The sequence below is a fragment of the Saccopteryx leptura genome, chromosome 5 (assembly GCF_036850995.1).
Source record: "Saccopteryx leptura isolate mSacLep1 chromosome 5, mSacLep1_pri_phased_curated, whole genome shotgun sequence".
NCBI lineage: Eukaryota > Metazoa > Chordata > Mammalia > Chiroptera > Emballonuridae > Saccopteryx > Saccopteryx leptura.
In genome coordinates this window covers 176,879,587-177,013,259 of record NC_089507.1, presented here as the reverse complement: position 1 = coordinate 177,013,259, position 133,673 = coordinate 176,879,587, and the positions used below count along the sequence as shown (strand labels likewise).

General features: G+C 39.0%; 2 protein-coding genes across 2 annotated transcripts; one reads left to right on the top strand and one right to left on the bottom strand.

Annotated features, from left to right (window-relative positions):
* The first annotated feature begins 24,872 nt into the window (after nt 1-24,872).
* XRN2 (5'-3' exoribonuclease 2) lies at nt 24,873-107,158 on the top strand. Its single transcript, XM_066386975.1, has 30 exons — nt 24,873-25,380; nt 44,351-44,478; nt 44,913-45,024; nt 45,361-45,472; nt 46,759-46,817; nt 46,894-46,983; nt 48,186-48,258; nt 48,378-48,428; nt 48,832-48,989; nt 53,207-53,281; nt 53,369-53,502; nt 53,601-53,658; nt 53,742-53,849; nt 58,468-58,512; nt 59,955-60,086; nt 64,355-64,473; nt 66,850-66,985; nt 68,725-68,832; nt 68,920-69,009; nt 69,649-69,721; nt 74,694-74,777; nt 76,946-77,043; nt 77,614-77,693; nt 78,893-78,949; nt 85,090-85,158; nt 85,252-85,383; nt 87,402-87,529; nt 98,619-98,682; nt 104,512-104,650; nt 106,614-107,158. Exons 1-30 carry the CDS (start codon nt 25,306-25,308, stop codon nt 106,677-106,679), a joined length of 2,853 nt encoding a protein of 950 aa, XP_066243072.1. The 5' UTR covers nt 24,873-25,305; the 3' UTR covers nt 106,680-107,158.
* A 5,938-nt stretch (nt 107,159-113,096) lies between these two features.
* On the bottom strand, nt 113,097-114,259 carry NKX2-4 (NK2 homeobox 4). Its single transcript, XM_066386920.1, has 2 exons — nt 113,869-114,259; nt 113,097-113,710 (listed from the first exon to the last, which is right to left on the bottom strand). Exons 1-2 carry the CDS (start codon nt 114,257-114,259, stop codon nt 113,097-113,099), a joined length of 1,005 nt encoding a protein of 334 aa, XP_066243017.1.
* Nucleotides 114,260-133,673: the final 19,414 nt, after the last annotated feature.

Sequence of the window (133,673 nt, the reverse complement as noted above, 5' to 3'; positions counted from 1 at the left end):
TTAATATATCACGGACCAGGAAGCATTAATAAAATTATAAGCAGATTTTGCATCAGAAATTTTGGAGGCCAGAAAACAGTGGGCTGTTATATTAAAAATGCTGAAAGAAAAAAAAATTGTCAATCAAGAATCCTATACCTGGCATAACTGTCTCTCAAAAGTAAAGAAGAAATTAAGATATTCCCAGAAAAACAAAAGCTGAAGAAGCTGTTTACCACTAGATCTGCCTTGAAAGAACACAAAAAATCCTGAAAGTTGAAATGAAAGGACACTAGACAGTAAATTGAAACTATATGAAAAAATAAAAATCTCAGTAAAAATAAATATGTGAACAGTTAACAGAAAACATTATCATTTAAATTTTGATTTATAAGTCCAATATTTTTATTCTATAAGACTATTTAAGAGATTAATACATTTAGAAAAACAATTAGTGCCCTGGCTAGTTGGCTCAGTGGATAGAACATGGGCCTGGCATATGGACATCCTGGGTTTAATTCCCAGTCAGGGCACACAAGGAAAGTGACCATCTGCTTCTTTCCTCCTCCCTCTCCCCATTTCTCCCTCTTCCTTGCTTGCAGCCAGTGGCTTAGTTGGTTCCAGCATCAGCCCTGAGCACTGAGGATAGCGTGGTTGGTCCGAGCGCATCAGCTTCAGGCACTAAAAATAGCTCAGTTGACTTGAGCATTGGCCCCAGATGATGTCGCCAGTTGGATCCTTGTCAATGCACATGCTGGAGTCTATCTCTCTATATCCCCTCCTCTCACTAAAAAAAATGATTAGTTCCTTGGCTGGATAGCTTGGTTGGTTAGAGCATCATCCAGAAGAACAGAGGTTGTCAGTTTCATCCCTGGTTAGGGCACATACAGGAACAAATCAATGTTCCTATCTCTCTCTCTCTAAAAATCAATAAAATAAACATTAAAAAATTAGTTTAAAAATTAGTATTATTATAACTCAGGTTTGTAATTCCACATTTTGTTTTCTACATAATTTAAGATATTATGCATAAAAATAATTATTTGTTTGTTTTAGATACCTATATAAAGATGTAATTTTGTGCCATTAAGTAACTGAAAGGGATAGGGATGGAATTGTATTGAAGAAGAGTTTTTGCAAGTTACTGACATTAAACTATTATAATTCCCAATTACAGTGTTATAGGTTAGGATGTTAAATGTAATGCCCATGGTAACCACAAAGAAAATTGCTATAGAATATACACAAAAAGAGATGAGAAGAAAATTAAAACATTTCACTGCAAAAAAATCAACTAAACACAAAAGAAGACAGCAATGCAGGAAATGAGGTACAAAAAACTTTAAGGCATGTAGAAAAAAATATCAAAATGACACAAGAGTTCCTTTTTATCAGTAATTAAATGCACATGGACTAAATTCTCCAATTAATAGACATATTAACAGAATAGAATAAAAACATGACCCAACTATAAGCTGTCTACAGGAGACTCACTTTAGATCTAGAGACAGAAATAGGCTGAAAGTGAAATGATTAAAACAGATATTCCATGTAAATAGAAACCAAAAGAGAGCAGGGGTAACCCAAAATAAGCCAGTCACAAGACAAATATGTACTATTTGATTCTGCTTATATGAGGTAATAGAGTAAAGTGGTCAAATTTACAGAGACAGAAAGTAGAAGGGTGGTTGCTGAGGGGGTTGAGAAGTGGGAGGAAAGGGGAATTATTGTTAGTGAATATAAAGTTTTAGTTCTGCAATACGAAAACGTTCTGGAGATCAACAGAGGTGATGGTTGTACAACAGTGTGAATGCACTTAATACCACAAAATTGTTCACTTAAAATAGTTAAGATAGCCCTGGCCAGATAGCTCGGTTGGTTGGAGCATCGTCCTGTAGCACAGAGGTTGCTGGTTTGATCCCCAGTCAGGGCATATACAAAAACAGATGTCCTTATCTCTCTCCTGCTCTCTTCCTTCCTCTCTCTAAAATCAATAAGATAAACTTTCAAAAAAAATAGTTAAGATAATAAATTTGATGTTATCTGTGTACCACAATTTTTTTTAAAGTGTTAAATTAAAAATATTTCATCCAAATTGAAGTCTTTACAGTCCCAATGTCCCAAATAACAGTCTTTTAAAATATATGTACCATGATCAGATAGGTTTAAAAACACTCTATATCATCAGTGTCCTTCAACTGCCAGTTTGTGAACTGGTCCATCAGAAATTTCATGCGGTTTCTCAAAAGAGTTAACCACCCTGATGTTGTATGAAGATTATAGACCCAATGATCTTAGTCTAATTTGTTTGTGCTTGAGATGAGTTCTGCCTTAGCAGTCCCTAAAATAATTCTATTTTCACCAGTCTTTAAGTGTAAAAAGGTTGAAAACCACTGCAATATATTATAGTCCTAGTACATATGGGCTTCTGACATTTTCGAGGAGGTGCTGCAGTAAGGAAACCTATTTATCCACTTTTTTTTTCATGTAACCGTGATCAATGAGCCAAAGATTTTTAAAACAGTCACCTCTCATTTTCTTTGTCTTATGGCTTCTGGCCTACAGGAAATTTCCACTGGCCACAGCTCCTGATCCCCACCTGTGGCAAGCTGTTCATTTAGTGGCTCTCCAATAAGCCTGTCCTTCTGGTATTCTGTCTTTTAATTCTGGCCTGGCCCTGTCACCTGCAGCAGAATTGACACAGAGCTAGTTCTAGGCCTAAGCTTTATAAAGGTTTGGTACCTCCCATGTTTACACTGTGAGGGAAGCCAGCTGCTGTGTAAGGTATCCGACTGCTCTGAGACTACCATGCTGTGAGGAAGCCCAAGCTAACCACATGAGAGGACATGTGGAGGAGAACCAAGGAACCCAGACAACAGCAAGTCCTACCTTTCAGCCCTCAACCTTTTGAGCAGCAACCTAACGTGCAGATTGGGAGCAAATAGGCAATTGTTGTTTTAAGTCTTTATGTTTGGGGCTAGTTTATTTTTTTATTTTTTATTTTTTTCTGAAGTTGGAAACGGGGAGGCAGTCAGACAGACTCCTGCATGCGCCCGACCAGGATCCACCCGGCACGCCCACCAGGGGGTGATGCTCTGCCCACCAGGGGGCGATGCTCTGCCCATCTGGGGCGTTGCTCTGTTGCATCCAGAGCCATTCTAGCGCCTGAGGCAGAGGCCACAGAGCCATTCTCAGCGCCCGGGCCAACTTTGCTCCAATGGAGCCTTGGCTGTGGGAGGGGAAGAGAGAGACAGAGAGGAAAGGGGGGGGGGAGGGGGGAGAAGCAGATGGGCGCTTCTCCTGTGTGCCCTGGCCGGGAATTGAACCCGGGACTCCTGCACGCCAGGCTGATGCTCTACCACTGAGCCAACTGGCCAGGGCCTGGGGCTAGTTTATTATTCAGCAGTAGATGTTCAAAGCATCAAAAGTATGCTTTTCCATGTAGCTGAGTGAGATCTTGAGCAGACCATCTATTAGATCTTCTGATACCTTCACTCTCCTTTCCTCTATGGTCTCCTCTTCCTTTCCGATGGCCTAAATCCTCCAACCTGCATCTCTGAAGAATAAAACCATCTTTTACCTAATCTGTTATCGTATTTAAGACAATTAATTTTCATTTAATAATGTCAGCCAATATATAGTTCATATTCAAATTTCACTATTTCTACCAACAAAATTTTTCTCCATAGCATTTTTTTTTAACTCTAGGAGCCACTTAAAGCTTCTTTATTGCATTTGGTTTTTATATATGTGAGGAATTCTTAAAAAGCATCCGACTGAAAAACAGATCAGAACTAGACGTCACAGTGTGGTTATTACCTGAGCATCTCTTTGCTGCTCTCAGAATGGAGAAGAACAGATGTTCTGCCTACTTTATAGACTGTAAGTTTCAACAATAACCATCATTTATTTGTAGTGAGCAGTGTTCTAAACTAGTCCTTTCTCAGGTCTAATGCACTTTCACATATATATTTTTTTATGCTTATACATAAACACCTATTGTCCTTGTTATCTGATATATTGACTTCTTCATAGGCCTTATCTATGTTCTTGTTCTATTTCTTGAATTATTTATTTCTCTGTGTATTTCCCTTGGGAAACTTCTAGCTCTTTAATGTTCACCTCAGTGCACCTTCTTTGAGTAGAGATGAGTCACTGTGGAGGGGGCTGTTTAGAAAGAGTGAGATCTGGAGGGGTGGGGCGAGAGGAGTATGGAACACAGTTTTTGCAGTGAGGCATCAAGAAAGTAAAGGTAAGTCAGCCCGGGGCCTTCCCTCCTGTTAGTAGAAGAGGTGGTAACACATCTCCAGAAATAGAAGTCCAGGATACAGGAGTCTCTCAAACCCAGTTAGGGAGTTAACATTTTTTTGCATGAAGAACCAGGCATACCCACACAGTTATAAATCTTGCTTTTCACATTATCTGGCCCAAAGCCAAATACATTCACAAGCTTCTTAAGGATACTGCATAGGTTCTTAAAGGTTCCTGGCAAGCATCATGTGGAAAGTCACTATTTTAGTACATAAACGCAAAAATGTTTACAAGAATTTTCAAAGGTTATTTATGAATTCAGAAACAAAGTGGTGCAGGAAGCTCACCAGCTGTCACCAGGACCTTGGAAATCACAGGTAAATGTTTACCTATTTCTTCCCAAAGAAACTGCTCTGGGAAAACTGGGACAGGATTTAGACAGAGAAGAAAAGAAGAAAGGACAGATTGTAGTCTCAATCTTCTGTGTGCTCTTAGGGGAAGAACCACTGATTAAAATCAAAAGGCCAGGGCCCTGGCCGGTTGGCTCAGCGGTAGAGTGTCGGCCTGGCGTGCGGGGGACCCGGGTTCGATTCCCGGCCAGGGCACATAGGAGAAGTGCCCATTTGCTTCTCCACCCCCCCTCCTTCCTCTCTGTCTCTCTCTTCCCCTCCCGCAGCCAAGGCTCCATTGGAGCAAAGATGGCCCAGGCGTTGGGGATGGCTCCTTGGCCTCTGCCCCAGGCGCTAGAGTGGCTCTGGTCGCAGCAGAGCGACGCCCCAGAGGGGCAGAGCATCGCCCCCTGGTGGGCACAGCGTCGCCCCTGGTGGGCGTGCCGGGTGGATCCCGGTCAGGCGCATGTGGGAGTCTGTCTGACTGACTGTCTGTCTCTACCCGTTTCCAGCTTCAGAAAAAATACAAAAAAAAAAAATCAAAAGGTCAGGCCCTGGCCAGTTGGCTCAGTGGTAGAGCGTCGGCCTGGCGTGCAGGAGTCCTGGGTTTGATTCCCGGCCAGGGCACACAGGAGAAGTGCCCATCTGCTTCTCCACCCCTCTCCCTCTCCTTCCTCTATATCTCTCTCTTCCCCTCCCGCAGCCAAGGCTCCATTGGAGCAAAGTTGGCCCGGGCGCTGAGGATGGCTCTGTGGCCTCTGCCTCAGGCGCTGGACTGGCTCTGGTTGCAGCAGCGCAATGCCCCAGATGGGGAGAGCATCGCCCCCTCATAGGCGTGCTGGGTGGATCCCGGTCGGGCACATGCAGGAGTCTGTCTGACTGCCTCCCCGTTTCCAACTTCAGAAAAATACAAAAAAATAAAAATAAATAAATAAAATCAGAAGGTCAATACTGTCCTGCTGGGCAAACTTGAGACTTTTGAAGAGCCCCTCAGTCCAGTAAGACTCCCATGGCCTGCTCTGGAATGAGCAGGGAGAGATTCGTCCTGAGCTGATCCTTAAATACAGAGTGTTTGGGTCTCTCTGCAGCCCATCCTGCCTGGTCTCGAAAACATTCATCAGAGCCCCTAGTCTTATAATTTCCAGAAGAAGCCTAAGTATAAAGTTACTTTAGCCTCTCTGCTAAGAAATTGGGAGGCGACACTAGCCCACATGAGTCCAGAAGATCACAGGGAGTCCTCATTTCATAGCTCACAAGGCTTGTCCTTGGCCATTCATGACCTACTGCATTCATTTGCTGAACACAACCAGCTTCATTCTGAGATTTTAGATAGATGTCAACTATTATATTTTTTATTATTTTATTTATTTATTTTGGGGTTTTTTGTATTTTTCTGAAACTGGAAACGGGGAGACAGACAGACTCCCGCATGCACCCAACCGGGATCCACCCGGCATGCCCACCAGGGGGTGATGCTCTGCCCATCTGGGGTGTTGCTCTGTTGCAACCAGAGCCATTCTAGCACCTGAGGCAGAGGCCATGGAGCCATCCTCAGCACCCGGGCCAACTTTGCTCCAATGGAGCCTTGGCTGCAGGAGGGGAGGAGAGAGACAGAGAGGAAGGAGAGGGGGAGGGGTGAAGAAGCAGATGGGCACTTCTCCTGTGTGCCCTGGCCGGGAATCAAACCCGGGACTCCTGCACACCATGCCGATGCTCTACCACTGAGCCAACTGGCCAGGGCCAGATGTCAACTATTATAACTGCCATCTGGGATCACAGTCATCTTCCCCCATCGTTTGTGTCATAAACAGAGACTCTGAGGTGGAGCTGCTCCCTGGCCTGTGACAGGTGGACCACGAGGTCAGGGAGAAGCTCCTCCACCTTTGTTCCCACCCACCAGTGCTCAGCCCCTGGCCTCCAACCCTTTTCCCATAAGACTGTTCTGCCAGGACTCCCATACCTATTTGCCTTGGTTTTCCCATATTCTCACCACACCCCAAGAAGATGCTCTGAAAACAATCAGTGTAGACTGGGGAACCCTGGAGACGGCAAACAAATGCTCTCAATGGTGTTACATTAATAAAACAAGGAGGCCATCTGATTGAGGTGGCTTTAATGCCTTGGTAGCCTCTGTGAGCAAACTTAAACCTAACAAGTAAGTCCTTCAAGTTTAAGAAATCAAAAACCTAGGGACAACCAATCACCAACAGCCATCCAGGCTTTTCCAGCCGTGCTCCAGAGCCAGCCAATCAAGTCACCTCATTGCTCTGCTCCCGTCTCTTCTCTGAGTCTCTTCCCAGCTCCTGTTGCGGCAGTGCTTCTGACGCTCCATTTATTTTATTTTATTTTTTAAAGAGTTATGTTTTTAAGAGTTATTTTTTAAACTGTTTTTATTTATTCATTTTAGAGAGGAATGGGGGGGGGGAGGGAGGAGAAGGAAGCATCACCTCCCAAATGTGCCTTGACCGAACAAGTGCAGCGTTTTGAACCTGCGACCTCAACGTTCCAGGTCAAGGCTTTATCCACTGCGCCACCACAGGTCAGGCCTGACGCTCCATTTAGAGCAGCCTCATTCAAATCAACTTTTGCTAAGTAAACTTAAATTTTTAATGTGCCTCACTGTGGATTTTCTGTGAACACTGAGGGCTCCATACTGGGAGCTCTCCTGTAGGTTCTGGTTCACCTGGACACCTGGCTGCGGACAAACCTGCAGCCGTGTGAGCCAGACCAGAGCTTGGAGCCCTGCCCCCGGAGTAGCCAGGCTTGTTAGGCAATGCAGATCTGATCTCCCAACCCTCTTAGGACAGTGAGTGGTTCCCAAACTTGGGCATCAGAATCCCTTGGAGAGCATGTAAAACCAAGAATCCTGGGCCCTACCACCAAAGATCCAGAAGTCTGGAGTGGGTTCTGAGAACACACCTTTCTTAGAAGTTCCAGGGAGTTTTCTGTTACTGCTGGTCCAAAGACCACACCTTGAGAATCGCTGCCTTACATCTCTGTAGCATAAACTGATTACTCTCTCCTTGTTTTCTCTGCACATCCCCATACTTGGCCAACCCATGTCTCCAAAACGTGTAGCAAATCCCTTTTTCTCCCTGAAGTTCATTTGACAAGCATTTTCTGAACTAACCTCAATTGGAACATGGGAAGGAATACAAGGGTTGAGTTGTATGCTTAAAACGACACTTTCCACCAACCACAAGACTAGAACTTTGAGCAGGTTTCTAATTAAAGGTAATTACAGAAGAATAGAAGCAAAATAACTTCATGAGTAACAATTTAAACTTCATTGACCAGTTAACTGCCTTTTTAACTCATCCTGTGAAAACCTATCTTTCAAAGTCAATTTATTTTTGTTACATTTTAAAATTAGATTTATTGGGATGACATTGGTTCACAAAACCACACAGGTTTCAAGCATACAACTCAATAGAACACTACCTGCATACTGCATCATGCACCCTCCACCCCAAGCAAAGTGTCTTTCTGTCCCAAAGTCCATTTAAATTGCTTGTTTTACCATTAGAAAGCATTTTCCCATATAAATATTACTGTGCATAATGGCTAGATGGTGTCCAGATGAACCTATAAAAGTTTAGTCACCTCATTATGTGGCTGAAAGTTCTCATTTTACACAAAAGCAAAAAGTATAGAACCATGTTATATGTTAGCCTGATCAGTGGTGGCACAATGGACATAACAACAACCTGAGACACTGAGGTCCCTGGTTTGAAACCCCAAGATTGCTGGCTTAAGTGTGAGCTTGCCAGCTTGAGCATGGGGTCACTGGCTCAAGCGCGGGATCATCGACATGATCCCAAGGTTGCTGGCTTGAGCAAGGGGTCTCTGGCTCAGCCCCCCCCATCAGTTAAGGCATATATGAGAAACAATCAATGAGCAACTGAAGTGAAGCAACTATGAGTTGATGCTTCTCATTTCCTTCCCCACCTCTCTCCCTTCCTGGCTGTCTGTTTCTCTTAAAAAAATGTCATATGCTATTCTAAATTTCATAAGACATTTAAACATACAGAATACATCAAAAGTCTCTCTTTTTAATAATTACAATGTGTTATACTAATACAAATGATTAAGACACAAAATAAAAATAAATGAGATAAAATTTAACTTTATATGCAATGCTAGTGCTGAAGGAAAGATTTTATTGTAACATCCCAATGGAGCATTTGGGGAAATTTCAAGAGCTTTTGACAAATTTTTTTATTAGACCAAATTTTATTTATGAACATATAGGCTTCTAGGGGACCTAGACAAAATGGTTAATTTCAGTGCTAGGGCATGGAAAGTTTAAGACAATCCAGAAACATCTTACTGTATCAGAAAGAAAGAACATACTCTTAAAATGATGGAAATATATCAAAAGGATGTGGAAGCTAATCTGAAGGGGCTTCCACTGGCCAGATTTGAGACAATTTGAGCATCAAAATATGTTAATGATAGTCTGATCAGGTGGTGGCACAGTGAATAGATCATTAGACTGGGACACAGAGGACTCAGGTTCAAAACCCCAAGGTTGCTGGCTTGAGCACAGGCTCACCGGCTTGTACACGGGGTTGCTGGCTTGAGTGTGGTATCATTGACATGACCCCATGGTTGCTGGCTTGAAGCCCAAGGTCACTGGCTTGAGCAAGGGGTCACTCGCTCTGCTGTAGCCCCCCCAGTCAAGGCACATATAAGAAAGCAATCAATGAACAACTAAGGTGCCGCAATGAAGAATTGATGCTTCTCATCTCTCCCTTCCAGGCTGTCTGCCCCTATCTGTCCCTCTCTGTCTCTCTTTCTGTCTCTGTCACACACACAAAAAATACATAATGACAGTAATAGATTATAACTCATAAATAAGATAAGAATCTATCAGCTCACGGTTATTACACATACACTGTGTATACATATATATATGTATATACCTATACATACAGACATATAATTTAAATATCAGAATGTCAATTAATGTAAATTTTATCTTATATTATACATACATATACATTATTAGTATACTCTATATATCATATGTATGTATGTGTGTGCATATATATAGTAGTATACATTATTTGTAGACAGTCTACTATAAAAAAGAGCTTTTCCGGCTCTGGCCAGTTGGCTCAGTGGTAGAGCGTCGGCCTGGTGTGCAGGAGTCCCGGGTTCAATTCCTGGCCAGGGCACACAGGAGAAGCGCCCATCTGCTTCTCCACTCCTCCCCCTCTCCTTCCTCTCTGTCTCTCTCTTCCCCTCCTGCAGCCAAGGCTCCATTGGAGCAAAGTTTGCCGGGGCGCTGAGAATGGCTCTGTGGCCTCTGCCTCAGGCGCTAGAATGGCTCTGGTTGCAACAGTGCGATGCCCCAGATGGGCAGAGCATCGCCCCCTGGTGGGTGTGCCGGGTGGATCCCGGTCGGGCGCATGCGGGAGTCTGTCTGACTGCCTCCCCGTTTCCAACTTCAGAAAAATACAAAAAAAAAAAGAGCTTTTCCTTCCTTATATCTCTGTAGAATACAAACTCATTAACATAGAAGAAAGGATGCAGCTAACACTACCACCACTTTGCAACCACTATAATATTAACTATCTGGCAAGAATCATCACCGGATGCTCAAACTAATTCATGAACATTTGATTAGAAACAAGATAGCTGTATTTTCTTTCTTTTTATTTTATTTTTTATTTTTCTGAAGTTGGAAACGGGGAGGCAGTCAGACAGACTCCCACATGCGCCTGACCGGGATCCACCTGGCATGCCCACCAGGGGGCGATGCTCTGCCCATCTGGGGCGTTGCTCTGTTGCAACCAGAGCCATTCTAGCGCCTGAGGCAGAGGCCATAGAGCCATCCCCAGTGCCCGGGCCAACTTTGCTTTAATGGAGCCTTGGCTGCGAGAGGGGAAGAGAGAGACAGAGAGGAAGGAGAGGGGGAGGGGTGGAGAAGCAGATGGGTGCTTCTCCTGTGTGCCCTGGCCGGGAATCGAACCCGGGACTCCTGCAAGCCAGGCCGACACTCTACCACTGAGCCAACTGGCCAGGGCCAAGATAGCTGTATTTTCAAAATATTCACTCTCAAATTTCTCATGAATTACCAAAAGTAAAAACTAACTTTATGGGGTAGAAGCCTGACATCAATGTTAATATTCAACAATTGGACATACTGACCTAGGAGTCACTGAGAGGAAAGCAGTGTCACTTCTGTGCTATCCCTCCCCAAATGCATAAACTGACTCACGAGGACCTATCAGACAAGCCCACATTCAGGGACATCACACAGAACTGCCCTATACTTTTAAAAAATGTTAAGGTCAAGAAAGACAAAGAAGAAGTAAGGATTGAAGGAGGATAAAGTGTCATGATAACCAAGTGCAAACATGTGACTCATGATCATGTGGGAAAATCTATCATGAAGGACATAATTAGGACAGTGCAAAATTTGAACAAGGAATGTTAAAGAGTAATAATGCATTAATAGTTTTCTTGGTTTTGATCACTGTGTAAGTAAATTTCTTTGTTCTTAGAAAGTGCACTCAGGTATAAAGGGATAGAAGAGCATGATGTCTGTAAGTTGTACTCAAATCATTTGGTCAGCATGCATCACCGGACCTACCCCAACCTGCCCTACATCTGCTAGGAAAGTGGGAAGAGCTTCAGCAACAGCTCCAGCCTCAGGGTGCACCACTGTATCTATATCTCCAACTTTGGAGCACACCAGAGGGCTCACAGAGGGCAGAAGCCCTGCTGGTACACTCTGCGAGGGAAACACTTCTCCCGGAGCTCAAATCTCATCCACCACCAAAAAACACATATGGGGTGGGAGAGATTCCAGCTGAAGGAGAGCAAGGGAGAAAGTGAAAGACCCCAATGTAATGTAGGAAGATCTTTAGGCTCTTTTGCTGCCTCCTTGACCTCAGGCCCTTCACCCCACTTTGCAGAATGGTTTCCTGTTGCCTCTGAAGCCAGGATCTCCAGAAGTCCTGAGAAGGAACTCTGAATAAAAATACTTGCCCCTTTCCAAGACTATTTCTTGGCTTGGAAAGTCAGATGATCTGGTCTTGGCTTCATCTTCTTAGGGTGAAAGAGAAATAGGGTAGGTTTAGTACAGGTTGATTTCATCAGGGTGACTCTCCCTTGCCTTTGAGGAAGTGCCTGTGAGATTGGCATCACTGTCTGAAGATCTCCCAAATTGTGTATGGACTGCTTAGGGCACACTGCAGTTCCCAGCTTGTTCCCATCTGCTGCGCCCCAACTGGGCTGGGAGGAACAGTCTTCCCAATGGAAGGGGCCTCCTTGGCCTGGAGAAGAGGTCTGAGGTCCTGCCTTAGAAATGAAAGGGAAGCCCTCAGAGAGCCGTGATCCAGGGACCTTCACATTCTCCCGTGTGTATGACTTGTTATCCCCACTCCATCTTGCATTGTTCCCCGACTGATTAGAAGCAAAATCCTTCAATGAAAACAAACACAACAACAACAAAAGAAAATACTCTATATTTTATTTTGGATGGTGATTGCAGGTTTATGGGTATTGTCTCTGTTATGTATTGCAGCCTAACAAACTGCTCCCAAACTTAGTTGAGTAAACAACTATTTATTATCTCTCAAGAGTTTCTGTGGAACAGGTAGTTGGACAGGACACAGTGGGAACAATATTTTCTGTGATGATTGGGACCTCAGCTAGAATGGTTGAAGGCTAGGGGCTGAAATTATCCAAAGACTCATCACTCATGGTGGTTCATATTGATGTTGACTGGGACCTCACCTGGGCTGTAGCCCAGAACACCTACACATGGCCTCTCAGTGTCCTGGGCTTACTCACAGCATGCTGGAGGGAAAGAGAGATAGAAGCTGTATTGCCTTTCCTAACCTAGCCTCAGATGTCATATCATGTCCCTCTGCCATATTCTGTGCATTGGAGTCAAGTTACAAAGGCCAGTCCTAATTCAAAGGAAGGGACAAAATTTTCAGAAATGTTTTAACACTACTACAGGTCTGTACAATTGCCAAACCCAAATGAACATTTAAGAACTCTTCATCTTATGGTATATTGTGATATAATTTATGATAAAGATATATTTGATCTTTATGTTTCCTGCACACAACTCCTAAAAACTTTGGAATTTCTTATGTGATTAGAGCAATGCAGGTGTCTTTTGTTATGCCAATAAGGATGGGGAACCAACGGATTAGAGCAGTGGTAGTCAACCTGGTCCCTACTGCCCACTAGTGGGCGTTCCAGCTTTCATGGTGGGCGGTAGAGGAGCAACCAAAGTATAAATAAAAAGATATACTTAACTGTAAGTTGTTTTATAAAGATTTATTCTGCTGAACTTAGCAAAAATCCGACATAAAGTACTTGGCAAGTAATTATTATTATATGCTTTCACTTGCTGTAACTCTGCTTTATAAATTTTATAAAGTAAAGTTACCTCCCTACTTTATAAATCACCATTACTGTGGAACCAGTGGGCGGTTAGAAAATTTTACTAACAGAGATACAAAAGTGGGCAGTAGGTATAAAAAGGTTGACTACCCCTGGATTAGAGGGTCAGAACTTTGAGGCCTAGCTTTAATTTCCAGGGAGAAGAGAAGGGGCTGGAAATGGAGTTAAAGATTGAGCATTTCTACTAGATGAAGTCTCCTTAAAAACCAAAAGTACAGGGTTCAGAGAGCTTCTGGATTAGTAGTGACCTTGTGGAGATTTGAGGCAAGGGGTGGCTCAGGAAACAGAAGCTCCTCACCCTCTGCCCATGCTGTGCCCTGAACATCCCATCTGGCTGTTCCTGAATTGTGTCCTTTTATAATAAAGAAACTGGTGATCTAGTAAGTAAAATTGTCTCTTGAGTTCTGTGAGCCACCCTAGCAAATCAACTAAACCCGAAGAGCAGGTTGTGGAAACCTCCAATCTCTACCCTGTGGGTCAGAAGCACAGGGGACGACCTGAGCTTGCAATAGTCTCTGTAGTAAGGTGTTTTGTAGGTCTGAGCCCTTACCTACCTCCCAGGAGATAGTGTTAGAATTGTGTTGAGTTGTAGGACTCCTAGCTGATGTGGAGAATTGTTTGGTGGTGTGGGGTAAAGCTCACATGTCGGAACTGGTATCAGAATCATATATGTCAATTATAAAAAATTTTAAAAAATGAAGAAATAGCCTTCCTTGACCCTAAAATAGAGGTCCCACCCCACTGTCACTCCCTATCCTTTTGCTCTGTTTTTTTTAGTCCTTATCACAACTCAACGCAGTATTCATTTCTTTTTTTTCACGTATTTGGTGTCTCTCTCCCACCCTACTTCCCAACCCAAACAAGACTGTGAATCTAGGAGAACAGGCACTTTTATCCTGACCACCCAGCACCTACAAGAGTCTGGCATACAGCAGCTGCCCAGTCAAGACTTGTCAAGTGTTACTGAATGCATTCAGTGACTCCTGGAAGGGAAGACTCACACAGCTGAACACAAGTTGTAGTAAGGCCATCTATACGAATGTATTCAAAGCAGATCGCAAATGTCTCAGGGATCCAGACACAGGAGGGAGTGTCTAGTACTGGGCTGTTCAAACCATTAAAGCCAGAAGAATCCCCAAAGGTGACTTAGTTTAGCAACTCGTTTTACAAGGTGAGAGGGGTAGGATCCAATGGAAGCAAGAGGCTCCTCCTTCAAGGTCATGTAGCAGGAGGCTTAGGAGCAAGGCCTTTTAACTTGAATCAATAGGTAAAGTTAAAGCTCCAGCTGTCTTATTCCTCCAGAGACAGTGCAGGATCTTTTAGGAAGGGAGCATTTCTAGCCTGCTCCTGCCTGGGCAAAAATGAATGCGATTTTATTAACTGACTCACTATGAGCCGGACAATAAAAGTGAAGGTCACATGTTGTAGGATCTGTGTGTACTAGATGGAAGGGAAATGCAATTTCTTTGGAGCTTTAGGTCATTTTATTTATATTGGTAATTGGATCAGCTGCATGAAAGATATTCCTGGTCTCTGGTGTCATAAAATTCTCTTTTTTCCCCCCAACCATTGGTTAAAGTGCCCTCTGTAAAAGGTAGAGATTTCTCAGCTGGTTCTCCAAGTTCAGCAAGTGATTCCATGATTGAAAGATAGAAACATGTTACTGCCATTCACTAGTAGAAAAGCTGTTGTATCCTTCCCTTTGTTCAGTTCTGAGAGCACTAATTAAAGGCTTTCTCCTATTGTGCTGTGCTAAATTCTGGAGTAAGAGCAGCTTCCACATTGTGCAGCCATAAACCAAATAATGATGAATTTTTGCATAACATGAGTGTCCAATTCTATGTTTTAATTCTTATTCAAGTTTCTTGAGTGATTCTATTTAGATAACATGTGTTAGGACAAAGAACCATGGTAATCCAGGTGGACGATTCATTTCAGAAAAGGATCTGAGGATACACAGAACAGGCTGAATCAGGTTTAGAAAACAGAAGAAATGAAAAATGGTGCTTGCACATTTTCTACACTAAATCAATATATTTCTCCGGCAAATTGACACCATTGTCTTACAAGCAAAATGGGACATTGGAGATTTTTTCAAGGCACAATTCTCCCCTCCATACTTGTTTTCTTCTTCATGATTAGCATTACCTTGAAGAAACCAGAGGTGGAGCCCAGGAGACATTATGGGACCAAATCTTGCCTGTGACACTTCTAAAATAACAACAGACTACATTCAAATTCAGCATCACCAAATAGATCTTTTAAGTTTACTTGCTTTAGCACTGAATGAATAATGAGGCAAGGTGGGCCACATTTTTTTTCTTCCTCTTTGTAATTGTTATGAACCATACATTCCAATTTTCCAGTTTGTGTTTCAGTTAAAATCGCATCAGCCCACTTAGTCACTTCTGAGTCTCTAAGAACCACCTGCTAGTCCCCCTCTCTTAGAAGGCTGCAGTGACTCTCATTCAGATCTGTGTCCACGAAGAGAGAATGCCCTCTGTACTCCCCTCCCTTCAAAAGTAGGATTTCTGAAATCCTGGAATCATGTTTGGCAAGTTTAAAGACAAAATTTCAAGTTTAATTTTAATAAAGTCTTAAAATTTGCTTGACAAGTGTGGTGAATCATATCTCAAAGTTAGTGCCTAACCCTGACGATTTGGCTGGTCAGTGTGTGCCATTGGTCACATGGACTACGAGGCAGAAGAGGACCTGGACAGTGCTAGAAGCACCACTGCTGATGTGCGGCCCAGCTATGCATGAGCAAGTTGTTCAAAGGTATGTGAATGAGTGAAGTGAGCACATCCTAGGGCAGTGGAAGGTGAAGTCTGAAAAAGGGAATAAGGGTCAATGGTAGGGGCCAAGGCTGTTAGACTAAGGAGTGTGAATTTCATTTCATAGAAATCAGAGAGACCTTCCAAGGTTTTTGACAATGACAACAATGCTAATGAAGGCTATTCCTATATCATCAAGTATATATTTAGGTAAAATGGTACAACTACTTTGAAAACAAAGTAAACATATACCTACCTACTGTACAAACTTTATTCCTGGTACTTGCTCCAAAGAAAGGAAAGTGTATTTCCACAAAAACGTTTTTCATGAATGTTCACAGAAGCTTTATTCTAAAAGACTGACAACCTAAATGTGCATCAGCAGGTGCCTGTGTAAACAAACAGCGGTACAGCTACACGATACCACAGAGGGATCAGGTGTCTGACTCACACACGGATGAATTTCAAAGCATTACACTTAGTAAAGAAGATAGACAAAAGACTATAAATGGTATTATTGTATGTATAGAAAACTTTACAAAAACTAACCCAATCTATAGGGACATAAAGCAGATTGGGCTGCCTATGGCAAGGGGTCAGGAGGGAGCTGGTAGCGCGCAGGAGCACAGGGAGCATTTTGAAGCAGGGGAATTGTTCCATTTCTTTGGGGGTTACCCGAGTGTATACATTTATAATTGTTCTATATCATTATTGGTTGTTCTGTATCTTGATGGTTACCCAAATGTATACATTTGTTGAAATTCATTGAACTGTACACCTAAAACAGTTCATTATGTGCATTTAATGTATGTAAATTTATACTTCAATACAGTTGACTTGTAAACTTGTAACAGTTCCTCTGAACTATTTTGGGTACAAGACTAGAAACAAGAGAGCCTTTCCTAAAGTGCTTATCATATAGTCTAACGATGGGGGGCAACCATGTGGCATAACGACCGTACACTAAAGAACAATGTGTGGCATTGTGAGTTAAGTGGGCAGAGAAGCATATGGACAAGGAATAGGTTTATGTGCACATGCACACCCGTGCCTGGGGTGGGGAGAAGGGGTCACTGTGGCCTGTAGTTAATTAGTGATCCATCATTTGGGTGAAGATCTTATGTATGTCACTCGTTGATCAAGATCTGTTTCCAATTTCACTTCTTCAACAAATTCTTGCTTGGCTCTCTACCCACCACAACCCTTCCCTCTTCACCACCTCTGAATTCTTAGTGTAAGTTCTTTCCAATATGTTTGGAAATAACCATGGCCTTTTTTTCTTGAACTGCTTTTCAAATTGTTTATCTCTATTTTAAATGTGGTTATGTCTTATCTCATCTCTACAAGTTCCTTGAGAAAGAACTGTACTCTGATCCCCCACAGTTCCTTAACTACAGCTGCCATGCAGTTTTTGTAGATGTTCCTGATTTATCCTAATCTTCAGTTCCTACAACTGGGTTGTGTTAACAATTTGGGGTACAAAAAGAGACATCTATAATTCTATTATGATTGTACTTAGAGACCGAGTTGGTAGATATTGAACTTTGTGAACCCCTCGATAATTCATCTTCTCTACTACTCCACTAAATTACAGACAAACTGTAATTTCTATCACAAAGCTAAGACCTTCTTTAGAAAATGCCCTTAATGAGGCAAACTGAAATTTTACCCAATGATTTCACATCTCATTGATTTTTTTTTCAATCAGGACTTTCAGCCAGGGCAGTCATGTTTGAATTTGAAGCCTGCCAACTCTGACCATAAACCAGGTTCTCTGCATAAGACACACCTTGACAAGTGGATTAGATGTTCTAATGAAAGGCAGATAAATGTCACTCATGTCACTATAAATAAATGTCTGGACATGCTTATCAGCTTGTAGGGTTGAGGTCTTACCTTCAACATTTCTTTACTCTTTATTATCCTTTAAATAAGGTCTTTCCCATCCAGCTTCCTCCATTTACATCCCCAGATGGTATTACTACCCTTCAACTCTGAAACACGTACCTTCTGTCAACAGACAGAAGACAGTACAACCCATGGCTTTAAACAGAAATCTGCAGAATTTTCTCATATGTCATATTGGGAAATGAAATGCAGTAGCCTTTCATGGCACTGAATCTAGGACTTTTTTACCTGCTTTACAAGCAAATCATGTTCTAGTGGACTTGACATGACTGTCTGGGGTTACGTTTTAGAGCATGGGATTTGTCATCTAAATTCACGTAATAACAAGTATGGATTTAGATTTGTGGTTTTGGTCAAATCCTGTTCTTTGAAACCTAAGTACATTACAGTTAATGCTTGCTAAAACATCAGTAGCAGTCTATCCATACTTACATATAGCCAGCAACATTTTCAAAAGTATCTGAGGAATACAAGGCTCATGTAATACCTTGTAAAAACAAACAAACCAAAAATCCCTGGTTTTCAGGGCTAGAGAAATATAAAAATGAAGCATACAAAAGGGCTTGAAGATGGACACAGAAATGCACTCTGCTTAGCTCAATTGGACCCAGAGCACCCAGAGTTACCTGATCACAGATTTCCTTTCTCACACACTTTGGGGTATACTACTCATTGCTAATTCTTCACTTAATTTGAGGTATGAGCATAGAATGAGAAAGTTTGCAGCTAAATAATCTTTCTGAACACATTTAGCTGTGTGTACATATTGAGGCCTTAAAAACACCTTTTTCAGTTACCTACATTTCTGTATTACTTTTCTTTACCTACATTTGTAAACTGTGTTCTTAAGTTCCTGAATCCAGAACTGAATATAAACAAGTGTCTTGTATATTTGCTGTCCAAAGTCATGTCCATTATCAACTGGGAATTGTGCTTGGTGATTGCAGACTGTTGGAGTTGGCAAGGAGCACTTGAGACACAATCCTAGAAATTTGAAAAAGTATCTTTGGATGGGTTCTTAGAGCAGGAACTTATGGATTCCACTTCTATTTTTATGGTCTAAGACAGAGATCTCAAAATTTTTGGTCTCAGGACTCCATTATATTCTTAAAATTTATTGAGCTTTTGTTCAAGTGTATTGTATTATCAATATTTTACCATTAGAAATCAAACCTGAGAAAAATTTAAAATACTAATTTATTAATTCACTTAAAAATAACAAGAAACCCATAACATGTTAACATGCTTTTATAAAAATAACTATATTTTCCAAAACCTAAAAAAAGAATTGAGAAAATTGGTATTGTTCTACATTTTTCAAATTCTTCAATATCTGGCTTAGTAGAAGACAACTGGATTGCCACATCTGCTTCTGATATTCAATCTGTTGAGTTATCACATATCACATAGCCTCTGAAAATTTCTACAACACATTTGGAAAATGAGAGTGAAAAGGGTCACATGTTATTATGAAAAGTTTTAATCTCCTGGACCCACTGAAAGAGTCTCTATTTTTAGAATTACTGCTTTAAGAATCCAATAAAAACATTTGAGAATAATGAATTCCCCTAAGATAGTTCCCTGCCTCCGGGAAACTTAAGTGTTTCCTTCCACTCTCATTTCCAACCAAATCTCATTGATATTTCAAGACTCAGAGTTGTTCTGCTTCCTCTTTATCTCTGATGACCCCATTAGATGAGTTGATCTTTCTTTTCTAAATGTATGTAGTAATTATCATCTGTGCAATTTACTTGGCATTTTATCATACACACTGCAGTAAGACTTCTTCATTTTTTTTTTTACAGAGACAGAGAGAGTTAGAGAGAGGGATAGACAGGAACAAAGAGAGATGAGAAGCATCAATCATCAGTTCTTCGTTGTGACACCTTAGCTGTTCATTGATTGCTTTCTCATATGTGCCTTGACCGTGGGGCTACAGCAGTCCGAGTAACCCCTTGCTCAAGCCAGCGACCTTGGGTCCAAGCTGGTGAGCTTTGCTCAAACCAGATGAGCCCACGCTCAAGCTGGTGACCTCGGGGTCTCCAACCTGGGTCCTCCGCATCCCAGTCTGACACTCTATCCCAGGGGTCCCCAAACTTTTTACACAGGGGGCCAGTTCACTGTCCCTCAGACCGTTGGAGGGCCAGACTATAAAAAAAAAACAACTATGAACAAATCCCTATGCACACTGCACATATCTTATTTTAAAGTAAAAAACAAAATGGGAACAAATACAATATTTAAAATAAAGAACAAGTAAATTTAAATCAACAAACTGACCAGTATTTCAATGGGAACTATGCTCCTCTCACCGACCACCAATGAAAGAGGTGCCCCTTCCGGAAGTGCTGCGAGGGCCGGATAAATGGCCTCAGGGGGGCGCATGTGGCCCGCGGGCTGTAGTTTGGGGACCCCTGCTCTATCCATTGCGCCACTGCCTGGTCAGGCCAGTAAGACTTCTTTATTGTTGGTCAAACTGTGACTTATTATTTAATATTTTGTGGTTGTATCTTGTCCTTGTTATTGATGGTAGGCTCTTTGAAGGCACTAACTTATTTTGCTTATAGTGCCCAATGTATGTATTGAAGACTGTAAACCTTAAATATATATATATACACATATATATGTAATAATTTGATTTGCAACTTAAGAAGTATAGCAGAGATAATGCTTTGTGTTCACCAATCCTGTTTCCTTTCCCTATCCGTGGGCACTCAGGAAGACTCTACTTCCTAATCTCCTCTGCAGTTGGGTTGGGACCTTGGGTTTGGTCAAATGGGTGTCAGTAGAAATAATGTAAACCACCACCAAAAGCCTGGCCCTTAAAGAGAGCCCTCCTATCTACCTTCCTTTCTGGTAGCGACTATGGTGGTTGGGTGCTGAGCTGGCAGAACCACAGGGTGAAAGCATCTGGACCCCTGAATCAGCACATGGAGGAAAGCACTGGAGAGTAGCCCAGTCCCACACATGGTAAGTTATTGATATCTCAGGCATTATCTATTACTGCAGCAAAGCCTAGTTTACCCTGATACAGGTATACTTTGCAGATATTGTGGGCTGTTTCCAAACCACCACAATAAAAGGAGTTGTAATCTTTTTGCTGGTGGAAGGTCTTGCACTTAATTTGAAAAAAACCACCACCATAAAATCTGTGAAGCACAATAAAGTGAAGAGCAATAAAACAAGGCATGCCAGTACATGAGGAGAGACGTTCACAAATGAAACAGGAAACAATGTGAGATGTAATACCATATGTTAGAAGTCAGAGAGCGCTATGGAAGATGAGAGTGGGGAGGAGCTAAGTCTGGGTTTGTGTGCTGGGAGAGATTTCTGGAGAAGAAGGGGAGAGAGAATAAGTAGAATTTGAATTGGCAGTATAAACTCAGTAAGGTGGGAATGAGCAGGAAACAGTGAAGACAGCCTTGATGTTATTAAGTTAACACGAGGTGAAGCCTGAAAAAATGAGGCTCTACTAAATTATTAAATTGTCCAAAACCTTTTAAGTGGAAATATTACTAAGATTGTGAGGTTTCTTCAAATCAAACTGTCTGAACTTCAACAGATAACCATTCAATGGCTAACATTTGCTGGGTGATTAGCATGTTTTGAACTGTGCTGTGAGTGTCATATCATTGAATCTTCATAGAAATCCTGTGAAGTGTATAATTCCCCTTTTAAAGATGAAGAAACAAAGGTTTAGAGGTTAAGCATCTTGCCCAGTTTTAGTCAGGGTTCTCCAGAGAAAGAAGCAAAAGGATATGTGTGTGTACATATACATTACATATATAAATACATACCATATTTCCCCATGTAGAAGACGCACCTTAATTTTGGGGCCCAAAATTTGAAAAAAAGACAAGTGCAAAAAAGCGGTAAATGCAAGTAAAAACTACAACCACTGTATAGGACGCACCCAGATTTTAGACCCCAAATTTTTCGAGAAAAAGGTGGATCTTACACATGGGAAAGTACTATAGATCAGTGGTCCCCAAACTTTTTTGGGCTACCGACAGGTTTAATGTCAGAAAATATTTTCACAGACTGGCCTTTAGGGTGGGACGGATAAATGTATCACATGACCGAGACAAACTTCAAGAGTGAGTCTTGTGTAACAGAGGGAATCTGGTCATTTTTTAAAAATAAAACATCATTCAGACTTAAATATAAATAAAATGGAAATCATGTAAGTTATTTATTCTTTCTCTGCGGACCGGTACCAAATGGCCCACGGACTGGTACCGGTCCGCGGCCTGGGGGTTGGGTACCACTGCTGTAGATAGATGTGGGAGGGGCTGATTTACTTTAAGGAATTAGCTCATGCAAATGTGGAGGCTGGCTAGTCTAAAATCAAATGGGGAAGGCAGCAGGCTGGGGACTCAGAGAAGAGTTGCAGTTCGAGTCCAAAGACAATTTGCTGGTAGAATTCCTTCTTGTTCAGAGGAAGTCTGTGTTCTATTCATGCCTTCAACTGATTGAATGAGCTCCCCCAACACACATATATAAACTATGGAGAACAACCTGCTTTACTTTATTCATTAAAATGTTAATCTCAAATAAAAATACCCTTGTAAAAACACCCAGAAAAAAATACGAAGTATCTTAGTACCCTGTGGCCCAGTCAAGTTTGCACATAAAATTAACCATCACAATTATTTTTAAATACATCAGGCTATTCACAATGAATTTTATATGGATACTGATGAAAAGGATCCTTTAGTAATCCAGAGAACTATAATAGACAAACTTTTTTTTTTTTTTTTTTAGTGAAAGAGAGAGAGGGCAGGGGGAGACAGGGAGAGAGATGAGAAGCATCAAATCATAGTTGCAGCGCTTTAGTTGTTCATTGATTGCTTCTCATACGTGCCTTGATCAGGGGGCTCAAGTCAAGCCAGTGACCCCTTGCTCAAGTCAGTGACCTGGGCTCAAGCCAGTGACCTTGGGCTTCAAGCCAGCAACTTTTGGCTCAAGCCAGTGACCTTGGGATCATGTTGATGATCCTGTGCTCAAGCCAGTGACCCTGCATTCAAGCTGGAAACCTCCAGGTTTCGAACTTGTGACCTCAGCATCCTAGGTTGATGCTATATCCACTGTGCCACCATCGGTCAGGCCAAACATTTTTTTCAAAGCTTACTATACTTATAATAATGAAGCTTTAAAATGGATTTATGTATATTTACATTCTCGTTTCTATATTCTACACATTTAATATTATTCTTCACATTAATAAAATCCAGATATCAGCTGGGGGCCTTACTCCACCCCATTGAGGTCTAAGAATAAGTGTTTCAAAACCTCCTGGTCCCCAGCCTGCAGAAGTTGAAAGTCTGATTCAATATTTCCGCTAATTTCCAATGCTTATACCAGGGGTCGGGAACCTTTTTGGCTGAGAGAGCCATGAACGCCACATATTTTAAAATGTAATTCCGTGAGAGCCATACAACGACCTGTGTACGTTATGCATTATCCAATAAAAATTTGGTGTTGTCCTGGAGGACAGCTGTGATTGGCTCCAGCCACCTGCAACCATGAACATGAGCAGTGGGAAATGAATGGATTGTAATACATAAGAATGTTTTATATTTTTAACATTATTATTATTTTTATTAAAGATTTGTCTGTGAGCCAGATGCAGCCATCAAAAGAGCCACATCTGGCTTGCGAGCCATAGGTTCCCGACCCCTGGCTTATACTCTCCTAGCCTCTTGTGCCTCTTGAGCTCTGCTGTGTTTCCCAGCGCTGTGGTTCTAAACTATAGTGACCCAACATGAGACTTATTATCTTTTTTGATCTCCACAACAACAACAAAACCCACACAAAGCCTGAGTCTGGTAGACTTTACTGGAAACATTGGGTTGAGGAAGGTGTCATAATACTTATCCCATATCCTCTTGCCACCTGTCAGGTTCCCTTTCCTTTATACGTTTCACCTTCCCCTTTCCTGAGTGCCTCAAGTTATAATTTTTGTACCTCTTTTACGCACAGCAATTTTAGAACCCAGATCAGTTAGCTGTGTACTCGCCAGATTTTGTTACTGGCCTTTTCTGGACTCTTTCTTTTGCAAGGGAGAGTAATTTGCTCAAACTAGTTAAGGCAAAAGGAGAATTTATTGGCTCACAATTAAAAGGCAAGTTTACCAACCAAATTGCAGGAAGAAGGATTTCACTGTACTCAAACACTACTGAACCAGAGACTTAAATCTGCTTCTCATAGCACACTGGCAACAAATCCATTCTTGTCTTTCAATTTTTAAACAAACACCTGGGAGGGGCTGGTTTATTTTCCTTATGGTTTGAAGTTCAAAAGGCTGGGCAAGGACTGTCATGGCTCAATGTGCCCAGATGTCCAGCCTTGTACCAACTGTCTATAGAATGTGTGCTCCTATAAAAACACAGCACCTCCCAGGGAGACCAAGCATGTGAGAAGGGGCTGTTTGGCTGTTTCCAGGAGAAATGAGGGAGTATACCATGGATATAATACTCTGAAATAGTTTTCGCTGTCCTTGAGTAAAATATGGGCTAACCGTTTCTCTAATTTCCATAACAACAGTTTAAACAAAGTGTCATCAGACCACAGAGGAGAAGGCAATGAATACTGCATGCCAGGTAGCATGGAGAAATATTTTCATGGAGGCCTCTTGAGGTGAGCCTTCGGGATTGAGTGTGATTTATCAAGCCAAAAGGGGATTTCAGGGAGATAGACTTCCAGGCTTGAGCAAATGGATATAAATACATTCTTTTCCAGACCTCTCTTTTTATAAGCTGAAATAACATATCTGAAGACACCAGAAAACAAAGGATAAAAGTATACTGTTAGTGCAATGACAGGGTTAAATGATCTCCACTTGGACTGAACCACTAACTGTGAATAAGTGACTTAACTCCCCTACAACTTGGCTCCTCATCAGTTACCTGAAGATAACAGTTCCCTCAGAGGGCTCAAGTGTCGATTACAGGAGACAATTCCTTAGCCAATGCTTTAGCATAGTGTAAGCGCTCAAATGCTGGAGGTTGACATCAGCAATTATTTTATATTCATAAATGTAGCTGGAAGGTTAAATTAAATAATAAATGCCCTTCTAGAGTCCACGTAATAGCTAAAGTTTTTTATGTAAACCATCCGTCATTAGTGCAAAATACTTAAATAACCAGTGATTTTAGATGCTTTAATTCTACTGAATTGAGAAGGATGAGGAAGAGGTCACCAAACCCGCTAGGACAAGCTCCCCAGAGGCCTTCCGGGCGCGCAGATTTCCACCAACGGGAGACCGAGGGCGGGGCGGGGGACGCCGCACCGGCACCACCGAGATCGCGCGCGCCCACCGAGGCTGGCCCAGCCCTAGTCAACCGCTCCGCCGCCAAACTCCACCTCGGACAACCCGCGGGGCCGCACTGACACCTCCCAGCCCGGACCTGAGTCTCCTTCCCAGCTTCCCCGGCGGCGGTGCCCGTGACGTCACTTCCTGTCGCCGGCGCGCACGTGGGAGGAAGTGCTAATGCCCGCGGCGGCCGCTCCTTCTTGTCTCTCGGGCTACGTTCGTCCCGGGCCCGGCCGCTGCCTCCAGCTGGGTCACCGTTATGGGAGTCCCTGCGTTCTTTCGCTGGCTCAGCCGCAAGTACCCGTCCATCATTGTCAACTGCGTGGAAGAGAAGGTGAGGGGGAGCCGAGCGCCCTGGCGCACCTAGACCGCGGCCCTGTGGCCGGCCGCCTGCTCTGGAGCTCCGAGCCGGGGGTCTGCGCCACCCCGTGGGCTCCGTGAGCAGGTGCGGCCAGACACGCGGGGGAGACCCGGTAGTCCCATTCCCGGTTCCCGGAGACCGGCCCTTGGCGGGGCTAGGGCCGAGGAGGCCCTGAACTCGCGGGAGAGGGCCCTCCCTTGCCCGCTTTCTCCAGAACCGGAAAGCCCCGCCCACGGCTTTGTTCCTCCGGGCGCCGCGCAGTTTGGGTGTCCGAAGTGGCACTAAGGCGAAGCCGCCGCGCGGGGCGGGTCCGCGGAGTTAGCTAGTTAGGGACACGGGTGCTGATCCCAGCCTTTAACAACCTTGTGATGTAACCCCCGGCGGCGAGCTCTTTGTTGTTTGCTTGCGGGGCTGAAAGCTTTTTCCCTCCGTGGGGGCCTGTCTGTTGCTGGCAGATCCTACGGTGGGAGCAGCACCTTGGGAGCAAGAAGAGTGTCCCTTCCTCTAGGTGCCCGACTGCTGGACGACATGCTCGCGGGGAGCACCTGAACGTTACGCTTTTGTTGTTAGTTTGTTAATGTGTATGTAGACTTGTCCATTTTTTACTTTTGTGTTTGTCGTCTCCGTGATTTCTTCCGAGTTCGATTTTGTGCTCTAAATTAGAATTTCTGGATTGGGAAGGGTGAGGGGCATATTATGTCCCCCACTCCTTCGTTTTTGAAGGAAGTACCCGTCTGTCACTGTGAACTGATTTTTGCTTAGATTGGTGAGATCTTGACTTTTGTTTATGTCCTATTCAAGGCGGAACCGAAAGCCTGTTTTGATGGCATTCTCAGTATTCCTTGCGTTTTTCTTAAAGAGAAACTCAACTGTTACCTGTGCTTTTAAAAACTAACTGGATTGCCTTTACTTAAACTTCATCGCATTTTTACTGTGCAGTGATAACCACGTTTAATTCTTTTGGTTCTGTGTCTAAATATCAGACTTTTGAATCTTTAATTCTAGCGATGATAAAAGAGGTTTTGATCACTTACGCAGCCCCCCTTCCCGATCTCCAAATCTCCTAAAAATAGGAGATTTTCTGTTGGTAAACTTTATACCTTTAAGTAATTTGCTTTTTTTAAAAATTCCATCTCTGATACAAAGTATCCCCTGATTTTTCATCACTTTTTGAGGTTAGGTATTACTTTTTCTAGCCTGGTCACCCTTACTCTTCACCCAAAGCTTGTCAGCTGTAGTTTTGTTTTGTTGGCATCTAATACAAAATTGTCAGGGCTTTGGCAATGCAGATTTGTTTTATTTATTTTTTTATGTACAGGTTTGTTTTAAAACCTGTTGATTACTGTCATTTTGCAGATTGAGGTTATGTACTGTGATTCTGTTTCTTTCCTTAATGCTACTTTTGACTTTTTCTTGGTGTTGCCTTTCTCTTTTCCTCTTTATGTGGACCCCCCTGCCCCCACACAAAAAAACCCGCTATATTTTACCAGGTATTCTCCAAGATCGTCTTTGTTTTTTAAAGGCTTCTTGAAGTCTATTTCTGTTGCTCTCACACTTGGTTACTTAGGCTTGCTGGAAAGCTGTTTCTTAAAATTATTTTTAAAATTCCTTTCCTCAGTAGGAAGTTCTGTTTTCTGATCAGCTTTCTGGGCTTACTTAAATTCTTACTTTGTTTTTATTCTCATTTGAATCCTCAGGAAATGCTATATGGGATATGCGTTTTCTGAGTCAATTTTACCCTTGTACGCATGAACGATCAATAGCTAGGCATAAAGTTTGAGTTTGAAAATTAATTTCCTTCCAACCTTTGAAAGCATTTTTCTTTTGATTATTGTCATGTAGTATTGTTGATGAGAAGTTGAACGTTAATGTGATTTACTTACTTAACCAACACTTAATCTAGTGTTTACCACTTAACCAGACACTGTTCTAGGCATTTTACAAGTTAATTTATTAATTCCTATAACAACAACATGACTACTACTATGAACCTATTATTACTATTATTGATGAAAAAACTTAAATACTTAAATAGAGGGGTTAAGTAATATACTGAAGCTCACTTGTCTCATACCTGTCAGAGCCAGTGTCAAAACCAGGAAGAACATGCTTTTAATTTCTCTGTTCTAGTTTCATTCTTTTGTAGTTGGTCTGTCTTTCTTTCTGAATTTTTAAAAGATCTTTATCCTTGGTAGTGTAAGTTTTCATGAATCTATACTTAAGTATAGATTCTTTTAAACTTTACATTTATTTTTGGTTAGTACTTGACTGACTCTAGAGTTTGGAGACTTCTGTTCTTCAGTTCAAGGACTACCCTAATATATAATATAATAAGTATGTAAATAAAATATATATAAGTAAATAAAATGTGTATGTGTATATATATTTACCTCTGTTTTCTTTGTTCTCTCTGAACTCTGGATACTGATCCTCCTGGATTGATTTTACTTATTTTTTTGCTCTTTCTCTCCTCCCCTTTCTCAGCTCCTCCTCTTCCTCTTTTATAGCTTTATTGAGGTATAGTTGATCTACAACAAACTGCACATATTTAACATATACAATTTAATACATTTAATATGTTATTTGTGAAACCATCACCACAATCAAGATAATGAACATCACCCCTAAAACATTCCTTCTGCCTCTTTGTTATTCCACCCTACCCACCCCTACCTGTCTTTGGTCAACTTCTGATTTATTTCTGTCTCTATGGGTAAGTTCATTTTCTACAATTTTATATAAATGAAATTATACAATATCTATACTTTTTTAACCTGACTCCGTTTCATTCAGAAAAATTATTTTGAAATTCGTCCATGTTGTTACATGTATCAATAGTTTCTATTTTTGAATAATATTCTGTGTTGTACATATATCACATTTTGTTTATCCATTCACCAGACTGATGAACATTTGGATTCTTTTCCAGTTTTTGGTTATTAAAAAAAACTTCTATGAACAGTGATGTGCAAGTCTGTGTGTATATGTATGCTTTTATTTTTTTATTTTTTTATTTTTTTTTAATTCAGTGAGAGGTGGGGAGGCAGAGACAGACTGCCACATGTGCCCGGACTGGGATACACCCAGCAAGCCCACTAGTATGTGATGCTCTGCCCATCTGGGATGTTTCTCCCTTGCTTAGCAACCAAGCTCTTCTTAGCAGCTGAGGCAGAGGCCATGGAACTATCCTCAGCGCCTAGGGCCAACTTGCTCCAATTGAGCCATGGCTGCAAGAGGGGGAGAGAGAGAGAGGGAGGGAGGGAGGGAGGGAGGGAGGAAGGGAGGGAGGGAGAAAGAGGCGAGAAGCGAGAAGTGAGAGGGGTAAGGGTGGAAAAACATTTGGGCGTTTCTCCTGTGCACCCTGAGCAGGAATTGGACCCAGGACATCCACACGCTTGGCCTGCTGATGCTCTATCACTGAGCCAACCGGCCAGGGCCGCTTTCATTATTTTAGAGCAATGATTTTCAACTGGTGTGCTGCTAGAATTTTTAAAACGTAATACCTGACTCAAAGACACTGATCTCCTTTCCCTTAGATCAGCGGTTCTCAACCTGTGGGTCGCGACCCTGGCAGGGGTCAAACGACCAAAACACAGGGGTTGCCTAAAGCAATGAGAATACATTCCAAATCATAACTGTAGCAAAATTACAGTTATGAAGTAGCCACCAAAATTATTTTTTGGTTTGGAGTCACCACAACATGAGGAACTGTATTGCGGGGTCACGGCATTAGAATGGTTGAGAACCACTGCCTTAGATTGTCAGATAAAAAAGTGACAACAGCCAATATAAGAATAGCCATCCAGTATGAATGGATCAAAATTATATCTATTTTTAAATCAGATTGGCAAAATAGATAATCTTATTTGATGTGCCACAAAAAACAGTTTTAGTTTATGTGTACTATGAGATAACAAAGGTTGAAAATCACTGCTTTAGAGAGAATAGCTAAGAGTTAAAAGTTATATTGTATGGTAGGCGTGTGATTATTAAAAAGAGAAACTTGCCAGAATGTTTTCCAAAGTGCTTGTTATCTTTACATTTGCCACCAGCAGTGTAGAAGAGTTCTAGTTGCTTTGTTTCCTTGCCAACACTTCAGTGTGGTTAATCTTTAGTTTTAGCCATCCCAATGTAGTGTTGTTATGGTTTTAATTAGTATTTCTGTAGTGATAAATGATGTTGAGCATCTTTTTAGGCACTTACTTGCCTTCCACATATTTTTTTGAGTGAGCTGTCTATTCAGATCTTTTGCCCATTTTTAAGTTGGGTTGCTTTATTGAATTGTAGAGTTTCTTTGATATTGATATATCTTTTGGAAATATTTTTGTTTAATTTGTGGTTCGCCTTTTTACTTACTCGTGCAAAGAAGAGCAAAATATTTTTAATTTTAATGGTCTGATTTATTCTTTTTTTTTTTTATGTTCCTGCTTTTTGTGTTGTATTAAGAAATATTTGCCAAGCACGGGTCATGAAGATTTTCTTTTATGTTTTCTTAGAGCAGTTGTATAGTTTTAGTTCATCCTGTGGTTTTTGCTTTTAGTTTTTTAATATGGTGAATTACATAAATTTTAAAATGTTAAACCTACCTTGTATTACTTGGGTAGATTCCACTTGATATGGTGTATTATTTTTATGTGCTGTTGAATTCAATTTGGTGATGTTTTCTTGAGAATTTTTACATTTATGTTCAAAGAGGATATTTGTTTTGGGATTCTTGTTATATCTGTCTAGTTTTGGTATCAGAGTAATGTTGGCCTCAGATTGAGTTTTGAAGTGTATATACCATACCCTCTTTAAATTTCCAGAGTTTGTGTAGGACTGCTATTATTTCTTCTTAAATATTAGTAGAATTCACTAGTGAAGCCCCTGGACCTGAAGTTCTAGGGCAAGGTTTTTAGCTATAATTTTAGTAGATTTAGAGGTATTCAGATTATCTGTCTTTTTGAATGAGCTTTTTGTCTTTCACAGGTTTTGTCCATTTTATCAAAGTAGTCAAATTTGTTGACATAAAGTTGTTTATAGTATTTCTTGTATCCTTTTAATATTGATAGAAAATGTAGTGATGTCACCTGTCTCATCCCTGATACTAATTTTGTCTTTTCTCTTTTGTTTGTTATGTATAGTGTTTTCCATCATCAGTCTGGTTACACTGATCTCAAAAAAGTGGTTTTGGTTTTGTTGACTTCTCTGTTTTCTATCGCATTAGTTTCTGCTGTTTTTATAATTTATTTCTTATGCTCACTTTGAGTTTAGCTTGCGTTTCTCCTCTTTGTTTCGTAAACTGGAAGTCATTGCTTTGGTACATTGCTTCTCTGCAGTGTTGTACCTGTGACTGGTCCTTTCTTTCTTTCACTCCTTTTGGGTTATATACTTATGAGTGGAGTTGCTGAATGATATGGTGATTCTGTGTTTACTTTTTTGAGGAATTGCCAGACTTTTTCCAGTTTCTGCTTTGTAATTGGGGCAGTTAGAATATTTACATTTAATGTGATTACTGATATGGTTAGATTGAAATTTATCATCTTATGTTTGTTATATGACTGTCTCATCTGTCCTTTGTTTCCATTTCCAATTCTTCAACTTTTTACGGATTGTTTTTTGATGATCTCATTTTATTTATCTCTCTCCCTCTTTGGCTTTTTAAAAATGATAGGCACCGCTCTAACGGCAGGGAGTACTCTTTTAAGAGTACTTAAAAAGTATTCATTCAACCATCAGTTTCTTCAGTTTGTGTCCTTGGTTCATCCATCCATTCATTAGCTTTCTGATCTTGGGAAAATGACTTAAGCTCTCTCCAGCTCTCAAGAGCTGGAACTTTGTGATTTACACTGCGCTGCTCCCTGTTGTCTGTATATTCTGGTCATTTCTGTATGAAGGCTAAAGTAAAGCAGAGTGTCACCTTGTTTGACCTCAGCTAGGAGTGGTTGTGTGTTCTTGGACTGAGATTTTTTACAGCTTTGCTCATGTTTGCGAATGACCTTGAGAGAGCCACAATAATGGTTTTGGGGTTACAGAAAATTTTTTGTAAGTAGGTGAATATGCAGATTTAGAATTTGTGAATAATGAAAATCAGCTGTAAATGTACTAATAATAGGGTGGTTGTGTGGAATAAGTCAGTTAATACAAGTGAAGTGCTTCCTACAGTGCCTTGCACTGAAGTACCTGATATTTCAGAATTTTATTTGGTAGGTTAACTTTCAGTAGTTTATATATCCTGGTAAAAGTGGGGATATTTTTGTATCTATCTCTTGGTAATATTGCGTAGTGTAGAATTGTGCACTGTTTTCATGCAGTGAAATCCGTTTTCCTACCCTCCCTCTTTCTCTCTCCTATTTCACTGAACATTTTTTGTCTTCTTTTTTTTTTTTTTTTCCTTTCTGAAGTTGGAAACGGGGAGGCAGTCAGACAGACTCCTGCATGCGCCTGACCGGGATCCACCCAGCACGCCCACCAGGGGGCGATGCTCTGCCCATCTTGGGGCGTTGCTCTGTTGCAACCAGAGCCATTCTGGCACCTGAAGCAGAGGCCATGGAGCCATCCCCAGCGCCCGGGCCATCTTTTGCTCCAATGGAGCTTTGGCTGCGGGAGGGGAAGAGAGAGACAGAGAGGAAGGAGAGGGAGAGGGGTGGAGAAGCAGATGGGCGCTTCTCCTGTGTGCCCTGGCCGGAAATCGAACCCGGGACTCCTGCACGCCAGGCCGATGTTCTACTACTGAGCCAACCGGCCAGGGCTTCACTGAACATTTTTTAAATGATAGGTACTGCTGTAAGGGCAGTGAGGATATAATGAATTGGGGGGTGGGCCCTGACCTTGCATTTTATTTTCTTAAATATATTATTTTATGGAGCTGGCTGCTGTATATTTAAGGCATTTTTATTGAGATATGGTCTACATTTTATACAGTTCACCCATTTAAAGTTTATAATTCATTGTTTTTCCATATATTCACAGATGTATGCAACCACCACCACAGTCAATTTTTGAACATTTTCATCACCTCACAAAGAAACCTATACCCTTTTAGTTACCATTCCTTTATCTGCTGTCCCCAATTTATCCCTAAGCAACCACTAATTTACTTTCTGTCTCTGACATTCTTATCAGTGGAATCATACAGTATATGGTTTTGGGGGGGTTGGTTTCTTTCACTTGAAAACATTAGATTTTCAAGGTTATATCTATGTTGTAGCCTGTATCAGTACATTTTCTTTTTTTTTTTTTTTTTGACAGAGACAGAATCAGAGAGGGACAGATAGGGACAGAAAGGAAGAGATGAGAAGCATTGTTGTGGCATCTTAGTTGTTCAGTGATTGGTTGTTCATTGATTGCTTTCTCGTATGTGCATTGCTGGGGGGGGGGGGCTATAACAGCGACTGACCCCTTGCTCAAGCCAGTGATCTTGGGCTCAAGCCAGCAACCATGGGATCACGTTTATGATCCCACGCTCAAACCAGTGAGCCTGTGCTCAAGCCAGTTGAGCCTGCACTCAAACCAGTGAGCCTGCACTCAAGCCTGCAACCTTGGGGTTTGGAACCTGTGTCATCCACGTCCCAGTCTGACGCTCTATCCACTGCTCCACCGCTTGGTCAGGCAGTACTTCATTTTTTTAATGACCAAATAATATTTCATTGTATGGATATACCCCATTTTGTTTATCCATTTGTGTTTCCATGGACATTTGGGTTGTTTCCAACTTTTGACTATTATGAATATGCTGCTACAGTTAATGTATAAGTGTGTGGACATGTTTTCATTTTATTGGGTGTATACCTAGTAGTGGAATTGCTGAATAACATGGCAACTCTATGTTTAATTATTTGAGGAATTGCCAACTATTTTCCAAAGTGGCTTCAATATATTACATTTCCACCAGCTGTGTTTGAGGGTTCCAGTTTCTCCACATAAGTACTAACACTTGTTTTCTCCCTCCTCCCCCTTTTTATTTTTGGCCATCCTGGTGGGTGTGAAGTGTTTCATTATGGTTTTGACTTGCATTTCTTTTCTGGCTAATGATACTGAGCATCTTTTCATGTGCTTATTGTCCCTTTTTGTATCTTTGGAGATAACATTTTTTCAAATACTTGGCCTAATTTTAAATTGGGAGGTTTGTTTTTTTAATCAAATTGTAGGAGTTTTTGAGTATGTGTGTGTGTGTGTTCTGAATATGATTCCCTTGTTAGATACATGATGTGCAGGTGTATTTTCCCTGTTCTGGTTGTTTTTCTACTTTCTTGACAGTGGATGAATACAAGTTCATAATTTTGATGTTGAAGTTAATTTTTGTTGTTGTTGCTTGTGCTTTTGGTATCATAAATAAGAATCTGTTGTTAAATTTATGCCTGTGTTTTCTTCAAAGAGTTTAACAGTTTAAGCTTTTAAATTTAAGTGTATGATCCATTATGAATTAACTTTGTATATGGTGGGAGGTTAGGGGCCAACTTTATTCTTTTGTGTGTGCCTCTCCAGTGGTCACAGTATCATTTCTTGAAAACTGTTTTTTCCTCTTTGAATGATCTTTGTGCCCTTGTCAACAATCAGTTGACTATAGGTGTATGGGTTTATTTCTGGTATTTCAATTCTATTCCTTTGATCTATATGTTTATCCTTGTACCAGTACCGCACGGTTTTGACTACTGTTGCTTTGTAGTAAGTTTTGAAATTGGGAAGAATGAGTTTTCCTATTTAGACTTCTTTTTCAGGATTATTTTGTCAATTCTTTCTCCCTCGCAATTCCATATGAATTTTAGAATTAGCTTCCAAGTACGTATAGGTTTTTCATTTCTTTGATTAATTATTTTAATAATGAATTTATTTTTATTTTGGATAAATTGTGAATGAAATATTTGTAATTTTATTGGATTGTTTATTGCAAGAAATTAAATTGGTTTTGTATATTGATCTTGTATCTTGCAACCTTGCCAAACTCATATACATGTTTTTATAGTGGATTCCTTAGGATTTCCTACATACAAGAGCATGCCATGCAAAATAGAGATAGTTTTACTTTCTCCTTTCCAATATAGATGCCTTTTACTCTTTCTTTCTTTTTCTTCTTTTTCTTTTTTCCCCTAATTACCCTAATTAGAACTTTTACTACAGGTTAGAATAGAAATAGCAACACTGGACATCCTTCTCTTACTTCTGACCTTAAAGAGAAGCCATCCATTGTGTTGTCAATAAAAAATTATGTGAACTGTGGTTTTTTTGGTAGGGAAGATTTCCCTTCTATTTCTATCTTCTTCAGTATTTTTTTTTTCTTAAATCATGAAAGGGTGTTGGAATTTGTCCATTATGTTTTTACATCCATTGAGATGGCCATGTGATTTTTGTTTTTTATTCTATTAATTTGATATATTACATTAATTGATTTTTTTATGTTAAAACAACTTTTTATTCCTAGGATAAATCTCATTTGGTCATGGTATGTGATTCTTTTTATATATTGCTGAACTCAGTTTACTAGTAGTTCATTGAGGGCTTTTATATCCACGTTCTTAAGAGATATTAATCTATAGTTTTGTTGGCTTGTGATGCCTTTGGTTTTGGTATCAGGGTGGTATTGGCCTAATAATATGTCTTGTAAAGTGTTCCTCTTCTGTTGTTTTGTTTTGTGGTTTCGTTTTTTGGTAAGAATTGATATTCTTCCTTAAATGTTTAGTAGAATTTAGAGGTGAGACCTAGGCATGGGCTTTTCTTTGTATGTAGTTATTTGATAACTGATTTACCTCTTCACTTCTTATATTTTTATTTAAGTTATCTTTTGATTCTGTAGTTTGTATCTTTTCTAGTAATTGTCCATTTCATCAAATAAATACATAATGACGGTGGCCGAGGCCAGAGAGGTTCACACTGGATTCAGGCAAATGGAAGAGAAACTGCAGAGCTGGACTGCGGAGCTGGAAAGCTTTGGGCCATTCCCTTTTAATAGCGTCTCACAACAGCGGATAAGTAAACACGGAAAACCACTTCTCATAGCAGCAGGCAAATGAACAACAAAACAGTCCCTCACAGTGGTGGGCAAGTATTCGCCCCAAAACTGCCTTGAGTCAAAGGACTAGAAACATGGTCTGGTTTCTAGACCATACTCTGCCACATGGTCACACGCTAATCATGCAAAGTTAGGTGAGCAAGCCTAACACTGCTCTTTCCCTACAGTTTATTACTGTAGTATTTCTTTATAATCATTATTGTATCTGCAAGATTGACAGTAGTGTCCTCTTTTGTTTCTGATGGCTAGTAATTTGAATCCTTTCTTTTTTTTTTTTTTGTCAGACTGACCAGAAGTTTGTCAGTTTTTTCAAAGAACCAGCTTTTGGTTCACAGAATATTTTTTTCTTTTTTAATTTTTTTTTTGTTACCTGTTTTATTGATTTCTGCTGTAATGTTTTTTGTTTCCTTCCTTCTGCTTGCTTTGGATTTAGTTTGCTTTTACTTTTTTAGTGTCTTTTTTTTTTTTTTTTTTTGTATTTTTCTGAAGTTGGAAATGGGGAGGCAGTCAGACAGACTCCTGCATGCGCCCGACCGTGATCCACCTGGCACACCCAACAGGGGTGATGCTCTGCCCATCTCGGGTATCGCTCTGTTGCAACCAGAGCCATCCTCAGTGCCCGGGCCAACTTTGCTCCAATGGAGCCTTGGCTGCGGGAGGGGAAGAGAGAGACAGAGAGGAAGGAGAGGGGGAGGGGTGGAGAAGCAGATGGGCGCTTCTCCTGTGTGCCCTGGCCGGGAATCGAACCTGGGACTCCTGCACACCAGGCCGACGCTCTACCACTGAGCCAACCGGCCAGGGCCTACTTTTTTAGTGTCTTAAGGTAGAAGGTTGTGGGAACTATTCCAGTGGAACCTCAGGCATGAAGCGTGATTTTTCTAATGTTGTTAAACAAAAATATATGTACTTAGCTGTAAGTAACAGTAGTGGTTTCTGCTTCACATTTGAGGAGCCAGAAAGCTTTATAAAGTTGACTGGAACAGTAGGTTGGTGTATTTTTTTTTTTTTTTAATACAGACTGTATATTTGTACCTTCTTTATCTTGATTCCTTGTTTGTTTTTTTTGTTTGTTTTCATAAATAAATTTTCCAACTGCTTATTTGGAATACATACATCCCTCCTTTTTACATGAAATGGAGGAGTGTGCTTCCTGCTGGGCAGAACTACCTGACTGCCAGCCTTCTGGGTAGTCTGGGGAACTGCTAGTAGGTCAAGGTGCTTCATTGCCCTTTGTACTCAAGCAGCCATGTTCTCTGGGAACACCTATCTCAGGCTGCCTTGTTCATGTGGAGCTGGAGGGTCAGGGGAAGGACGTGTGGGATGATCTACCTGGCTGCTGCTGCTGCTGCTGCTGCTACTGCTGCTGAATGACCCTCCAGAGGCTGTCCCTCGAGCCCCTCTCTAGGCCTCCAGTTTCTGGCAGGTTGTGCTCTGTCTCATCTGATCTACTAGTTTTCCACAATTCAAGCCTCAGAGGGTTCTGGTTTTCTGGCACACTTAACGCAGTTGTGGGTATTTGTTTGCTTTAGTCTTGTGGTCTTGTGGTAGAAAAGGAAGGCTGCAGTGTGTGCTCACTTTATCATTTGGAAAACCCAGAAAATAATAAAAAAGTTATTTGAAATGAATTTGCTTTAGGGTTCATAGTGGTTTTCCTTTTAGCTGCCCTTTGATTGATTAATGATCTCTCCTTAATCCAGCCACATTGGTATTATTTTTGGCAGGGCTCTTCAGTGAGTTCTTTCATCTAGCATCAAAATCTTCTCTTAAAGAAAGAATTTCTAGATTTATATAATGTGTTAAATATATTTGTAGTACTTCTGAAAGGAAAATATGTTTACTTTTCTTATTGTGAATGCCTGGAGTGCTTATTTATTATTTTTTATTTTTTTGTGACAGAGGGACAGATAGGGACAGAAAGACAGGAAAGGAGAGAGATGAGAAGCATCAGTTCTTCATTGTGGCACTTTAGTTGTTCATTGATTGCTTTCTCATATGTGCCTTGACTTGGGGGGGTGCTATAGTAGACCGAGTAACCCCTTGCTCAAGCCAGTGAACCTTGCTCAAACCAGATGAGCCCTCACTCAAGCTGGTGACCTTGAGGTTTCGAACCTGGGTCCTCCTCATCCCAGTCAGTGCTCTATCCACTGCATCACCACCTGGTCAGGCTGGAGCTCTTATTTTAAATTAGAACCCACCTTGACCTCTCCTCCTGCTGTGCTTTCTACATAGTAGAAGTTTTTCTTCAGCAATACTCAATGTTCATTGAAGAGCTGTAATATGCCTCCTGCTGCACTAGGACAGAGTTGAGCAAGCCAGTGACTTCCTTTTGTAAAAGTTTTATGGGAATACAGCCATACTCATTCATGTCCCTGTTATTCATGGCTGCTTTTACAAAGGCACATATGAGTTATAACAGATCATATGACCAACAAGTCTAGAATACTTATTAACAGGCTTGCTGGGGAGCATAAAGAAAGTGGGTCTTGATTCTCTTGAGTGTGGTGTCTTGTCTGCTTGGTGTAGGAGAGAGGAGAATGTGGAGCTGGAGTGTAGAAGTGTAGAGGTTAGAGCAGGGGTCCCCAAACTTTTTACACAGGGGGCCAGTTCACTGTCCCTCAGATCGTTGGAGGGCCGGACTATAACAAAAACTATGAACAAATCTCTATGCACACTGCACATATCTTATTTTAAAGTAAAAAAACAAAACGGGAACAAATACAAGATTTAAAATAAAGAACAAGTAAATTTAAATCAACAAACTGACCAGTATTTCAATGGGAACTATGCTCCTCTCACTGACCACCAATGAAAGAGGTGCCCCTTCCAGAAGTGCGGCAGGGGCCGGATAAATGGCCTCAGGGGGCCGCATGCGGCCCGCGGGCCATAGTTTGGGGACCCCTGGGTTAGAGGGAGCAGTAGCAAGCCTCCTGCCTTCATAGAGTTCGTTTTTGTTTGGGGGTCATCAGGTTATCGTCAATAGACCCCTCAAAATTGACCTGCTTTCCTTACCACTTAACCATTCACTGCTTTTTATTACTCTAAATTTTATTTTTTGATTACACATTACATTCAATAATATTTTGTATTAGTTTCAGGTGTACAGCGTAGTGGTTAGTCATATACATACTTCCATTCACTTCTTTTGATCAAGCCCCTTTTCCTGATCCACAGAATGTTTGTGTAGGACACTGTCTGGTAGCCTTTTCCCCATTTTGCCTTGAAATCCCTTTTGATAGTAGCCTTTTCCCATTTTGTCTTTAAATCCCTTTTGATACCTAGTCCCCACTATAAATATAAATTGAAGCCCAGTCTCATTCCTGTCCCTCTCAGAGATACCACTGTCCTGACATTGGTGTTTATCCCTTCCTTTTCTCTGTGCTTTCATCGTGTGTATTCATCCCTGAACAATACCTCATGCTGTGTTGTCTGTTTTGTACTTTATGTGGTATACTATTTTTTTCTGCATCTTGCATTTTTGGCTCAGCAATATATCTGTGATTATCTTGCTCTATTTCTTTGAATCTCACTTGTTTCTGGCATTTCAGTATATGAACATACCCGAACAATACATTCAGTATTATACAAGGGGTCCTTGGGCTACAACACAGTTCCGTTCCTATGATAGTGACGCAACTTGAATTTTGATGTAAGTTGAAACACACCCTAGCCTAAATCACTTACCTATCCTAACACAGTTGTAAAATCATAATCTATAACGTAAAAACAGCTAAGCCAAAAATGGCATAGGTAAGCATACTGGGGGACGCCCAGCTCCCTCACTTATACACCATGTTACTGCATATTCTGCTGTGCGCAGCCGAACTAGTTCGCCCATGTAATCTGTAAGTACGACACTAATGGTGTAAGCTGAAACACTCACATCTCAATTTTTAAAAAATTTTTATGGGAGTGAGCATTGGAAACTTGAAATGTTGTATGTTGAGACTGTCGTAACCCGAGGACCCTCTGTATTCAGGCTCTTCTTTTGCTAATTAAGTTGACTTTTTCTTTTTTAACAGCTTTGTTAAGATATAATGTATATATTATGAAGTTCATTTAAATTATAAAATTCAAGCCTGACCTGGTGGATAAAGCATTGACCTGGAATGCTGCTGAGGTTGCTGGTTCGAAACCCTGGGCTTTCCTGGTCAAGGCACATATGGGAGTTGATGCTTCCTGTCCCTCCCCCTCTTCTCTTTCTTTCCTCTCCAAAATGAATAAATAAAAACTTAAAAATTATATAAAATTCAGTGGTTTTTAGTGTATGTGCAGAGTTGTACAACAATTACTATTATTTATTTTTAGAACATTTTATATCACTCCCAAAAGAAATGTTTTACCTTTATCTCCCTTCCCCTTCTCTCACCCTCAGACTGAAGCCAGTCTATTTCTGTTTCTAGATTTGTCTTCTACATCATACAGATGAGATCTTTTATGATTTTTTTTGACTAGCTTTTACGGAGCAGGATGTTTTTGAGGTCCATCAATGATGTAGTATATGCACAATGGCTTTCAGATAGTTGATTTTTTTTTTTTTTTTTTTTGCTATTGCAAATGATGCTTTATATCTATTGGGGAACTTACAGTTTTAAGTGACTTATGTTAGTAATGGTAAAAGCCTAATCTCATGTTCTTATCATTTTCTGAAACTCTATAAGAAAAAGACAAAGGTTATGTTTATTACAGAAATCTAACCGTGCCTTTAGGAGTAAGTAAGGCATAGTCCATACCTTTTGAAGAACTTACAGTGTAGTTGGATTAGAATGATAAATTATAAGACCATGGAAGAGCTACTAGTGAATAAACAATTCTGGGGAAGTGCAGGAGGAGATCCAGTTAGTTTTGGGGATGGTGTGTACAAAATATTATAAAGTTGAATGACATTTGATTTCAGTTCAGATCTTGGAAAATTAGTAAGATTTTAGGAAATGGGTGTTGACAGGGAAAAAGAAGGAGAAGCAGTGTGTACAGGCCTTGAGAAATGAAAGAGTATTTTCCAGGAACTCAGAAGAGGTTAAGTAGACCTGATCGATGGTATGGCAGGATGGGAGACGAGGAAGGCTCCAGGCTCATTGGCTTGCAACTGCTATGGGAATCAATTGGAAAAGTTAGGCAAGCTTACGACACAGCCACATTTATATTTTAGAAAGAAAACTGAGAGCACTGAGGGTGGGCTGGAGATTGAGTCTAGAGGTGGGGCAGCCCATGTGGATGCTGTTTTGATCTTTTAGGTGAGAGATGATACTCAGATGTTGGGAATGGTAGTGGGAATGAGAGAAGATGGAGAGGCATTTTTAGGTTAAATTGACAGGACTCATTGATAATGGATGGTTAAAGAAAATAATTCTAAGATGATTCCTGTTTTCTCACTTGGATAACTGAGTGAATTGAGAATTTGAAAGTATCTCCCAGGTAATTAAGATTAATTTGTTCCTTTGTATAATGCTGGTGGCCAAAGTCAGGCAGGTCCACATTGGATCCGGGCAGATGTTAGAGGAACTGTGGAGCCTGAACGCTTTGGGCCAGTCCCATTTATTAGAATCTCGCAATGGCAGACGAGCAAACAGGCAGGGGAAACCTGCTTCTCACGGCAGCAGACGAATGAACAGCAAAACTGCCCCTCTCAGTGTTGGGCAAACAATCCCCCAAAAACTGCTCTGAGGAAAGTACCGGTAGCCTTATGTAGGTGTAGGCTACACACATGTGGTTCTGCCACGTACTCACACACTAATCATGCAAAGTGCAAGCGAACAAACCGAACACAGCTGTTTTCCCAACACTCCACCCCTTTAGAGTTGCTCGCCTCACATTCTACAATACAGGTGTCTTCCATGATGGTCCCTGTGCGAGGAATGAGGTATATTACATAAACAGTACAAACTGCAGCAACAGCATTACAAAGGCACGAGCTATACCAAGAATGACAATTACAAAGGTGACTTTCACAGTATCTCCCTGAGCACTATATCCAGGGACTTAACTGGAGGCCCACCTCTAGCCCCTTACCCCACGGTAGGTGGGAGAGCCTGTACACTCTAGGGCTATGTCCATTGAAGAAAAGTGTCCTTTGTGCATCTCTGCAACTGGATGGGAGCAGCTTCCTGGTGCAGGAGGGCTTCCACAGGTGCTGCGGCCCCCCATCAGGGTCTCCGACCTATAGGACTATGCAGAAATGGCATGTCTTTCCAGCAAGGGAGCTGGGGTCCCCTCTTGTAGTTACTGTTTCAAGAGTCCATTATATCACTCTGATCAGTCCATGATAGCGCAGCTATTTGAACAAATCACTGAAGGTGAAGGTCCATTACAGGCAACTAGCCACACAGCTCAATGATAATAGACCTCCGCACCTTTCCATAAGCACTCTGTCCATTGCCTTAGGACCTCAGATGCCCAAGCTCACAGGACCTGGCAGGGCCAAATACATTCAAGACCTGTGCCGCCTTGACAGTTCTCTTAGCTGCTGCAAAAGCACCTTCTGCCTGCTAAGGCCAACACCTGCTGCACCTTAGAAGGAGATTAATGGATTGCCAGTTCCACATGGGCTCTCCAGCTCCCTGCTCATCCCTGTTAGACGGGTCCCTTGACCTTCCTCCTATTCAAACTTGGACAACGAGTCTTGGGGCTCTTCCTCTCCCTCAGCTGCCTCCAACGTGTAATTTTGCAACCGTGCAAATTGAGTACTAACTTTTCTTGGCAGCTGCTGGGGCTGCCTGCTTTCCTTGCCTTTTTAGCGGCTGGAAACTCTGTTCTGGCTTAAGCTGCCACCAAAGCTCTAACAGAACTTGATCAGACCTGCCATCCTTTCTCTGTCTGCCCCAGCCACAAGCAAGTCTACCCATATCTGTGTTCAGGTAACCCTGACAGGTCCATTTCTCTTGTTAATCGGGGTAAGGGCAGTATGGGCAGAAGCCCACACAGCCTTATGGTTCCACATTGCCTCCCTCTTCCCAAAATCTGCCACCATCTGTGTAACAGTGTTGATGGGCTCCCCCACATAGGGGCTCAGGATAGCCACTAGTGACCCATAAATGGCTGAAAGGATGCTACCGAGAATAAGGTCCCTCATCCCTGCTATAAATATTTCCTCATCTGGTCCACGAGACCTCAGGTTGAAAGCAGCATTTCTCATACCTAGTTGCCATAGGACTTGCTGAAGCTCAGTATACGACTGCCACTGACTCACTGACCCTGTCAAGTCTCCAGCATTCTGCTAGACCATGATGTAATACTGGTGGCCAAGGCCAAGCAGGTTCACACTGGATTTCGTTAAATGGTAGAAGAACTGCGGAGCCGGAAAGCATTGGGCCAGTTCCGTTTAATTGAGTCTCACAACAGTGGACGAGCAAACAGGCAGGGGAAAAGCACTTCTCACGGCAGCAGGTGAATGAACAGCAAAATGGCCCCTCATAATGGTGGGCAAGTGATTAAAAATTGCCCTGACGGAAAGTATGTATAGCCTTATGTAGGCTACACACACATGGCTTTGCCATGTGCTCACACACTACTCATGCAAAGTGCAAGCAACAAAGTTATTTTCCCAACACTTTGGAAGCTATCGCTTTCTATAGATGAAATATCTGCTTCAGTTTGCTCTAAGGAGTAAAATAACTTCTTATAATCCAATTCAGAAATGAAATAGGTTTATAATATGTGGCTTAAGTGTCTGTCGCCTATAGCTTATTGGTTGCTTGCGTAACTGTACTAGCCAATGGGGTGAAGTTGCCATGGCTGAACGCCAATTGAGCGGGTCAGGGGGAAGGTGAACATTTGTTTGCATTGGCAATCATCTGCTTTTGAAACAATTTAAGGCTGAATGCAAATTGAGCGTGTCAGGGGGTAGGTGAACATTTGTTTGCATTGGCAATCATCTGTTTTACATAAAAACTACGTCTTAATGTAATTTCTTTTAAGAATGCCTCCTAGAAAATACAGCACTGAAGAGGAGAGAAAAGGAGCTAAAGCTGCACAAAAACGGCTTTCTTGACAAAAAGAAACCACTGAGCAGAGAAAGACAAGGCTTGCTTCAGTCGCAGAGCAAATGCGTCTTTCTTGGCAAAATGAGACTGATGAGCGTAGAGAAACAAGGCTTGCCTCAGATGCAAGACAAAAAAGCCTGTCTCGACAAAATGAGTCCCTTGAACAAAGGCAGGAGAGAAGTGCAAAAAAACGACAGAGTAATGCTAACCGAAACGCAAAAAGGATTAAAACAGTTTCAAACGGAGAAACTTTAATTTTTGAGCATTCCTCTGGTGACATGAATATTAAATGTGAACACTGTCAGTCCTTAAACTTCAAGTTAGAAACTAATCGATTTGACCGTGGCAAGAAAGGATTTTCTCAATGTTGCAAGTATGGAAGCATTGTAGTTCCACTAATTGAGAATTATCCACCACTCTTGAATAAATTATTGACTAATCAGCATCCAAATAGTTGGCATTTTTTTACCTGAGCCTGCATTTGGACACGGTCAACTTTATGTTGCCTGTTCAAGAGTTCGTGAAAGAACGGACATAAAATTAAAAATAATTGATGGTCCTCTGCAAAGCGAGCTTAAAAATGATGGAAAGATCTACACAAGAAATGTTGTGTACAAAGAGATCTTTGACATGTGAATTAACATTTTATTATTTAAATCACCTTTATTTATTGAGCTAGCGGTGGCTCTTAAGAAATGTACCGCCAGTGGTTTCCTTCATTGCACTCTACTTTAAGCAATTAAGCAAGTAGAAGGGGGAAACCCCATGGGGCAGTAAGCAAAGGGGCGTCCTCTCCGCCTGCCCTGGGTAATTCAGTTTGAATTAGCAGACACCTTTGCACAAATCATTTTAATTACAATTTATAATATCTAGAACAGCGGTCATTTCTTATGACTGCTGGGCTTTCTAGTAGATTTATATTGAGCCTAGAATATGTTAATTTAGACTCGAACAAACCACTATTATCACTTCCTCATAGGCAAAAGAATGCAATGGTGTAAAGATTCCTGTTGATGCCAGTAAACCTAACCCAAATGATGTGGAGTTTGATAACCTGTATTTGGATATGAATGGAATCATCCATCCTTGTACTCATCCTGAAGACAAGTACGTAACCCATTTTTGTCAGGGATATCACAAGTTACCGAGCAGTATACAGTATATAGTACAAAAGGGGTCCTCGGGTTACGACATTGTTCCATTCCTACAATAGTGATGTAACCCAAATTTTGGTGTAAGTCGAAACACACTCTAGCGTAAGTCATTTACCTGTCCTAACACAGTTGTAAAATCATAATCTAGAACATAAAAACACAGTTAAGCCACAGAAAAAAATACTATGTATTCTTCTGGTGTGCGCATCCAAACTAGTTCAGCCACGTAGTTCATAAGTACAGCGCTGAGGGTGTAAGCCAAAACACTCACGTCTCAATTTTTTAAAGTTTTTATAGGAGTGTCATAAACTCGAAACAGTGTATGTTGAGACTGTCCTAACTTGAGGACCCTTTGTATATTGTTACATTGTTTGCTTGTTATTACAGACCAGCACCAAAAAACGAAGATGAAATGATGGTTGCAATTTTTGAGTACATCGACAGACTTTTCAACATTGTAAGACCAAGACGACTTCTCTACATGGCAATAGATGGCGTGGTGAGTACTAAATAAATAATTTAAGAGTACTTCATTTTTTGTTTTTGCTGTGTTTCCAGTGTCTACAATGAAAGTCAGCTAAGTATTAAGTTCTTTGGATTCATAGGATGTTTGTCTATTTGACTGAGCTCAGCTTTTAGTTAGGTTTTTGGTCCAAATTTGAGTTCTCAGGGTCCATTATCTGTTATGAATGGATTGTTAGACGTATTACATAACCTTTTGCAGCTTAGTGTATTAGTGTATTATTTTTATAAGAACAACTGATTTAAAATAATGTAAGATTTGGTTGTGAATATTTTGAATAGTATTATTTGAATATGAAATCCATGTTTTCAGGCACCACGTGCTAAAATGAATCAACAGCGTTCTAGGAGGTTCCGAGCATCAAAAGAAGGAATGGAAGCAGCAGTAGAGAAGCAGCGAGTCAGGGAAGAAATACTGGCGAAAGGTAAAGAATATGCCTCTTGAAGTTGGACCTTCTATAATATGTATGGAGAAGGGGTGGGGTGGCAGCTTTTTCTTATGAATAGGCATAGTTAATTTATTTAGGATCCCAGAATATCCAAGGAAAACTTATGTTTATTGTTGAAGAATAGTAGTTCATGGAACCCTTCACTCCCATTAGTAAGCTTATTCATCTCCACACCCTGTAGTCAAAGGAAAGCTTGGAAATTAAAAGGGAATTCTGGTAGGGAGAGTAACACCTTGGCGACACCTTTCAGGGAGTGTGCGGCTCTTCCACTAACTTATACATCTGTTGAGTGCTTTTTTTATGGAGGCTATTAGAAAGCTTACAAAGCTACATTTCTGTGAACATCTTCCTCAGATCAGTCTTCATGGCTTGCTTATTGCTTTCCCTACGAACTCAGAGGTCTGAGGAGGCCTGGGTGATGTGATCCATACATACAAACTTTCACCAAGTCATACACCTTGTCAGCATAAGTTGATGTAGCAGATGCTGAAGCAGTGAGATAGCCAGGGTTTTCCCATTTGGGGAAATGGACTGCAGTCATCTTTGCAGTTCCCCAACGCCTTGCCTTGAAGTTCCTGATAGGTATATAGGCTGGAGTTGACTAAGTTTCAGAAGGAGGAAGGTCAGGGTCTTGATGCCCACTGGGAATGGTTTTCTCCCAAGATGCCTCTGTGAGATGGTGCGTGATTATAGCAGGATGATTTGTTTGGTGTTTTGATATATAAGGCAGAATGATAGGCCAGGAAAGCCATAATTTAATGGTAGGAAATACTGCACTTAGCAGTAGAAACAAAAGATACTATAATGTAGTCAGCTCAGGCTTGTGATTATGATTAATTTTTATGTTGTTTTAATTTGCTGAAAGTAAGTATGTAGTTATTTAGCTGCAACTTGTAATTAATACTCTAAAACTTGTTTGCATTTATAACAGATTGTCTTTGATTTTGAAGATGTCTTTCTTGAAGATGTTATGAACTATATTTGTGTCTTGAGATGAACTAATCAGTGATATAGAGGAAAAATAGGATTTTTATAGCTGTCTTGTTGACAGTTTTATTTCTTATCATATAAAGCTGTGATAAAATCAGCATTTTAATTTTGTTTTACTATTTTTCTTCCAAAAGGGAGAATATTATTCCTCCGGTGACAGTACTTCTCTTTCTTTTGTATTTGAACTTTTTGTTATTGTTGTTCTGTCTTAATATTGAGTAATTAACCTCGCTTTTTATGGGGAGAACAAAACATTACCTCTTTTCCTTTAGGTGGCTTTCTTCCTCCAGAAGAAGTAAAAGAAAGATTTGATAGCAACTGTATTACACCAGTAAGTAATCTCACACTTTGCTAGGTATTGCTAACTCTTAAGTGATAGGTTAATTTATTTTCTTCTATCATTTTAGGGAACCGAGTTCATGGACAATCTTGCTAAATGTCTTCGCTATTATATAGCTGATCGTTTAAATAATGATCCTGGGTGGAAAAATTTGACAGTAAGTTTCACATTTTGGCACTTCAAAAAGATTAGGATGATCATTTGAGACTGTACTTTGGTATGATTGATATTATTTGTCCTTTTCTTCCCATAAAATGCTAGTTGACTGTCAGAGGAAAGAGAAGTTTCCAGGGTTATTGGAACTGGGATGCCTTCCGTGGTCCAGTTTTACAGTTTTAGATAGCTGAATTTTCTCTCAATGTCAATTTTGTCCTCTTATTATCACTATGAAGTCATCAAATGGCACTTATGATTTTAAGATTGTATGTGTATGTATATATGAAAGTAATTTTTAAATGAAAATTTCTTGTTAGAATTGAATTACAGCAAGATTAAAGTTGTGACTCTGCCTTTAAAGAATGGCTGTGTTCTCTTAAGTATTTAAGTAAAATTTCAATGAGCTTTTATATGTAATTTTAGGTTTATAAGCTAGCTTTTCCTTATTAATTAGATACTGCAAATTGTATTTCATGGATATCTTTTATTTATTACCCCCTGGGCTTATTATGGTTTGATGCTATCTATATTTTTGGGTAGTCGTGAGAGTAGTAGAAACTTACGAACTGGTCAGATTTTCTCATGACTAAGTTTGACTCAAACATTTAATTTTTGCTATTCCATGTAGTAAGATAATCAACAAAATAGTTAACCCAAATTTTATTAAGAAAAATTTTCAGTTAGTAATACTATCTTATTAGAGCTGTTTCAATTAATTAATTAATTAAAAAAAATTTTAAGTGAGAAGGAAAGAGGCAGAGACAGACTCCCACATGTTCCCTGACCAGGATCAACCCTGCAAGCATCCTAATGGGCGATGCTCTGCCCATCTGGTGCATTGCTCCTTGCTCCATTGCTTGGCCACGGAGCTGTATTAGTGCCTGAGGCGAAGCCATGGAGGAGCCATCCTCAGCACCCAGGACCAACTTGATCCAATGGAGACATGGCTGCAGGAGCAGATAAGAGAGAGATAGAGAGAAGGAAGAGGGAAAGGGAGGAGAAGCAGATGGTTACTTCTTCTGTGTGCCCTGAAAATTGAACCTGAGCTATCTGCATGCCAGGCTGCCACTCTAGCACTGAGCCAACCTGCCAGGGCCTCAATTTATTTTTAAGATATTAAATTCTGTTGATTTTTTTTTTGTGTGTGTGTGTGTGCTAGAAAATTGTGGATGAGCTGAAAGTGTTAAAAACTTTATTTTATAGGTTATTTTATCTGATGCTAGTGCTCCTGGTGAAGGAGAACATAAAATCATGGATTACATTAGAAGACAAAGAGGTAAAACTTACTTGTAAATATTCAATTGTATGTTGTATTAGAAAGAAAGATAAGCCATTATATAGAAAATATTGTGGTATAAAATATATTTATATAACTATGCATTTTGCCCTTTTTAGCTCAGCCTAATCATGACCCAAACACACATCATTGCTTATGTGGAGCAGATGGTAAGTTTCTTTTTGGGGATTTGGTTCTTGATGGGTTGCCTGGAAGTCTAAAGTGCCTTGCTTATTTTATGTTTGAGAGGGAACTAGTATTGAATTGTTTAATTTGCTTATGTTTAATTATTTTTTACATTAAAAACTTTAATACTGTTGCACATACCTTTAAAATGGAAGCTCTCCCAAGTGTCCTGCGTGGTTGTCTCGATTCTAGGCCCATGTATTAGGAGGGCATTTTGTTGCCTGAGGACTGCTAGGAAGTGTTGGGCTTTATGGCTTTGCCGCGTTTGTGTGCTCCTTTGGACTTTCCTTTGTGTTGATGTCTTATTTTGGTAAGGTCCTTTGCCTTTCTTTATGATAAGAATCTTCTCAAAGTGCTCACTGTTAAGTATTTTGTCATTGTTGATAGCTGATCTCATCATGCTCGGTCTTGCTACACACGAACCCAACTTTACCATTATTAGAGAAGAATTCAAGCCAAACAAACCCAAGCCATGTGGTCTTTGTAATCAGTTTGGACATGAAGTTAAGGACTGTGAAGGCTTGCCAAGAGAAAAGAAGGGAAAGGTAAGAATTTGAGGAGGTAATTGCCTCATTAAAATTTTTATTTAGGCCCTGACCGGTTGGCTCAGTGGTAGAGCGTCAGCCTGGCATGCAGGAGTCCCGGTTTGATTCCTGGCCGGGGAACACAGGAGAGGTGCCCATCTGCTTCTCCACCCCTCCCCCTCTCCTTCCTCTCTGTCTCTCTCTTCCCCTCCCGCAGCCAAGGCTCCATGGGAGCTAAGTTGGCCCGGGCACTGAGGATGGCTCTATGGCCTCTGCCTCAGGCGCTAGAACAGCTCTGGTTGCAACAGAGCAACACCCCAGATGGGCAGAGCATCGCCCCCTGGTGGGCATGCTGGGAGGATCCCGGTCGGGCGCATGCGGGAGTCTGTCTGACTGCCTCCCCGTTTCCAACTTCAGAAAAATACAAAAAAAAAAAAAAAAAAATTTATTTTATTTTTTTTATTGTGATAAAATATACACATATTTTTATTTAAACAAAATATAGAATGTTAATCATTTTAAGTGTATAATTTGATGGAAAAACGTATGTTCAGGTTGCCTCGTTTTTAAAATGGAGAGAATTAAAATGGTTCATTAGATTTTTTTTTACCTACATCCCTTAAAGAGATGTATCTTTTAAAGCTTTTTATTTAAAAAAATTTATTTTTACCTTTCAGTTATAGTTGACGTTCAATATTATTTTGTATTAGGTAGTTATATAATTTATAAACTGATCCCCCAGATTCATTCTGATTACCCAGCTGGCGCCATACATAATTATTACAGTGTTACTGACTATATACTCTATGCTGTACTTCCTATCTGCTGACTGTTTTATAACTACCAATTTGTATTTCTTCACCTCTTTCACTTAGCCTGCCAATCCCTTGCCCATCTGGCAATCCTCAGTTTGTTCTCTGTGTCTATGAGTGTTTCTGTTTTGTTTGTTTATTTCTTCAGATTTCATATATAAGTGAAATCATATAGACATACTATAAGTCTGTCTGACTTACTGCATTTGGTGTAATACCCTCTTTGTCCATCTACGTTGTTGCAAATAGTAAGATTTTATTCTTTTTTTTATGCCTGAGTATTGTATGTATGTAGCACTTCTTTTTTATCCATTTGTTTATGGATGAGCACTAGGGTTGCTTCCATATCTTAGCTATTTATTGTAAATAACACTTCAGTGAACATAGGGGTGCATATACTCTTTCAAATTAGTGTTTTGGATTTCTTCAGTAGTTATCCAGAAATTGAGTTGCTGGGTCATAAGGCATTTCTACTTTTTATTTTTTGAGGAACCTCCATACTGTTTCCCATAATGGTTGCACCAATTTGCAATCCCACAAACTGCATGAGGGTTCTCTTTTCTCCATATCCTCGCCAACACTTGTTTGTTGATTTATTGATGATAGCCATTTTGACAGTTGCAAGGTATTGTCTCAATGTGATTTTAATTTGCATTTCTCTGATGATGAATGAGTTGAGCATTTTTTAAAAATTTTATTTAGAAAATTAACAGGGTAACATTGATCAATAAGAGCACATAGGTTTCAGGTAGAGCGTCTTTTCATATGTCTATTGGTTATCTATATATCCTCTTTGGAGAAGTGTCTGTTCAGGTCCTCTACTCAGTTTTTAATTGTATTGTATTTTGGTGTTGAGTTGCCTGAGTTCTTTATAAATTTTGGAGAGTAAACCCCTTATGAAATGTATCATTAGTAGATATCTTCCCCCATAAAGTAGGTTGCCTTTTTGTTTTGTTGATGGTTTTATTTCCTTTACAAAAATGTTACAGTTTGATATAGTCCCACTTTTTCTTTTGCTTCCTTTTCCAGAAGAGATATATCAGAAAAAATATTACTTAAAGCACTGCCAAGAGAGTTCACGGCCTATTTTTTCTCCAAGGGTTTTTATGGTTTTAGATCTAACATTTCAGTGTTTACTCCATTTTGAGAGTTTTTTCTTTTTGTGTGTGTATGTGACAGAGACAGAGAGAGGGACAGATAGGGACAGACAGGAAGGGAGAGAGGTAAGCCTCAATTCTTTGTTGTTGCACCTCAGTCGTTCATTGATTGCTTTCTCATATGTGGCTTGACTGGGAGGCTATAGCAGAGTGAGTGACTTCTTGCTCAAGCCACCACCTTGGGCTTCAAGCCAGAGACCATGCGGTCATGTCTATGATCACATGCTCAAGCCAGCAATTCTGTGCTCAAGCTGGTGAGCGCACACTCAAGCCTGATAAGCCCACACTCAAACTGGCAACCTTGGGGTTTGAACTTGGGTCCTTGGTGTCCCAGTCCAATGCTCTATTCACTGCATTACTGCCTGGTCAGGCAGAGTTTATTCTTATGCATGGTGTAAGAGGGTGCTCTAGTTCATCCGTCCCTTCCTTCCACTCCCTCCCCCTTCTTTCCTTCCTTCCATTTAATTTTATCAACACCATTTATTGAATAGACTGTCTTTACCCCACTGTATGTTTTTGCCTCCTTTGTCATATCTAGTTGACTGTATAGGCATGGGTTTATTTCTGGCCTCTCTACTCTGTTCCATTGATCTATATGTCTTTTTATGCCAGTACAATGTTTTGATTACTATAGCCTTATAGTATATTTTAATAGCTAGTAGCATGATTTCTCTCCCACTTTGTTCTTCTTTCTCAAGATCACTGTGGCTATTTGTGGTGTTTTGTGGTTCCATATAAATTTTAAGATTATTTGTTCTATTTCTATGAAAAATGCTGTTGGTATTTTGATACAGATTATATTGACTCTATATAGAGTTCTTTGAGTAGTATGGACATTTTAACAATGTTGATTCTTTCTGACCATGAGCATGGTATGTTTCTATTTATTTGTATGTACTTCAATCTCTTTCTTCAGTATCTTATTTTCTTAGTATAGATCTTTTACTTCCTTGATTAAGTTTGTTCTTAGGTTTTATATATATTTTTTAATACAAATGTAGATGGGATTGTTGTCTTAATTTCTGTTTCTGATAGTTCATTATTGGTATATAAAAATGCAATTAATTTCTCAATACTAATTTTGTATTCTACTTTACTGAATTTATCAGTTTTAGTAATTTCTTTGGTGTAATCTTTAAGGTTCTTTATATTTGGCATGTCATCTGCAGATAATGACAGTTTAACTTCTTTCCAATTTGGATGCCGTTTATCTATCTATCTATCTATCTATCTATCTATCTATCTATCTTGTCTAATTGCTGTGGCTAGGACTTCTAATACCAATGTTGAATAAAAGTGGTGAAAGTGGACATCCTGATCTTATGGAAAATTGTTTTAATGTTTTTCTGTTGAGTATGATGTTGGCTGTGAGTTTGTCATATTTGGTCTTTATTATGTTGATGAATGTTTTTGCTATTCTCACTTTGCTGAGAGTTTTTGTCTTAAACTGATGCTGGATATTATCACATGTTTTTGTGCATCTATATATATGATCAGATGTTTTTAAAGTTTTTAAGTAAACAAGCATTCTGAAAGCATGCACACACTCTTTTTCTGTTTGTACTTTCTCTAGCATATCTACCTGAGACTTAGAGTTTATAGGTAATAATGCCTGTTGCACATGATTTATTTGTAGGAGTTGTTTCGATAGTCTTCTGAAAAGGAACTGCAAATCAACTTTTAAATATATTAAAGTTAATACTGAACATATTGTATTAACTTTCAAGTTAATTCTTGTTTCTATATATTTTGAGTTACTTGATTATATTAAGTCCCCTTTAAAGGGGTTTCTATCTGTTTCAAGATTGTGGAACCTTTCTAAAAGACATGCTGAGTGAAAAAAAGCAGGTAAGAAATAATACTATATATTCACAGAGAAGTATCTGGAAGAATTTACATCAAAATGTTGATATTGGTTGGGTGTAGGCCCTCGGATTTGGCCTGTGAGTTAAGAATGATTTTTACATATTTAATGGATTGTAAAAACAAAATAAAACACAAAATAATATGTAGCAGAGACTGTATGTGACCCCCACCCCCAGGCTAAAATATTTACTGTCTTCTTTTCAAAAACACTTGCTACTCCCTGGTGTAAGGGTGACTGGGATTATGGATAATTTTTTATTTTAAAATGTTTTGGTGACTTCTTTTTTATTATAAAAATTATGGTGTTAAAATGGTCTTGCTTTAGAAAAAGGTGTACTTGTTCTGTTGAAAAACTTACAGGGTTTACAGTGGACTTGTTCCATCTTGATTCCCTTTCTTGTAGCACGATGAACTTGCAGATAGTCTTCCTTGCGCAGAGGGAGAGTTTATCTTCCTTCGTCTTAATGTTCTTCGTGAGGTATGTAACCATAATCATTGGAATTGGCACTCTAAAACCAGGGTGCTTTTTAACAACTTTAATGGCAGCATTCATTTTTGGTTGTAGTATTTGGAAAGAGAGCTCACCATGGCCAGCCTACCATTCACATTTGATGTTGAGAGGAGCATTGATGACTGGGTCTTCATGTGCTTCTTTGTGGGAAATGACTTTCTTCCTCACCTGCCATCGTTGGAGATTAGGTATGTGTGTTTCTGTGGGGTTCAGACTACGGCTGTAGCCTCCTCACCTGTACAGTGCATGCTGGTCCTAATGCGTACTGTTTGTTTCCTGGTGGCAGGGAAGGTGCAATTGACCGATTGGTTAACATATACAAAAATGTGGTACACAAAACTGGGGTAAGTTCTTTCTTGAATAATTTCAAAACAGAAGTATTTGCTTTGATAAGAAGGTCATTTTACATGTATTTTATCACTTACAGGGTTACCTTACAGAAAGTGGTTATGTCAATCTGCAAAGAGTACAGATGATCATGTTAGCAGTTGGTGAAGTTGAAGATAGCATTTTTAAAAAGAGAAAGGATGATGAGGTAAAGTGTTTCTATTGCAGTAGCTAATTGTTCCTGTCTTTAATAGGTTATGATGATCCTTTGATTGTACTTTTAACCTCTTTGAGTGTGTTGATATATCATCATAGTGTACCAAACGTCAGTGTAATCACGAATGGTTAGTGCTTTCATTATTTTATAAAAGTTGTGATGCTTGCTTTGTGGAACTATATATTGTACACTGTGTGAGTCAAATTATAATTTTTTTCTCCCTTCATAATATTAAGATATAAATCCAAACACCTGTCTAATCAATAGAATATGAAATGAGGGTTCCTAGGCTGCAAGAATGCTGGGATTGAGCTAGTAGCTACCATCTTTTTAGGAAATCTGTGTGCTGTGGAAGACAGGTTAAGAGCTAGGAACTTTAGACTCGGGTAGTAGAATGTAGGACATCTGGGATAGATTACATCAGCTAAGGCGGGGTTGCAGCTGTAAGAAATTTAAATGTAAAAAAGGAAATAAAATAACAAAACTTAGAAGTTGATTACATCTGCTAGGTTGAAGGCTTAGGTTAGAAGTCCAGCTTTTTACTTGGGTAATTGGAAGTTTGCTGGTGACATTCACTGAGATAGCAAGTGCTGAGGGTAGAGCGGGGTAGGGTGGTGACAAGGTAGAAATCAGGCTTCATTTGAAAGAGACTGAGTTTGAGGGACACCTCAAGCACTCAGAAACCTGAGAGGAGAAAAGTCCGAGAAGCAATTTGATAGATATGTGTAAAGCTCAAAGCAGAAGGTTTTTGAAAGGAGATTGGAGAAACATTAGCAACTGGGAGATACTTCCAGTTATGAGTGTGAACTTGAAACCCTGGGAGCTTAAGTGGAGTGAAAGTGCCTCCCACAGAAACCTGTAGAAGCATGGACATTTAAGGAGAAAGTGGAGCCAGTTCTAGAGAGGTAGGAAATGCCTGAGGAGAGGAGAAACAATCAGTACTGCCTGAAGTGTTGGAGCGTTATGGAGAGGCTCCTAGTCTGCATCCAGGGGTCAGAGGCCCTAGGGTGTTGTGCTGGATAAGGGCTGCAACCTGGAGGCTGAGTGGGTTGGAGGGTGCTTGTGGGGGACTGATAAAGGAGGCAAGTAGTGGGTAAAATGAACATAAAATAGTAGCTTCTTAGAGAGTGAAGGAAATCCTTTTGGAAACTGATTTTAGAAAAAGTCATGGCTATTTTGAGCAAATAGCAACATAGTATTGAATTATTGTTTCATGATCTCACAACAGATTAAACCATGCCATTGTATCTGGCAAAATCATATTTTCTTCTAATTTGTATACTGTAGCTAGTATTTTCTTCTTTTAGAACTGGACTGGAAGCATTCTTTCCAAAGCTTTTAGTAGTTGGTAATCTTACGTGATGGCAAGAGCTTTTCACCTTAAGTTCAAATAACAGAACTAACTTGGGGATATCAAATGTCTACCAGAACAGCCATTTTTAACTAAGTCTTTATCAATTATAGTGGCTCCACTTGAACTGCTGCCATTTATGCTTAAGAAAAAACACATATAACATGTACTACTTGATGTAAAAAGCTCGTGTTAGAATAGTCCTTTTATGTGGCTTTAGCAGCCTCCATAGTATATATTAAATATTAGCAGTATTTGTCATTAGAGAAGATTGTGTGGGATTTGATAGATACCACAGAGCTTCAGATTTAGGTAATAATGGCTTTTAGATGGCATGCAAAAAGGGCATTTTAAAACTTGGGATCCTTTTTGGTGTCCTGGATATCATATGATGTCCATCAGCATGGTTGGGCATGGGGGTGGGATTTATTATAAACCCTCAGAAATTCAATGTAAAAGTCCATGGTGGTATGTATTTTCCTGGAAAGTGTGTCCACTTTTCACAGATTTCAGAGGAGTTGATGTGTGTTTATGTGTGACTACCACCCTTAGAAGTAGGTATTTAACCGATCAGCAAAATGGATAGTAAAAGAATACATCAATATTTGTTATTTAAATTGAGCAGTTAAGTCAAAAGAGTGATGATTTTTATTTTATGAGCTTTGAGGTTTGCCTTTTATCTTGCAAATATTGTTTATTCAACCAATATTTATTGTTACCATGTGCCAGATAGTGTCCTGAGTATTACTGATACAACTAAAACAAAACAGAATAAAAGACACAGTAATTCCCATCCTTGCAGAGCTGACATTTTTCAGGGGGAGATGGATGATAAACACAAAAACTTAGTAAGTAAAGTGTGTAATACATTAGTTGTAAGTGCCATGAAGAAAATTAAAGCAGGTGAGGAAATACCTGGGAAGGTGGTGATAGATAGTTTGCAATTCTAGAAAAGGTTACTAGAAAGGGATGTGCCAACAGATAACTTTGGATAAAGACCTGAAGGTTGTGAGGGAGTAAACCATGCAGATGTTTGCGGGAAGAGCCAGTGGGGAGGCTGTTGGCAGGAGTGTATGGAGATGTTTACTGATCGGAGAAGAGGTCAGAAGGATGATGGGGGGCCACATCTGGTAGGACCCTATAGGTCATTTTAAAGACTTTGGCTTTTATTCTGGAGGGTTTTGAGTATAAAAGTGATAAGATCTTACATAGGGTCACTGGCTGTTACATTGAGACTCACTGTATGAAGGCAAAGATAGAAACATTAAGCCCAATTAGAAGTGTAGTATGGAGGCAAATATAGAAGCAGTAAGCCGAGTCCAAGGGTTCTATAGTAGTATAGTTGTAGTAATGACGAGAGGAGTTGGATTCTGCATGTTTTGAAGATAGAACCATTGCGATTGGCTAATGGGTTAAATGGTAGGTGTGAAAGAAGGAAAGCTATCAAGGATAACTCTAAGGGCCTGACCAGGCGGTAGCGTAGTGGATGGAGTGTTGGACTGGGATGCCGAGGACCCAGGTTTGAGACCCCAAGGTCACCAGCTTGAGCTCGGGCTCATCTGGTTTGAGCAAAGCTCACCAGCTTGGACCCAAAGTCGCTGGCTTGAGCAAAGGGTTACTTGGTCTGCTGAAGGCCCATGGTCAAGGCACATATGAGAAAGCAATCAGTGAACAACTAAGGTGTCACAATGAAAAACTGATGATTGATGTTTCTCATCTCTCTCCATTCCTGTCTGTCCCTATCTATCCCTCTCTCTGACTCTCTCTCTGTCTCTGTAAAGAAGAGGAAAAAAAAAAAGAATAACTCCAAGACATTTTGTCTGAGCAATTGAAAAATGGTCTGAGCAACTGTGATGAAAAAGCCTGGGAGGTAGAAATCTGGGGATGGGGATTCTATTTTGGAGGATACTGAGTGAGTGGAGGGTGATCCCGATTGGACAGTCATAAGCATATAGGTGGTGTTTAAAGCCTTGAGGCTAGACAATTATTTCCATAGAGTAGAGGAGTAGAGAGATCTAAGTATTGGAATTAGAGGACACCAACATTAAGAGGTTGGGGAGTTGAGGAGCTAGAGGAAGCAGCAAGAGTGAAAGAGGGAACTAGGTGACTAGTGTCCCGGAAGCCAAGTAAAGAGCATGATTCAAGGAAGAGAGTTATAGTCAGATAAGGACTGCAAACTGAGTAATGGGTTTTGTAGTCTTTAAGTTATTGATGAGTTAGATAAGAGAAGTTTCATTAAAGATGGGGAGGGGGGAGCTTGATTAGATAAATTGCTGGTTTTCATATCTTAGGAGGTTTTTAAGGTAGTCACTGTATTCAGTATTAAGCTCCTCTTCTGGCAGAAAGCACAAATTTTAAATTTTGTTAATTCATACTGCAGTTGGCAGTACTGACTTGGAAGGGGTAGCTAATAGGATGACAGTATAGTATCAGCTGGTTCCTGTTTTAGGCCACAGTTGCAGTCATGGCCACTTCAGCTGTCATTTTAGTGTCTTGATAGTCATAGAATCTTGGGTATGCCAGAAGTGTTTTCAGGGGTAAAGGAGGCTTTTGACTGGTCCAAATAGTTAGTGAGGAGCAAGATCAACCCCGAATCCTATGCAGTTGAAACCATGGCTGTGTTTTGAAAATTTATCAATACAGATTGGGCCCTTTCCTGTGAGTTAAATTGGCCCAAAATAAGTACTGAGGACGTCTGAATTTCCTCTGTCATTGGGTTGACTTTTTAGAACCCCGGGTGTGTAGAGCTCACTTCTTTCTCTACCCATTTGTGTGCTACATGTTGCAGTTAGGAACTGTGAAGCTCTTTTCAGGTAACAAGCTTGTTATTAAATTGTCTCATCAATATTTTTAAAATTCACATCTTGATTATTAACTGAATTCAGCTACAAGTTAAGAATTCTTTGTTTTCTTACTGATTTGTAGCTTCTGCATACTGGCAGCCTATTTACTCCAGGGCAAAACCATGGTCTTTGTCATGCATTTTTTCTTCTTTCCTGAAATGATATCAACAACTATCTGAAAAATTTAGGAGTAGCAATGAAATTGTATCTAAACTCAATATAGAATGCTCTCTGCCCATCTAAAGTTCTGATAAGCAGTACTTGAAGCATATAGTCCTTGCCTAGTTTCTATGTACATAGGTTTATGGGCTCTTCCTTTAAAATTGTAATTGTCTCCGCAGTCATTCCTGGTAATGTTTAACTCTTACATTTTTGTGTAATTATTTGACAGAATATGTGGATTTTATACTTTTAGGACAGTTTTAGAAGACGACAGAAAGAAAAAAGAAAGAGAATGAAGGTGAGTTTTAATTAATTTTATAAGATTGGTATTAGCATAACTTTATAATTTGGGAGGAAGATGTTTGTTACAATAGCTTTTTGTTCCTTATCCAGCAGGAGTTGGTCAGGGACATAGTGTTCACCCAGCTGCCTTCTTACTTGGAGAGGGAATGTTGGTATGGATTTTAAAGAAGTCCTTTTTCAAGTCCAGCATCAGAAGCGATACACTAGATGGGCAGGAAGATGTGGGTGGCACTTAGCTATTTGAAATTTTACACTAATCAGGTCTTGTTTTTGTAATAAAAACACTTAACTCTTTGTGTTCTCTTGAAAGTTACTATACTTTCTGTTTACATTTCTGTCAGGTTAGTCTTTTCGGACCACAACACTTGAAACTTTGTTGTTTCTCTGCTCAGAAATTACCAGGGACTTCTTAGTCCCCTCAGAATACAATTTTGTCTTCGACTGGCATGCAGAGCACACTATGATCTGGTCGAATTCTAGCTGCTCAGCTTTCCCCCTTCTGCCTTCTAAATACACCATGTCCCTCCAGACTCCAAGCAGTGCCTTCATTGGTACCTCCAAATGGATTTTTGACTTCACAGCTTCCTCACACTTACCTTTTCCACAAAGTCTCTGTTGCTTCTCCTCGTAGTCCAGGTTGAGCAGTTCTTTCTTATAACTGGTGCTTCTTGCTGTGATAATTTTTTTTTTGATAATTTGTTTTCTTAATTGCATGCTTTAGTCACTTAACTTCTTCAGTTCTTGTTTTTCTTGTCTTTCTCATTAGATTTTAAACTCATGAAGTTTAGGGACTGCCTTTTATTATTTTATTTTATTGGAATTGAGCATTTTTAGAAACCTAGAAGAGAGAAAAGTAGAGTTTGTTATTGCAGATAGGTTCAGAGTCACTTAGATTGGGAAGAGCATATTTATTTTTCGCTTTATATATAATTATCTTCCTTCAGTCACTATCTATTTTAAAAATCTCTTAACCATCAGCTATGACCGTTACCTATTGTAGCTCTAATCATAGCTCTAATTAATTGGAAAGAAAGAGTTAAATTCTAGCAAGGTGAAGAGTAAATAAAAGTTGTACTCCTAAGTATAAATTAAATTCTTGACTTGTTTTTTAGTTATACTTATTTGCCTGGAATTGTGTCTTGAATGTGTTCTGAAATTGTGAGTAAACAGAATAGCCTAAGGAGTCTTGAATAGATTCTCTGTGTACATCAGAACAGTGAATATATGTACTTTAGAGCAGAGTTATTAAATATTACAGGCTGTTGATTATAGGGTAAGTTACAATCAAATCAAAGTGTTAAAAATCCTGTAATGTTAACAGAAATCCATTTTTATTCTTAAGTGCTTATAGTGGGGACTATTTTGTTGCCCTCTTTTTTCCCCTTATGTATATTGTGGTTTAATTTTAATTTCTATATTTATCTCCATTTATGTTAGAGAGATCAACCAGCTTTCACTCCTGGTGGAATACTAACTCCTCATGCTTTGGGTTCAAGAAATTCACCAGGTTCTCATGTAGCCAATAATCCGAGACAAGCCGCCTATGAAATGAGGATGCAGAATAACTCCGTAAGTGACTTACTTTTATGTGGCGTTGAAGAGTGGTGATTATCAGATGCACTTTGCAGTTGTTTGTGAATTTTATCACTTAACCTGGAGTTGTTTTATAGTTTTTTTCTATTTATTTTGCCTTGAGATAATTTTAATTGTTAAGTTCATTTTTATCAATATGAAAATACTGAATGATGAGAAAGAAAGAAAATGTATGTAAATATGGATAGCTAAGTGGGCTGCAATGACTCTGTCGTGCAGATGGGCCCAAGGTCCTGGATGGTGATGGTGCTGGAAGCATGATGTGGACATGCAAATGTCTCATAGCTGGGGCAAGAGAGGAGGGTAGGTTTTGCTGCCCGTTTCCCCTTTCCTTCCAGGGATAAGTCATGATCATTTTGCAGAATAGTACTGCTAAGTCTGTCAAAGACGAGGGCTCTTTACTGCCTAACTTCCCACTCTCCAACTCAGCTTCTGTTAATAGTGGCAATAGACCATGAGCTCAGAGCATATGGTAGGGCAGCAGCAGGGTTGACGGAACAGACCATCAACCAACATTCGGAGACAGCGGGTGATCCAAGCTCTTGCTTATCATCGCTTAGGTTCCAGAACGTCTTCCTTTAACCAAAAAGAGCTTCATTTTTTTTTTTTTTTAGATTTTTATTTATTCAATTTTCAGAGAGGAGAGAGAGAAAGAGAGAGAGAAAGAAGGGAGGGAGGGAGAATGGAGAGGGGAGGGGAGGGCAGGGGGAGGGGGAGGGGAGGGGAGAGGAGAGGGGAGGAAGCATCAACTCCCATATGTGCCTTGACCAGGCAAGCCCAGGGTATCGAACAGGCAACCTCAGCGTCCCAGGTCAACACTTTATCCCACTGCGCCACCACAGGTGAGGCAAAAAAAGAGCTTCATTTTGAACTGCACTGTTACCAGCATATTGAGCTCAATATACAATCAGATTCCTGATGGTAAAATGTGACATCATTATGTAAACAGAGTTACGAACCCTTAAGAAAACATAAGTTAACCCCAAATTTAAAAGTAACTTCAATCATATAGTAACATTAACAGCAAGTCCAACTTAACTGCACATGTACAGGAAACGTTACACTGTGTCATAAGTTAAAACTAAAGATTTACGCTACATTTCACACAATACTTGGAACAAGGTATGTGCGGTATCAGGACTGTTGTCAAACAACCAATATGTGTCCTGTTAGGTTTACCCTCAGCCTGGACCAAATTCTAGATAGCTAGCTACAACCTAAATTGAAATACGTACCTTAAAGATGACCCCAGATGTATTTTAACACTGAAATAAAATGTTTTTCTAAGCTTTCCATAATTCTACCCCTAACGTCAAAGGCTGGTAGGCATGAGAGAGAGTGTTATAGAGGCTGACACAATAGTATGTAAGGTTTTGTAAGGTTTGATATCTTACACAAACCATTCTATGAAATATCCAAGGAAATGGCCTGAGTTTGAATGTTTAAATCTCATTATTCTGATAGCTATCGTATTGATGCTCAAATCCCTTATTATAGGGCAATCCTATAGGCAGAATTTTTTGCCATATCAGGAGAGTGATTGGATTTATATTGCTGTCAATTTACACCTAGATGTTTTAGGGATCTTAGATTTGGAATTTGAGAACTGAGGTTTTTCACCGCTTGAAAGATGCAGTCTAGGTTTCTGGTGTGTTTTTTGTTCTGTTTGATTTTTGTTTTCTTGTCTTATTCCTTACAACATTAACAGTGGGATGTGGAGAGTTGGTGAAAGGGACACCATGCTGATAGAATATTTTTCTCTTAATTTCATGGAAGCAAGGAGATTTAAACTTTGCCAGCTATGGTGATTTGAGAACAATTCCACAAGACTAGACCCATTGTTGATTACTAATGTCAGCCGTGGGACTAGGAGTGGGGAGATTGGTGATTAGGTTGTTTATTTGATCCTGTCTTAATTCCTGTTGACAGTAATTTCTCTGGGAGTCTTTGCTTAAAGGGATTTTCACCTAGGATGTCCTAAATTTAAGGAAATCATGAAATGAAATTTTTTTAAATCATGAATTCATTTAAAGGGAGTCTTTAAGATCATGTTTTATTTTTTCTGAATGTTTGGGCATGTTAGTCTCTAGTAGTTGACTAATGTCTACTGATAGTCTGCATTATTAATGTTCTATTAGATAAGCTTTTGTTTCCTCATAAATGTTTTATTTATTTACTTAATATAAATAAGTAAAAATGTTGCATTTTGGAGTGTAGTTTTATTATATATGTGACCAGCCTCAGTTTAATAATTTTGAGCGTAAAAATAGCTTTCTCAAAAGCAATTGGTAGAACTTGAGGGCTGAGATTTTATGTTAAAGAGCAAATATCTTTTTTTAAAATTAATTTTAATGGGTGACATTGATAAATCAGGGTACATATGTTCAGAGGAAACGTCTCTTTTTTTTTCTCTTGAAGGTATATTATTTTTGTTATCTAAAGGTAGAGTTTGTATTTAGTCTCTCAGTTTGGGAAAATTCGTTTTTTATAACAACTTAGACAATTAATAGGAACATCACTCTCATTTGATCCAAATGGATTAGAATTGAGTTTAAAAAATGATGATAACTTACTGAACGATTACCTTGTGCCAGTCAGGCAGTATGTTATTGATCTTTCACACATATTGTTTTATTTAATCCTTGCAATAACCTGGAAAGAGATAGAACATTATCATCCCCATTAGAAGCTGAGGCTGACAGAAGTTAAATAAATTGCCCAGAGCTATACAGTCAGTAGTAATTGGACTTGAATTTTCAAACTCAGATCTGTCTGACTAAAATACCCATCTTATTTTCTAAGTACAACAGCTCCTTCCTGAATGTATTTTTATTGGTAGTATTGTTGTTTTTTGTATAGGGACAGTATTGACCATATAGTATCATGCTAACATTGATATTATGCATTTTAAAAAGAAAAGTATCATAAGCTCTGTGAAATATAATTTTTCTTTTGCCTATGGTGTGAACTACCTTTATGCCAAGGTTTTATAGTATGAAAAGATCCTCCTCAGCTCTCAACTTAAAAATAATTCAGTTGACTCGAACTATCTAATATACTGCGTATAATAGAAGACAACCTTTATCATGAAAACCTTTTCTGCCACTTAATTTTTTGGTCATTTAACATAAAACTCAAATTTCAGAAGATTATACTTTTTAGATTAAATATTAAAATACTTTACGGTGTTATGTTCATTGAGTTAGGTACAGAGGTAAGATAATACTGATAATACTTTAAATAATAATTTAAAGGGAACTTAAGTCTGAAATAATAAAATATGCATTTTTGTAAGATGACTAATAAATTTTTATTTGTACATTGAATATTTTTTGTGACATACAGAGAGAGAGAGACAGAGAGGGACAGATAGGGACAGACAGACAGAAAGGGAGATTCTTTGTTGTGGCTCCTTAGTCTCCTTAGTAGTTCATTGATTGCTTTCTTATATGTCCCTTGACTGGGGGCTGCAACAGAGCAAGTGACCCCTTGCTCAAGCCAGCGACCTTGGGTTCAAGCCAGTAACCTTTGGGCTTAAGCCAGTGACCTTTGGGCTTAAGCCAGCAACCATGGGGTCATGTTTATGATCCCACGCTCAAGCCAGCAACCTCGCGCTCAAACTGTATGAGCCCGCGCTCAAGCTAGCAACCTCGGGGTCTCGAACCTGGGTCCTCCGCATTCCAGTTTGATGCTCTATTCACTGCACCACTGCCTGGTCAGGCTGTATATTGAATTTTAAAACAGTATATTTAAAATAATTTAACAGTTATCTGGCAAAGTCTCATTAAACAGTTGCTTTCCAGAGTGGTTGTACTAGGTCAAACAGTTACCATTTAGCTTCAGTCTCACCAGTATTGACTTTCTAATATATTGTTCACTTACAACTTTGTTATGTAATAGGTGAAAAGTGATCCTGGATTTGTAACATGTGAGAACCACCAAAGGAAAAAATATTCAAGGCCTATAATTTTAAAATTATAAAATTAAAATTTTCTTTTGAAGCAGTTTCTATCCAAGAATGTTCAGTTGTATGTGTAAACATAGGAAGCTTGGTATTTATATTACTTGTTTGGAGGGGGGGGGGAGTAGGCTAAGATTGATCTTTGTACTTTCTAAATATATTTACTGTATCTATTTGATAGCTTTAAAAAATGGCGTATCGTGAAACATGGTAATAGCAGTTTAATGTAACTTCTTGTGTGAAATGAATAATTAAATCCTTTTTCTAATGTAATTTTCTGCAGAGTCCTTCAGTATCTCCTAATACAAGTTTCACTTCTGATGGTTCTCCGTCTCTGTTAGGAGGAATTAAGCGAAAAGCAGAAGACAGTGACAGTGAACCTGAGCCAGAGGATAACGTCAGGTGAAGACATTTTTTTTGGTAGCACTTTGTTAGCGAATTGCTGAAATAGTTGTGGTTTAATTAATGCTATTTAGCTTAGAGCCACAGTGCCTTCAGGTGCTTGCCTGTGATCTTTTCATCCGCTAGTAATTAATGTGGAGGGTTAGAATAGTCAGTAAATTCCAGTGAGATGTGTAAGCTATAGCTGTTAAACCTAAGTGTCTAGATTAGTATGCATGCAGCTTTTTGTTCTCCAAATCACTTTTCCCTCTGAGACCAAGCACTAGATCTGGTAGACATGAGGTGTTTAGCTCTATGTGATCTGAATGTTACCATTTTAAGATTAAATTTTCAGTCTGCTTAACCTAGAAAGTTCAGTTACATTTGGATATTTAATATACTTTGCTTTAATCTTCTCATTTGAAAAGATTTTTCAAAATGAAATATTCAAAGGACATTTGGTTAAGAGATAAATATGTATATTTTTAAAACCACAAACTTGGATATTCACAGTTATATTTCATGGCAGAGGAATTTCCCTTTAGCTGTATATTTAAAATTTATAGTAGTAAACTTTGCTTAATTAAGTAATCCAGAAGTTTTTGGTCATTATAGTAAGATTAACAGCCTCTTGTGTAATAAAATCCAGTTCGAAAGCTTGGGCTCCAAGTACAAAAGACCAACAATCTCAATAATTGTAACTCATCATGAATTTTGAAAAATGATATATTTTATAGGATGTGGTTGGTGTGTTTGTATGTATGATTAGAAAACTACAGGTGTCGTGCATGGTGCATTTTCTTAATGTGTTTTGATGTGAGTGAGATTCAGAGATATGTGGTGACTTGTAATTGAACATTTACCTGATCTGAATTTTTATTTACTGATTCTGTAACTCTGGACTCTCCTGTAAGAGTTCTTTTTGTTTTACTGTGTAGTATCATGATCAATTCCAGCTTAATAGTTAACTTGATTTATTTAGTACTTTATTTCTAATCCTGTTGCTGAGGATAATCAAGGTAGAAATGCTTCTACCAAGAAATGTTAACCCTGGCCAGTGGCCCAGTGGATAGAGCATCGGTACTGTTTATGGATATCTCAAATTTGATTCCGGTCAGGGCACATAGGAGAAGTGACAATCTGCTTCTCTCTTCTCTCTCTCCCTTCTCTCCCTCTTATTTTCCTGCAGCCAGTGGCTTGATTGGCACGAGTATTAACCCTGGTCACTGAGGATGGCTCGGGTGGTCTGAGTGCATCTGCTTCAGGCACTAAAAATAGTTTGGTACTTGAGCATTAGGTTTTCCAGGTGGATCCCGGTTGGGGTGCATGCGGGAGTCTGCTTCACTGTCTTCCCTCTGCTCACCTAAAAAAGAAATGTTTGGAGATTTTATTAGCATTTATTTCATTGATATTATCTGTAAAATAGTAATATAGTGCTAATCTACATTGTGGATAGTGAATATTTCTCCTGCTTGATGTTTTGTGAATCCTTTGTGTGTGTGTGAAATTAAAATTAGTATGGTGTGTTCTGAAACATGACTGCAATTGATTCATAAGATCTAGCCCTTTAATGGAGAATCATCTTGATGTCCTAGGTCTTCTGCTCTGGGTTTTTGTTTTGTTTTGGTTTTTAAATCATTTTTGGCTTCTTTGTGTTTCTTCAGTAAAATGTTTAAATCTTTTAGAGAATGAGAAGTGAGTATTTTAAAAAATACTTTGGGTGAAGATGGGGTTCTTCACATTGTATTTTTGGTGATTAGTGAGTGATATTTTAGTGAATTGATTGACTTGCTTCTCAGTTTAGCAGAACATACATACCATACCTTAAGTCAACAGCAACTCTTGTCTGAAAGAGGAATAAGGCAGCCCAACAATAGAGTAGGTATACACGTAATTTCTGCTTGGTTCATAGATTATTTTTTAATAAGCCATATTCTACCTTTTAAAAAATTAATTGTGCAAGTCAATTTTTAAAAAGTAATTTGACTTTTTTGTATAGTTTAAATATATTTTAACAAACGAGGGGACTTAACAAGTGTAAAATTATTTCAGTATTTGAATCTTAAAATATAGTTTTAGAATTGTTCCACAATCAAAAACAGTATTAAAATTTGAGCAAACAAGTATTATTAAAGTAGTTTAGTAAATGATTATTCTCTTTAAAGTGTAGTTTTATAATAGTATTACTAGTTTGTGTTTGGGTTTTTGATGTTTATCTTTAAGTTTAAAATAACATGTGGAAGTGGACTTTTTAGAAATAACTAAAGTTGTGTCAGCATTACTGTTTAACTCATTTACCTTTCACCTGGATATTAAATATAAGTGATTAGGGTGATAAATTGATAGACAGTTATTGGCAGTATTTATTCAGCGTAAACTGGCTCTGACTGGTTTTAGGCTATGGGAAGCTGGTTGGAAGCAGCGGTACTACAAGAACAAATTTGATGTTGATGCAGCTGATGAGAAATTTCGTCGTAAAGTTGTACAATCTTACGTTGAAGGGCTCTGCTGGGTTCTTCGATATTATTACCAGGTACAAAAAGAATATTTTCCTTTATATCTCCAGCTAATTATTTTAGGATATAGCAATTTCTATAATAATATGTATGTATTATTGAGCTAAATTCTGAAATTAAACCCAGACTCCCTTTTTAAAATTTCCTATTTAGACGTTTATTACCTTAAATAACATTTGTTTATATAGTTCCTTAAATGTTAATATTTAAACAAAGCTAATTTTTGTTGCTTTAAAGGATTTTAGCATTAAGTTTTGTGGTTGAGCATGCTTTGTCTTTCATATGACTAAAGTTTGGTGTTTTTTTTTAATTGAAATAAAAAAATAACTGAGTAACTAATAATAACTAAATGACGGAACAAAAGACAGTGACTGGGAAGTGCCAGTAAGAGGTTGAAAGAAATTTGAGTGATATCATTTCCTCTGTGTAATGTAGTGATGTTACATGAGGCACATTCTAATTGGAGTAATCTCTACCTGACTTAAAGCCTTCGATGATTAAGATGTCAGACGGATGAGAGATTAGGTAAACACTGTTAGACAATATCTGGTGTTAAGTGTCCCATAATAGAGGATTGAATAAACAAGATGTGGTACATATGCACAATTGAATACTACTCAGCCATAAGAAATGATGACTTAGTGCCATTTATGACAACATAGATAGACTTTGAGAACATTATACTAAGTGAAATAAGTAAATCAGAAAAAGCTAAGAACTATATGATTTCACACATACGTGGGATATAAAACTGAGACATAGATCCATGAACATAGATAAAAGTGAAGTGGTTACCTAGGGGGAGGTGGGAGGGGAAAAGGAGTAAAGAGGGACAAATATACCGTGACAGAAAATGATTTGACTTTGGCTGATGAGCATGCAACACAGTTAACAGTTCAGTGCTATAGAGATGTTTACCTGAAACCTTATTAATCAATGTTACCCAAGTTAAATTTAATTTCTAAATAAATAACAACAACAAAAAAGAATAATATCTGGTTTTGTGCTGAGAGAGCAAAGCAAGTTAGGTTTGGTGTGACCTGGGAATGGATGAAGTTTGTTGGGAAGTAGAAATTAATTTAATGCAATACTGATTGTCAGATATTCTAATTTCATGGATGTTTGTTTTTTTACTCCTACTCTTAAGATTTTAATTCTCTAGGCACAGAGTCAAAACATATCAGGAATACTCTTCTTTTTTATTAGTGTAACTAGCTTTTGTTTTCTTTTTCGTGGATATACTTAAGTATTTTTATAGTGAAGGGAAAGTTGTCATATGAAAATATAATAGGGAATTGTAAAATGAAACTTCTGGCTGTTTTGCTCTCAATTTCTGTTTCAGCAATGTCCCTTACCCACCTAATAAGCTCAGTGTCAGCTACAGCTGCTCTTCATTATATTTGAAAATGGCAGCTCTTGAGCTGGAGAGAATGTCATGAAACTCATTTTAAGGATAAAAGTTTTGACCAAATTGTATATATATAATATAAAGTTTGATGTTAACTAATTATGAAAGATGTTTGCAGAAAATTCAGATTTAATCAAAACAACTTAGGATCCCGGACGAGCCCCCAAAAGAAAAAAAACAACAACTTAGGACTGTGGGGAAAAAATTAATATATGGAATATACAGTATACAGAAGTTGTGTGTTTTATAAATATAATATGGTAATTTAATAGTCTAATTTTTTTGTGTTTTTGTGCTGTGACGATCATTAACATAGATGTTTTTTGTTGTTGTTTTTCATGATTGTAGGGCTGTGCTTCCTGGAAGTGGTATTATCCATTCCATTATGCACCATTTGCTTCAGACTTTGAAGGTATTGCAGACTTGCCTTCTGATTTTGAGAAGGGCACTAAACCGGTAAGCCTGATTATTTAGAGCCATTAAATTCATAGAATTTTGGCTTAGATAAAAATTGTATGTCTTAAATGTTTTTCTTCCTTGCAGTTTAAACCACTGGAACAACTTATGGGAGTTTTTCCAGCTGCAAGTGGTAACTTTCTACCTCCATCATGGCGGAAGCTGATGAGTGACCCAGTGAGTCTTAGTATTTTGAGTGTGTTGGTAACTGGGCTTTTGTCATATGTTTTATTAACATTAGTCACAGTTGCTGTTGCATTTCAGTTGAAATAGTGAAGTATAGAAACAAAGTAAACATGTTTGAGTCTACTGTATATTTTTCACTTCTTTTTTCCCTCTGCTTTCTTTGTCATCAGTACCCTAAATAAAATTGATTTGTGTTTTGGAGAAATTCTTATAACAAGTTGTTTTATTCTCAGCTTGTTTTTACTTGTTCCAGCCCTGTCTGGTGGTGATAAGAGGTCAGAAGACTGACCTACCTGAAATCACCTCTGAGCTTGTTTTGTACGCTTGCTAGCAAGAGTGAGACCAAGCTGTGAAGTAGGAATTATTAGTCAATAAACTTTGCTCACTGTCTGGGGCTCACAGTTGTCAGCTCTACAATTTTATAATGCCTCTTTTTCACCGTTTAAAATAAAATTACTAATTTTGTTTTAGTAGACCTGGGATTAATGACCTGATATCTTAACAATTTTTAAATGGAATGAAATGTCATTTCTCATCAGGCTTGATAACTTGAACAAAAATTATATCAAATTCTATATAACAGAAGCATGTAACTTTTGTTTTGAACCTGTACTTTTCTTCCTGATACAGGATTCAAGTATAATTGACTTCTACCCTGAAGATTTTGCTATTGATTTGAATGGGAAGAAATATGCATGGCAAGGTAAAATTTAGACATTTATTTTTGTTAAAATAATTTCAGTTTTTTGGTAAAACTGAGCAAACATGGTTTATGGGATGAAAGAATTTCTGTAAAAGATAAATATTTTAAGAATTATGTGTGAAAATAAGCATTTTTTTCATTGAACCTGGGATTAGCAATGATTAATAGTGAATTTAATAGTAACATTCTGATAAGCAATAAACTGGGTTCAAATAGACTAACCATCATATCTTTTGTCTCCGTTGTGATTAATTTATCAGACTTGGGACTTAACCTCCTTCCAGTTAGCCGCTCATTGACACCTGGTTAGGTTACTAAGAGACAGTGCCTGTGGAGAGTGACTTGTACTCCACTTTTGGAAAATGTATTAGAAATTTAGTTTAAATACTTGACACTAATCATTATTTAAAAATTTTTTATTTATTCTCATTCCTCTGTTTACAGATTTTGTAAGAATGGTGATTTAAAATTAGCACTAAATTCAAGGTGCTGTTTACCACTCAAATGTGTGATGATGACTGATTGTAAAACACAGTAAAGAGTCTCTCTTTAGTATTGTTTCACAACAAAGCCCTCTTTCAGCAAATTGTTTTAACCTTTCTTTCACCATATATTTTTCTAGGAAATTAGGATGTTTGCTAAAATGTTCTCTCGTTTCCTTTGATTATTCCCTGTGGGATGGATACCAGTAAAATGACTCAAAGAGAGTTATGAGGCAAAGGGAGATAATGATTTACAATTAAAAATCCTTATTTTTTGAGATTTTTAGGGCCGACTTTTAGTTTACGCAGCAACAGAAATTTCACATTACTTGAATGGAATGATGATGGAAAGGCAAGGCATTGATTGGGGTTGAGTGTTGTGCTCTGTGGTCATATTTTGTTATATGCAAATGGGTTGGGGTATTAGGTGGTTTCTGAGGGTGCTTTGTGAAGGGAGCAAAGGTATTAGAGAATATGAAGTGGTAAAGTAAAAATGTACATAAATATATGTTTTAACTAAGTCCTTTTATGGGTTTGTTAAATAAGTAAAATAAATAAACGTGCAGTTGACTTGCTGATTATACCCTTGTACAATAGTATAAATTGTCTAGGGGAAAAGCAAGGCAGTGCACTGTAGTTAGAAATTCTCCACACCTTGTTAACACTTACTACTTTCTGGGTGTTTGTTTGATAGTAGCCATCCTAATGGGTGTGAAGTATTTTTTACTTTAGTTTTCTTAATCATTATCGATAGTGAGCATTTTTTTAAATATACTTATTGGCTGTTTCTATATCTTCTTAAATTTGCATATATTTTCTCATATTCTGTGGGTAGTCTTTTCACTCTGTTGATAATGTTCTTTGATGCATAAAAGTTTTTAATTTTAATGAAGTTTAATTTTGTTGGACTATATTACTTTGTTGTTGCCTATGCTTTTGGTGTCATATCCAAGAGATTATTGCCAGATTCATTGTTACGAAGCTTCTTTATGTTTCCTTATAGTTCTAGCTCTTAAGTCATTGAATTGATCTTTGTATATGGTGAAAGGTAATGGTCCAGTTTCATTCTTTTGCAAGCATTTTCCAAATACCATTTATTGAAAAGACTGCCTTTTGTTCATTGAATGATATTAAACCCCGTCTTTGAAAATCATGTGACTACATATGCAAGGGTTTATTTCTGGGCTCTGTTGCCCATTGGTCAACATCTGTCCTTATTTCAGTGCCATACTATTTGAATTAGTTTCTGTGCCAGTGTCATACTAATTAATTACTGTAGCTTTATAATAAGTTTTGAAATCAGGAGCTACAAGTCTTCCAACTTGATTTTTCTTCTTAAAGATTATTTTGGCAATTTAGAGTCCCTTGAGATTCCGAATGAATTTTAGGGTGGGTTTAAACTTGGACCTTTAATATTTTTATATTTTTATAATAGTTTATATAAATTAGTTACTAGACTCAGTAGCAAGAGTGCACCTTTCTTGAGGTAAAATTTAGTACTGTTAGGAGATATAGTTACTTCTTCATATGTCTTTATAACTTATTGAAAATAATGACAATACTTGAAGTTCTTGCCTAAGTTGATTACATCTTCAAATGGTAGAAGGTAAAATGTATCTGGGTACTTTTTCCACATTTATTAACCTGTACTTACCAACATTATGTGTAATAATAGCAATATGTTTTTTTTCTTTTTTTTTTTTTTTTTTGTATTTTTCTGAAGCAGGAAACGGGGAGAGACAGTCAGACAGACTCCCGCATGTGCCCGACTGGGATCCACCCGGCACGCCCACCAGGGGCGACGCTCTGCCCACCAGGGGGCGATGGTCTGCCCCTCCAGGGCGTCGCTCTGTCGCGACCAGAGCCACTCTAGCACCTGGGGCAGAGGCCAAGGAGCCATCCCCAGCGCCCGGGCCATCCTTGCTCCAATGGAGCCTTGGCTGCGGGAGGGGAAGAGAGAGACATAGAGGAAGGAGGGGGTGGGGGTGGAGAAGCAAATGGGCACTTCCCCTATGTGCCCTGGCCGGGAATCGAACCCGGGTCCCCCGCACGCCAGGCCGACGCTCTACCGCTGAGCCAACCGGCCAGGGCAGCAATATGTTTTTATAATATTTACTTAGTATATATAAGTAGGATATAGCATAGACATTTTGAATGTGTATTTATATATGAACAGAGAATTTAAGTAATTTAACCAATTACACAGTGGCAGAACTAAGATCTAAACCCATACTCTAACCATTGTATGCCTTAGTGTTACCACTAACTGGACTACCTATAGGTTGGTTAGAGGGTTAAATGAGCTAATTTATAACATACAAAATAAGTGCTCAGAAAAAAAGTGGCTGCTGATGTTATTTTTATTATCATCAGCTCACTCTCAAGCCACTACCCTTATCACATCTGGCAGTCAGGAAGGCATTCCTTCCTGCCCTGGCCAGGAGGGCTGACTTCCTGCTTAGTAACCTTCCTGCTGTCATTAGCACTGCAAGTTGCTTACTGTTTGGAGTTAGCTTCTAGAGTTGGTATTGTAGGGAAGTCTTTCTGATAATTTGTTTAGATTCTGTATCTAGTAGACAGTAAACAAAAGCTAGATAATGTAGTTGTTGTTTTTTGGGTTGTTTTTACAGAGACAGAGAGAGGGATAGACAGGGACAGACAGATAGGAACGGAACGATGAAAAGCATCAATCAGCCTGACCAGGCGGTGGTGCAGTGGATAGAGCGTCGGACTGGGACACGGAAAAACATCAATCATTAGTTTTTTGTTGCGCATTGCAACACCTTAATTGTTCATTGATTGCTTTCTCATATGTGCCTTGACCGTGGGCCTTCAGCAGACTGAGTAACCCCTTGCTGGAGCCAGCGACCTTGGGCTCAAGCTGGTGAGCTTTTGCTCAAACCAGATGAGCCCATGCTCAAGCTGGCAACCTCAGGGTTTCGAACCTGGGTCTTCCGCATCCCAGTCTGACGCTCTATCCACTGCGCCACTGCCCAGTCAGGCGATAATGTAGTTTTTCATGATAAAAATGTTCTTAGGTGTATGACTAAATAAAACTTGAACAACTACCGAGGCTTTTTTCCATGTAAGTGTTTACTGGTAATTGAGATAGCCTGACTCTGATGATAGTATTTTTATCCTTGAAATCACTTGTTAGATCTTTCAGAATTCACATAAAAATTTTGTTTCTTTTTAACTTTAGACAATATTTATTCTTCTAGGTAATAAAATTGAACATGTTTTCTGACGTTGAAGATACAGTAGCTAAATAATTACTGACAGCTTTGGAAAGCTTTCATTTCTTATTTAAAGGCAATAATCACAAATATAGCAGTTCTGAGTGACAGTAGTTTCAAAATTATTTAGCTGTATTTAGCATTTTTCTTTACTATTGATCTTAAAATTTTTATTTAACCAAAATACTACTTATAGTGTATATAGTAGAACATGTATAGCTTTAATAACTGTGTATATTTTCTAGTGATAGATACTAGACTACTAGTCTAAATAAAACAATGGCCTTAATTCCAGCACACTTCAGAGGACAATTTTCAGCCATAAAATGAACAGCTAGTATTCTGTCTCTCAGCCCCCTGCAGTTATTTAAGCAAGTCTCTAAAATGTTTTGTATATTGTATTTTTAAAAGTATACAATAGTAAACAATTTTAGAACTAGAAGAGACACACAGTATTCTAGTTGAACAGACCTTCACAGTATTTGTTGTGTGGTCTTTCTCTTTTTTCTTTCTCCTTTTCCAAGTGAGAGGAGGGGAGATAGACGCCTGCATGCATCCCAACCGGGATCCACCAGGCAACTCCGTCTGGGGCAGATGCTCTGCCCATCTGGGGCCCTGCTCGCAACCAAGCCATTTTTAGCACCTGAGGCAGAGTCTCCATGAGCCATCCTCAGCGCCCAGAGCTGACGCCCTTGAATCAATCAAACCATGGCTGCAGGAGGGGAAGGGGGGGTGGGGAGCAGATGGTTGCTTCTTCTGTGTACCTGGACCGGGTATAGAACCTGGGACATCCACATGCCAGGCTGATGCTCTACTGCTGAGCCAACTGACCAAGGCTGTGTGGTCTCTTTTTACAAAAGAAGAAACCAGGTCCTAGAAAGATGAAAAGAGAAGCTTAATCCCTTAGGAGAATAACTGGCTTGCCCAAGATCATCATAGGTAGTAAGGCCAGAACATAGACCCGTGTTCAGGTGGCTACTTGTTCATCCAGAAATTTATCAGAGAGTTAAGATTCATCAGACATGATGAATCTTTCCTTATGAGCCATGTTAAGGATGGAAAATACAAAGAATCTTTTCTTCTACCACCACATCAAAAGTATTTACACCTTAATTTTGGCTAAATGAAGTTCAGTTCCAAAATGTTTTGATATTAGCAGGAATGCCCTACCAGACATGTTTATTGGTAAACTGATAAGTTGGAATTTTGATGATCCTAAATGCTGGGGTGGCTGGTGTGCGTTTGTTTCCCTAGGTGTTGCTCTGCTGCCATTTGTGGATGAGCGAAGGCTGCGAGCTGCCCTAGAAGAGGTATACCCGGACCTCACTCCAGAAGAGAGTAAGCATTATATACTTCCACTTGGTCAGCATTGAGTTTGTATAATGCAGACTTCACATTTTCTTATAAAACTCAACCTTTTTGTCATTTGTCCATTTTCCATAAACAGGATGTAGTCATTTATTTTACCTCTTTATAACAAAAGTTAACTTTGCATCTTAAAATTTATTATCCATAAATTGAATAGTTAACTAAGTAAAAAATTTTAAGTTATGAGTATTAAATTTATAAGAAAGCACCACCTTAAGAATATCCTTTAACTTTTTGATTATTTTTTTATAAATAAATTTTTATTATAATGGGGTGACATCAATAAATCAGGGTACATATATTCAAAGAAAACATTTCCAGGTTATCTTGTCATTTAGTTCTGTTGCATACCCATCACCCAGAGAGAGATCGTCCTCCGTCACCCTCTATCCAGTTTTCTTTGTATCCCTCCCCCTCTCCCTCTTTCCCTCCCCCCACCCCCTGTAACCACCCCACTCCTGTCCATGTCTCTTAGTCTCGTTTTTATGTCCCACCAATGTATGGAATCCTGCAGTTCTTGTTTTTTTTCTGACTCACTTATTTCACTCTGCATACTGTTATCAAGATTCCACTATTCTGCTGTAAGTGATCCGATGTCATCATTTCTTCTAGCTGAATAGTATACCATGGTGTATATGTGCCCCATCTTCTTTATCCAGTCTTCTATTTTTTTTTTTTTTACAGTGATTAAAAGCCTTTAAGCAAACTCTTGGCCAATACAGCAAGAATCCATAAAAGAGTAATGTCCTTAACATGTTCCCCAAGTCCAAGTTGGCCCCATCACCATGCCAAATCCCTGAAAAATGCAACTTTTTGATTCTTTTTTTTTTTTTTTTTTTTTTTATTTTTCTGAAGCTGGAAACAGGGAGAGACAGTCAGACAGACTCCCGCATGCGCCCGACCGGGATCCACCCGGCACGCCCACCATGGGGCGAGGCTCTGCCCACCAGGGGGCGATGCTCTGCCCATCCTGGGCGTCGCCATGTTGCGACCAGAGCCACTCTAGTGCCTGAGGCAGAGGCCACAGAGCCATCCCCAGCGCCCGGGCCATCTTTGCTCCAATGGAGCCTTGGCTGCGGGAGGGGAAGAGAGAGACAGAGAGGAAAGCGTGGCGGAGGGGTGGAGAAGCAAATGGGCGCTTCTCCTGTGTGCCCTGGCCGGGAATCGAACCCAGGTCCTCCGCACGCTAGGCCGACGCTCTACTGCTGAGCCAACCGGCCAGGGCAACTTTTTGATTCTTATATGACATGCACACAAAAGTATTTGTGTGTGTTGGGAGGGTATTGTTTTTATTATTTTATTTTTTTTAAGAGAGAGAGATGAGAAGTATCAACTGGTAGTTGCTTCACTGTAAGTTGTTCATTGATTGTTTCTCATATGTGCCTTGACTGTGGGGCTCAAGCCAACCCAGCAACCCCACGCTCAAGGTGGCAAGCCTGCATTCAAGCTGGTGACCTCGGGGCATTGAACCAGGATGTTCAGTATCCCTAGTCAATGCTTTTATCCACTGTGCCACCATGGGTTATGCCAGGAGGGTTTTAATTTCTTCCCTCTCCCTTTTTCCCATCATCTCCCCCAAACAACAGTATTTTTGCTTGAGAGGTTAGGTTGAAACAAAAGTGTTTGCCCTCAGAGTGATAACCTTGAAATGTTAGTTTGCACAAAAAGTGGTATTTTGTCATACTACTGACAGTAAAAATATAGGGAAGTTGCAAAGCAGAGCTCTACTGGGAAATTTATATAATATCAGTATGATAAAGCTATAGAAATAATTTCTCTTATCAACCATCCTTTGAATAACTCTTTGTTATTACATGATATAATTTGTGTTTTCTCAGTGATGTTTATTTCTTATGGTAAGAAATTGAATTCTATATAAATAAGACAGCCTTGTTTCATCTTGTAATGCTATATTCAGTTATCTCTTAGCGATAATTTTTTGTGCTAGTATTGATCTTTAAAAACCTTATTGTCGAATTTCCTTTCTATAGAGATCACACCTAGTAGGTCTTACTGCTTTAAAATTATTTTTTATGAACTTACATGTTTTTAAATTTAGATGCTTTTTTTATTCTCATAAATATTGCTCTTACAGATATAATTGTTTGATCTTTATTCTTTTCTTACTTTCCCCCCAGCTAGAAGAAACAGTCTTGGAGGTGATATCTTATTTGTGGGGAAGCATCACCCACTCCATGACTTCGTTTTGGAGCTGTACCAGACAGGTTCCACAGAGGTATGTGTCTGTTTTCATCATGAACTGTTTTCACACAGTATATTTATTTGGTTAATTAATAGGGAACATTTTCTAAGATTTAGTAAATTATAAGAAAAATTTATTATTTTAACTTAAGATCATATGCTATATTGTGCAACCATAACCAGTATCCATTTCCAGGACATTTTTGTTTTTCCAATCAGAAATTCTGCACCCATTAAACAATATTGATTAACAATGCCTCCCCAGGCTCTAGTAATCTCTCGTTTATGTTTTGTCTCTATGAATTTATTCTTAGTACCTCACATAAATGGAATTATACAATATTTGTTCTTTTGTGTCTGGCTCATTTTACTTAACATGTTTTCATAGTTTATCTATGTCATAGCATGTGTCAGAATTTCACTTTTTTGTGGCTATTATAATATTCATTGTATGTGTACATCACGTTTTGTTTATCCATTCATCTGTTGATGGAAACTTGGCTATTAGGAATAATGCTACTATGATTTTGGTGTACAAGTGTATGTTTGAGTCTCTGCTTTCTGTTCTTTTGGAGAATGTAATCAGGAATGCATTTTTCCATAGCCAGTGGATGTGCCACCTGAACTATGTCATGGGATACAAGGAAAATTTTCTTTGGATGAAGAAGCCATTCTTCCAGATCAGTAAGCATTCTTTTGTGTGTAATTGGAGTGGCTGGGATGAAGTTTAGTTAGCATTTTTATCTTGTCATCTAAATGTTTTATTTTCTAGTAATAGAAAGCAAAACAACAGAAAACCAGTTGGGTGAGAAAAGACTTGAGGTCAAAGCCCAGCTCTTTGACAGAATAGCTGTGTCATTTTGTGCAGGGAGCCAGGGGGGGCTCTGCAACCCTTTGAGGAGAGCCATAAGGTAAAAACTATTGCTGTAATAATACGAAGTCATGGTGTTATTTACTGTTGTCACTCTTTCTCTCTTGAGTGTGCAGTGGAGTTTTCCAGAGGCTAAATATACCATGATATCTCAAGAAATTAAATCAGAAGCATACAAGAGAATCCAGCTAAGATAGATATTAAAGAAATTTTCAAAAACATAAAACAATAATGCTCTTATTTATTCTGGTTTTGCTTTGTAAAATGGTTGTTTTTCATGTTATTTAACTTAACATGTAATAGGTGTATTATTGGTATCTTTAAGTGAATAATTTTTAAATTTCTTAGTTTTAGTTTTTAGTAGGTAAATATCGATAGCTATAACCACCGTAAAAACTCTTTGGAGTTCTCAGTTTTTAAGTTGTAAAGGGTTCTGAGATCAGAGTTTGAGAACTTGCTCAAGAGCAAATCCAGAAACAGGATTTGCTGGTCATAGGAATGTGCATCTTCATTTTTTCCAAATAATATTGGATGGTCTTCCAAAGTGATTTCACCATTTTAATCTCTATGGCAGTTTGTAAGAGACTTGTCCTCGGAATTGTCACAGCCCTAATTTTTGTTAATCTGATGGATGGTTTACAGTTGCATTTCTCTGATTACTAATGAGAATGGAGCCATGCATTTGGTTTTTCTCATTTATAAAATACCTGTTGTATGTATAAATAATACATACAACAGGTATTTTACAACAATTATAAATAATGTATGTAATCTGTTTCCTCATTTTCCTTTTTGGCTTGTACATATTCTACATATTCTTTATAAATGCTGATATAAGCCCTTTCCTTTCATTGTTGTCTGTTGATGAGATTACAGATAAAAAGACAAGGTCCCTTTTTGGTATGTTTTAATGATTTCTCTTTCATAAAGTGTATCAAACATAGCAGCATCTTCCACTTACCTGAAAGGTTACACTTTACAAATAGAGGCTTCTGTTCTTGTTTCTCCATAGAGTAGTATGTTCTCCTGTCCCCATGTTACGGGATCTGACACAGAACACTGCAATCAGGTAAGTTTTCCAAGATTCATACCATTCAGAACACAGCTCTGAACTTGCAAGTGAGTTTAAGAATTCTGATTTACGAGGAAATGGCAGCTGTTACTCCACCAGTGCTTTGAGAATGGAGAAGTCCCTGTGTTGCAGACTTCAGAGCAGTGCCTCTTGACTTTAAATTAAATACATTGTTAGGTTACTGATTTAACAAGATTGTTTTTCTGCTTTCTGGTTTCCCCTGACAACCTCTAATTCTTCCCGGATTAGGAAAGTGGGAGCCAGAAAGTAGGAGTTTCTAGGAGTAGCGTGCTGTATGGAAGCAGATCTCTGTGCACCAGAGGTCCATGCAGCTTTACTTTAAATAACAGATGATTTAATTTTATCTGTAATTGTGGCCCTTCAGTGTTGGAAAATACCACTATTGCATACTTTATTTTGAATGAGATGAGATGGAATGAATTTGTGGTCATTCTAATCAATAGTTACTATAAACTTTAATTTCTGCTATTTGGAAAACTTATATGTTATTTCCTCAATGGCGACATTTTTCTGTTGAGTAAAATAATGTAAAATGCAATATGACTTTATAATAAAAACAAATTTACTAATTTGTATAATTGTATATAGTTACTAATCTTGATGTCAGGGTGTATGCTGTCATTTTCTTCGGTCTTAGACGAGAGTAAGGCAAACACATCCTAGCAGTTCAAGGATTTTGTAAAAGCTATTGCCTAACCTGCTGTCCTACTTGTTTTTACTATTTCTCTTGCTCTCAGGAAATATTTTAGATTTTACTTAGATTTCTCATTGTGAAGTATAAGCATGTTTATTTTTCTATATTTAATGGATTTAGATAGTAGCTGGCTTTTATTTAGAGAAAACCAGTGTGAATTTGAAAAATCTTCCTAGGTTAGTTGCGTTTGTTTATCTTGACACATAGTTTGTCCTGACATTTTGCTGGGCTCTTTTGTTAAGGGTGAGGTTTAGCATTGTAAGCCATGCTCCTATGCTCATTACAAACAGGCTGGCTCCCACAGACCCAGTGTGGACGTCATGGTAACCCTTAGGGTCTCCGGCTGGTCACAGTGCTTCAGGCAGTTAATCCTACCAGTTCTCTCTGGATTGTCACGCGTTTGCTTGTGCTCCTCAATTTTTGTGCATGTTTTCAAGGGCCTTCCAGCCCAGCCCTCTGAAATAGTTAATTCTACTTAACTCTCTAATTAGGATAGAATATTGCCCAGTAGAAGAGTTACAGAATTGACAAATCCTAGAGATTTTGTTTGTATGGTGGTGTTGGTTGGTTCTGATCATGAAAGGGGCCGTTGGTATTATTTGGTATCTACTGTGTTCACAAAATTATTGTTTAGTTTATAAAACAAATCTCAGATGCAGGTGCTTACTTTAGTATATGTGGGAAATAACTTCAAAATAAAATTGATTTAAGTGAGTTAATATCCTAGAGATTCTTGAGAAACCAAAAGCCTGAACAAAGTGGAGTGAGTCCGTGGAATCAGTACCAGATTTAATGATTGGAAACACATGGGAGGGGCTACCTTTCACTGCCTGTCATAGTTCATCGGACACTGCACTAGCTAACCTCTTTTGATAGGCTGTCAGAAAAGATGTTTTAAGTCCTTTAAACTCTTAGTTTTAAAATGTCAAGTATATAAATCAGAATTTTCTCTGCAAGAACAGTTTGCATTGGTGTGCTGATTTAGCATTAATTATGAAATGTGTCAGGGAAAGGTAGAATAAAAATTAAACTTGATATTTGGACTTTTCTGCTTTCTTTGTAAAGTGTGCTAGCACTCTCAAATAATAATATTGAAAATAGCGTATCTGAGGACAAGTCTTAATGTGAGTTGACTTGGAAAAAGGTGTGCATTCTATTCCTTTTCTGTTGAGACTTTGCTATAGTATTTGCTTGTTACAAATAGTTTTAAAGTATCTGCTTATGGCAAAGATAAAAGCACTATTTCATTTCCTTCCTTTCAACCACGTTTTAAATTTATATTTATTTTGACTTTGGTGTGTTTATGAAGACAATTAGGTAATTAAAATAATAGGGAGGTTCCCTGCCAAGGAAGGACTCCATTCTGATGCACCTGAATCAGAGCTGACCTTGTGGACAGAACTTTATAGCGGATATGTCAGCACTGTTCCATCTAAAAGAAATGATTAAAAATACTTATGTTTACCGGATTAGATGAGATAATATAAAGCAAGCACAAGTCTTTTACCTCAGCTGGCCAGCCTGCTGGGTCCCTAGTCTGTTTAGTGACCCGTTTCCTCCCTGAGGGTGCTTCACCTCAGTGTCACTGCTTTCCCTCCCCCAAGAAGTGCTCCAGAACTTTTTGCTTTTGTTTCTGGTGGTGGAAATCGGGTAGTGAGTAATCTGTATTTTCCCCCCTCTATAATTTCCAGTATTTTTATTATTTTTGATCCTCTACCTATAAGAATTGAATTACATAAATATGAAAAATGAAGGAACTTCCAGAGTTTGGGTCAAATGAAAGTTACCCTTTGGTTTTTGTTCAGTGGGTTTCCACTTAGTCTGTCTCTTTCACTTTTAAGAGGTTTAAGTTGTGGCTTATATTATCACGTTGGAAAAGTATAGTTGAGCCTGACCTGTGGTGGCGCAGTGGATCAAGCGTCGATCTGGAATGCTGAGGTCACTGGTTCGAAACCCTGGGCTTGCCTGGTCAAGGCACATATGGGAGTTGATGCTTCCTGCTCCTCCCCCACCCCCCACCCCCGTCTCCTCTAAAATAAATTTTAAAAAAATTTAAAAAGGTACAGTTGAGTTGTGCTCTAGCTTTTGTTATTTATTTTGTTATTTCTAAAAACAATAATCAGTCTTAGTATATATTTTTGGGAACAAATTAAAATACTAAAAATCTCTAAACCAGTGAAATCTTAACTCATTTTAGTAGAGAATAAGTAAGTCTTCAAATTGTTTGTAAAGATCCAATGGAAAAGAATGCTTTACGCTTTGGGATCATTAATCATGTTCCTTGTCCCTTCAGTGGGGATCTCCAGACTTATTTTTAGATACTTGTGTCTCCTAATGGTTTGTACTATATTAAGTGTATAGGTCACTGTTGAGCATGATTCTGGAGGGAACTAAGGGAGTTCTTAGAGGTTATTTTCTTATTAGCTTAGAAATATTTCTCCTTTCAGAGCATAAGCTTAGATAATGGAATTTTTAATACAACTGTATTGAGGAATAATTGACATACAGTTAACTGCACAGATTTGACAAATTAATGGATATGTTTTAGCAAACATTAGTTTCAGTTGTCTTATTAAACCTGTTGCTGTAACAGTTGTCCTTCAGAGGGACGATCCCTTTGACCCCAGGATCATCTATTTTCGCTGGCAGCTTGTTACTTTGGCTGTTACCTTCATTATCTAGCTCTTTCTGTGCATGACGTGTGAATCTTCATCTTGAGCCCTCGCCTGCATGTGTCCTTTATTTCATGTCCCAGTCCTGCCGCTTTTGCCCGCCCAGTATTTCCACCTCAGGCACATGTTGAAGCTCCATTTGGTTCTCTGCCCTGTTCTCTTAGACGCTGCTGTTGCTGGTGGCTCTTTCTGCATTGCATCTTTGATTGCTTTTACTCCCTTATGACATCTTAAAGTGGCTTCACGTTGTGGTTAGAACATGGCCTTCATGACAGTATCCCAGTTCAGCCATCCTGTCTTACTGTCCACTTCTCTTCACATGTGTGGGCACTCCACTCCAGCCCTTCACAACTGGGGTCCCACCTGAGAATTGTCTGAGAACTTAAAGCGTTCACTGTATGTAACAAATCAGTTTGTGTCTTGTGCCTTTAGAATGATACTAGTTATGTATCTTCCTTGGGATAACTGAGAATGTAGTCAGTCAAATCCTTTTTTGAGGTCTTAATTCTCTCCCAGACCTCTATTAAGAAGGCTACTCTAATTGAACTGAGCTACTGCTTGGTCCTAAGACCCCTTTCTGTGTCCTTGTTCCATTATTTCCTCTGCCGTCCTGTAGCCCTACCTTCTGCGTTAGGATGTTTTCTTGGTTTGAGGTAAAAGAATCCCCTTGTCCCACCCCCTTCCACGCATGCTTGTAGCCCACACTTAGAAAGGCTTGCGTGGGGAAGGTGTGTGCAAGCAGACGCTTTGACACAGCATCGTTTCTGTGCCCATTGTTGCCTTTTCCACTTTGTTCCTTATAAAACGAATCAAGCATTTCCTATTCACTGTATTAGAGGGGGAGGCAGGCTTAATGTATTAGACCTCCACTCTCACTGTGGGACCATTTATGTACTGGATACTCTAAAAGTCTGTTTGGTAAACTGGTAAAAAGCCCTGCTGACACAGATTACTGCTTTGAGGCCCTTTAGATGCAAGTCTTGCTTTATTACCAGTATTCTCTCTTTACTTTGTGTTTGCAAAGCACTAATGAGCCCACATGCTTAACTGCTGAGTTCTCTGTCATGCTCCTAAACCTTTAGCAGTGCCTGTCCTGCTGCCTCAGCCCCCTTGCCCAGTAGAGACATTGGAGATAAAGACAGTTGCCAGTGAAAAGTGAGTTGTAAGAAGAGCAGATTGAGTAAATGAAGTGTGTTGCTCAGCTGTTTTTGAGCTCATAGCATTTTTATTATAAATGAAGCTATTTTTGTGTGCTTAAAACACAGTTAAATCCTACTACAAGGAAAATTTCTCTATAACAGTGGGCCCTAATAAAGTGTCTGTATTTGAAGAGAAAGAGAAAAGCCATCTAAAATGTCAACTAGTGTATTAAAACCTTTTTAAACTAATTTGTAATCATTGGAGGAATTTTGGAAAATATAAAAAGCACAAAGAAAGAAAGGGGATGGTTGATTGTACAAAGAATATCACAGATGACCTTTTCATAAATATATGTCTGGTGTCTTGTAAATACATTTTTCCCCATGCCATTGTTACTAAAATGTTTAAAATACCAGTAAGTATTTAGTATTTAATTTTTTGGAAGAACCATCTTTAACCAGTCCACTGTTATTCACATCCTTGGGTTAGACAGTTTTTCAACATTATGAATATTGATATTGTGAGCCTCCCTAAGTATAAATCAGACACATATCCAGAGTCCTAGAAAGGCATTGCCACGTCAGAAGGAAGACTTGTGTACTTACCAACCCTTGAGGTAGACACATACACGTACCACCAGATAGGAAGTTTGACTCAGCTTGTTTTGTTAGTCTGAATGTACAGCCTTATAAAATAAGTCTGTGTAATTTCTTTCCCCTCCCCTCCCCCTTCCTTCTCTCGCTTTCTCTTTCTCTCACTTCTTTTTTTCTTGCTTTCAAGTGAGAGGAAGGGAGATAGACTCCCACATGTGCCCTGACCTGGATCTACCCAGCAACGCCTGTATGGGGCCCATGTTAGAATCAATCAAGCTATTTTTAGTGCCTGAGGCTGACACGCTAGGTCCAACCAAGCTATCCTCAGTGTCAGGGGACAACACTTAAACGAACTGAGTCACTGGCTGGTGGAGGGGGAAAGCGAGAGAGAAGGGGGAAGTGGAGAAAAGCAGATGGTAGCTTCTTTTATGTACTGTGACAGGGAATTGAACCTGGGACATCCATATGTGTAATTTTCAAATTGACTTTTCCATTATCAAACACACCTAAGTACAGCAGGATGCAGGGTTTAACTGGGAAGTTTAGTGTTTTTTTCTCCCACAATTTGTATACATTTTTTGATTTTGCAAATGTTTCTTTTGGTATTTACATCTTTTCCTTATTGCAACAAGAGCTGGTCTTCCCTAGAATGTTAGAGGGAGAGTCTTTGCCAGGAACTGAACAAAATGAAAGCTGTTTTTTTGTTGAGTTGTAAACCTCTTCAACCTGTCTCTAATATCAGAATTTCTTGAGAGTTGAGGCATTGTCTCCTATATATCTGATCACCCACAATTAGCGAAAACGTGGCTCTTCCCACAGAAAGTTACATGAAAGGGTATATACTAGGAATTAGCAGCAGTTTGATGAGAAAGATAGTCGTTAACTAAAATAATTTTTGGAGAAGACTTTAGACTTTTAGTTAAATACTGTTTTAACGTGAAAAGTAACTTAGTTTATATGGTGGTTAAGTCAGGCTAATCTAATAAAATCATTAAATTGTGTATTGTTCTTTTCTAGTATTAATTTTAAAGACCCACAGTTTGCTGAAGATTACATTTTTAAAGCTGTGATGCTCCCGGGAGCAAGGTAAAAACAATGCAATTATAAAATATAAGCGATCTAGATTTGTGCCTTATGAGCAGTTTTATCCCTGTAACCCTTGTATTTTCAAATGGTCAGAAAACCAGCTCCTGTACTGAAACCTGGTGACTGGGAAAAGTCCAGCAACGGACGGCAGTGGAAGCCACAGCTCGGCTTTCACCGGGACCGGCGGCCTGTCCACCTGGATCAGGCAGCATTCAGGACTTTGGGGTGAGTGGTGGGTTTCTATCCTTTCTATTAAGTCAGTATTTGAGCCGTAGATACTTAAGAGACTATTCAATACAACTTTTTTGCAGATATTTTAATGACTTTTATACTTTCTGCTTTTTTTCTGTTTTTAAAATCCACTGCTCTTTTTTTGGGTGTCACTTCATTTGTTGCTTGAGAATTCTGTTTTCTCTTTTAAAGTTTTGCTGTCTTTCTGACAGTTATTTCAAGAGAATAAAATACTCTTAACTCTCAAGAAAGTTTTAGCTAAATTAATGTATGACAGAATTCCTTTAAAGTGTTAACCAGTATCTTACTGCATAGAGCTACCAACCAGTCTCCTAGATGTTTGCTTAACCAGTGTTTGAACAGTGATGTTTCACTATTGCTTGAATTTTCATTTCTTTGTCTCTTAGTTAGATTGAGTCTCTTAATATACTGGTAATTTGTATTTCCTCTTCTGGGAATTTCTGATTGTTATCCTTTGCCCTTATTAGCTATTGAATTGTCTTTTTCCTAGCTACAGAGAGAAATATAGAGAAGGGACTTTGAAACAATAAAAGGTAAAAAGCTGGCATAAAAAGAACAACAGGCTAGAGGAAATATCAATGAGCTATTATTTATGAAGTAATGATAACTCATAAATAGATATGTCAAAGTCATAGGAAAACCTTAAGATTAAAAACACGATTTAGGCATTAGGTTGCCATCAGCATGTACTTTATACGGTGAATGGGAAGCGACAGTGAGTGTGGCGTAACAGTTAAGAGCATGGGTTTTGGATCCTAATTGTCTGGATTCAGATGCCTTTTTTACCACTTGGATTTTTGTACAGATCACTGAACTGCTCTCTTTACCTCTGTTTCCTGTGTGTAGAATGGGACTAATAATTATACCTACTTTATGGAGTTGTAATGAGGATTAAGTGAACTAATGTCTATCAAGCGCTTAGGATAGTTCCTCAACACTGTGGAAGTGTTAGCTCTTACTGTGGTTGGCTGTTTTGGGAATCTTTATTCCTAATAGTAAAAGAAAGGCAAATTTAAAATACTCTTAAGATGTTTTTTCTTTTTTGCGTTATTTCACCTGTTTTCTAAAGCAACATAGAAGTACCTCTACATAGTGTTTTGAGTTCTTAGGATACTCTTAACTTTGATCCAAATTTATAATTCTTACAATTTATCCTAAGGAAATAATTTAGATGGGCATAAAGTTATATGCCTAATTATCTCTATAGAGCATTGTTACCTATAATACTAGTACTAAACAAGAGGAATGGTTTAGTAAAATAAAAGACACGATCATCATAAAGTATTCTATAGTTACACATTTTACAATTGTGAATACTATGAAAGATATAGGGAAATGTTTGATATAGTACAGGTATATTGGAAATAGTATGATGTAGCATAGTAGCGTGCATAGTCGGCCCTCAGTATCTACAGGTTCCACTTTGATGACCAAAAGTAATTGTGGGGAAAAATGCCCCCAAATTCCACAAGGCAAAACTTATTTTTCACATGCTAAGTACTATACTAAATCCATGTGAATGAAGTGATTGAAGGCATACCCTGCTATAGCTTATGTGCAAATATAGGTTTTGTACAGCTGTTACACCATTTTATAGGACTCCTCAGTTTTTGGTATTCCCAGGAGGTCCTGGACCCAACCAATCCCCTAGATATCAAGAGACAACTATACAGTGATAGCAACAGCATAGGTTTTTTAGGACACAACAAATATAATGCCAAGAAAAATAGACTTACTTCTTTTTGCTTAAAGTAATAAAAATTTAAATGATTATGCATTAATAATCTTGGTGTGACAAATGAACATTTGCTGTCTCCATTAATATCAGGTACTGTTTTAAACTTTGTTACTAATCTTTTAAATTGGTGTTATCTTCATCAGCTCTGGTAGTACAGAGAAGGCTGCTAGCACTTGTTTACTTAGTGTCAGCTGAGATGTGCTGGATAACTCTAGATTATTTTCTAATTGTTTTCCTGCTTCTGTCCTTACAGCCACGTTATGCCAAGAGGCTCAGGCACTGGGGTTTACAGCAATGCCGCACCACCGCCTGTGACTTACCAGGGAAACTTATACAGGCCGCTGTTGCGAGGACAAGCCCAGATTCCAAAACTTATGTCAAGTACGTTTTTGCTGATTGGTTATTTTTCATGCTAAATTAAATATTACAGTAAAGGTTGGTTTCTAATCTTCATTGCTAAAGAATTTATTTTATCCATTCAGAGATAGTGGACTTAAAACATATAATTGAGAAGAATTAAAGAGAGTAGTTCATGCAGTCTTCAGATATTTTTACTGTGTATATATAGTTAATTGAATATATGAATTGACTGTCATATGAATTTACTGTCTTATTTTAATTTATAAATCTTTTGAGTGAGCACATGCAAAAAGAGGTATGTGGAGTGTGTTGCTGTTTATTCTATTAATACAAGTAGAAGTAGTAGGGCACTTAAATCGTGTGCAGTAGATACATAATTAACAACCACTTAATTGAAAGACAACAGTAACCCTTTCTTGAACAAATTGTATCTCAGAACCACAAAAGATAAAGCCAGGCATTGCTTAGGTAGGAATGAGCCATTAACCCCCTGGTTCTCAGAAGACCATGGTCCTTTCCCTGAACCCTTATAACTTGTTTTGTGAACAGAAGTGGTTCAGAAATGGCAACCATGAAAATAATTACATGACATTAGGATTGCAGTGAAAGGGGGACAAAATTGTTGAATGTTAGGCTTCATAGACTTTTGCATTAATTTTAAATTTTATCTTCATGTAATTTTTTTTGGGCTCCATGGCTGTGCTCCTTTATCAAGAAAGTCTACATTATGTGCCAAGTTTTCAGAACCACTTTCTTCGTGAAGCCCTTTCTGCTTCATTCCTGGTTACCTGGTGTCTGGTTGTCTGGACATTAGAATGGCAGGGGAAGAGAGTGTGGCAAAATGCTAACGTTTGTTAAGTATGGTATTTCAATATTTTTCTAAGTCTTTAGAATATTCCATAAATTTTTTAAAAAGAGGGAGGGCTGTGTTCCCTCCATTGTACATTACATTCCTGTGACTTATAAACTGGAAGTTTGTACATCTTAATCCCTTTTCTTTTTCTGCCCACGCCTCCACCCCTCACCCCCCAACCCCCACCCCTCTTTTCTCTGGCAACCATTAGATTGTTCTCTGTGTCTGTAAATTTGCTTTGTTTTTTAGATTTCACATGTAAGTAAAATCATACAGTATTTGTCTTTCTCTGTCTGACTTATGTTGCTTAATATCCATGTTGTCTCAAATGGCAAGAGTGTATTCTTTTAAAAATTTTTTTTTTTTTTTGTATTTTTCTGAAGCTGGAAATGGGGAGAGACAGTCAGACAGACTCCCGCATGCGCCCGACTGGGATCCACCCGGCACTCCCACCAGGGGGCGATGCTCTGCCCCTCCAGGGCGTCGCTCTGTCGCGACCAGAGCCACTCTAGCGCCTGGGGCAGAGGCCAAGGAGCCATCCCCAGCGCCCAGGCCATCTTTGCTCCAATGGAGCCTTGGCTGCGGGAGGGGAAGAGAGAGACAGAGAGAAAGGAGGGGCGGGGGTGGAGAAGCAAATGGGCTCTTCTCCTATGTGCCCTGGGCGGGAATCGAACCCGGGTCCCCCGCATGCCAGGCCGATGCTCTACCGCTGAGCCAACCGGCCAGGGCTAGTGTATTCTTTTTTATAGCTGAGTATTATTTGTTGTGTGTGTATGTGTGTGTGTGCCAAGTCCTCTTCCTCTTTATCCATGCATTTATCAATGTATTTCTTGGTTAATGTAAACATGGTTATAGTGAACTTAGTAGTACATATATCTTTTCAAATTATTTTCATTTTAATCAGATAGATACCCAGAAGTGGAATTGCTGAGTCATATGCTATTTCTTTATCTATGCCCTGAGATTTTATCAGTAAATGGTGAAATCCAAAATCTACATTATTGTTAAAGCCATCTGTTTATTGACACAGTCTTTATCAGTTCCTTTTTTCTTATCGCTCTCTGACATTTACTTCTGTCCATAATGGTATCATAACTTCCAAATAGGAAGAAAAATCAAGATGCTGAGTATCAGATACATGTATAATCTCTGTGGGTTGGTTTAGTACACTTTCTCAAGATGATGGTTGTGGAGAATTCCTGAGCATTGAGTACACTGAGGAGGACTGCAGAGAAGTTTGATTAGCAAAGGTGAAAGCAGGCACCCTTTGTTAAGCAGCTTCCTTTCATCTTGCGTTTCCTAATGCCAGCAGCTGGGTAGGAGCTCTGCCACCACAGTCTATCTCAGTGTCACCCAGACAGCTGCTTACTAAATCCTTGACATTTTTTTAACTGAAATTAGGTTTTTTAAAAATTATATCAATACTATGACATTATGGATTTGATGTGCTTGTATTTTTTTCAAATATACATCAAAATAAATATAGGTATGAAGGTAAGTTTCATGGCCCATAAGTTTGCTGGACCCCCAGAAAATCATCTTGAGTACCAGCTGTGGTAGGAATGGCACACTTTGGGAAATTCTGCCTCCATCAGTGGTTTTTAGCTTTTAGGGAATCACGGGCCCATTTGAGAATCTAAAAGCCCATGATTTTTTCTGCACTGTGGGGCTCGTATAACTCTGAGTACTTCATTTGAGGTCCCCTTCCAAGCCTGTGGGATCCTGCTCCAATAGTCAGAGAAAGGAAAAAAATCAGAAAGTTATTAAGTTTATCAGGATCACACCAGAGGCAAAGAATTTCATGCCTTTATGGGCTTGCAATTCTGTAGTTTTTATTTGCCTTCTTTGGAAAAAGACAATTCCTCTCAGCGTCTGGTATTTCAAAGTGGGGTCCTCCTCTTTTATTATTATGTGTAACTCATTTGCCATTGTTTTGGCTCTTTTTTTTTTTTTTTTTTTTACAGAGAGAGTCAGACAAGGACAGACAGACAGAAATGGAGAGGTGAGAAGCATCAATCATTAGTTTTTCATTGCGCATTGCAACACCTTAGTTGTTCATTGATTGCTTTCTCATATGTGCCTTGACCACGGACCTTCGGCAGACTGAGTAACCCCTTGCTCGAGCCAGCGACCTTGGGTCCAAGCTGGTGAGCTTTTGCTCAAACCAAATGAGCTCGCGCTTAAGCTGGTGACCTCGGGGTCTCGAACCTGGGTCCTTGGCATCCTAGTCCTACGCTCTATCCACTGCACCACTGCCTGGTCAGGCTGTTTTAGCTCTTATTAGATATAATTTTTTATACTTAAAAAGAAACTTTGATTAGATTCTCTTTGTTAGAATCTCTTTAACTATGTCATTACCAAATAGGAAATGGGTTCTGTAAAGTAGGGATTGACTTAGAGCAAGTGGCCCTCTCTGCCTGGTGACTTGTAAACATTTAGTCACCCAAGGATTAGTACTGCAATTCTAATTATACTTAACATCTGTTCAAAGGAGGTGGAGATGGGAGGAGTAAAAACTCTATAGAACCACCAACAATAAAACTTCATAAAATGAACTGAAAAAAAAAATTACTTTTACAATTGCCACAAAAAAAAAAAATACCTAGGAATAAACTTAACAGGATGTGAAAGATTTATATACCAAAACTACAAGATATTGTTATTATACTTTTTTTTTAATTTAGTGAGAGGCGGGGAGGCAGAGAGACAGACTCCTGCATGTGCCCCGACCGGGATTCACCCTGCAAGCCCACTAGGGGGGGTGATGCTCTGCTCGTCTAGGGCATTATTCTGTTGCTCAGCAAATGAGCTTTTCTTAGTGCCTGAAGTGGAAGCCATGGAGCCATTCTCAGTGCCTGGGGCCAACTCACTCAAATTGAACCAGAGAGAGAGAGAAGCAAAAGGGGGGGAGTAGAGAAGCAGATGAGCATTTCTGAGTGCCCTGACCAGGAATAGAACTGTGGACATCCACACACAGAGCCTATGCTCTGCCACTGAGCCAACTGGCCAGGGCCCAAAGCATTATTAAAGGAAATTGAAAACGACACAGGAAATTGGAAAAATATTCCATGTTTATGGATTGGAAGAATCAACATAGTTAAAATGGCCATATTACCTAAAGCAGTATACAAATTTAATACAATCCCCATTAAAATCCCAATGTCATTTTTTAAAGAAACAGAACAAAATATCACCAGATTTGTGTGGAGTCATAAAAGACTCCTGTTGCCAAAGCAATCCTGAGAAAAAAGAATGGAACCAGAGTCATCACACTATCTGACTTCAAATTATACTATCGAGTCATAATAATCAAAACATCATGGTATTGGCAGAAAAACTGACCAATGGAACAGAATTGAAAGCCCAGAAATAAAACCACATATATATGGACACATCATCTTCAATAAAGGAGCCAAAAACACACAATGTAGAAAAGAAAGCCTCTTCAATAAATGGTGCTGGGAAAATTGGAAAACCACATGCAAAATAATGAATATTGACTAGTTTGTCCCCCTCCACAAAACTGAATTCAAAATAGATCAAAGACCTAAATACAGTGTGTCCATAAAATCATGGTGCACTTTTGACTGGTATCAGGAAAGCAACAAAAGATGATAGAAATATGAAATCTGCACCAAATAAAAGGAAAACTCTCCCAGTTTCATACCTATTCAGTGCAGTTCCATGTGGGCTCACGCACAGATTTTTAGGGCTCCTTAGGTAGCTATCCCATATAGCCTCTACAGACTCGTCACTGACTGATGGCCTACCAGAACGGGGTTTCTCCACCAAACTGCCGGTTTCCTTCAACTGCTTATCCCACCAAGTAATGTTACTCCTATGTGGTGGCGCTTCATTATAAACGCGCCGATATTCACGTTGCACTTTGGTCACGGATTTGAATTTAGCGAGCCACAGAACACACTGAACCTCTGTACCGTCCACATCTCGACTGACATGGCTATGGGCTGCTCCGCTGTATACACGGTGTTACATCATCATCTGTGCATGCACACATGCTGCCACATCATCCTACAGAAACTGGGAGGCTTTTCCTTTTATTTGGTGCAGACTTCACATTTCTATCGTGTCTTGTTGCTTTCCTGTGACCGGTCAAAAGTGCACCATGATTTTACGGACACACTGTATAAGACCTGAAACTATAAATTACATAGAAGGAAACATAGGTACTAAACTTATTAACCTTGATCATAGAGAACATTTTATTAATTTGACCCCAAAGGCAGGGGAAGTAAAAACAAAAATAAATGAATGGGACTATATCAAACTAAAAAGCTTCTGCACAGCAAAAGAAACTGAAAAAACAAATAGGCAGCCAATTAAATGGGAGATGTTTGCAAACAACAGCTCTGATAAGGGGTTAATATCCAAAATATATAAAGAACTCACAAAGCTCAGCAGCAATCAAGCAAACAATTCAATTAAAAAACAGGATAAGACCTGAGCAGACACTGCTTTCAAGAAGACATACAAATAGCCAACAGATGTTCTTGTCCTTTGCTGATTTATTAATTTGTGCAAATTTTTCTCTATTTGTAAGAGCTTCTCAAGACTTTTTTGAAACAGAAGAGTGCACAATTACAGCTCCTTTCTAGAACCCAAGTCTGTTGGTTAGAGAGGAGGCCTGACGGTGATGTAGGTAGGGAGAGGTGGTGGATGGAAGTCAGGAGTGATGTGTGGCAGAGTGGATTCAGAGTGGAGGCGGTGGGAGAGGGGGAACTGAAGGGCTGGATAATTGAATGTGATTAGTGAGGGAGACAGAAGGTTCAAGATGAGGCTCACATGTGCACTGTGACACCCTGGTGACTAATGAGGCCTTGGAAACCTGGGAGGGTGAAGGAATATGGAGGAATCTGATGTATCTGGATTTTGTGGAGGTTGAAGTGCTAAGACGTTGAAGTCACTTGCCGGGAGTTAAATATAGGTCTGATACTTGCTGAAGACAAAAGACAGCTGGAGAGAAAATTGGGAATTACCTGTATATGAGCCAGAAATGTAGAAATTCAAGAAGGATTTGGATAGGTTAATGAATTTTAATTACTCTTGGTGGTAAGAGAACCTAGAAAAACTTGGGGTTGCCAGGTTGCATTTCCTAGAAGGTAACCATGTCTTATATATCAAAGATTATTCCCTGATAACCTTTGTAGGAGAAATGTTGGATAAATAATTGGCCTAATGTGAAATGGCCATTGCCAGTAGCAAATAGTCACAGTTGTGTGATAAGCGCAGACAAATGCTGCTGATTATCAAGAAAGGAAATTTTGTTCTGACCAGTAGTGGCACAGTGAATAGAGTGTCAGCCTAGAGTGAACTCTGAAGATCCAGGTTCAAAACCCTGTGGTCACTGGCTTGAGCATAGACTCAGCCAGCTTGAGCGGAGGGTCACTGACTGGAGCATGGGATCATCGACATGATCCCATGGTCACTGTCTTGAACCCAAGGTCGCTTAAGCAAGGGGTTACTGGGTCAGGTGGAGCCCCCATTAAGGCATGTATGAGAAAGCAATCAATGAACAACCAAAAAATATGACGCAACTATAAGTTGATGCTTCTTATCTCTATTCTTGGCTGCTTGGCTGCCTGTCTCAAAAAAAAAAAAAAAAAAGAAAAAATTCCATTATCTGTGATTTTTCTCCTCATTACTTTTTTTTTTATTTATTTTTTATTTTTTATTTTTTTTAACTGAAGCTGGAAACAGGGAGAGAGAGTCAGACTCCTGCATGCGCCCGACCGGGATCCACCCGGCACGCCCACCAGGGGGCGATGCTCTGCCCATCTGGGGCATTGCTCTGTTGCAACCAGAGCCATTCTAGTGCCTGAGGCAGAGGCCATAGAGCCATCCCTAGTGCCCGGGCCAACTTTGCTCCAATGGAGCCTTGGCTGCAGGAGGGGAAGAGAGAGATAGAGAGGAAGGAGAGGGGGAGGAGTGGAGAAGCAGATGGGCGCATCTCCTGTGTGCCCTGGCCGGGAATCAACCCCGGGACTTCTGCACGCCAGGCCGACGCTCTACCACTGAGCCAACCGGCCAGGGCCTCTCATTACTTTTTATACATAGTCAACATATGATTTGACTTTTGTTTTTATTATTATCATTTTGACTTTTCTGGCGTGTTTCATGGTCTGTTGTGACCTCTGTATTTCATATTTATGCAGGCAGAACTAATCCCTGCCCGTCAGTCAATCTATACATTCATCTATCCATCTATAGCTCTGTGTGTATCTTGTAATTTTTATCTGATGCCTTATATTTGGTTTTTTTTGAATACTCAGTGTTGTAGGGTAATGTAACCCTTTTAAAAAGGACAGTGATTTCAAATATTTTAACCAAGATCTTTTTTTTTTCTCCCCACGAATCTGTGTTTGTCAAGGTCCTTTCTACCAAATTGTAGTTAAGAATGTTTATTTTTTCTTTCTGTCTTCATTAGGTATGCATAATAATGTTAATTCCACACTTTTGAAGTATTGAAAGTTTTCAAATTCCTAATGCTGTCTTCTTGAAAAGCCCTAAGCTTCGGAGCCTCCTGATCGAGGAGGGGGTTCTACTCTGGTCCCTCTGAAATAAAAGAGCGTGAGATGTCGTCCCTGTCCAGGAGCACAGTGGAGCAGCAGTGTCCGGGGCAGTGGCTGAGAGCCCATCCTGTGGCTTCCACTCTGCCCCTTAATAGCCTGTGATCTCAGGCAGGTTTCTGTCTGTAACCTTGTTTCCTCATTTCTAAAATGGTACAGAGAATGCCCATCTCACAGAATATTCACAGTAAATGAGTTATCAAGTACTTGAAACATTATCTGGCACATACTAATTACTATAGAATTATTAAATGACAATGAAAAGATCTGGTTTTCTCTTTATAGAGTTTTAAACTTTGAAATATGGTCAGAAATGGTTTGTTTTAGTAAAATTGACATCTAAGCCATTTTATCAGTCTTTTGAAATATTTTTAGTATTGTAGCTTTTTTTTTTTTCCTGTGATGCAAAATTATGCTCAAGAAGGGCCATTTGGTCCAGCTGCCAGCTCTGTCAAGTGTCTGCTGTAGGTGTTTCTCACTGGTGGACTTTGATTTATCTGTGATGTGTCAGTTTTGGGCTGATGAGTAATTGTCCAGTCACTGATAGCTTCTTGGAGTCAAGTGCAGACCTGAGTACTCGGTGTGAATAAAGCATTTTATTCCTACAATCCAGAGAACTGATAGGTCTCTTCTCTTAATTTCAGTCGGTAAACTTGTCAATTAGCCCCATTTGAAATGTGATTTTTGATTAGTGCAATCAGTAAACAGGGAAATTTTTCTGTGATTGTCACACTGATTAGGTAAATTGTCACTTGAGTTATTTGCGAAGCCTTGGTTTGTGTGGCCTTAGAAGCTCTAGAAAAGGGATACGTTTTTAAACCAAAGGAAAAATTGTCATTTTTTCCTCTGTTGCCCGTACCTTCTGAAGTGCAGTTCAGTATTTCTAATTTTTTTTTCTCCCTCTCAAATGGAACTTTTGTTAGAGCCATACAAATGAAAGATATTAAGTTTGTTTCACCTTCTACTTTATTACTTACTGGCCAGGAAATACTTCTTTTTTGTGAATACCTGAGGGCTGTCTATAGTTTGTTCAGGGCCACATGAAGATATTTGTTTAAAGGTAGCCTTGATGTTTGTCTTTGATCTTTTCTATTTTTCTTTTTTTGAATTGAAAGCAGGAGATGTTTTAATAATTATGTGACACAATTTTTAAAGTCTTGGAAAATTTTATTAGATTTTAACAAAGAACCGTAGTATTTGCATGTGCTGAGTCTTTTTGAAAAAGATTGTTTGGAGGTGAGAAATATCAAAAGCAAAATAGAATGGGAAGTACGTGGCATACTAGAAGTGATGGAGTGGGGACTTCTGCCATATTCCTGGTGACTTTTAGGTATACAGGCAGATTATTGAAAGGTTCCCCCTCCCCAAGTAAAGCATTTATACTTAATGAACTTGACATTCCAATTCTACCTAGCAATATTGTTGTGTTTAATCTAACATGTAGTATATTTGAACCTAATAAATATGTATTCCTGATGGTAATGACTTTCCCTCTACTTGTACGCTTCCTAGGAGAAAAGATACAAACTTTTTCTGCATTTATGTTTCACAGAATATTAAGATAAGTAGTTCTGAGGGCTATTCTTAATGCAGATGCATTTTAAAAAAAATTATCTTCATTCGATTTTAAAAGTATTGGTGACCCGGTATGGAAGCTTCTGTAAGTGTCATGTAGAGAATGTATCCCTTGGCAATGCCTGTAAAGAGACACTGGGGAGCCAGACTCAAGTTATACAGTCTGAATGGTGAAGGGACATGTACCCGCTGAGCTCCTCAGGGATGGCGACACACGGGAAGTGCAGTGCTAGATGTTTGGCTTCTTATATTAGTTAATGTTATGTCTGTATCACACTAAAATAAAATAGTTCTGGGAACATTTTAACCAGTTTTCACTAACCTAATTTTTGTACAATATCTGATTAGACCAGTAGACTTTAACAAAGTAATGGTCAGAAAAAGTAGCCCAGATGTTGATTTTACTTTCAATAGGTTGCTTTCTCATAAATGGTAACTCACTGAAATGATACATGGTGTTTTATAGTAAGTGTACCTGGAGTTTTTCCATAGAAATAAACCACACAGATGAAATAATGGCTGCCTTCTAAGAATTTCTGGTTCTACCATCTCTAATATGATTTTCGGGTAGTGTATAGTCTGTAGTAGTGAGTCAGAAGTCATTCTGGGGCTAGACTAGAGATCCTTTTTGCCCTGCTTTTATAGATTGTGTGGTGACCAGCTTCCTGAGTCCACTCAGGCTTTGAATATATAATGACCAACTGAAAACTCCTTAGTGTTATTTCCCAGTTTGGCTGCACTAGCTTGGTTTTTAAGAGATTAAAAAGGGACTTAATTCAAATCAACTGGAGATCCCACCTCTTTCAATATAGAATGGGATTCTTCTTGGACATAATGGCGGTGAAGGCAGATGCTGCTTGTCATGGCTCCCCCCACCCCCCAAGAGTGCTTGTCCGTGTTGGACTCTTTGGTCTGCATGGTCAGCTGGGCGGGGGGCGGCGGGAGCCGGGCAGCAGGGGCCAGTGTCTCATGCTGGAACCACTGTGAGCGGTCAGGTGTTTCACTTGTTCCATATTTTCCTTTGCCGGGCTCTTAAAACACAGCTTCACTTTTCTCTCTTTCCTTTTTTGTTTTAAGTAAACCAGATTGCATTTGGGATGGGGGCAGTTCTAACCAGAGATAAGCTTTCATTTTTTTCTTTCCTTTAAGAAAGTAATTTGAAAAGCTTGTTTCTAGTTTGTGTTTCCGTTAAAATGTGAGCCTGAATACATTATGGTAAGCCTTGTTGTCTTGGGTCTCAGGAATCTGGAGGAGGTTACTGTCCTCACACAGTGAACTCATTAGACAACTCCTGGAACCAACTGTTTTAATTAGGTCACACACAGACCCTGTTGAAGGGTGGCCAAGGTGATTGCAAGGCTGGAGACCAGAGTGGTGGTGGTTGATACCAGCCTACTGAGCTACTAAGCTCCCCTGCTGCCCGGTGCTATGGAGTGTTCTGTTAAACCCGCATGTGGAGGAGGAGGAGCCATTTAATTGTTTCTTATATTATACTTAGGTGTTGCTAGTTCAGCTTTGTGTTAGAGGAAGAGGTTTGACTATCAAAAAACAACAGAAAAGTAGGTCGTCAATTTATTGACACGTCTTTCTGGCCTGTGTTGGAGAGATTGTATGCTCTCTGCTTTATGTTGTGATAGCTAGGTAGGTGATGGTTCCTTTCCACTTAGGTAGAAAATTTCAGTATTTCTATTATTAAAGTCACCATATGTTAAGTTTGTATTAAGGGGAAAAATCTAATCCCTTCCTTTAGCACAGCACTTAAAATATAACTATAAAAAGTACATGTACATATCTGCATATACATGCACACATACATAGCGTGCGAGAGAAATGTGTAAGTTTAATGACCAAGCTTACTAAAACTGTGTTTCATTATCAAAGGAAAACTAATAAAATTAAAAAATTTACTGACCCTGTTGGTTTTGTAAAATCTTTTTACACCTCCAGTTCGTGTAATTATGCTGGTTTATTTAGTTTATATTGTCTCTCTCTTTTTTTTTTTTTTTTTGGCAAGAATTTTTAACTATAAAATATGTGAGTAACTGAATAGTGATTACTTATTTAAAAACTCCTGTTTAACTCTCCTGTTTTCCAGATATGAGGCCCCAGGACTCCTGGCGAGGGCCTCCTCCCCTTTTCCAGCAGCAACGATTTGACAGGTAATAATAAAGCAAACATCACTTTAAAATCTTTTCCCACATCATTTGAGACATGAGCTTTCTGGCTTGAAATATACTTTCTTCTCTCTTAAAGGTTTTTCAGGTGCCTGTCTTTTGGGAAAATAGATGGTTAACACATTGAAGTAGAAGACTTGTGTTTATATAGTTTCCTACTCTTCTTAGTTCTTGGCTTTTATTTTATTGAAGCTTTTGAGCCCTGAAAAATGCAGCACAGAAAGCTTAAAATTGCATTAGGTTTTGGTAAGGCTAAACAAATTTCTTTTTAGAAGGGTTGTGCAACTTAATGAGGCATAACTAATGGTGTTCCACTTTTATCATTTCTGTGCCGGCAACGTAGCATTAGTACAGACCCACCATTGATTCTTGCTACAAACCTCTTGAAGTCCTAATCAGCTTCTTTGGTACAACTTTTTCAGGGCTGACAAGCCTATTGTAGGGCAGTGTCACTGTAGGTCAGTAGTTATTCGTTGCCACTGAAAACAGTTTCTTTAACTACTTAAGACTGAACTGAATTAAACGCAGAAGGGACTCAGAAGAGGATTATGGGATCTGCAGTCTAATAAGTACCAGGGTCTAGGAAGAATGTGACATGGTTTAATAACAAGGGATGTTTGACATGTGTTCTTTCATTGATAAGTTATGTGCTTCTAAGTCAGTTGGCTCTACATGACAAGGCAGCTAGGCATGTTATGAATAATTATATTAACATCTAGAGAATAATTTTTTAAAGGGCAGCTTTAAAATCTATCATTTTATGCTGGTTTTGCTGTTTCAGTTAGTGTTAAAACAAAGTAAGTCCCATCATAGTAAGGCATCCTTCTTTGCCAGCCTAGTGCTAAGCTGTTTTGTTCCCCTCTCCTCCAGTGTTTTAGCAGTCTGATCTATTCACATCTAAAATGAATCAAGTGTTATAAACAGGGTTATAAAGGCTGCACCCTTTTAAGAGAATTCATTCTTTAGAGACTATAAAACTTCATTATTTTTTTCAGAAAGATGAATGAAATCATGTTATTCAATTGTTTGATAGTCTTAAACTTATTAATTATACTTAATAATTAATACTTATTGAAAGCTGCATTTTAAATTTAAGACAATTAATGATGCCTGTATTTGTTTTATTTTCAATGTAATTGTTCAGTACACACTGGATGTACTACTGCGACATACTCAGAGTTGCACTATTTCCAAACAAATTAGTAAAGAGTAAATTTTTTCTATATTGCGTATTATCACGTAAGGGTTGATCTCTTTTTAAATAACTGTCTTTCTCAATTACATTTGTCAAGTTTGATTTGAAGACTTAGTTTACACACTTTGTTGCTGTCCTTTTCCCCATATTATTAATAATTGCTAACATTTATTATCTGCTCACAGTGCCAGCACTATGCTAACATGCTTTTAGAAAATGACTTTGTTAATTCCTCCTAGCAACCCTTTAAAGTGCTGTTATTTTTACAGATGAGGAAACAAAGGCACACAGAAGTTAGTGGCTTATTTAAGGTCTTCCTTTTGTACTGTTCTTTTTTTTTTGTATTTTTCTGAAGTTGGAAATGGGGAGGCAGTCAGACAGACTCCCGCATGCGCCCGACCAGGATCCACCGGGCATGCCCACCAGGGGGCGATGCTCTGCCCATCCGGGGCGTCGCTCTGCTGCAACCAGAGCCATTCTAGCGCCTGAGGCAGAGGCCACAGAGCCATCCTTAGCGGCCGGGCCAACTTTGCTCCAATGGAGCCTTGGCTGCGGGAGGGGAAGAGAGACACAGAGAGGAAGGAGAGGGGGAGGGGTGGAGAAGCAGATGGGTGCTTCTCCTGTGTGCCCTGGCCGGGAATTGAACCCGGGACTCCCACATGCCAGGCCAACGCTCTACCACTGAGCCAACCAGCCAGGGCCCTGTACTGTTCTTTACTAAGAAACTTTTCAATTCAGATAAGACTCATCAGAATGCTTCCTCTGAGCATAACATTATAGTGAAGCCATGAGGACTTCAAAGGGTATAAAGAGTCTACTTCCTCTTCTTTCCCTATAGCTTTCCTTTCTCTTCCTCCACACATTAAAACTTTTCCAAAGATTATCACCATTGTCCTGACATCCATCATATTTTTGCTTTTTCTGCCCTAGTCAGAAATTGGTAATATCCTGACTGACTTTGTGAACTCAGTAGATTAGGGGCAGGTTTTGTGGAGCATTTTTGGTTTAGTTTTAGTCAGAAATTTAAAATCATGCCTTAAAACAAAAATTTAATGTGAGTGTAATAGAATTCTGTCTTAAATCATGGTCATGTAAGAAATATACCATTTATTCATATACCTAAACTTCAAATCTTAAACTATAGCAAATACAGTGCATCACTTATTTTGGTAGCACTTGTCATTCCAATCATCCTTTTTTTTTTTTTTTTAATGAAGTTGGAAACAGGGAAGCAGTCAGACAGACTCCCGCATGCGCCCGACCGAGATCCACCTGGCATGCCCACCAGGGGGCGATGCTCTGCCCATCTGGGGCATCGCTCTGTTGCAACCAGAGCCATTCTAGAGCCTGAGGCAGAGGCTACAGAGCCATCCTCAGCGCCCGGGCCAACTTTTGCTCCAATGGAGCCTTGGCTGTGGGAGGGGAAGAGAGAGACAGAGAGGAAGGAGAGGGAGAGAGGTGGAAAAGCAGATGGGCGCTTTTCCTGTGTGCCCTGGCCGGGAATCGAACCCGGGACTCCTGCATGCCAGGCCGATGCTCTACCACTGAGCCAACCAGCCAGGGCCAATCATCCTTTTTTTTTAAGAGAGAGAGAGAGAGAGAGAGAGAGAGAGAGAAACACACACAGACAGGAAGAGAGAGATCAGAAGCATCAACTTATAGTTTCGGTACCTTAATCATTTATTGCATTCCAATCATTCTGACCTTAGAATACATAGAGGACAAAATATTGGTTTAATACTTTTCCACTGCACTGTTTTAAATGTTTGGTTGAGAACCCTATGGAAAAGAAAATTTTCAGTGTACATTTTATTTTCTAAACTATACTTTAAAAAAAAATTATTTTCACCTGACTGGGCGGTGGAGCAGTGGATAGAGCGTCGGACTGGGATGCAGAGGACCCAGGTTCGAGACCCCAAGGTCACCAGCTTGAGTGCTGACTCATCTGGTTTGAGCAAAGCTCACCAGCTTGAGCCCAAGGTCACTAGCTCAAGCAAGGAGCCACTCAGTCTGCTGTAGTCCCCCTCACCCCCCCCCCCCCCCCCCCCCGTCAAAGCACATATGAGAAAGCAGTGATTGAGCAACTAAGGTGCCGCAATGAAGAATTGATACTTCTCATCTCTCTCCCTTCCTGTCTGTCCCTCTCTCTGACTCACTCTGTCACAAAATAAATAAATAAAATTTTTAAGAATTTTCCTATTTTGAAGTAGTATCTACAATTCATTTTTATTTCACTTAAAAGTACAACAGGAACACACACACACCACCTCCTTCCTGACACAAAGACTGTCAGTCTAGTGTCACACACGCAGAGATGTGCAGTGCTCTACGTCACTTGAGTTTTGCGCCTTATTTATGCTCTTGCCGGCGGAGGCTGCTGTGCCGCTCATATTCAGAGTGTCCGTTTAGTCTTTTCTTCCGGGTGTTAAACTCAGCCGTGGAAAATCTTTAAAAACTTTGATTTGCTTTATGTATAGATTAAAAACATCCAAATTGGAGTCATTACTTTAGGTTCCCAGCCACTTTCCAAAGCGGTGATTTAGCTACTTAAGAATATTGTTGCCATCCATGGTGCCAGATACTTCAGATTAGTTGCCTGAATCAGTAGCTATTCATTTTTAAGTTGAAAGTTGTTAACCTCAACTCTCCCATCCCATGTTTAAAATGTATTTTCCCAAGGCAAATTCAGTTTGTAAGTATGTACAGATTAATGTAACTAGTATAGAAATATAACAAAGCCCTTTCTGTGAGTAAAGGGCAAAAAAAGAGCATGCATGGCCCTTACTTTGTTCTTTCTCTTTAATTTTAATTAAATTATTTTTATAAAATTTTTCAAAAATATTTTAAATAATCATTTCAAACAAAAAGGAGAACCTTGTGTTTTTGAACTGGAGCTTTGTTTCTAACCTATTTTTAGAACAAAATAATTTAAAATTACGTTTGTATGTGTATTATTTATACTACCAGATTTACCTGTAACTCAGTTGAATGAATTTTATCATTAACACAGAAGAAAATTGATTACAGTCAACACAATGTCTGAATTGCACTTTTGGTGTGTGGGTTTTGCATTAATTGCCCAGTTTTGATGAGCCTCTTTGGTCACAGCACAAACCTTAACCCCTCACTCCTGCGGAGACCAGAAGAGACCATTCTTGTCTGCACAAGGAGCTATTATTACTAAACGGATGAGGCAGTCTTGCTACAATATATATGTGTTCATAATGAAGCCCAAAAATAATTCAAGGCCCTAAATATATGGGTATTTTTTCTAGATATAGTTTGTTTTTTTAAAAATTTTGATTCACTTATAGTGATTTATATTATTAGAGCTCTGATTTCACCACTGACTGTGAAGAAAGCATCGGCTTGTTTAGAGTTTTTCAGAGAGCCATCACACAAAAATAATCATTTTTGGTGTTTAAAAAAATTAAGGCAAGCCCACGTGAAGGAAGGAGATGGGGGGGGGGGTAGAGAGCATGGATTCAGGCTTGAATAGCTGTAAGAATTCATTATCCAATAAGCCCAACTTTGGGCTGTTTTCCTAAGACCCAGGAGGTGAAGTTTGTATACTGATAACAGTTACATAATTCCCGCTTGTCAGTGCTTTAGCAAATTTAAAGATTTATTGTAATTCCTCCTAACATCTTTAATGGCCCTAAAGCCTCTAATGTTAAACTATACTGGAGAGTTTTGCTTTTGTTTGTTATTTGTAGTGGCTGTTCTATAAAATTGAAGTTGAGGAAAATGCCCTAAGGAGAAAGATTTTAAATGTTGATTGCCTATAGAAAGTACATCTTTGCTACGATGTTTATGTGACAGTTTTAAATGAAGTTATGATTTCATAAATCATACCTGTTGCTTTATATCTGTAAAGTTAAAATAGGCACTTGAAGACAATTAAAACATTTCTTTTGACTAGTAATGCGGGCCAGCAAACTGAGTTGTAATAGCTGTTGAATCTGTGTTCCCATGTAAACTGTACACCAAATGCCAGTCAGCCATGCCAATTAGTGCTCATGTTGCTAGGTCACCGTGGTCAATTGAGAGCTGCATCAATAGAACTTGAAAAGGTTTCCTCCCGATCAGACCTTCTGACATATTGAGCAGAATAATGGATGGGAAAAAACAGCCAAGTCCCCTACGCTAGATTCAAAATACTCAGCAGTAAGAATTCATTTGCAGTTTGCAATTAACTAGAAAGAATGGACTCCAAGAATGAGTCTGGACATTTTAAAAAATAAAGCCTCATTCTCCTGTCTTGTACATGTTTACTCTTTGGATAGCATCTTAAATGTACCCAACTTGGAGATCTTGGGTGCAGATCTTTACATGACTAAAAAGGAAATTTCACAATTGAAGAGGAACAAAATATATATATTTAAGTCAGGCCTTTCTGAATCAGTTGAGTTTTAAACAATCTTTTTAAATAAATGCTGATACTTCATGATACATTACACTACACTGGATATGTGGGATACAGAGGCCACTTTGATACTATACCCATATGACAGTGCAGCAAACTTGGATTGTCCTGTGTTTAGACATGATACCTGCCAGTGTTAGAATTTGGCTGTGCAACATGCTTGACTTCTGACACACACGGTGCTTCTCCACAGAGGCGTTGGGGCTGAACCTCTACTGCCATGGAACCGGATGCTCCAAACCCAAAATGCAGCCTTCCAGCCAAACCAATACCAGATGCTCGCCGGGCCTGGCGGGTATCCACCCAGACGCGACGATCGTGGTGGGAGACAGGTGATGTGGCGTGGGCTGTGGGACGAAAAGCACACTGCTCACTTAGTACTTAGCCATGCCTCTGAGGGCTCCGTATTTTCCTAAAAACATTTCTGGATAAAATATCGATAGAGTAACTCAGCTGAACTTCAGTCCCTCATTAAAAATGTATATAGGGCGAGTTTCTGCCTTATTGAATAGGTTATACCTTGATGATGCTGAACAAGAATTCTAGACCGAAAGCCCTTCAGATCAAAGTAATCAGTGACATTTAGCACAGATGTGGTCAGTTACCAAAACACATTGTTTATTCTTTAAGGCTATTGCTTTTTGTTTTACTACAAATTAGTCTCATAATAGATGATAATTTCCCAGAAGATGAAAGCAGGAATACCTTTTCAGTTATCTTTATTTATCTTAGAAGTCTTGTGTCTCAATTGATAACGTCTCCTCATGGAAAAAATACTCTATCCATAAAAAAAAATTTCACATGTTTTCTACCATATTTAAACAGCTAGATGTTGAATGAGTAATATTTTTAGATGCCTTTAGTAGATGTAAGCTTTATTTCCATTTCTTTATAGCATGTAGTTTTTAGCAGTATTTAAGACAGGTCTGTTTGCTTCATTCTATTTGTTCCCTAGCATTTGACGCCTTATTCAGTACTTACATGTACTTTAGTCAGCTCCTTGCCCGTGGACAGGACCAGCCTGGTTCAGAGAGCATAGTGTTTGTGGAGTCCGGCACCTGTTCTGATGTGAAGGGGTTTAAATTGCTTACCTGGTGTTGCCTACAGACCTTTGTTCACTTTTTAAGAAAATATCATAATTATCTTGAGAGAATTTTGTTGCAGTTTATTAGATTCAGTTCATAGAATTGTACTTTGAAAACAGTATCATATCGTGGATTGAGACTGTTTATACTACTAGAGTCGGTAATACTAGGCCATCTAAATAACGTTATTGAAATGAGGACATACTTATAACCAGAAGACATATTGGAGAATGTTTAGTCCAGTCACCTCCTTTTCTCAGTCAGGAACTGAAACCCTACAACACCTGCAGTTTGGCAGCAAAGCTGGGAACTTCTCTCTTTCTGACCCCAGTTCATTGTGTCTTCTGCCTCCTTCAGTGGAGGAGAGCTTCCCTTTAAAGGAGCTCTCTGCTGTTACAGGAGGTGAGGTTCTTCCTCATGTAGGAGATCAAAACCACTTGGTAAATCTATAACTCTTTTAGGACCTTTTGGAAATACATTTCTTTTTCTGTTTCTTTTCCACTGATTTTTATTAAATCACAGTTTTTGAAGTACTACTGAATTTTAGCAATTCATTGTTAAAAACAATATAATTATGATTTCACTGTATTTTTAGTGAAGTTTATATGACTAAACAAGGCCATGGCCTTACAGTGTCTTTGAAGGATCTACAGGAATGTTATTGGCAAGCATACTAGCTTATGTTATGTCACTAGTAATTGATTATGTAATAACCTAATATGTTACTTAATGCTCTACTATATAAAGCCACCTCTAAAATTAAGTTATTTATGCCTTAACTGACTTCTTGTCTTAGTTAAGCAAATTGACTTTTTAGTGTAAATATATCTAAAGTTGTGGGCACCTTAGCACAATATGGTTTGCTGGGGGCGGTAGGGAAGATAGAGAATTTCAAGGGTTTTACACAAAACACTTAATTCATTTGCTTGGATTTTAAGGAATTTTTTAATAGCCTGTTAAGTCATGTTTGGTTAGTTGTCAATAATAGCATCTGTGCTATGATTGATGTTCCACTTTGCAACAAGCTTTGAATGAATAAAGCTACAGACCAAAAAAAAGCACCTGTGAATTTATGAAGACTTTCCATGGTATAGCTCTAAGACATATTTACCTTCTTTTTATGCTGCAGCCTTTCATAGAGATGAAAAATTAATTTCTTTGCCAGGGGTGTTAATCAAGAAAATAAACTCTCTCTTCTGCTTATTTTCAGGGATATCCCAGAGAAGGAAGAAAATACCCTTTGCCGCCACCCTCAGGAAGATATAATTGGAATTAGGCTTTTGTAAAGCGTGCCCAAATCCTTTCATCGGTCTACAGTTTTATGCTATTTGTGGAAAGATTTCTTTCTCAAGTAGTAGTTTTTAAGAAAACTAAAGTACTTTGTGTATTTCTTTTACCTGTATATTTCTACTGATCTGGTCTCACTGTTTTATGTTGCTTTCCAAAGATGTATGTTGCATAATACAGTGGATCTGAATTTATTGTTGCTTGTAAAACACTTTGCTGTAATAGGAATACTAGTTTTTCATTATGGTTAAAAATCAAACCAGCTGTGGATTTCAAAACACAGTATATATTCTTGATCATCTAAGATCCATGCTGATTTTTAATGCACAAGAATTAGGTATGAACTCTTGAGCTGGAACCTGCAGCCAAGTAGAGTATATATTGTTCAGTATTTCTTTGGAAACATTTCATTAATGTACTTGTCTTATGGAAATTTCTGGACTTTAGTAAAAAAAACCTTAAAACTCTGGTCTCTTGTGTTCTTATAGTTTTATAGTATTTGAACTTTGACAATCCTGGCCAAGCACGTTGGTTTTTTTAAATCAGTTTTTCAGAAAACAGTTTATTTCTACAATTGGATGTCCAAAGAAAATCAGTGAAGTAGCAAGACCAACCAACCAACCCATATATTAGTATGTCTATCTGCTGTTGATTTGGCTAAGTACAAAATCTTTGTGAGAATAAATTATTTACATTTTACAGATTTTATGTAGACTGTAGTACCAGTCTTAAGGACTTTTAAAATTTTTTAAAGAAAAGTTGAAAAGTGAAAAGTTTAATTCATAGCTAAATAGTCTATGCTACTTAGCATATTTTTTGTATTATTTCATAATAGATTCCACTTTGTACTTTTTTTTGTTGCTTCTAAGCACACTATAATTCCTAAAATTGATGCTTGGTGTTCACACACAGCTCTTCCATATGCCTTTTCATTTGATTGCCACAACAAATTTAGATACATTATAAACACTTACTGCTTTGTTTCCTTTCTATTCTAGCCTAAGGTGGTAAGCTAAAATTCTCTTTGACCTTCTGATTTAGGACATTTTTGCTTTAATATTTAACCAAGGCATACTTGTTATTCTTAGTCTAAGTGGAAAAATATCCTGCCTTTAATAAGATATTTTGAAGCTACTCAGTTCATTGCCAGGATGGGTGAATAGAGCAGGGTTCTTTATTGTTGAGACAAAGTCTCTCCACTGGGAATTAACACCACCACCATTATCTATTACCATCACAATGCATTAAAATACTAGTGCCTTCTGTTAAATTTCTTTAATTTCTTTTCCAAATATTAAAATGTATAACCACCTAAATCAAGGATTGCATATTCCAAAGGAGCTTATATAAATGTCTTAACTGTGTATAGCTTCATAGGGACCCAAAGCCAACACTGCTGCAGAACCCATGTTTTCTCAGACCTTGAGTTTTGCTTTAATTTAATACAGTTTTATACTATCATGAGTGTCTAGAATAATTCCATTTTGACTTGGCTAAACTACAATTGCATATAACTGTTCAAAACAAAAATTTGAACAGTAGTGTTTAAATTTCTTACAAAGACGCATAAGCAAAAAGCCTGGTGGAAAAGTGAAGACGTGGATTCCACCGAACAGGTGGGTATGACCCTTCTGCCGCCTTCTCTCCTTACTCTTACCTCCATCTCTTTAAAACTTGTCCCCATCTTTGAGTGTTCCAGAAAATGTCTTATTTCAACAAACGAAAGCATTTGAGAACTTTAAATGGAATGTTTAAAACCATAAATATCCCCCTGCACATTCAGATGTAAATAAAGTTAATTGGCCAATTTTAAATAACTGTAGTCCATTATATAAATATCTTTAGGGCAAAGTTTTTCAGGATCTTTAAAGATGCTTAAAAAACCTTAGATCCTGAAAATGGCCTGACTGTATTGTGGCGTTAAGGACCCTTACCGAGCGGTGGTCTTCCCTTTAAAGGTCAAATGAGGTAATGCACATTAAAATACAAAGCCATTTGCAAATGACTATTAGATTGGCATTTAGCGTTACAACGGCAAATGGGTGTCGGAGACCAGTAGGTTAACCCTACTGCGATGACGCGGGGCGTGGTGGGGGGTGGGAGTCCGAGCTCGCGTTTTTATTGGGCGCATTGGAAATCGGGCGCACCCCTACCGAGGCAAGGGCCCCGTCACCCTCCCAGCGCAGGCTGGAAGCTCTCGGCGTATTTGGGGCATGTGTGCGGCGCCCAGGCTCCGTCCTCGCTCCGCTGCCCCGCCCGTCCAGCGTCCGGCCGCAGCCCCAGGAGCCCGCTCGCTACAGTCGTGGAGAAGGGTAGGCGTGGGAAGGCTCAGATCAACTCGGGGTGGTTGTGTCTTGGCTACTGCCAGGTCCAACCGAAACTGCAGCAGCATTCTTTGGTTTTTCCGACGCAGCGCCGCAGCTTCTCAATGAGTTTCATCATCTCGACTCTCTGCTCGAATGCACCGAACCTGAAAGGGAAGAGCGGAAATTGTTCTCCCTTCCGAGGCTGCTGTTTTAAGTTCTGAGTCTGAACATAACCGAATTTAGCTATGCTTAAACATCTGAAATATAGACAATCTCTGGGAGGTCCACTAAGATTCTCCATTCCTAGCGAGCAGAGCGGCTGCCAGGCCCCGTTGCTCTTGTCCTGCACACACCGGAGAGGGTCGTGGAGTTGGGATTCCGCCGGACGCTTTATTCCTCGCGACTGACTGCTCAACTAATTCTAACCAGGAAAAATGTCAGCAAACTAATAAAACAACAAGCGGCACATTCTCGATGAATTTTTCCTCCACTCAGAATCAAACTGAATGTTTGTGCTGCTTGTTTCTCAATACCCTATTAATGGAATGAGGCCAAGAGAACATGCTCTGATTTTTGTGTATGATGGAATAGAGCTAGCTATTCACTACTGCAAAATAGTTTGCACAACTTAAGAGTTCAGCAAATTAGTGATTAAACTCTTTTTAGAGAGGTCACCTAATTGCTAAACTTAGGTTTCGTGAAATTTACAATACACATTTCGTTCAATTCCAGATAAACAATCCAAATAAAAAATAAATGTAACCAAAAAAACCTCTCCAAGAAACTTTCATTATCTCCTAACTTTAAAATAATAAAATCAAAGTGATCTTGAAATCACAAAGTTACCTCAATATTTGGTGAAGAGAGCCAGTTCCTCCTGAACAGATAGATGTACTCTCCTCATCTGAGTATGAAGTCTCACTAATAGTAGAGGGCTATTTCCATAATAAAATCTAGTTTCCTGTCTCATTGGTTTTGAGCATGGCAAGTAATAGTATTTAAAAACACACACAAAAAAACTGGACTGAAATAATTAACATACAGGGCTTTGCCCATGTGTTAGAGTTGGCATGCAGGCTTTGAACCATATCTGAAATTTATATTGCCTCTATATAATTCATTGTTTTCTTTTATATGTAAAAGTGCAATCTTTGAGTCTTTAAATGATTATGGTGCACAAATGTATTCTAAAAGTCTAAACATCAGTATTCAATGCAGTTAACAAAGCAAGTGTTTGGAAGGTGCTTGCACTTAGTGAACAGGATTGAGCCTCCTATTTACTTTAAATTGAATGTAAACAGTCGCTAGCAGAATGAGTTCAAACATGACATCAGTTGATAAAAGTCTGACTACTTGTTCTGAGCAAAGCCTTAAAGAGAAGACAACTGGGTTACACCACACCCTCCCATACACAAAACACCCTTCTCGTCTACTTCAACACACACTCACACACACACACACTTCAATTTACATCCCAATGTAGATTACAGAAAAGTACCTGCAATCCCTGCTGTTCCTCTCTGCAATTTTGATTCTGGGTTTGGGTTCCTGTTTCAATTGGAAAAGGTAAATTAGATTGCTGTAAAACCCCCAAATATTTAGGTAAATGTCCCATCTGCAGTTAGCATTTCTGAAACTGAGTTTGGCTGTGGCCTCTGCTAAACTTTCAGGGAGCTTTGTTCCACTGAGACCCTGTGCCAACCCTCCCTCTTGGTTGTGAAGACACTTACCCTCCTCTCCAGTTAATGAGTTTCACCTAGTCTGGTTGTGTTTTTACAAAAGATCTGCAAAGCACTAATTGAAAAAGAAAAAGAAAAAATCTTGTTCTGCATTAATCAGAATGTGGAATTCTATAATAAAAACATTTTTTAATTTTCATGTTCAAGAATCAAACCTTATTCTAATTTCAGGATGTACACACATGAACTCAGTAATGCTGGGTGCAGAATGTTAAGCCCTCTGCAGCAATTACTTGTGGCGTGGCTCCTTTACTACTTAAAAGAATGCTGAAAAGAAAAAGGTATGCCTGTACCAAATACACTTTCAGAAAATATTGTATAAAGAGGCTGTTTATTCTTAATAATCTTTTTGACACAGAGTCTAAGGGATTCTCTGCTCCAGAAATAAATTATAAAGGAAAAACTATCCATGCAGGTTTACTTTCTAATATGTTTGTTACTTGGAGCCCTTAGTCCATAAGCTATTATTGTGCTTAAGTGTTGGGCTGTTAATATATGTATCTCAAACCATGTGGACTTCTTGTGACATTACTTACTACGAGGGAATCAAATCAATATAAACAGCATTTTGAAATTTGGCACATCAAGAATAGTTCTGACTTACTTTGTTAACATTTTAAAAGTCTATCTACACGCAAAAAAAAAATGGGAGAATTTTTCTGGCATATTGCATCACTACATACTTTTTTTTTGCTAAAATTATTTATTTTTACATAAAATGTTTTAAAAATTAGTTCTCATTTTCCAAAAATGCATCCACTGCCGGGTGACAAAGGCTAACTTAACTCCCTTGCTGCTTTAGTGTTTTTCCCCTCTGTGAAAGCGCCTAGAGCTTTCTATATTTTTGTTACTTACTATATAAATACAGTTAAGAGGAAGTGCAAGTCTAACTTCTAAAACACCTTCCTAAAGATTCACTTAGCACATTCAGGGGAAAAAAAGCGAAATAAAGTGTTACAAACTCAAACTGTAATTCTTAACATGTAGAAGAGGTTTAGGGTCTCTGGTAACTATTTTGATCATTTATAAATCATGCTTTATCCATGTTACGACTTTCATTTTCCTTAATTGGAAGTTCATGGTTTTTTAACTTTTAGAATTTTTACTCCAACTTCAGTTATTTCAATTATAAGTAAATTGAACTGTCTTGTACATCAAGCCAACTATTATTTTTTAAAAAACCTATAAAACTTAGTGAAAGGAATGACCACTTGACTTTCACAATAAAATTCTTAAGTTTCTTTTGTTATATTTAAATATCCATTTGAAACATAGGAAATATAAATTGGCATATTAAAGAGTAAATACATTATTTGTAAAATAAAACACCAACAAAATCTGTGTGCAACCTCTATTAAGTTCTAATATGATGGAACATTATAAAAATTTTAGTTACTTAATCTTTACATCCTGACTACAATTCAGTAAGTCACCTTGTTCTCTTCCTTCTTTTTGGCGTACTTTCAAATATAGAATGAGTGATATAAATTTTAGCAATTTTGCTTGCTTGTTCTAGAAAAAAAACCACACTTGTTCTATTATCAAGGTATTGAAAATTAGACAAGCAAATACCTTCGAAAGAGTAAATAACGTATCTGCAGAAGAATGGGTGTATTTATTTTATCAATTGATTTTGGGAGACCAGATTCCATATAAAAAGTAGTTTACAACCCTTCTTTCTAACAACGAATTGCATGGTTGGGGGATCCTCCTTTAGGGTAATATACAAACACTCATTTGCCAAATAATGACCAAAACATTTAAAACTCAGTATTGAATTTAAAAAGCTATATCATTCCATATAAGCAGTATTATGATTAATTTTATTCCGTTTCTCTATTATCTAAATGGCAGTAATTCCTCTGCAATAATGTTGCTATGTGCATGATCCACCAATTTACTTTCAATCAAACATTAATGAAATTGCACTTAAGGGGGGGAGGGATCTTCGAAAATTAATCTCCCAAGATAAATTCCACCTTCAAAAGGATTCATTGTTAAAGCTGGTTGACTTTTAGAGCTACAAACACCAACAGTTTCCAACGATTAAAACTCAGAGCTTTGGCTAGGAATGTGGTGGACATGGACTCAGCCAGCTTTTCGCATCATTTGGAACTTCTGGAAAGAGGAAATCACCACCTCAAAGCCTCTGGGTTTGTCACAGTAGTTGGTCCTAGGGCTGTTGCTGTCTCCCGCCCCAGCAAAGAGGTTGAAGCCTGTCCCGCTCCGCGACCCGCTTGTTCGCTGTGAGAGCCGCAGACACAGAAACCGGCTTGGTTGTATGTTTCCTTCGTCCGTTCTCGCAGTTTCTGCAAACCCTTCCGGCCTCAAGCAGGACACCGCCCCAGGGCACCCACGCGGTCACCACGTCCTGCCATAGAGCAGGTTGGCGCCGAGCACGCCGCCGCCGTAGTCCCCCGCGGCCGCATCCAGGGCGGCCAGGCCGCCCCCCGGGCCGTGCAGCGCGGGCGGGCTGGGCGACAGCTCCTCCAGTTCGGGCGCGGGCGTCGGGGCCGGCGGCTGCGGGCCGGCCTGGCCTGGCGTCGGCGTGCCCGCGCCGTTCTGGCACGGCTTGCCGTCCTTGACCAGCACCGGCACCGCCACGCGGCGCGGGGACGGCGGCGGCGGCGGCGGGGCCAGGCCGGCCTCCTGCTGCAGCTGCTGCGCCGCCTTGTCCTTGGCCTGACGCTTCATCTTGTAGCGGTGGTTCTGGAACCAGATCTTGACCTGCGTCGGCGTCAGGTGGATCATGCTGGCCAGGTGCTCGCGCTCGGGCGCCGACAGGTACTTCTGCTGCTTGAAGCGCCGCTCCAGCTCGTAGACCTGCGCCTGCGAGAAGAGCACGCGGCGCTTCCTGCGCGGCGCCGCCGCCGCCGCGTGCAACGGCACCAGCGCCTTGGCGGCGTCCGCGATGCCCGCCAGCGCGCCCATGCCGGCCACGTTCACGCCCGCCGACGGCCCCATGAACCTGGAGACTGGGAGGGGCCGAGGGAAGCCCGTGAGCGCGAGGCCCGCTCCGCCCGCCGCGACCGCGACCCCGACGCCGGGGGAACCCGCGGAACCCCCCCAGCACCCGCGCCTGCCCCGACCGTGTCCCGCGACGCCCCGCCGCCCCGCGCCCAGCCCCGCTCACTTGACGAGTAGCGCGGGTCCGGGCTGCCTCCGTACCAGCCGGCGGCCGCGCCGCCCCGCATGCCGTCCGCGTAGGCGGGCAACTCGCCCACGCCGCCCAGGCCGCCGTTGCAGTAGCCGCCCACCGCGCCGTGCGCGAACTGCGAGACGCCGGGCGGCATGTGGTAGGCGGCGGCCGCCGCGCCGGGCCCCATGGAGTGCGGCGGCTGCACGGCCGCCCCCTGCGAGGCCGGGCCGGGCGGCGCGCGGTAGGCGCCCGCGGCCCCCAGGGGCGCCCCCAGCCCGTGCGGCGCGCCGTCCATGGCGCCGCCGAACTTCTTGTAGGTCTCCTCGATGGGGCTCAGGATGTCGGACACGGAGAAGGGCGTCGTGTGCTTGGGGCTCAACGACATGGCTCGGCGCGCCGCCGGCTAGTGGGGCCCGGGGCGGGCGCGGGCGGGATGCGGCGGTCGCCGGTCGCCGCCACCTCGGCCGCGGCCGCAGCGCCCGGGAGCAGGAGTCGGAGGCGCCGCGAGCCGGGGAGCCACGGACTGGGTTTATTTTAGTCCCGCGCCAGGTTTACGACAGACTCGAGGGGCGGAGCAACATCCCAAACGAGCAAACAATGGTCATTGGCATCTTTTTCTCTCGCCCCCCTCTTCTCATAACGGAGGCAGAAAAGGTAACGGGGGCGGTTGGATGTTTCTTGACAAGATCACCCCCCTTTGCCTTCTCCATGCTCCCGCCTCTGTCCCGGCAGTTACCCCCGGTCCTCGAGCGCCAGACTTAGGAACTCCCAGGCCGGCGTCCAGGGAAGTGAAGGACTGCGAGCTGCTTCCATCCAGGCTCCTGTGTTCCTACAGTGACTTCGTAGCGAAGTCCAGTGTAATTGTGGATGGGAGCTGTGGTGCTGATTTGGGGTCGGGGGCGTGCAGGGCTTGTTTCGCCTCCAGCTACCCGCCCCTCACTCGCTCGATCATCTAAAGTGTTAAAAAAAAAAAAAAAAAAGAAAGAAAGAAAGAAAAGGGCCAGCTCTTGGGTCCCACCATAAGAGCGCGTGAAGAGAAGAGGTACAATGACCATCCTTTGCCATTGTAGGGCTCCTAATTTGCATCTTAGACCCTTAAGCATCATTTTGTGGGCAACCAAACGGGCACTTCTAAATTAGCTCAAAGTATCCAAATCCAAAGAAGAGAGAAAACATGCACACAGAGACAGTCACAAATACACAGATGCTAACCTGTAAGTATTCTGTTTTTTACTCTGTGGGTATGGAGGTTGACACTGGTTAAGGGAAAGAGACTAACCTTTATTTACTAAAATGTTATGCATTCAGTTTGCAACTGTAAAGTTCTGTAGAGCTTTCTTTCCCTTTTTCTATTCGCAGCCCTATAATTCTTAGGGATTATTTTCTTATCACTTCCATGATCTAAAAAAAGAGGAAAAAAACCCCTGAAAATGTAAATATTTCTAGCTGTTTAAAACGGGTCTTCTTGTTTTCAGAAAAATATAACTTGTTCAAGGAAGGAATATAAAATGGATGCAGAAATCAGGTGAAATGGTAGTTTCTCTTTAAGAAAGGTAGTTTTTTCTTTAAAGTCATCATCTTTGATTTGCAAATATACTTGCATGGAAAAGAATTTAGGTGAACTCTCCACCAGGTGCTTGAACACGACAAATAAGACAAAAGAAGTGTGCACAGCATACTTTTGTGACTACATTTTGAAAATAACCTTACATTTAATGATAAAGGGGACATAAGAATACACTTTTTAAGTTTTTCTGGAGACTGGGATGGGAGAAAGAAACAAGGAGCAAGGAAAGTGCTTTCTAAAGCAAGATTTTATTTATAAAAGAAGAAAAGGACGTATGCAAGTCATTTCAATTTAACCTAACTACATGTCTTGAAGACAAGACAGTGTTAACCTCTTCCTTTTCCTGTTTCATTTCAACCCTTTGATTGGAATGTCCTCTGAGATTTTGCTTTTATCATTGTTCCATTCTTTCTTTGTACTTCTGTAAAGAATCTGCCCTTGGGTTGTGGGGGGTGGGACTAGTATAGTCACCTAGGGGAAGAAAGTATCAACAAGGCAAATGCGTAGAGTAGTACTTGGAGATACTGAAAGAACAAAACACAAGATTACATGAATTCTTTGCAGTCATCAGTTATGACTTTACAAGATTAGTATGGCTTCAATTTTAACATGATGCTGCTTTTACAGGTCTTTCCTGAACTTGAAACATGGGGCTTGTTCTTCATTCTCACCTGCACTGGAATTGCCTAATTATTATTATTACTAATTAATGATACACAAAGAAGCATTTATGCATGTATTGAAGTGGTTGCTGAAATCCTGAAAACAGTAGTTTGGGTTTTAAGTTTTGATTTAATTCAATATTGTTTACTTGTGTTAGCTTAAATAAAGGGTAGTAGAAAGTCATTTCAGACTTTCCTCACAAGGCAAGTAAAAGTAGTTGTTACATTTGTGTATATAAAAGTCACTTGTAAACCATTATATTTTATTTTTGAAGTTCAAACATGTTTCAGCAATGAAACTCATGATCATAACCTTCATGTTGATTAGTTATTCAAATCGAAAACATGTTTATGATTATAGATTATCCCAGACTATTATTATTTACTGTTTTCAGCTTATACATTTTATCTTATGTAATTTTTAAAAAATAGAACTTAGGGATAGCAGTTCACATAAGTGGTTAGAGCATAAGTTGTTGTTTATTTTGTTTTTCAACACTGTTGGGTCCTGCTGTAGGTACAGACACATCTGGAAGGGTCTGTCTTGAAGTAAAACAGCTCTTTATCATATCTGGAGGCTCTCTGCCGAGAGTTGCCTTTTGACTGCCTGGGAATTTGATACCCTCAATAGTCCTCCCTCAGTGATGAGCAGTCCTGAAAAAAAATTCACAATTTTTAACATTTTTCCCTATCAGTTATTTGGGTCTTATTCTAGAAATTCTATTTCTCCATGCTGGACTATTTGGTTGTATGCAAATGACTCTGCAAATAGATGTCTGGAGAAACATGTACATTTATATATATCCAGACACAAATTAAAATACAATTAGCATTCTATTAAAGCTTTAATTCAAATTGATTCAATCAGATTATTGTCTGCCTGAATTATGTGTGGAAATTTATACTCAGTAGATTCTTAAATACTATTGACAAATTAGATTTCATAAGAACTGTATTTCTAAGGAAAGTTTTCTTCCTTAAAAACAATGTTCCCAGTCAGCCAAAAAAAAAAAAAAAAAGGCAAATAATACTGTCAAAAGGAACACAAAGAGGTGTCCCTCCCACTCCCATCTCCCATCCTCCCAGCTGCCCTCCTCAGAGACACCCTTTCTTACCTGTTTCTTCTGGGATGTCCCATGCTCTGGGAAGCCTACTGCCATTTTTTACACACAGGGGTAGCACTTTCATATTGTTTGGTACCTTTTCTTATAGTTTAGGTTTTTGTAATTTTATATAACACACTTGGCTCTAAAAACTTAATAAAATGGGTTGTGACACATACAGAAAATGTTCATGATTAAAAAAGATTCAGTAGGATTTCTTGGCTTTCTGGTAAAAATGTGGTATTTGTTGAAAATTTCTGATATTTGTCAAAAAAATTCTGAAGTAGGAGCCTTCCCTGGATTTAGGAGTTACTGTTGTCAGATAGATGCTCAGAGAAAGAGGTCTGAGGAACCCTTCTGACATACCCAGCCAATACTTAATGGGAAATGTTGTCTTTCTAGGGTAGCAAACATTTATAATGTGTAATGAATTTCTTTATAAAGACAAACTGTGTATGAAAACATAACCTGCTTGATACTAAAGAAGGTAAGTACCTTTTAGAAAAGAGAGACTAGAAATATTTGTGATTAGTTTTAAACAGTTGTAATTTGATTAATAAAATCTTCATTTTAAGTAGCTTTAACTTATCATTTTTGAAGTTGGGAGGGACTAAAGAACTATGTCAGAATACTAGTGTTTTGTAGCAAATTTGAAGGTTATAAAGAGGAAACAAAACTGCTATAGAGATGAAACTGTAATTATTTTTAAATTTTTTTCTACATTTCACCAGTCTCTAAAGTCTGGTTCTTATTCCTTTTTAGTTCTCCTAAAGGCTTTTTGTTTGAACATTCACTTTAATTACTTTTGAATTTTTTTATGATAGTTTTACACATATTTATATTACTTTTGTTATTTCTGTGTGTCATCCTTTCATATTTTCTTCACAAAATGCAATTCTCTTCTTCTACATAATTTAACTCCTGTAAAAACACTCTTGAGTCATCCTTTCCTGAAATTCAGATATTTCAGATTGAAAATAGTTTTCTAGATTTTGTCCAATGAATTTATTTTAGATTAACATGATTTTTAGTGTAGTGTAAGAATGAACGCCAGTGTTAAATACATTATAGTTGTTGAAGTCATTATAATAATAAATTCAATTAAGTGATTCTTAAAACACAAAAACTAGAAGGCTCCCCTCCTAGGATGCAGCTGTAATACTGGTTTTTACAATCCAGTAGAGAATTACATTAGCCTATAACGGGCGTAAACTATAAAAATTGCCCACTTATGTTATAACTCTCTAATCCTAGGATTGTGAGCTTGAGCTAGAAATTTAAGTTTCATTTTTTAAATTATTTTTTATAGTTATAAAACACAGCATGAAGAACAATGGAAATATTGAAATATATTTTTTATTTATGAATAACAAGTTTACTTGTATATCTTGCTTACACAGAAAGTTGAAAACTTTTTAGACTATAATGGCATTTCTATTGAGCAACATCTCTGACCTTTCTCTTTTTTTTTTTTTTTTTTTACATATTTTGGAATGTCACTACATGGCTCTTTTATAGGGAAAAGTCCTTTGAATTATAAGCAAAACTGTATTTCTATTTATTGTTTTATATGAAGAGCTAGTATTCTAAAAGTTCTACCATATCTCTGCACATAGATAGAGTGAATACATAAAGGTTTTAAAAAAATACATTTATAAATTTTTCTCACCTGCTCTTAATTTTTGAAATCTAAGAGGTTCAGTTAAATTAATGTAATGTCTCCCTTCCTTTCCACAGTTCCCATTAAAGATATACAACCTTACATTTACCAATTAATTTGTAATTATCAAGGAGGTATCAGTCTTTACACCTGAAACAGGTAATTGGGTTATATTCATTACTATCACTTACTTGAAGGAGAAACTCCAATTTTTAGCAGTTTGATAAATTGATTATTTGTGTTTACTAATAAAGCTTTACTATATAGATTATAAAAGAAATAATTAGGACAATAATATGATTAGAAAATAATTTGACAAATTTTCTCCTGTGTTGTTGTGTGTAATGAGATATTTGACAGGTGTTTGTATGTATCTGTCTGCATTTCAGGTTGAGAATTGTGCTTGAAGCAGTAAACTATTGTGCATCTCATACATCACTATCATTTTTGGTAGTTTTTAAACAACTTAATGATTCAGTATTTTGCATTAAAAATCTTAATATGAAATAACTTCATTAGTTTCCATAGACACTGCATGATAAGGAGAACCAGACTGATACCAGGTGTCTGACACGGCTTCCTTAAAGATAAAACCTAACGCGTCTTGAACCACAACAAACCTGTCAGGTGGATTTGAGCAGTCATCTCAATATATCCAGTTTGTGAAGTAAACTAATCGCGGAATCTGACTCATCAGTAAATCTAGTGTTTATTAAGTTCTTGAAAATGAAGTCCTATATTTAAAAGGTGGTTTGATTTTGTCACTGTCTAGGGAATTGTGTAGGGGTCATACCTAAAAGGTGATTCAGACTGGTTTTGCTTTTAGAAATAGTGGAAATTTCACAACAGTGCCATAAACCACAAACTGTTAGAATTGAACCAAAAGTGCCAGGCTAGAGAAATAAGAATTGCTGGAGAAAATCAATGGTGGCTTGAATGAAAAAGCTTATTATTGGTAGCAGTTTGTGTTTTAAAAAATAATTATCTCAGAAGAAATATGTACCATTTTGAGATCATCCCTTTCAAAATAAAAAGCATATATATATAAAATAAATTTAAAAATTAACCATAAGAATAAATGACAAACCTTAATGGGTGAAAGATTTTTTAAAAATTACATAGTAAAACAGATGTACAATTGAATTTATAATTGCCTAAAGTTCATTTTTTTAATGGGATAAATAAATCTTGATCTGTGAAGGGTATATTAAGGGCTAATGTTATGCATAAGTTTTTTTAGGAATTAGATAATGGAATACAAGGTAATTGTTTTAATATGATAGTTATATGCTTATTGGAAACAAAGTACTCTGAAAGATCTGAATTAAGCCAGTTACACATATGAAGTTTTATTTTTGCATAAGCAGACTGGTGTGTATGATGGTTTGTTCTAGAGTTGGTTTTCTTAGATGCAGCATTTCTTTAGGATAATTAGTGATAACAAATATATGATTGAGTTCCCATTGTGAACAAAACTGATAGCAGACTGCCTTGGTGCAGCTCTTACCAACGATTTGCAGAGATTAAAAGGGTGATGGAAATAGTGGTTTAGGAATTGCTTTCTACAGGCACTGGGGGATCAGGAAGAAAGCTGGGGTTTCCACTGCCCTCTGAAATCATTTTCACATAAGACCTAGCTTTAGTAGGTACAAGTGTTGTTAAGTGCTTTGCTCATGGAAAAAAAAGTATTTATGTGGCATAAAGAGATTATTTAGTCAGAATTGTAAATGAACAAATCAGAGTGTTCTCTACCCATTCCAAAAAGGTGAATGGAGACTATTCTGAATATTTAGTATCTCATACGTGGTTGTGTTGAGCTACATAGGCAGTAAATGAAGACAGGTGAATACTTATGGAAATCACACATTTACGATACCCGAGAAAGTCTGATCATGAACTGTCCTTAGCTTTCTACGTAAAGATTGCCACCCTTCCGTGTGTTCAAGCAAGCATGTTGTATCTCTCTCATGTAGATGTTTAGACATAGAGTCTCATGAGGAATAAATTATATGAAACAAAAAGAAAAGCTTAATTATACATTTAATCTTCTTCTACCTTGATCATAAATGATATGAGTCAGTTTATAAATAAATGTATTTGTGTACTTTAAACACTTAGTAGGAATCAGGACCTCATAAATAAGGATTTTATAAAATAGTAGAAAATTAAGATATGGGTAAAAAAAATCAGCTATACAGACCACAATGCCTACCAAGTTTACATAGTTGAACCTCAAACTTGGCTATAAACTTCCTAAAGGATAACTGAAAAAGCTGGTTATACTTCCATATTTTTAGGAAGGAAAAAACCCCTGATTCCTTATGAAAAGAAGTTTTTCCTAACACTTGGCTCTAAAAGAAATTTCTCATGGATGGTCGGGGTGGGCTTCACATAGTGAGCACTGAATGTAAAATCCTATAGCAGATGAAGTCATTTCCTAAAGTTGGCTCCTTATACTGGCCATTCCTAAAACATTTGAGACCTCAGTATCAAATCAGGTCAATTAAGCTAACTCTGAGGGGTGGGAACAAAATAATAGGGTGCAGGTATGTTGCTTTCTTATATTGCAGGAAAAAACTGTACATTTCCAAGATGACTTCATAAACACCACCACATCATTCTGTAATCTGGTTACTATAAAGTTCTTATACTGAGGCTAAATATGTCACTGTGATTTGCAAGTATCAGTCTTTGTTCAGTTTTTCGATGCCAAACTATAAGTATAGTCCCTTCCCACAAAGCTCTCTACATATAAAAAAACAACAACCCCGTATTATTGCCATGTTATTCCACTTGTTTTCTGCTTTTCATACAAAAAATCCCCCAGAATGAAAAGCTCTGGAATGAACATATGCAGTTCTGTGAACCAAGAATTTATCAAGTGATTGCTATATGCTTAAGGATGTTCTGAGTGCTTTAGAAAATGGGGAAGGGAGCCCCTCTGACACCAGAGAGGAAGTTTATCCTTGCCATTCATATGCCAACCTTGACACACTATTTCTAAACTGTATGTATGTATGTGTGTGACTTTGTTTAGTAGTTAAAATTATATGTGTGTATATGTTTATATATGCATGTGAATGTGTATAAATATCTAATTCTGAGAAAATGCATGCTAGGTTCTAAATAATTTACTTACTAATGAACTTTTTAGAATATATTACATTTACAAGATGGAAATAAAGCTAAAACTACTAATATTTTATATATTAATTGTTTACTAATATACTAGATAATTCATGAGCTTTAGCTGTTTATCTCAGTTAATAGTTACAATAGAAGAGAACTTAAAGTCTGATCGACATAGACAGTAAATTCAAGTGAAAAACATTCTGAAAAGCAGTGGGAAAGAGATCTTAAAATTGTTAGTATGTACTGCTTTCCTACATCTCTGCAAGGTTGATAGATTAGAATTTAAGTGATAGTTGAGTAGTTATTGTTAATGAGACTATTCTTACATTGTCAGACTATTTTGATCACTGTCTAGACCAAAGTTTAGAAACTTACTATTCAATTGGATATTTGTTTTTCATACATTATAAGGACACCAGAAAGTTTGGAAGTTTCAAGTGGCTGTAAGTAGAGTTAATATAGCAGTGATAAAAGGTGTTTTCTTTCCTATAGTTACTACAGTGGTAGAATAATTTCCTTAGAAAAACTGACATAATTTCTCAGGTGACAAATTATATATTTTTTATTTGTAGATCATAAGCATTAATTGATATCAGCTCAATATTAAAATCATTAAAGAAATAAATAGAAGTTATTTATAAAACAATTCAAAATAATATATAAGTATGTAGTGTTTCAATAAAAATGCAATGTGAGCCACATATGTAACTTAAAATTTATACAAAGTGTACATTTTATTAAAGTAAAAATGTTCAGAATAAATGAAAATAGATTTTATTTAACCCTATATATTTAAATCAATATATAACCAATATAATTTCTTTTGTGTGTGTGTGTGTGTGTGACAGAGACAGAGAGAGACAGGGAGAGGGATAAACAGGAAGGGAGAAAGATGAGAAGCATCAATTCTTTGTTGTGGCACCTTAGTTGTTCATTGCTTGCTTTCTCGTATGTGCCTTGACCAGGGGGCCTAGAGCAGAGCAAGTGACCCCTTGCTCAAGCCAGCGACCTTGGGCTTCAAGCCAGCAACCTTTGGGCTCAAGCCAGCAACCATGGGGTCATGTCTATGATCCCAGGCTCAAGCCAGGAACCCTGTGCTCAAGCCGATGAGCTTGCGCTCAAGCTGGCAACCTTGGGGTTTCGAACCTGGGTCCTCTGCATCCCAGTCCAATGCTCTATCCACTATGCCACCGCCTGGTCAGGCCAACATAAAATTTTTTAAGAAGCGTTTTCCTTGTACTAAGCCTTGGTAATTTTACCATTACTCCAGTTCTCACCATGGACCGTCCGTAGTTCAGGCACTGAGTGATGGTGTGTTGCGTGTGGTGATGGTGTTGAGCACTGTGGCTCTGGAGCAGGATCAGAAAACTAGCCTCCGGGCCAGATTGAACTTGGCCTTGTTTCTGTGCAGCCCAAGAGGTAAGAAATTTTTTTTTTACATTTTTAAATGGTTGAAGAAAATCTGATAAATAATATTTTGTGACATGTGAAAATTATATGAAATTCAAATTTTACTGTTCATAATTGAAGCCTTATTGAACATGGACACACTCCTTCAGAGTCAGAGTTAAGCAGTTGTAACAAACCTGAAATATTTACTTGTTAGCCTTTTCACAGAGGTTGGTCAGCCTCTGCTAGAGTCAAGTGAAAGTCACCTTCACAAATACCCACTCCCACACCTGTCTCTAGAAGTAATCACTATTAAGGGTTTTCTGAGTGCTGTTCCATGTCTGTTTTTCTATATATGTCCATATAAATGCATATATTACATATAATTTATAGTTCTATTTCCTTATATATCTAGAACAGATATTCACACTTTAAATATATATATATGTAAAGTAATGGTGTCACTTCATATACTGATTTCCTTTCTTCCCTTAATTATATTTCATATCAGTTTTCACATCAGTGCCCATACACATTTCTTGTAGTGCAAATGGGTGTTGTAGCAGTACGTGAAGTATTCATCCTTCTTTCTGATGATCACGTTATATTCAATGATATCGTTTTACTACACATTATTTTATCAGTCCCCCATTAATGAGTTTAGGCCCTTCTCTTCCCTTTTGTTTCTTTCTCTTCCCTCTTTCTTTCTCTTTCTTTCTCCCTTTCTCCTTCCATTACAGTGTTGCAGTGAACATACACACAGATCTTTATGTACGTGTTCATATATTTCTGCAGGATAGACTTGCAAAAGTAAAATTGGATCAAAGGATGTTTCTTACACATTTTGGTGGAGGTTTACAATTACCCTCTAAAAAGACTGTCAGTTTCCATGTCAGCAGTGTATGATGTACCCTTCCTTCTCTCCCCACATAGCGCAGCAACGTAATCATTCACTTGTACCAGTCTAGTTCAGTTTGACGTAAATACTTTAGTGTCTTTTAAATATTCTTTTATTTACTGAAGTACTGTTGCTTCTTTATAAAACCTAAATAAATAAATAAATAAAGTTAACCTAGAAATACAACCACTTCGATAAGTCCTCAAACTAGAGAGTTGAGTTTAGGACTCTGAAGTTGCCTGTGCATCCTTGTTACCCTTCTTTTAGAGGAATATGGCACAGGTAAAAGCAATTGTGCTTTAGAATTAAAACTTAAGTTGAAAACTAATACAAAATAATACTGAAAGTAAACTGCAATTGAAAAAAATGTTTAAAAGATGTCAGTTGAATCCTACTCTCCAAAACTGTAAAGTTTGATGGCAAATTTAATTTAAACTTTGAAATCTCAGTTTTCTCATCTGTGAAAATGAGGAAATTGGATTAATAGTTTTAAGTAATAGATGAACTCACCTATCATAGCTGTTCTATGAAATGTTTGCTTTATTTAATGCTTCCTTTCTTTTACTCTCACTCACTGCTTTCCTTCTGAGAACAAAAGGACATATTTCCTAAGACATCATGTTTTACTGCAAAACTTGCCAACCCACGTTGTGTCAAAGGAGAAAGCTATAGTGATGGATCTGGACTTGGGGAGAGAAAAGATTATTCCTTTAGGATTGAGTCTTCTCACCACCCCTGATACCTCCCTTTCACTTAATCTCCTTTTGTTCCATGACCTTCTAAAACCAAAATGTTGAATAATAATACCCTCCCTTTTAGAAAAACATGAATCTTCAGGCATAAAGTAAGTACCTTTTTCTTTCCTTTTGTAAGAAAATCAATAGGATAATTCTGGAATCAATCAAACAGAAAAATTTCTTATGCAGATAATTTGCCTTTGGAAAATTCCATGCCAAGATAGAAGTTTATTTATGTCTTGGAAAATCCTGATGGAGGCTCTTTAATATTGAGTATGTTGAATGCTGCTGAAGGACACCTCTGTAACTAGTATTTTGCATATAAGTTTGTTCCAATATTGTTTGGCCGCCAAACTAATAACTGTAGAATCTGTTTCTAGGGATGGAGCAGCTGTTAGCCCTTGGAGAAAACACCTGCGTGAATATGTGCTGCATCCACTCGGCTCCTCATCCAGTAAGCATTTGTGAACTGCCCATACTGGCCATGCTCTAGCCACAGAGAAGAGGCCAGGCCAGGCTCCGTCCTCAGTGAAGCCCTCCTGGTGGGAACAAGGACTGGGGGGAGGCAGGGGAGATAAATAAGCCAACATTTACAGCTAATTTAAAAAAGTGCTGCAGTAGTTATGCATAAGGAGCTATAGAAGAACAAAGGAGGGACCCCTAACTCAGTCTGGGGAGAGCAGGTGCATTGTGGAGGAGCAAGGCAGGTGACCTGGCTGAAGTTACATACGGGATACATTTTATAGATCGGAGTCAGAAGGTAGAAATGAAATTCCAGAAGGAAGAACGTGCTCACAGGGAAAGAAGGAGTTTAAGGCAGTGAGTGTTTAGTAAATGTCTGCCACGTGCCAAGCCCAAGAAAGCATGAGCGCGCAGGGAATGGCAAGCGGTTACGTATGACTGGAGCAGAAGATAAAGTGGGAGTGAGTGGAGGGTGAGTGGGGGGTGTTACAAAGTGCTGAGGAACTCCGTAACCCCAAGGCTGGCTTAATGAGTTGTGCTCTGACCAACGAGGGAAGGGTAAGGAACTTAGCTTACTCACTTCATGAGGAAGAGAAATGACATGAAGAAACGGGCAGTGGTTTGCCTTCTGGGAGCTGTGCTGGGTACAAGCCTTCAGGGCAAGCTGTCAGCTGGAAAAGAAGGAGCCAGGGCTTTGGCAAGCAGGAAAGCCCTCGTATAGTGAGGGCCACCTGGTGTGAGCCTTAGCAGGTGCAGTGAATATCCCTACCTCTAAGCCCCGCTGCAACTTCCTGCAATCTGGTGTTCAGCCAGGTGCATGGTACAGAGTGGGAGACAGCTATGACCTGGGAGGATCATGTTCACATTTCCCAAGGCTACAAAAAAGCCAACTCAGTGGTAGTTAGAGAATAAGAGTCACTGGGGAAGAGAACAGAATAATAGGTCAGTGTTCTCTGGGTCATGGCAGAAAAACTTCCCCTCCCATCCTTCTCCCTTCCACTGCCACGGCTGCCCCCGGGCTGCGTGACTAATTTATGGAGGAGCACAGTCTCTAGTGGTCGGTGCACCCCTTACTCCCTGTACTTCACCATCGCAACAATAGAGACAAATACAGCTAAAGTTGGGCTTGGAGAGAACATGAGTACTTTAGAAGCAGAATACCTAGTGGAATACAGCTTTTGTCAAAGGAACCAAAAAAATCTTGCTTTGGATGTAGGCACGGGAAAAGCTGGGCTTCCCCAGCCTTGAAGTTCACTCTGCGTTCGGACTCAGGCCAGGCAAGATGAAGTTAGACAAAGGCAAAGAGACTTTTATTAAGAATTCAGGGAAAGAAATATCTCGACTTTCTTAGTAATGTTGAATAATTTTATATTGAATAATTTTAACATTGAAAGAGACTTTCTAGAAAATAGAAAGTAATTATGAAACCAGAGACTACCAGGATTGCATAAATGGTTTCATTGTGATATCTGAAGTTTTTCAAGTGACAGGTTTAAACATTAACATTTTCATTTCATTATACTGGTAACATAATTAGTTTCAGAATGTAAGTACCAAAGGTGTTAATCCAAATGTAAGCTCTGTATGTTAGCTCTGAAATATAAATGTCAATGAGTTATAGTTGCTTAAGACATTTTTAAATGTAAAAACACACACGCATACACAGAGCTTTGCTTTGTGTTTCCCTGGTGTCGCAGCTGAAGTAAGTGGTGAGACACTGATGGCAGCAAGTGTTAGGTCTTAGCCACATTCATTAATTTCAGAAGACCTGTGAGAATTATAGTCGCATAGGTCAGTGCCACAGAAGTGAGAGCTCAGAAATTTTAGGTATACACATATACGGAGAATTGATTTGCCACAAAACAAAAAGGCAATTCAACAATTGGTTCTAGAATTAATGGGTATTTGCTTGCAAATGGAAGGAGAAAGAGGGAGGGAGAAAAAGGAATTTAAAAAGTAAAATAACTAGATCCATACTTCCTCACAAAAAGTTGGCTGGATATGAATCAGAGAACTAATAGTTAAATACAAAACTTTTAAAAGTGAATTTTTTAGGTTAATGGAAATATTCCATATTTTGGTTGGGTTGGTGGTTACATCACTATTTGCATTTGTCAAAGCTCAAAGAACTGAACTTTAATGTATGTATATTATACCTCAATTTTTTTTAATAATGAAAGGATCAGAAAGGATCACTTTACATAAAATCTATCTACTCTGCTACTATTTGTCGTACATGACTTGGGCAAAAACTTAATTTTCTGGGCTCAGCTCTTTAATAGATTTATTGAAGTCAGAATGAGTGGTTCCTGGAACACAAAAAATATACATTTATAAATACATCCTGATTACAAGGGAAAAAACAAATAAATGATATAGAGTTCAGAAACCATGAATTATAAAATTCTGAAACATTATTGACACACTCATCAACATTGTGTCCTTGTAGTTCTATGTTCTCCAACTTTAGATAGAATGCAGATCTTTCTGAGGGAGAAGAATGGCTTCTCAAGGCTGTTTTAATTTGCAAGTCCTTAAAATTACTGGGAAATGAGCACCTTTTCAGGTGGTTGTTAGCCATTTGTGTTATTTCTTTTGTGCATGGTCCATTCTGAACTGGCTTAGGGTTCAGAATGGACCCTAAGCCCTTTTATAACAGCAGTAGTAATCCTTTGCATATATATTCACATATTTCCCCAGTTATGTGTCTTTTAGCTTTGCTTGTGATTCATTTTGTTCCCTAGGATTGTGAAGTCTTATGGAATCAAATCTATAATGTTTTCCAGAACCAAGCCAGTGCCCTTCATTCTATACATGTGGAAACCAACTCAAAGAAGTTGTCACTTGCCCAATTGTATATTCTTAGCTAATATTAGAGTTGGCCTTAGAATATAGCTCTTTCCACATAATGCTCACCACCAACAACAAAATAACAACAATAAATGATAAATGCAATTATAAATGTAATCATGTAATAGAAACTGTAAGCTGGAGTACAGAGAGAAATCGAAAGGGCTGGAGTAGATGGGGAAGTCTTTATGGAAGAGAGAATTTAAGTGGGTCTAGATGCATAGATATTATGTAAATTGTTGGAAGGACAGGAACAAAGGCAGCCACCTGATCAGGCAACTTAAAATTTTTTTTTTTTTTAGAAATTTTAATTTTTTTTTCAGAGAGAGAGAGAGAGGGATAGATAGGGACAGACAGACAGGAACAGAGAGAGATGAGAAGCATCAATCATTAGTTTTTCGTTGCGAGACCTTAGTTGTTCATTGATTGCTTTCTCCTATGTGCCTTGACTGTGGGCCTTCAGCAGATTGAGTAACCCCTTGCTCAAGCCAGTGACCTTGGGTCCAAGCTGGTGAGCTTTGCTCCAACCAGATGAACCCACGCTTAAGCTGGTGACCTCGGGGTCTTGAACCTGGGTCCTCTGCATCCCAGTCTGACGCTCTATCTACTGCGCCACCTACTGATCAGGCTTTAAATTTTTTATGAAGCCAAATCTGTTGGCATTTTCCATTGTGGCTTCTGGTTTTTCACTCTTCTCCCACTCAAATATTATGAAAAAATATATATATATATCAATTTTATTTTATTTTATTTTAATTTTTTTATTTATTCATTTTTAGAGAGGAGAGAGAGACAAAGAGAAAGAAGGGGGGAGGAGCTGGAAGCCTCAACTCCCATATGTGCCTTGACCAGGCAAGCCCAGGGTTTCGAACTGGCGACCTCAGCATTTCCAGGTCAGCGCTTTATCCACTGCGCCACCACAGGTCAGGCTTATGAAAATATTTTAATGTATTTATTGCTTCTCGTGACTTTCAAAAATCTATGCATGGAGATCTGTTTTATTAAGGGAAGGAAAATTATAGAATGAATTCCCATGCTGAGTGGGGAGGATATATGAAATCACTTCTTGATGGGTCTGTTGAAGTAGGATCTTATGAGTACCATAGAAGTTGAGTAGAATCAAGCACCTAGTTTGATGGCGTTGGTTGTATCTATACAGTTGTTTATACAATTGCCCCAAATATTATATATGTGAATGAAAAGTAGAACCTATGATTCTCTTGTTATTAAGTTGAAAAAATCTTTTGTTTCCAGTCCTGGCCAAATATATAACCAGCTTTATAATTATTAGGCTCCTAACCAGTTGGCCTAGATTTCACTGTAAAGGGAAGGAAGACTGGCTAAGCCATATGTTATTAAAACGGAATGGACACTCTCTCAAAATTTGTTTCAAATGTGGAGATTGATGTTGCCACATACAAGACGATATGAAAAGGTAACAGAGGTCTCTGGGGAGAGCAGGGCAGGCATCTGAGGAAGTCTGAAGTGGCTTAAGAGAGTAAGGAATAGAGACTAGCACATTTATTGTGGTTGGGTGGGTAGGGGGAGGGTCCTGTGTGGGCAGGGATTGCCTAGTGTGAGTCTTCCTCTGATGTCAAAGAAGGGAGCACCCAGGCTTTCTTATCAGCTTGTCCAGATGTGGAGAAAAGGGGCAGAGGGTGGAGTGTAGTTTAAAAGGTGATTGAAGTCAGATTCCTTATTATAACCACCATCCACTGAACAGTCACAGTTACATATCATTGGGCTCCTAAAAGTGTTGAAATGTGGGAGCACCAGGATATTAAAAAGTTCTTTCCCCCAGTATGCTAGTTTACACCCAAAGGCATTTATGTAGTTGCTAATAGCCAAAGGCAACCAACCAAACACGTTAAAAAGATAATACTGGTGCCCTGGCCGGTTGACTCAGCGGTAGAGCGTCGGCCTGGTGTGCGGGAGTCCCGGGTTCGATTCCCGGCCAGGGCACACAGGAGAGGCGCCCATTTGCTTCTCCACCCCTCCCCCTCTCCTTCCTCTCTGTCTCTCTCTTCCCCTCCCGCAGCGAGGCTCCATTGGAGCAAAGATGGCCTGGGCACTGGGAATGGCTCTGTGGCCTCTGCCTCAGGCGCTAGATAGAATGGCTCTGAGCGACAGAGCGTCGCAACAGAGCGACGCCCCAGAGGGGCAGAGCATCGCCCCCTGGTGGGCATGCCGGGTGGATCCTGGCTGGGCGCATGCGGGAGTCTGTCTGACTGCCTCCCTGTTTCCAGCTTCGAAAAAAAAAAAAAAGAAGAAGAAGAAAAAAGATAATACTGGTGTCAGGAACTCTGACTATGGTGTGGGTGTTCACCATACTTAACCCGAGGCTTCTTGACAGTGCAGACATTTGTGTTGAGATCGATTTTAAATGGCTTCCTCAGCCGCAAGGGTGTACAGTACATGACCTTATACACCTCTAACAATAATATGTCAGTCCTGAGTTTTTCTGTTAGTGGTAAGTTACTAATGTTCTATGCATCAGCTGTCCTCAGTGCATTTATTTCTACAATAGAATGCTGAGTATCAAAGCTTGAGTAAACTGTGGCTGTTTTCCTTTGTGAAAATTCTATTCATTGATATGTGATTTTCTCATTTCCTCCTGAAATCATTTCATCATTGTCAGTAATTTTGTTCTTTCTCTTTAGGTAGTAGTTACTGCCCTTGACTGCTTGCTTTTCAGATTTTCTGTAATCACTACAAATTGACATAGAGGAGCATTTATTTTTTAGATATTCCTGCCTTTGCTGAGAATATAAATGACCATTTGATTTCATTGGGCTTTTCAACTTAGATTACTTACATATATCTTTGTGAACATACTGAGTTCTGAGATAACTTGGGCTTTGGTTCAATAGTAAATTTCAAGGCCTGAATGATTAGTTGGAAAAACTGAAGAATCAAATATTACTCATTTTTCACCACTTAATACTATGCTGTGTGATTAAATTTTGCATTTTGTAAAAGCCTGTCATAGACCAGGCTCTTGAGTCATAAATTCCACTTGTGCTTATTTGTTTTTGAATAGTTTTATTCTGCTCTTTTGTTTTTATACTATATTTTTTCTGTCCATTAAATTTATCTATTTTTTAATGTCTCATGTTTAATTTTTTATTGAATTTATTGGGATGACATTGTTTAATAAAATTGCATAGGTTTCAGGAGTACAGTTTTATAATGCATGATCTGTATATGGTATCGTATGATCACCACCCTCAAGCTACTATGTCTTTTTTAAACCTTTGATCCATGCTTCTACATGAGTTTTTATTGCAGGTACAAATAGTTTGCTTTCCTTTTCAAGGTATTACTCAAGCATCTTTCACTGCATAAATCCTTTTTATTCCTTTTTTTTTTTTTTTGCTTGTTGTAATTTCAAACCAGGGATTTTTGAAAGATCAACAGGAATTTCACAAGTTCATGGAATTGAGGGGTTTCTTTACTAGACATATTTGGCAAATATAAAAAGTATTAATATGGAGCCTTACCAGTGGTAGTGCAGTGGATGGAATGTTATCCTAGAACGTTGAGGTCCCTGGTTTTGAACTCTGAGGTCACCAGCTTGAATGTGGGCTTGTCAGCTTGAGTACAGACTTGCCAAGTTGAGCCTGGGGTCACTGGCTTGAATATGGGATCATTAACATGATCCCAAGGTTGCTGACTCAGCATGAGGTCCCCCCAACCCCATCAGGGCACTTGAGAAGCAGCAATCAATAAACAACTAAAGTGAAGCAACTACAAGTTGATGCTTCTCACTCTCTCCTCCCTCCCTACCTCCCTCTCCCTAAAATCAATAAATTAAAAAAAAATTAAAGTATTAATAAATAAAAATAGGAAAGTAACAGTCCTTGGTCCAACTTACCTGAAAAATGTTGAACGAATTTTTACTTAAAATAGGAGCAATAATCTAATCAAAGGAGTTATGTTGGTTTCCTGTATTAAAACTAGAAATGCACTAGTACAATAACAAAGGATTGTTATACTAGCATTAACATGGATTAGATCTGATTCTTAAATCAAGTGAAATTAAATCACTAAACTCCTAACTGAGAAGATTTCAGCAAGTACTGTACAATCCTGACATCACCAATCATAATCTATCAAAAATTACATTTGGCATACCTACACATTACTTATTGAAGGGTAACTATATTGTTCCCTATGCAAATAACCATATTGCTAACATAATGATCAAATAATGCTATGGAAGTTTACTTATTATATTAAATAGCTTGCAAGAAAAGTCTAAAATGTTAAAAAGTTTAATACAACATGAATATCCTCCAACATTACTATTAAGGGTTCTTATTCATGCCTAAATTCATAAGGTAGTATGGCAACATCAAGTATTGTCAAATCATTCACCATTATAACGTTTCTATTATCTTTTAAGAGGTCTGAGTAAATCATGGAGCTTTTTTCAAGGGCTGATGTTTTAGTGAAGAATTACGCAGTCTTCATATCTGTGAATTAGGTTCCCCGTTGAGAGTCTATGGGACCTTAAGGAATTTGGAGGTGCTTGAATTAGGATTAACATGATGCTTGTATGTTTTTAGTACGGAGAATCCGTACTAAGAATTTTAAAACTCCACTGGTGTGATGGTTAATTTTATATGTCTGTTTGGCTAGGCTATAGTGCTTATTGTTTGGTCAAATACTAGTTAAGGTGTTGCTGAGAAGGTATTTTTAAAGATGTGATTAACATCTAAATCAATAGACTTTGAGTTGAGCATTTTATCCTTTATAATGTGGGTCTCATCTAATTGATTGGAGGACTTACAAGTAGAGTGAGGTCCCCAAAAGAAGAAGGAATTCTGTCTCCAGACGACCTGTGGGTTCAAGACTGTAGCATCAACTCTTCCCTGGGTCTCCAGCCAGCAGCCTGCTCTGAAGATTTAGATTAAGGGGGCACTGGCCAGCCTCCCTCAGTCACGTGAGCCAATTCTTTGGAATCCATCCATCCATCTATCCACCCACCCACCTACCTAATGTTCTGTTTTTCTGAAGAACCCTGACTAATACAACTGGTAACCCTAAAATGAACAACCTAAAATACACTAGACTCCTAACCCCAATATGTAGCAATACCTTCACATTGATTTTCCTCTCAACTCAGCTCAGCCTTTCATATTAACCTAAATGGTATTTTTGAAATTGTTTATTTTTAATTCTGTTTATTCTTGAATAATTGTTTCTGAGTTTTGGGACCTATAGAATATTATGTTTCACACTGAAGTTGAAAACTGGCTGTGTGTGTGTGTGTGTGTGTGTGTGTGTGTGTGTGTGTGCATGCGTGCAGACATGAATGCATGAGCTATATCATACTG

What these genes read in the sequence shown, in the direction of transcription:
- NKX2-4 (XM_066386920.1), bottom strand. Translation starts at nt 114,259, where the DNA reads ATGTCGTTGAGCCCCAAGCACACGACGCCCTTCTCCGTGTCCGACATC. An exon ending in GGACCCGCGCTACTCGTCAA is followed by an intron (nt 113,711 to 113,868) that starts GTGAGCGGGGCT and finishes GGCCCCTCCCAG; the next exon opens with TCTCCAGGTTCATGGGGCCG.
- XRN2 (XM_066386975.1), top strand. Translation starts at nt 25,306, where the DNA reads ATGGGAGTCCCTGCGTTCTTTCGCTGGCTCAGCCGCAAGTACCCGTCC. An exon ending in TTACATTAGAAGACAAAGAG is followed by an intron (nt 48,259 to 48,377) that starts GTAAAACTTACT and finishes TGCCCTTTTTAG; the next exon opens with CTCAGCCTAATCATGACCCA. An exon ending in ATGTGGTACACAAAACTGGG is followed by an intron (nt 53,659 to 53,741) that starts GTAAGTTCTTTC and finishes TATCACTTACAG; the next exon opens with GGTTACCTTACAGAAAGTGG.